The 138,252-nt window shown below is 46.6% G+C and overlaps 1 protein-coding gene across 1 annotated transcript; it reads right to left on the bottom strand.

Moving 5' to 3' along the window:
- Nucleotides 1-17,557: 17,557 nt before the first annotated feature.
- Nucleotides 17,558-98,879, bottom strand: LOC125448617 (insulin receptor substrate 1-like). The gene is made up of 3 exons (XM_048524024.2): nt 98,206-98,879; nt 82,259-84,664; nt 17,558-22,436 (listed from the first exon to the last, which is right to left on the bottom strand). The coding sequence occupies exons 1-3, from the start codon at nt 98,534-98,536 to the stop codon at nt 22,429-22,431; spliced, it is 2,745 nt and encodes a 914-aa protein (XP_048379981.2). The 5' UTR covers nt 98,537-98,879; the 3' UTR covers nt 17,558-22,428.
- Nucleotides 98,880-138,252: the final 39,373 nt, after the last annotated feature.

Raw genomic sequence — 138,252 nt, 5'->3', positions numbered from 1 at the left:
ATGCATCAATTCTCTTGAATCTCTGACTTCTTTGATTACTGACCTGAACCTAATTTTACATTTCAAACCCTGTGAGGACATGAGCACAAATTCTAAATGGACTTTCCCAGGTAGGACTGAGGGTGGGCAGTGCATTGTCAGAGATGCTGTTGTCAGCTGTAGGGTTGAATCCCAATTCAACCTCATCTCAACCCTGATCCTACCCCCTTCCCCACTCCCCCTAATTCCCGCACTTCAGTTTTCTGCCGATTTACAACTAGAAGCCATTTCTCAAAGGCTGGCTGTGCGAGTAGCCCGTTTGTGAAGTGAGGAGGTGATGCTGGAAGTGTATAAAACATTAGTTAAACCACAGCTAGAGTGTTGTGTGCAGTTCTGAAATCCACATTAAAGGAGGGACGCAACAGCACTGCAGAGGGTGCAGAGGAGATTAGCCAAGATGTTGCCTGAGCCGGAGAGTTTTAATTGTGAAGTGGGATTAGACAGATTGGGATTGTATACCTTAGAGCAGAGGAGATTTATAAGGGAGATAATTGAGCTGTATGAAATTATGAGTGGCAGAGATGGTGTAGACAGGAAGAAACTTTTCCCCATGGCGAAGGGGCTCAATATCTATGGGGTATGTATTTAAGGGAAGGTGCAGCAGGTTTAAAGAAGATGCCAGGAGAAATGTTTTCAACCAGACAGTGGTCGGAATGGTGGCAGATGCCGGAACCCTCAGAGCATTGAAGACATATTTAGATGTGCTCTTGCAATGCCAAGGCATTCGAGGCTATGAGCCAAATGCTGGAAATGGGCTTTGATTGGATGGATGTTTGATGACCACCATGGAATGGATGGGCTGAATGGCCTCTTTCCGTGTTGTTGAAAACTTCCTGAATCCACTAGCTTTCCTTCTCGCCCCTCTCCAACATTCAACTTAACTGACAAGTCAGTGGGACAGCTTCCTGCAATGACACTTGCTGCCAGACCTGCCTGTGGGATGCTCAACTCAGAGGGGCTTCATAGCCGAGTGTAATTCACTCTGTGTGAATGTAGAGGCAAGGTATGGTGCAACAGTTGTTATTTGCTGTCAGAGGCCAGAACGCTGTGGGACATTTCCAGATGGGTTCAGTTTGATTGAATGGCCTCCCTCCAATTGTCCCATCTTGTAGTCAGCCCATAACACATCCGCTGCAGAAACACGCCTGCACCAAGGGGGAGCCATGTTTTTATGAGTTGTTTCACCTTTAGTTATATCGTGTCATTGGCCCTGATGACCAGAGGGGGTCGCTGTACCATACAAAGCTAGTGTACTCTGTGCCAGTGCAGTTCTTTGACAATGTGACCCATTTCAGAGCTGTTTGTCCCTAGTATGGCCTGTCCCCATTGTCTACTACCCCTGGTGCAGACTGCCCCCAGTCTGGTCTACCTCCCAATGCAGATTGCCCCAAATGTGGTCTTTCCCCAGTGCAGACTACCCCCATTGCTGCCTATCCATAGTGCAGTGTGCTCTCAGTGCAGCCTGCCCTCCATACTGTCTGCATCTTAGTGCAGACTGTCCTCAGCGCATTCAATCCGCAATGCAGTGTGATCCCAGTGCAGATTGGCTCCTAGTGCGGACATTGGTGCCATTCAAAGCTAGGTTATTAGTCTCTCTTGCCTGATTGTGAACAGCACATTTACTGGAATGGTATGAAAAAAAATCGAGTTAGCCCATTTTCCAGCTAAGCCACAATAAAATGAAACACAAAACAGACGTCTCCCTCTTGTTCTGACTCACTCAAGTTGTGGGAAGTCAACTTGGGATTCAAGTTTTAACCATACATTTTCATCCCTGCCAAGGTTCAATAAAGGCTGAGTTCAATCTCCACCACTCTGCCCATCAAGACACACTCTCTGCCACACTCCTCAGTGGCCATTCATTGCTTGAGAGAACATTTAAACCAATTGCAGGTTCTTATTTATATTTCCCTTCCCCGACCCCAGCACTGACACTCTGCCAGTGCCCATTCCCTTAGCACTGGTCTTCCGAAAGAGCGGTGCTCTCTGCACTGAGCACTTCAGCCTGGAATACCATTCTCAAATTGGGCTGAATGGTAGCTTCGCAGCTGAAGATGCTGAGACAATGTACAGTAGCACTATGGATAGTGTAGATGCCAGGTTAAAATTACAAAGGGATATTGATTGATGAGGTCAATGCACAAAACTGTGGCAGACGGAGTTCACTGTAAGAAAGTGTGAGGTTATCCTTTTGGACTGTAAAAGGATAGATCAGGGTACTTTCTAGAGGGTACAAAGTTAAATCCAATGGATGCCCAAAGAGACTTGGGATTCACGTGCAGGAAATTGTTAAGAAAACTAATGGAATATTGGCCTTTATCTCTAGAGGACAGGAGCACAAGGATACAGAACTTGTGCTGCATTTGTGCGAAATCCTGGTTGGACCCCACTTAAGAGTACTGTGAGTGGTTCTGGGCACCACACTTAAGAAGGATAGAAATATAGAAAATAGTTGCAGGAATAGGACATCCGGAGCCTGTACGACCATTCAATATGACCATGCAATTTCTGTTTCTTCCTCCAGCTTTCTCTCCATAGCCCTTGATCCCTTTAGCCATAAGGGCCACAACCAACTCTGTCTTGAATTTATTGAGCAAAATGGCCCAACAGCTTTCTGTGGTAGAGAATTCTACAAGTTCACAACTCTGAGTGAAGAAATTCTTCCTCATCTCAATCCAAGATGATTTACCCCTTATACTTAGATTGTGACCCCTAGTTCTGGACTTTCCCAACACGGGAACATTCTTTCCACAGCTAGCCTGCCCAGTCCCATCAGGATTTTATGTTTCAATGAGATCCCCCTCATTCTTCTAATTTCCAATGAGTACAAGCCCAATTCATCTAATCTTTCTTTATCTGTCAATCCAGCCATCCTGGGCATCAGTCTGATGCACCTTCACCGGACTCCCTCAATAGTAAGAATGTCTTTCCTCAGACGAGAAGACCAAAGCTGCACACAATATTCAAGGTGTGGCCTCACTAAGGCCCTATATAACTGCAGCAAGGCACCCCTACTCCTAGGCTCAAATCTCATTGCTATGAAGAAGAGAATAACAATAGGTTTCTTCACTGCCTGCTACACCTGCATGCCACCTTCAGAGATAGGGAGGAATGTAGAGGTTAGAGGAGGTGACAGAGACAGGGAGAGATGTAGGGACTGGAGGAGGTTACAGAGATACAGTGGTCTGAAGGGACTGGTGAAGCTTAGTGAGATGGGGAGGGATATAAGGCTTGTAGCGAGTTATTCAGAAAAAGAGTAAGGTGTAGGGGACGGAGGTACAGAGATGGGAGGATTGAGTTTAGTCTTTTTAGAAAACCAATCCAACATATTTACCAGCTTCTTCTTCTCTATTCTGCTAGTTACCTACTCAGAGACACTCAGTTTTCAGGCTAACAGGACTTCTCCAGGACAAAACCCATATTTGATCTGATCATCCTCTACTTTTTTAAGTTCATTGTTAAGATATCATGAATAACGTAACTGTAAATCCAAAGGCCCTCTAAACTCCCAAGGTGTTCATAAACAAGTGTAGTCATAATTGTAAGGAGGAACGGGGCAGTGTGCTGAAATCAAAGTTCCCATCCTCTCCCAATAGAGAAGCTTCGCAGCCTGTGTAACCACTGGATAATGTGGCCTTCATTAACTGCCATTTCTTTTAGGTCATATGCTTAACGTTGCACAGAAAAAATGTAGTCAAACCAAGAACTGTGAAGAGAGAATTGGAGTTAATGCCTTAAGTCCAGATTTCTGATCAAGTGACTGGACTCGAAATGTAACTCTGCTTTCTCCTCACTGATACTGCCAGATCCTGCTGAGTTTCTCCAGCAACTTCTGCTTCTGTTACAAAATTTATTTGATTTTCAAGTGGCCACATAAGGTGGAAAACTCCTGCTCTGTTTTAACTTGAAATAAAAGTCACCTTGACATTATCCTGGGAGCTTTGATGGGGCAGGGACAGTATGGGGTTAGATACTCACTTTTACCTTGTGCACATCAAACACTCCCAAGACAGGGATTAGATACAGGGTAAAGTTTCCTCTATACTGTCCACATCAAACACCGTACGTGATTGTTCACTGTGAAATTATGGGATGACCTGTTGACACGGGTGGCTTGTGTGATTGGCAGTGACCACAGATTCCTCCCTATCCTTGGTCATGACAACTTTCTACTCACCCTTAGGCAACAAAGTCCATGTAAACTAGAACAACAAAGTGACTTGAATAACAACACCATGTTGCCTGAATAGAGGCCGCTAATGTGATTACAAAATAGTCCTAGTGAACATTATCAACATTCACTCAGACCAGAAAACTCGATACAGATTTCAGCAATATTTATGACTCCACAAGATGATTGCATGCAGTGGATACCACTAAGGAGGCCCCTTTTTGTCCTACTGGGGGACATAACTCAAACAGGGTGCCTGATTAAATAAGATACATGTTTATAACAAAAGCTTTCCTTTTAATTCCTAAAAGCACTATCCTTAATTCTTAATCTTTGTTCCCATTCTCATTTCTCAGGGATGTACCCAAGCATCTCCATTGCACATCTCTTGTTGTCAACTCTAACCTCAGGACAAAGTCAGAAGTCACACAACACCAGGTTATAGCCCAATAGGTTTATTTGAAATCTAAAGGTTTCGGAGCACTGCTCCTTCGTGTGGTGAAATGAAAGAGCACTATGCTATCGGCGGGTCAGTGCTGAGAGAATGCCGTGCTGTCAGAGGGTCGGTGCTGAGAGATTACTGCTCTGTCAGAAGGTCAGTGATAAAAGGCTGCTGCTCTGTTGGAGGGTCAGTGCTAATGAGGTGCTACATTGTCAGAGGGTCAGCGTTGAGGGATTGCTGTGTCAGTACTGAGGGTTAGTGTTAAGGGAATGCTGCACTGTTGGAGTGTCAGTACTGAGGGTTAGTGTTGAGGGAATGCTGCACTGTTGGAGAGTCAGTGCCGAAGGATGGTCACTCTGTCAAAGGGTCAGTGCTGAGGGAGTTCTGCACTTTTGAAAGGTCGGCACTGAGGAAGTGCTGCACTATCAGTGTCTGAAATGTCTACATTTTACCTCAAATGAAGATTCCCTTCTGCCATGATTGACAGCTCCTTTAGCCATGTCCAATTCATCTCCCACACTTCTGCTCTCACCCCCTCCCTCCCTCTGAGAAAAGAGCTAGGGCTCCCCTTGTCCTTACTTTCCACCCACCAATCTCTGCTTTCAAGGATGTAATAGACTTGACTTTGAGCTCCTGTGTCACTGCCTTTGGTTTGTATTTTTCTCTGTTCTGTTTTCTGTTTAAACACGGTTTGCGACAAGTTCCAACACAGACACATTCAGTGCAACATTTACCATAAACATCCCTTGTTTATCGGCAAATATTACTTGGAACAACTTGTGCTTCCAGCTGCTACTCGATGCAGTTTATTGTCGTCCACTGATATTGTTCGGAAGAACAGATTCACTATTGAGGACAGATACTGAGGGATTACACTCAACCCTCATCCACCACACCATCCTCTCCATCGACCCCTTGACAATGAGGAAATTAAAGTCATATTATTTAAGCCTCAGGATAAGGGATTTAGTCATTTCAGACCAAGATGAGGAGGCATTTCTTCACTTGGTGTGTTGTAGATCTTTGGAATTCTCTACCCTGAGGTTGGGGCTAGCAATGTTGCATCATTGAGAATATTCAAAACTGGAATTGATAAAATTTCAGGTAATATTTTTGATGCTGTCTCATAGAGACACAAACCATGAAAACAAACTCTTCTGTCCAACCAGCCCATGCTAAACATAATCCCAAACTGAACTATTCCCAACTACCTGCTGCTGGCCAATATCCCTCCAAACCTTCCCTACTCATGCATCCATCCAAATGTGTTTTAGGCATTGTCATTGTACTTTGGCAAGGCTTTTAATCAGGTTCCACACGGGCGATTGACAGGAAAGATAAGAGGCCAAGGAGGAATTGGATCGGCAATTGTCTGAGTGGCAGGAAGCAGAGGGTGATGGTTGAGAGGTATGTTTGTGACTGGAAGCCACTGTCCAGTGGCATTCCAGGTGGGACCCTTGCTGCTTGTGGATTATATGAATGATTTAGACTTGAATGTTGGACGCTTGCTTAGTAAGTTTGCAGACAATATGTCTAAAAGCATTTCACTGTTTGGCAAGTGACAGTATTAGGGTATAGAGAGAGAGCAAGTCTTTCTTTTTAACTCTCCTAGGACTGGTGAGTTTCCTGCAAGCCCCCACCCCCGACCCTATGAGTTCTTTGATCTCCCTACTGCTATTTGGGGTCTGTAGAAAACCCCCAATGAGGTGACTGCTCCCTCGCTGTTCCTAACTTCCACCCATACTGACTCAGTCGATAAACCTTCCTCGGCGACCTTCATTTCTCTTGCTGTGATGCACTCTCTGATTAGCAACGCTACACCCCCTCCTCTTTATCCCCCTCCCTGTTCCTTTTAAATGTTCTAAACCCTGGAACATCTCGCAACCATTCCTGCTCCTGTGAAACCCACGTCTCTGTTATGGCCACAACATCATAGTCCCAAGTACTGATCCATGCTCTAAGTTTGTCACTCTTATTTCTGACACTCCTTGCATTAAAGCAGACACATTTTAGCCGATCCCTTTATTCCATCACATGAAAAACCTTCTCGGTACATTCACTGCATCCTGCCACTGCCTCATCTACTACTACGCCCCCTCCCCCCTCAGATGTGTAGCTCTGGTTCCCACCACCACTGCCCCCCCACCAAACTAGTTTAAACACTCCCCAACCACTCGAGCAAATCTCCCACCCAGGACATTTGAGCCCCTCCAGTTCATGTGCAACCCGTCCTTCATGTACAGGACCCACCTTCCCCAGAAGGCATCCCAATGGTCTAAGTATGTGAAGCCCTCCCTCCTGCACCAGCTGCGCAGCCACGTGTTAAGCTGCAATCGCTAACTGTATTGAGTGATGCATAAATTTGTTCCTCTGAGACAGGTAAGAAGGGGTAAGATTAAGAAGACTTGGATGACGGGAACAGAGGTGCTTTTCATCAAAAAGCAAAAGGCAGCATTCGTAAGGTGGAGAAAGCAAGGACTAGCACTGCTTTAGAGGATTACAGGCTTGCTCAGAAGGAGCTCAAAAGTGGACTGAGGAGGGCCAAGAGGGCGCACAAAAAAGGCTTGGCAGGAAGGATTAGGGAGAACCCGAAGGCATTTTACTCATACATGAGGAATAAGAGAATGATCAGGGAGAAGGTAGGGCCGATCAGGGATCGCGTAGGGAACTTGTGCGTGGAGTCTGAGCAGATAGGGGAAGCCCTAAATGAGTTTTTTGCTTCAGTTTTCACTAAGGAAAGGGACCTTGTTGTGATTGAGAACTTTGAGGAGCAGGAAAACAGGTCTTGAACAGGTCAAGATTGAGGAAGTTGATGTGCTGGAAATTTTGACATACATTAAGATTGATGAGTTCCCAGGGCCAGACCAGATTTATCCTAGGTTGCTCCGGGAAGCGAGAAAGGAGGTTGCTAAGCCGCTGGTGAAGATCTTTGCTTCCTCACTCTCCACGGGAGTCGTACTGGAAGTTTGGAGGGAGGCAAATGTTGTTGCTCTTTGCAAGAAAGGGAATGGGGAAATCCCTGGAAATTACAGACCAGTCAGTCTTACATCTGTGGTCAGCAAGGTTTTGGAAAGAATTCTGAGGGATAGGATTTATGACTATTTGGAAAAGCATAGTTTGATTAAAGGGAGTCAGCATGGCTTTGTGAGGGGCAGGTCATGCCTTACAAATCTTATTGAGTTCATTGAGGAGGTCACAAGATAGGTTGAAGAGAGTCGAGCAGTGGATGTGGTGTACATGGACTTCAGCAAGGCATTTGATAAGGTTCCCCCCGGCAGGTTCATTCATAAAGTCAGGAGGCATGGGATACAGGGTGATTTGGCTGTCTGGTTTCAGAATTGATTGGCTGACAGGAGGCAGAGAGTGGTTGTAGATGGTAAGTATTCTGCCTGGAGGTCACTGCTGAGTGGTGTCCCGCAGGGCTCTGTTCTTGGGCCTCTGCTCTTTGTAGTTTTTATAAATGACTTGGATGAGGAGGTTGAGGGGTGGGTTAGTATGTTTGCTGATGACACAAAGGTTGGAGGTGCCGTTGATAGTATCGAGGGCTATTGCAGGCTTCAGTGAGACATTGACAGAATGCAGAGCTGGGCTGAGAAATGGCAGATGGAGTTCAACCGGGATAAATGCGAAGTGATGCATTTTGGAAGGTCGAACTTAAATGCTGAATATAGGATTAAAGGCAGGATTCTTGGCAATGTGGAGGAACAGCGGGATCTTGGTGTTCAAGTGCATAGCTCCCTCAAAGTTGCCAACCAGGTGGATAAGGTTGTTAAGAAAGCATATAGTGTTTTGGCTTTCATTAACAGGGGGATCGAGTTTAAGAGCTGCGAGGTTATGTTGCAGCTCTATAAAACCCTGGTGAGACCACACTTGGAATATTGTGTCCAGTTCTGTCGCCCTATTATAGGAAAGATGTGGAGGCTTTGGAGAGGGTGCAAAGGAGGTTTACCAGGACTGGAGGGCTTGTCTTACGATGAAAGGTTGACTGAGCTCGGACTTTTCTCTCTAGAGAGAAGGAGGAAGAGAGGTGTCCTGATCGAGGTGTACAAGGTAATGAGAGGCATGGATAGAGTCGATAGCCAGAGACTTTTCCCCAGGGCAGGAGTGACTGCCACGAGGGGTCATAGTTTTAAGGTGTTAGGGGGAAGGTTTAGAGGAGACGTCAGAGGGAGGTTCTTCACCCAGAGAGTTGTGAGCGCATGGAATAGTTTGCCGGTGGTAGTCGTGGAAGCGGCAACATTAGTGACATTTAAGCGACTGCTGGACATGCACATGGACAGCAATGAATTGAGGGGAATGTAGGTTAGGTTATTTTATTTTTGGATTAGGATTATTCCACGGCACAACATCGTGGGCCGAAGGGCCTGTACTGTGCTGTACTTTTCTATGTTCTATGTTCTATGTTCTATGACCCTGTAGATAATGGTCAAGCTCTGGGAAGTCAGGAGGCTTCCCCTCTGACCTGCTCTTGATATAGGTGCCATGATAAGGCAACAAATTTCTATTTTATTCCATTCTGTTGTAGCTGTATTTATATCATAGAATTCCCTACAGTGTAGAAACAGGCCATTCGGCCCCAGGACCACACTGCCCTTCAGATCTTGCCACTCAGACTCATCCCTCATAACCCACTGAATCGGCACATTCCTGAACACCATGGGAAATTTAGCCTGGCCAATCCTCCTAGCCTGCACATCTTTGGACTGTGGGAGGAAACTGGAGCACCCGGAGGAAGCCTATACTGACACCGGGAAAATGTATGAACTTCACACAGACAGTCACCTGCAGATGGAATTCATCCCGGCTCCCTGGCACTGTGAGGCAGCAGTGCTAACCACTGAACCACCGTGCCACCCCCTAAGTAGATGTTACGAACTTGACTTTGTGAGCTCCTGTCTAAGGTACATCACACGCAACTCTGGTAACAGTGGAATTCAAACATACGATTCAATAGAGACTGGAACTTAAATCCAGCACCTTAGACCACTCGACCGCACTACCACTAAACGTCTAGAGCCTCCCAATAGGGAATTGAACCCAGTCTCCTGTGTAACACGCGGGGATACTAACCACTATACTACCGAGAACGCCGCCTATACTACCAAGGATGAGCCCTATGGTAAGTCCACTCCAGTTTGTGGTCAATTGTAATCCCAAGGATGTTTTAAGTAGGGGTTTCAGTGATCAGGCCACAATTGAATGTTAAGAACAGTGGTTAGGTTGTCTCCAACAAGAGACAGTCATGGCCTGGTATTAGGGGCGGCACGGTGGCTCGGTGGTGAGCACTGTAGCCTCACAGCTCCAGGGACCGGGTTCGATTCCAGCCTCAGGCAACTGTCTGTGTGGAGTTTGCACATTCTCTTTGTGTCTGCGTGGGTTTCCTCCGGGTGCTCCAGTTTCCTCCCACAGTCCAAAGATGTGCAGGCTAGGTGGATCGGCCATGCTAAATTGCCAGTCGTGTTCAGGGTGTGTGGGTTATAGGTGAATGGGTCTGGGTGGGATGCTTCAAGGGGCAGTGTGGACTTGTTGGGCCGAATGGCCTGTTTCCACACTGTGGGGAATCTAATCTAATCTAAATGTTATTTGCCAACTGTCAGCCCAAGCCTGGATATTTTCGAGGTTCTATTGCACTTGGACATGGACAGCTTCTGTGCCTAAGGATCTGAGATGGAGTTTCTAGATTCTTGGAAATGGGGAGGAGCAATAAGATTGAAGGTGTCAAAGGCAGGCGTTCACTAAGATGAAGGTGAGGCAGTCTGCGAAATGATTAGATGATGTGGAGTTAGATTGAGAGAATAGAAGGAAAAGATATCAGACAAGTTGGCACCTGGGCATAAGGTAGTGGCCAATTAAACACTAATATCAGCGGCACCCTACCAACAGAACTAATGCTAATGTTAGGGACGGGCTGAAGAGAGTGGGAATCCTTTGAGGTCAGAGGTTTGAACAGAATGCAGAATGATTAGTGAGAGGGTGAACCTCGATCTGTACAGTAGGGACGTGGAAAGGAAAATGGGAACTGCCAGAAATTCCCAAGCCCAACCATTATCCAATTGTCTGAGAAATGACTTGCCAAGGGCAGGCTCCTGGTTTGAATCAGATCTCCCTTCCACAGGTGACGAGCTTAAGTCACTCGGTGTCAGGCATGAGGGTGGACAAAGGATCACGGCAGTGAAATGACTGGGGCACATGCCAGGGTGGAGGCTATCTGAAGGAGGGAAATGCAAATGTTTAGACAGAGAGGATGTGGGAATCGGAAAGCTAAATAGTTTGGAGGAAATAATGAAAAGAAATGAAGGGAGGATTTTGTCCCTTTAATAATGGAAGTAGGTAATGTACAGCAGCTTTTGAAAAGTTCACTGCCTTCAGTTGGATTTGTCAATGTTCAACTGGAGCTCACAAACGGCTGGATTTCTCATTTGCTGGCACAGATGCTTTGTCAGCTCTTCTGCCCTGATATTGGGTTACACACCAGCTATGCAAGGTTGTGAGCCAAGCCCGTGTTTTGGTATCATTTTTAAGACCACAAATATGCGCAGCACGGCAGTTGTTAACTCATTAATTACCAACATAAGCTGCCAATAATTCTCCAACTGCTGGAGACAGATCAACAGATACTGAGAGCAGCACAGTGTGAGCATTATATTTTGTCATGATCAAGCGCCCTCATATTCACTCCCATTGTGCACAATCCCAACGGACCCATCCCCCTTCCCAATCACTCCCATTGTGCACAATCCCAATAGAGCCGACCCCCTTCCCAATCACTCCCATTGTGCACAATCCCAATGGAGCCGACCCCTTCCCAATCACTCCCATTGTGCACAATCCCAATGGAGCCGACCCCTTCCCAATCACTCCTATTGTGCACAATTCCAACGGAGCCTCAATTATAATAAAGGTGAAATCTTGCTGCAGTTTAATCTACCAGCTGCCCTCCACTTCCCCCCGCCCATACTTCCCCTGCTCTTTAAAATCTTGCTTTGACGAAGACGCTTGCTACATCTGGAGTTACTCAAGTAGAAAAACTGAGGCCAACCACCTGTTGGTGAAGACAAGTAACCTTTCCCATTGGCGAAAAATAAACTGTGGGAATAATTTGATAGCATTACAAAGGAATGACAAGAGAGTTGATGGGGTGAATGGCGTCATTGTCCTGATAGCATTCCAGGACTTGATTAAACAGAGTAAGAAGGCAGCAATCCGACTGTTATTTGAGGGAGATAATAGGAACTGCAGATGCTGGAGAATCTGAGATAACGAGGTGTAGAGCTGGATGGACACAGCAGGGTCAAGCAGCATCAGAGGAGCAAGAAAGCTGACATTTCAGGCCAAGGGTCTAGGCATGAAACTTCAGCTCTTCCTGCTCACCTGATGTTGCTTGGCCTGCTGTGTTCATCCAGTTCCACACCTTGCTATCCCATTCTAGGAATGTTTGGTGGGCTGTTCCTGTCCTGAGAGGTAGAGGTCTGCTCTACATAGGGAAGATGAAGCACAGACTGGGTAACTGCTTGGCAGAACATGTGCATTCTGGCTACAAAAAATGACCTTGAGCTTCACATTACCTGCCACTGCAACGCAACACTGGCCAACATCACTATCTCAAGCTTACTGCAGTGCTCCAGCAAAACTCAACACAAGGTGGAAGTACGGCATCTCATTTTCCACTTGAGAAATCTGCAGCCTTCTAGACTCAATCTTGAGTAGTACAATTTTAGGGCTTGAGCACGTTCTCCCACGTCCTTACCCCAAAACCCATACACCAGGCCTTGTCATCACATACTACCCATTGTTAGTTGCTAATAGTCCCTATTAACATTCTCCCAGTACTTGGTCTGTCCAGCTGTTTTTCTCTCCCTTTAAGCTCTTTGCCTACCTATTGTTAACTCCTCCCACCTTCCCCCACCTCATCTTCTGCAAAATACCAATTTTTTCCTAGCTACCATCAGTTCTGAAGAAGGGTCACTGGACCCAATTTTTTCTCCACAGATGTTGCTCAGCCTGCAGAGTCTTTACAGCAATCTCTATTTTATTTCTAGTTTCCAGCATTTGCAAATCTTCTGATTTCCTGTGCTGGGATTGTTTAATAGGGACAGTGTAAAGAAAGCTGTATTTCCAATGAAAAAGAGAACAGGGAGCTTTACTTTCAGCTGAAGATTAGGCAGAGGTTTACTCTTAGTTAACACCGTCCTGTGCACTGCGCTGACTGTGTTTGTGTCTGAAGTTTGTTTCACTCCCAAATGCTGAACCTTTTACTGTAGCTGTGAACTCAAACTCTTGGAAAATGATCTCTTAAAAGGTAATAAAAGTTGGAATCCATTTTTTCTGCTTCTCTCATTTAAAACCTGTACGTCTAAGTTTACCAGGTCAGAAATCATGCATACATATTAATCAATTAAAACCTTCCAACTGATTTAAGATTTAACAGCATTTAATACATCCTCATCAATGGTGTGACCTTTTGATCTGCGTCGGATATCACCTCTCTCACTAAAACCTGTAAAGGAGCGAAGCTTCAAAAGCTTGTTTTCAAACAAACCTGTCGAACTATAACCTGGTGTCGCGTGATTTCTGACCTTGTCTATCGCAGTCCAACGCCAGCACCTCCACGCCATAAGTTCACGAGTGAAAGGGGAAGCTGAGTTGGCTGGGAGATCAAGCTCAAAAGCTTTGAACATGTTCCGGTTTTCCCTTGAATTGCCTTTGGGATTTGAATTGCTTCCTTCTTGTTGAAATTCAGGAAGCCTGTTGGGTGTCAATAAATTTCCTTTTATAATTCTTGAGTTGATCCTACCATTGTTCTCAATTTCTCTAAACAAAAAGTGCTGCTTCATGTGGGATACTGTTTACGTTTAGATGGGAGTTTATAAACTTTTAATCCCTCTAAAGACGGCACAGAAAAAGATGAAGGGTCTAGGCCCGAAACGTCAGCTTTTGTGCTCCTGAGATGCTGCTGGACCTGCTGTGTTCATCCAGCCTCACATTTTATTATCTACAGAAAAAATACTCGTGTTTATCTAGTTCCACTAACAGTGTAAAGCCTCGGGGCCAATTTCCCAGGAGACATTGTCAAACTCATTTTGACACTTAAGGAGATTTTAGGACAAATGACCAATAGAGGTCAGATTAAAGGAGCATCTGAAATGAGGAGAGAGAGAGAGACACACAGAAAGAGAGGCACAGACTGACAGCGAAGCAGACTGAAAGACCGTCACAGAAAGAGAGAAAGACAGCAAGGCAGACTGAAAGACAACAAAGATACAGAAAGAGAGAGACGGAAAGAGAAGCAGACTGAGAGAGAGAGACAAAGAGGGAGAGCACGCCAAAATTCAGGACCACAAGCAGTTGAAGGCACAGTTGCCAACGGTGGCTCAATAGAAATCAAGGCTGAAATCGGAGGAGAGCAGAGATCGTGAGCGGTTTGAGGCTCTGGGGTAGTTTGCACGGGCAGAGAGGAATGGAGACTGCTGACATCAGGACCGAAGGAATTAGGCAGGTTGGTGAGATGGTTGGTTAAAGCCATGCACACGTTTGCCTTGTCAGTTGTGGTGTACATTAGTGGAGCAGTGCGGTTATGTTGGAGCCGGACAGAGCTCTGGTCGGGTCACAGCTCGAGTACTGTGTGTGGTTCTAGTCATCTATGGGAAAGATGTGATTGCTCGGAAGGAGGTTCGCCATGATGTTGCCTGGACTGAAGAGAGGCTAGATAAGCTCAGGTTGTTTTCTTTGGAGCGCACAAGTTTGAGGGAGACTTAATGGAGGTGATCCCCTTAGGAAAAGGGTCAATAACAAAGGATTATAATTTTAAAGTGAAAGGGAAGAAGTTTAGAGGGGATTTGAGGAAAAGTTATTTCACCCAGAGGGTAGAAGGTTCTGGAATGCACTATTTGGGAGGGGAGTTGAGGTAGAAAACCTCACGTTTCATATCTCTGTAACCTCCTCCAAGTCCCTACGCCCCTCCCTACGTCTGTAAACTCCTCAAGGCCACTGCACACCTCCTGTCTCTGTAACACCTTCCCATTCCTGCACTATTCCCTATCCCTGTAACCTTCTCATCCCGACATCCCTCACCATCTTTGAAATTCTATGCAGCCCTCTCTCTGTCACCTCCTCCAGCCCCTACATACAACATAGAACATAGAACATTACAGTGCAGTGCAGGCCCTTCGGCCCTCAATGTTGTGCCGACCTGTCGTACCGATCTGAAGCCCATCTAACCTACACTATTCCATGTACGTCCATGTGCTTATCCAATGACGACTTAAATGTACCTAAAGTTGGCAAATCTACTACCGTTGCAGGCAAAGCGTTCCATACCCTTACTACTCTCTGAGTAAAGAAACCACCTCTGACATCTGTCCTGTATCTTTCACCCCTCAATTTAAAGCTATGCCCCCTTGTGCTCGCCGTCACCATCCTAGGAAAAAGCCTCTCCCTATCCACGCTATCTAATGCTCTGATTATTTTAAATGTTTCAATTAAGTCACCTCTCAGCCTTCTTCTCTCTAATGAAAACAGCCTCAAGTCCCTCAGCCTTTCCTCATTAGACCTTCCCTCCATACCAGGCAACATCCTGGTAAATCTCCTCTGCACCCTTTCCAAAGCTTCCACATCCTTCCTGTAATGCAGCAACCAGAACAGTACGCAATACTCCAAGTGCGGCCACACCAGAGTTTTGTACAGCTGCAACATGACCTCATGGCTCTGCAACTCAATCCCTCTACCAATAAAACCAAACACGCTGCACGCCTTCTTAACAGCCCTATCAACCTGGGTGGCAACTTTCAGGGACCCATGTGCATGGACACCGAGATCTCTCTGCTCATCCCCACTACCAAGAATGTTACCATTAGCCCAGAATTCTGTATTCCTGTTACTCCTTCTAAAGTGAATCACCTCACACTTTTCTGCATTAAACTTCATTTGCCACCTCTTAGCCCAGCTCTGCAGCTTATTTATGTCCCTCTGTAATCTGCAACATCCTTCCTCACTATCCACAACTCCATTGACTTTAGTGTCATCTGCAAATTTATTAACCTATCCTTCTACACCCTTATCCAGGCAATTTATAAAAATGACAAACAGCAGTGGCCCCAGACAGATCTTTGCGGTACACCACTAGTAATGGAACTCCAGGATGAACATTTCCCATCAACCATCACCCTGTCTTATTACAGCTAGCCAATTTCTGATCCAAACCGCTAAATCACCCTCAATCCCATGACTCTGTATTTTCCACAATAGCCTATCACGTGGAACCTTATCAAATGTTTTACTGAAATCCATATACATCACATCAACCTCTTTACCCTCATCCACCTGTTAGATCACATCCTCAAAGAACTCAATAATTGTCTTGTCTGGAACGAAGGCCTTATGAAGAAAGGCTGAGGGACTTGGGTCTGTTCTCATTGGAGAGAAGAAGGCTAAGAGGGAATTTAATAGAGACATACAAGATGATCAGAGGATTAGATAGGGTGGAGTCTTTTTCCGAGCAGAATGACTTCAGCTTGTACAAGGGGGCATAGCTACAAATTGAGGGGTGATAGATATAAGACAGATAATAGAGGCAGGTTCTTTACTCAGAGAGTGGTATGGGCGCGGAATGCCCTGCCTGCCAATGTAGTTAACTCAGCCACAATAGGGACATTTAAACAGTCCTTGGATAAGCATATGGATGATGATGGGATAGTGTAGGGGGGCAGGCTTAGATTAGCTCAAAGGTCGGCGCAACATTGAGGGGCAAAGGACCTGTTCTGTGCTGTATTGCTCTATGTTCTATAACCAGAAATATTCCCAGGATCAGTGGGCATGTGTCATTCCCTCTTCCTGACATCTTGTGGAGTTTGTGGTTGGTGTGGTGACCTGGTTTGAACAGGATGGATTCTCACAGGATCATCAATCTCTCCTCAAATTTGTTTAAAAACAATTCTTCAGTTCTGAAAGCCTCCACTAAAGATGGAGAATCAAAGGAGAGGTCCTAAACCCTCTGTCAAATCAGGGCAATCCTGAGCAGGAAGAAAAGTGTTATTAAAGGGGTCACGAGAGAAGCACATCAATACTTGACAGTGGGAAAGGGGAAGCAGTCTATGAGGGACCGAATGTCCTACTCTGTTCCCATTGTTTATGTAAATAATCAGTTCCATATCCTGTGACTGTGATTAGACACACCAAAACATTTCCTCATTGCTCATCCTTCGGAATTGCGAATGTCTCACTCTAAATTTCACAGAATACTTGTACCACACTGCGGACCAGGGGAATCATAATTTTTATGTTACTCACTCTTGGGATGTGTGCATCGTTCATCTTAATTGCCCCTTGAGAAGTTAGTGATTAGCTGCCTTCTTGAACTGTTGCAGTTCTGTGGATTATAGCAACACCCACAATACAGTTAGGAAGGAAATTCCAGGATTTTGACCCAGCAACCGTGAAGGCAAAACATTTCCGAGCCAGAATGGTGAGTAGCTTGGAGGGGAACTTGCAGGGGGTGGTGTTCCCATGTATCTGCTGCCCCTGTCCTTCTAGATGGTAAACGTTGTAAGGTGCCGTCTGAGGAGCCTTGGTGAATTTCTGTAGCACATCTTGTAGATAATACACACTGCCACTACCAAGTGTCAGTGGTGGAGGGAGTGGATTTTGTGGATGTGGTGCCAATCAAGTGGGTTGCTTTGTCTTGGATTGTGTCAAGCTTCTTGAGTGTTAATAAACTGGAAGAGAGAAGGCACATAAACACATAAGGAAGAAAGGAATAGGAGGATATGCTGGAAGAGGTGGGGAGGAAGGACGCTCATGTGCATCCAGGACACAGTAGATGGGCAGAATGGTCATTTTGTTTCTGCAACTTCTATGCATAGGCTTACTGATGAATAGGCTAAGACAAAAAAAGACACAGAGCCAAACAATGCCAGTAATACAGAGAAAACTTTATTGCCAAACAGCATTGGTGACATCAACAAGATTTAAAACATAAAGTATCTTGCTCCAAGCATTGACCACATCTTTATGGAAATCTGCCCAAAAATCAGATATTCGCATTTCTCCCCAAACATTTAAATGCAATTTTTTTAAGGGACAAAAAAGAAACGGTTATATACTTCACTCCAGGTATCTGTACAATAAGAAGCACAAGATGCATTAGGAGTCATTCAGCCAGTAAGAATCCAGGCTCACATGACTAACTTTTTGACATGTCGGGTATACACAGTTTTTGACTAGGCAGAGTGGGATGGAGCTGGATGAGGAGAAACCAAACGCCCCATATAGACCCTGAATCCATTTTTACATCAGAGTCTAGCAGAAAGGATGAGATAAGGAAAATGTACATGTATGTATTCACTGTGGTCCTCCAGATAGGCACTTTTGAGACTCTGTTGAATTTGTTTTTGCTTTCTCAGTCGCATGAATACATGTTGGGTAGGCCACAGGCTAATGTGATGCTCAGAGGGTGAAGGATTTTGGTTAAGCTTCTTCCTATTTTGAGAAAAGCTTACTGGATTCGAATTGGGAAACTGTCTTCGTAAGGTTGCGAGGAAGGAGGTGGATTGTTGATAAGGCTTCCCAACCTCCAGGGATAGTGGGCAGACCTTCTGCTGCAGCTAACAAACTGAGAGAGAAGTCGTACAATCCAACTGTTGTTTTTATTCTTTTTAATATTTCCTCTGTGCTTATATACAAGTGTCAAAGATTGGCACATGGCCAAAATGGCGGTTTGACTGACTGCCATTGTAGCAATCAATCAGGAGTGAAGGCTCAGTTTGCTGCCCAATCAGCAGCAGGGTTAAATGGTGATAAATGTATTGGGCTACCAATAGGAGAAGGGGAGAGGGTCATGTGACAAACAGCCCCAATGGCTGCCTGCGTGCTCTAGGATGCATCCAATAGTGACTCTGATGAAGATAGGTTGGGATGAACAGATTTTTAATCAGGAAGGGGACAGAGGGTTATGGGGAAAAGACAGGAAAATGGAGTTGAGGATTATCAGGTCAGCCATGATCTCACTGAATACCAGTGCAGACTCAATGGACCAAATGGCCTCCTTCTGCTCTCATATCCTCTGGTGTTATGGATATGAAGAAAATGTGGCACCCGTCGCCAACGTAACACAAATGATGGGGCTGCCTCGGGTGGGTGGGTCGGGGGGGAGACTTGGTGGTTAAAAAAAGATAAATGTCAGCTGGAGAGACTCCTACGACTGGTCAGTGGACTTAGTTGAAGCTTATGATTTAAGACTGACTGGGTGAGTAAACTGGGGGCGCTTCTGGCATAGTGATAATGTCACTGGACTACAAATCCAGAACTCCAGGCTAATGTTATGGAGAATCCCAGTTGATAAAATCTGAAATCAACATTATTCTGGAATTAAAAAGTATGCTTAACATTGGCAAATGTTATAAATATCCATCTGGTTTACTAATGTCCTTTAGGGAAGGAAATCCGAACTGGTCTACACATTACTCCAGACCCACAGAGATGTGGTAGACTCTTAAGTGCCCTCAGGGCAATTAGAGATGGGCAGTAAATGCTGAGCTTAGCTAGCAACACACAAATCCCATAAATGAATTTTGAAATGAGCAGTAGCAGCATAGATGATTTTAAGACTACTTTTGTCGTGAGTGATCAAAGCCTTTCAGAAAGAGGCAAAGAAGGCACTGTGGAAAGCACTGTAGGTTAAACAGCACCATCGTGGACGCAGTGTCTTACATCAGGACGTTAGCTTGAGTCCCCAGCAGCAGTCTGTTCCTGTGAACTTTATGGAGCTCGTGTACACAAGCTGATATAAAATTAGCTAGTATTGGTGGTACAGTACAACATATTGTTGTGCCCTTGCTCTGGGGAGGGAGGTGAATCAGCCAGAGTAAACTCCCCATTCGACAGTTTCTACACCAGCTAGAAGCATGGGAACATTTGAAAGACACTTCAAAATCTGGACAGACTCCTCCCATCGTGGGCAAACTGCTCATCAAAACCCAATGCCCACTTTCAACACGAAAGGTTGAGGTGCAGTCATCTGGTGATAGGGGGGCTAGCACTCATTTAAATCTGTAGCCCAGAAAGAGACAATATTTTGAGCAAAGGAGGTGAGCATGGATGAGCAGTGTCCGAATGGGATTGAGTAATGATGGGAATAGTTGCCAACAAACAACCTAAAATGCTCTTCAGCTACATTACTGGTTAGATTAACCCAGCAATTAAATGTACATTGGTAAAACTAACACAGTCTCTATTCCAAAAAACGTGATTAGCTTTAGAATGGGATGCAAAAGGTGATAGTTGATAAATGCCATTGCCTCCAACTGTGGGGCTATTGGCTGCCAATGGATGGGGAGGCTGTCGCGCAATGTTATTGTCATCGGACCCAGTTAATCCAGAACCCCAGGCTAATGTTCTGGCGACAGGGGTTTGAATCCTACCATGGCAGATGATGAAATCTGAATTCACTAAAAATCAGGAATGAAGTCAGATTAATGGCAAACCTTGTTAATTGTTGTAAATATCACAATCAGGTTCACTGATGTCCTTCAGGGAAGGAACTCTATCATCCTTACCTGGCCTACATGTGACTCCAGAGCACGGCAATATGGTTGACTCTTAAGTGCCCTCTGGGCAATTAGGGATGGCCTAGCCCAGTACATCAAGCTACCATGACTCACTGAATGGCTGCAGAGAATGTTAATGGACACTGAGGATAAACCCTTTGATATAATACATCCCATGTAGCTGCCGTTTAGATATTTTGCCAATAAATACTCCTAGCACAGTTACAAAAAAAGAATTGAAACTTAAACAAATTACTGGAGAAACTCAACAGGTCTGGTAGTATCTGTGAAGATAGAAACAAAGCTAACGTTGTATCAGAGATAATGGGAACTGCAGATACCCGAGAATCTGAGATAACAAAGTGTGGAGCTGGATGAACACAGCAGGCTAAGCAGCATCTTAGGAGCACAAAAGCTGACGTTTCGGGCCTAGACCCTTCATCAGATTTTCTGATGCTGCTTGGCCTGTTGTATTCATCCAGCTCTACACTTTGTTATAACAGAGCTAACGTTTTGAGTTTAGTTTCTCCAGAACCTTGTGAAAAAGGGTCACTGGGTTTGAAATGTTATAACTCTGTTTCTCTCTCCACTGATGCTGACAGATCTGCTGACTTTCTCCAGCAATTTCTGTTTTTGTTTCAGATCGTCTGCATTCACAGTTCTTTAGTAAAATGTCGATTTAGCTGTGGCAAAATAATACAGCTTCAGGTGGACAGCATTAATCCTTTGTAAAAACATCCTCTGCTGTGTTTACACCCTTCTACCATGTCTTCCTGCTAACTAGGCACTAACTCAGTGGCTCCTGGGTATAGTACTGTGTCTGAAGGGCCAGGAGTCAGTCATTCATTTCCACAAAGCAGCTTCCCTCTAACGAGTGGCAAAAAAAAAAATCAGGGCAGCTTGAAAAGAAGTGATTCATTTAATTATTCAACTTAACATTTATTAATTGTGTGAATATATAGGAATATCGGGATAAAAGGGATCACTGTCAACCATCATTCAATCAGCTGAGACTCTGCTAATTAACCAATCAGCAAGGGAATCAGGGTGTTACAAGGATGAACATGCTGGGTGACCAATGGCAGGAAAGCACAACATTTGGAGGTCATTTTATGGTGAAACTGCCAAGAATATGGCCAAGTGAGTGTTGGCGACACTTGGTGTAGGTCCCTTTGGTTGTGGTGAGAACCCGCTGCCCAGCGGAAAAGCGCACAATGCTGCTCTTTATGAAACCCTAACACACACACACACACACACACACACACACACACACACAGGCACGCACTCCAAACACCCCTTGGTAGGGGGGTCAGATTCTGTGTGCAGGGTGCATGACGCCAAAGGGCACTGGCTGGCGAAGTCACTGGGTGCTGGTGAAGTTTGAGCTGGTAACTGAAGCAGGCCCTTGCCAGTCCAGGCAAGTGGCCATCTTCGTCCAAGAAAAGCTGAATTCAGAAGGCACCAGGAGTGTCACCTCTTCAGCACTGCATCTCTTCCAGATTCTCTTGTGATTGGTTGCGGATGGTAGGTAGAGGGAGGGCATGAGTTCTAAAGTTCAAACTGATCGATTTGCACCTGCTCTCCCTATACACAAAAGGCGTAACAAGCCGACTGCAGCTGACTTAACAGGCAACGAGTTTTGAGAAGATTAACAGGCAACGTTAAAGAAAAGCATCAAAGACAGTCACAACGGCAACATTCTCAAGTTAGGCAAGGGTAGTTTGCAAAACATTCAGCTGTTGTAGTGTGGGTCATTTCTCTACTTCAAATGGCATGGCTTCCTGCACATGTCCCTACACATTGTTATCTCAGCCTGTAACCAGGCACAGAGGAATCAACAAAGGAAGCTGGTCCAGTTCCCGAATGATGGGTAATTTGTGGCTTTGAAGATTGGCGAGGCCACCTTATTTATTCTCACTACTTTCCCTCCACAACCCCTCAAACTCCTCCAATTATCCACTTGTCCACTTTCAAGAGGCAGTTCAAAACAGGAAGTGGGTAAGTCTGTAACACACAATATCCTGATGTACAGGGTTAAAGTATTACGTTATTTGTGAAGTCCAGCTCCTGAGGTGAGTTGGCTGTAGCTTGAAATGGCTGAAGACTGTTCGTTGGGGGTAAGTGTGGGTCGTATGAGGTTTGTTTGGCTGGTTGAGGGTGAGGGAACGTAGGTGAGAGTGGTTGCTCAGCTGAAGAATGTTCCTTCAGTGCTTCAGAAAGCAAGGGAGCGGCCCAAATCAACAATCTGAAGGAGAAGAAGAACAACAAATTTAGACAGGGCCTTAACTTTGTAGTTACCTTGGCAACAGGCTTGCCAATTGTAGCAGAAACCACTGCCCTAGCAAAATAGCAGTCAACAATGGATATCTGATTGATTAATCAAACAATGCTTGTTAAGATAACAACATTGTGAACTGTGTCCGAGCACCAGCATCAGCTACGCTTCAGGCTGCAACCCAAAAGTTAGCTAGGTACAGCCGGCCCTCTTTTTACACATCGATATGATTGAAGTCTTGTCCGCTTCTGAAGGCAATCTAATCTTAAAGCAAGCCAAACATAAAACAAATTAACAGTGCATATTTCAAAGTTGGATCCCATTGCATCAAACTGAGGTGGTGGTGTAGTGATAATGTCACTGGGCTAGTAATCTGGGCTAATAGTCTGAGGCTGGGGGGAAGTGAATGGTGTAATTTAAATACAACTAATAAAATTTGTAATTGAAGTTAGTCTCAATGATGATGAAATTTGTCATCAATGTCGCTAATGCCCTTTGAGAAAGGAAATCTACTCCACAGCAACATGGTTGGCTCTTCATGGCCCGGCAAGGGGAACTAGATGAGTTTTAGCAATGGATCAATGTTAGTTTGATGGCACCACTGCTGGTTGCTTAATTTATACTTGATATTAATTTTCAATTACATCAGCTGGTAAGGTGGGATTCGAACTCCTGCACCACGAGATTACTAACCCAGTAATATTACCTATACACTACCGTTCTCCAGACCCAACATCCTCTCTCTTTGTCAAGCTCCACTGGGCACCTATAGAATGGATTACCAACTCTCCAACCATTCAAGACAGTCTCAAATTTCATAAAATTCCATCAAGCTTCTTTGTTCCAAGGACAACGTTCCTAGCTTTTCTGTAATCCCTCATTCCTGAAGCAATTCTAGTATATCACTTCTGAACCCTCAGCAAGGCCTTCACAACAGTCGGGTGCGCAGAATTGGGAGCCACAGGCTCAATGGGATTCAATAATTTTAGACATGCTCAGCAAAATATCTTTGCTTCTTTCTACTCTCCGCCACTGTTTATGAAGCAATTGATAGCTTAGTGATATTCTTTATAACCATAGCTTTGTCAGACAATTAAACACTACTTGGTTGTTCATCTTATGCAAACAGGTTCCCTCCTTTGAACATGACCCTACAACAAAACAATTATATTAAAAAGCTGAATATATCACGGCACGTAGCTGGATGAACACAGCAGGCCAAGGAGCATCAGAGTAGCAGGAAAGTTGACGTTTCGGGTTAAGACCTTTCTTCAGAAAATGTTAAAAAGCTGCTTCTTTGGTTTTCAAGGGTTCCTGTTTTATTCTCATGCACTTATTTATTCACTTCTGCAGTCAGGTTGTAACAATTTCTTTTGAATTGTCACACAGGGTATTTGGATTCACACAAAAGCAGAATTAGAAGAATTCACCAGGATTCTTAATAATTATCAATCCTTCATTAAACTTAAAAACTGCAACATACAAGGAAATAATTAATTTCCTAGATAATACAGTATTTAATTGGCACAAGATAATTGTCCAAAGTTAGGGGAAAAAAATTTTAAAAAAATAGCTAATAGACACTTCTGCATTTAAAAGAATCCATCTGCTAAACTCTTCCTCCACAGGCTGGTGAGGTCACAGCTCATGCATTTCCACGATACGTCCACAAATCTGAAACATTTTAACATTTTTAATGCACCTCTGAATTCAATCTCAGATTTAAATTTAATAATTGATATAGTGTTCATTAGAATTACATTGTAGGGTCAGTTAGAAACTAACATTTCATGATTGAATATAATGATATATTTAAAGTACCTTCGCTGATTCATTTGGTTATTACTAATCCAATTATAACTTCTAGTCACCTGACTAATCTGACAGCATTCATGACAATTTTGTTTCCATCTATTGTAACTTCTGAACTTAGGCAGCCTCAAGCTAGAGATTCCACATTCGCCTTCAATAATTATCTCAGTAGTTCTCAAGTTTTCCTGGCTCCCAGGTGGTTGAGCATTGCTTTGTTAAAGGGTTTGAAATTGTTCTTTCTCCTTTGTAGACCCCTTCCTTCTCCCTCCTTTCTCCCCTTTAAAACCTCACCCTTCTGCAAAACCCCCCAGCCCTGGCACAGTGGGGGAACAGCGGACACCAGACCTGGCCAATGGCAAACCCTCCCCCATGAAAGTTCATGGAATGCCGAACCCCTTCCTCTCATGTCCGTAAACCCGCACTCAATTTAACTGTATTCACCTCAATTTCCCTCAACACCTTGTTAGTTGTATAAAGTGTATAAGTTATTAAAAACCCAAAACATCTTTGATTGGGTCGGAGTGGGGGAGGGATTTTCAAGAAACAATCAATCCAGTTACACAGGCCTCTGATCCCTTTGCAGATGTCTGTAGCATTGATCATGGGAAAGGAAGGTTGGATCAGTGAGAGATCCCATGAGGAGATTCCCCAGAATGGATCAACCCAAGTGACAGAACTCCCGCTACTGGACAAAACACAGACATGGGCATGACAGTGAGCTCAGCAGAACCATTTTGGGCTCTTGTCAAACGAGGAAGTGGGCAATGGGACTGACCCCTTTTTTGGATCTTAATATAGCGGGTTTAAAGCAGGTACTGCTTCAGGTCAAAGAATCTGGTGGTGGCAGACTTGATGAGCAGAAGAGCCTCTTCTGGACTGTATGATCCTATGAGCATTTTTATCGCTACAACTTCAAACCACGTCATGCCCCCTTGACCAACGGTACAAATGGCAGATTATAACTGGATGAAAACAGACACCAAGTCCTGTAAGGAGATCCCAGATGAGTGAAGAAATATTTTCTGAGGAGGGTCTTGAAGAATGAGAAGACAGGGGAAAGCAACGGTAATGCTCAAGCGGTTGGAGTTATAGGAGGCAAGAGAGACAGGGAGGGCTGTGGGGCTGGAGGAGGTAACAGAGATAGGGAGGAGTGTAGGGGTCTGGAGGAGGTTACAGAGTTAGGGTGGGGTTTAGACTGGGGTTGTTACAGAGATTGGGAAGAGGGTGCAGGGGCAGGAGGAGGATATGGAGATGGAGAGGGGTGTAGGGACTGCAGGAAGTTGAACAGTTAAGGCAGGATGTAGGGTATAGAGATAGGGAGGGGTGTGGAGTTGGAGAAGATTAAAGAGATAAAGATGTTGAAGCTGGAGGAGGTTACAGAATTAGGGAGGGTATAGGGTCCGGAGGGGATTATCGAGATAGGGAGGGTGATTACAGAGCTAAGGAGGGGTGTAGGGTCTAGAGGAGAGTACTGAAATAGGGAGGGGATGAGGCACCGGAGTGAGCTGAAGAAGAGAATGAGACATTTTGAAGTAGAGTTGCATTAACATGAAAGGACCAAATGGATGGCAGTTCCTCTCTTGTTTTAGAGATAGCAGGACCTACAGATGCTGGAGAATCTCCTGATGCTGCTTGGCCTGCTGTGTTCATCCAGCTCTACCTCTCTTGTTTTGACAGGTTTTCTGCAGTAACACATTATCAAGGTGTAAAATGTCCTTGTTGTATTGATTTAATTTTCAGGCTCTGTACGCTGCCTCAGCCCTCAGTTCTCTGGCACAAGCTTGCGACCAGCATTTATTAATTAAAATCTGGTACACCATGTGGTGTCAGCTTCCCCAGTCAAATTGGGCCATTGTCCAGTGCCCTGACCATGTCTTCCCAGCAGCTGACAAACACTATGACCAGCCTCTCATTCTTCACATCTTCAGCCCCAAACTATAATCCAAAAACAGTTCAGCAGGAATTATGAAATATTACCCTAATGGAACCACATTCCGTCTACACTGATGTCCTGGTCTGCAGCTGCTTTCTAAAGAAAATACTTTAACATGATTTGAGCAAATGTTCTTTTCAGCGAAACACACACACACGAACTCTCATATACGCACAAACTTAACACACAGTCACACAAACTCTCACATGCACACAGACTCACACAAACTCACACAGACACATGCACAAACACACACAGACTCACCCAAGTACACGTGTATGCAGTGTACACACATACAACCATACAATAATGTACATGCCTACATAACATACATACATAGTCAGACACACGCACATACATGCACATTCACACACACACACACACACACACATACATACGCTCACATGCAAGTGCGTAAACACACACATGTACATGCACAGGCCATCACACAGATATACATTCACATACACACTTACATGTGCATTAACGTGTAATAAGCTTCTTATTATAGTATTGTTGGGTAAGTATCTGGTCAAGGGTAGCCCACCCTCTGCTCATTACAACTGTGCAAAACGTTGTAACTTAAGTCCACCTGAAGTGAAGAAACGTGCTATATAAATATGTCTTTTTTTTTCCAACACTCCACTACCAAGAAAGTAACAGGCCATTCAGCACATCTGCTCTGTACTGCTGTCTGCTCTGAACAAGCCTCCTCCCCCTCTTAGCATATCCTCCTATTCTTTCCTCCCTGTGTTTATTCAGCTTCCATGTATCGAGGCCCACGTGCTCCCCACTCCCCGTGGGATCGAGGCCCACGTGCTCCCCACTCCCCGTGGGATCGAGGCCCACGTGCTCCCCACTCCCCGTGGGATCGAGGCCCACGTGCTCCCCACTCCCCGTGGGATCGAGGCCCACGTGCTCCCCACTCCCCGTGGGATCGAGGCCCACGTGCTCCCCACTCCCCGTGGGATCGAGGCCCACGTGCTCCCCACTCCCCGTGGGATCGAGGCCCACGTGCTCCCCACTCCCCGTGGGATTGAATCGCATTTTCTCCCCACCCTATAGGTAAAGTCATTTGTCCTGAATTTCCATTGGGATTTATTAGGGACTGACTGAGACTAATGGATTTGACCCAGCAACAGTGAATAGGATAGGAGGAGGTCTCGTTTTAAATGCCCCATCCAAAATCCTGGCTCTAAAAGTGAACTCTGGCACTGGGAATGCATTTTGCCCTCAAGTCTTCCAAGTAAGACTTGAACCGTCCTGATTTCAAGCATGACTGACATTAAAATAGGCACTGCGCTGAAAGGGACATAGAAGTTTATATATAAATCCATCAAGTACATCCCACCCCACCAAAGCTAAATCTGTAAATGATTCATGGAAAGTGGGGCCTGCAGTTAAACTGACAGACATACGTTTGCCACATGAATGAAACACTATCTGACACAAGGCCCTGAATTATGGGATGTTTGGAATATGAGTCATAATTTCTGTCTTGGGTTAATGGGCATATTCAGGATTCCTTACTCGGGCCTGTGAAATAGCTCGGGCCTACTGAAGGTTTTGTCCATTTCTGCTTCTCTGATGCACAACCTGCTCTCGGGCAATCTGCATGGGTCTGGATGGTGGTGGGGGTGCGGAAGGGAGGAACCAAACCCCTGGGAATGGCCCAAAGAAACCCCCAGGGATTAAAAAAAATTGTCAAATCTGGGTGGGGATTGGGGAGGGGGATACTGGTGAGTAAAGACAGGAGAAGTGAAAAAGTGTAAGGAGGCTTTGTTAGCCTTCGGTGACCTTGATTGGACTTGATCCGTTCAATACAGTTAGGAACTGTCCATCCGAAAAACTAGGCCTCTCTGTTCCTTTTCTGACTGGAGGTGGGCACAGCAGGATGGGTGTTGCCAGGAGACAAAAGGCAGGTTTATGCTGGTAGGGGCATCTCATTGACCCTCCAGGATGAAATCCAACCAGAGAAGGATGCTCTGCAAGCACACATGGCAACTGCCAAATTCAATGTCATCATTTGCTCTCCTCTCCACCAGATCCTGGGCCTCAGGGTTTCCCCAGAGCCCTCTGCAGCCACTCTTCACTGAACTCTGGGCCACCTCTCTAAGTTTCACCTTGAATCATAGAATCCCTACAGTGTGGAAACAGGCCCTTCGGCCCAACAAGTCCACACCGACCCTCACAGCATCCCACCCCGACCGTTTCCCCCTATAACCCACCTAATCTACACATCCCTGAACACTATGGACAATTTAGCATGGCCAATCCAATAAGTCTGCACATCTTTGGACTGTGGGAGGAAAACGGAGCACCTGGAAGAAACCCACACAGACACAGGGAGAACATGAAAACTCCACACAGACAGTCGCCCGAGGGTAGAATCGAACCCAGGACCCTGGTGCTGTGATGCAGCGGTGCTAACCACTGAGCCACTGTGCCATTCCTCTGGCTCGCCAGATGAGCTTCCAGCACATTAAAGTCTATTCCATTGTCATCCTCTGTGCTAGTGGCTCCACATAAGCTTGTTCCCATCCTCTCACCATTTCTCCCTATCAGTATATACTCCTATTCCTTTGTCCCTCATGCATTTATACCTAATGTATCAATACTCATCATCTCAACTAATGTCTCCTCTCCCACTTGTGCACTCTTTCTTTTCAACCTTGGAAAGTACATTTTTTGATTCAGTCATAGACGGGCTAAGCCAGCATTTATTGCCCATCCCTAACCATCCAGAGGGCTGTTAAGAGTCAACCACATTATTGTGGGTCTGGAGTCACATGTAGGCCAGACCAGGTAAGGGTGTCCATTTCCTTCCCTAAAGGACATCAGTGAAGAAGATGACTTTTCCTGACAATCAACAATGATCTTATCGTCATTGTTAGACTCCTAATTCAAGCTATTTATTTAATTCAAATTTCACCTTCTGCCCTGGTGGGATTCAAATCCCAGGTCCCTAGAACATTACCTGAGTGTTTCTGTATTAATAGCCTAGCAATAACACCACAAGACTGCTTTCTGCCCTTGATAACATTCAAGACTATGGGCTAAGTGCTAGAAAGTGGGATAAATTGAGATAGGGCAGCACAGACTCGATAGGCTGAAGGGTTTCTTCTGCACTGAATGACATTCTGTCCCTCTGACACTCTCTCTCCTTCTGTCTCTCTCTCTCCACAACTCACTCTCTCTACATAACTATCTTTCTCTTGGCCTCTCTCTGGCCATGATTCTTTGTGACTCTCTCTCTCCCTCTCTCTCTATGACTCTTCTATCCCTCTCCCCATGACACTCTTTCAACCCCCTCTACAATGTTCTCTCTCTCTGAATTTTTCTTTCTCTTCGTCCTCTGATCTGTGTGACTCTCCCCTCTCTTTTTCTCTCTGGATCTTTCTCTCTATGGCTCTTCCATCCCCAAGTCCTTCTCTCGGATTGTCTTTCCATCTCTTTCTATGACACTCCTACGGCTTCTCTCTCTTTGCCTGTCTCTGAACATCTGTCTCTCTCTCCATTTCTCCGACTCTCCATGACTCCCGTATCTCTATGCATCTCTGTCAGCATGACCCCCTTTTTAAGATGCCATCTTCTACGGCTCCCTCTCATTAGCACTCTATCACTCCGTGAGTCTTTCATTATGCCTCTTTCTCTCTCTGTGATGTTCCCTTCATCTCTCTATGACACTCTCTACACCCATCTCTCTAGGGCTGTCTCTCTGAATCTCTCTATCTCTAACATTCACTCTTTCTATGACTCTCTCTTCCTCCCTATGATTCTCTCCCTCTACAACATTTTCTTTATGACACACTCTGTCACTCTCTCTATTAGGTTAGCTGTCTCACAGAGCCAGGGACCCAGGTTCGATTCCAGCTTTCGTCATCCATCTGAGTAGGGTTTGCACACTTTCCCTGTGTCTGTGTGGATTTCCTCCAGGTGCACCGGTATCTTCCCACAGTCCAAAGATGTGCAGGTTAGGTGAAATGGCTAAATTTCCCATCGTGTCCAGGGATATGTAGGATAGGTGGATCAGGCATGAGAAATGCAGGATTACAGGAATGCGGTAGCAGGGTAGGTCTGGGTGGGATGCTGTTTGGAGGGTCCGTGTGGACTTGATGGGCCGAATGGCCTGTGTCCACACTGTAGGGATTCTATTACTCTATTCTGATTCTCTTTGACAGTCTCTCTCTCTTCTTCCCTATGAATTTCTCTCTGTATGGCATTCTATGATTTCTCTCTCTCACACCCCCATGAGTCTCTCTCATTGGCTCTCTCTCAACATAGAACATAGAACATAGAACATTACAGCACAGTACAGGCCCTTCGGCCCTCGATGTTCTGCCGTTTCTCCCTCTCTCCAAGGCAAAATGAGCAAAAGACTGAGATAGGAACAGGAGACGGCCATTCAGCCTGGCAGATTTCAGCTTGTACTTTAACTCCAGATATCTAACTTTGCTTCAGATTTGTCTGAACTCAACTGTACCTTATATCTTGAATTTTTAAATGAAAGGTGGAATGTGTGCCCCTTCTTGTTCTGCCCCAGACAAAAGGTAATTTCTCCACAACTCCCTTCGATCACATCGAACGCCTTGATAACATCCATTCCTGTAGCGTCCACCTCAGCCACAGAACGTCCCAAAGCGGCTAGCAGACTAATGCAGTACTGCTGAGGCACTGGTCCAGACCCCGAGGCCGAGGGGCCTCCACTGTACCTCCCTGATGGCCACAACAGCCCCCCACCCCATCCCACACCCCCGTGTGCTTTCTGACACTTGCCACCCTGACAACCAGAAGAATTAATGACTTGCAGGAAACTGACAGTCAATGTGCACATAGCAAGATCCCACAACTACCTTATTATCTGCTTTGTCAATGATGGGGTGGGTTAGGGGATAAATATTAGCCTCCAGCAACACTAGGGAGAGCTCTTTTCGCAACAGTGACTGTACGATTCTATTTTTCAAAACTCTCTATCTCCCCCAGGGAGAGGGGAAAGGGGAGACGGCACCTCCAATTGGCACGGTGCACCCTCCAAGTAGCTGGCTAGACGTTGTGTGCAAATCTCAGGGCCCAGGGACTCGAATCCACCTTCTGACTGAATGACACAAAAAGAGATAGGTGACTGTCTGTCAGAGAAAGAGCTGGTCGCTGTTCAAACAGGAGCCGAGGAAGGACTGGAATGGGTTAATACGAAATGGGTTGCAGGGAGATTGGGGATCTTGAAAGGATGCCGACTCGCAAGAGACATTGCTACTGGAACACTCTGGCATACAAATTTTGTCTCTCAGCCACCCTCACTGTGGGCCCCATCGCTTTCGAATTCTGAGAATTACAGGCCAGGGCGACTGACTTTCTCTCGATAAAAAACATTTTGTAATCTGATCATACAGACTGGGTGGCGTATACAGAAGGTGAGCTGTGGGCTAGTGAACAGAGCAGCAGTGTGGAGCAGGTTCCCACCAGACCCCTCAACTCTGCAACTGCCATGCCCAGCACCCTATGCTTTCCAATGCCATCTCCTGCACTCCATATTACTGTCAACTTGTGTGTCCTTTCCTTGGTACAGTCTAACGTGCCAGCATACAGCTTCATAGTGGTAACTAGGCACTGGGCTAACTCGTCGCTGACTTTTGAGAGGCAGCATATCTAGCCAGGGTCTAATCGGCTCCAAAAGTGATTGTCTATGTATGATTCACTTTTGTATCATCTCCCAGTTCCTCCGTTTCTCACGGCCTCACTGCCTTGTGCTGCCGCGCCCTTTGTAACTTTGCCTCCACCCCCCCTCTCTATCTCAGTAACCCACCAAGAGCTCTGCACTCCTCCAATTCTGGCTTCCCCCATTCCCATTTCTCCACCATTGCAGGTCATGCCTTCAGCTGTCTCGGTCTCGAGATCTGGAATTCCCTCCTCAAACCTCTCCAACTCATGTTTTCTCTCTCTCTCCTCTTTGAAGAGGCTCCTTAAAGCCAAATTCTCCAACTGAGCTTGTAGTTGCCTATCTCCTCGAGTGGCTCTGGATGGGAGTGGGGAGCACAGACATGGGTCACGTTTCAGATGAAGGTGCTAAGGATTATTCACATGTGTATTATAACTGGCCTGTGGCGTGTTTTCTGGTGCTGTTGGGGTTATAATGTCAGAAAGTAAATGGGTGATGGGGCTGGACGGGGGTTGTGGTGACAGATGATATGGGGATACCCCCTCGAGTTGCACACGCTAGTGGTGTGTGTGAAAAGGGGTGTCGGCTGGGGAGGACAATAGGCATTTTGGCCAAGCTCAATTCCTGGATACAAAGGGACTTTCTGTTTATTCTCCCATAGGATGTGAGCATCACTGGTAAGGCTGTCCTCAATTGCCCTTTGAACTGAGCGGCTTGTTCGGCTATTTCGAGAGAAGTTAACAGTCAAGCCCACCATTAAGGGTCTCAAGTCACTTGGAAGGGCCTTCCTTCTACAAGGAGAACCAGGTCGTTTTTTTACAGCAGTGACAGTTGTCACAATTACTGCCATGGGATTGAGCTTCCAGCTCCATACTGATGAGCTGGATTTAAATTGCACCAGTGCTGTGATTTGAACCCATGTCCCCAAAGCACTGGCCTCTGGATTTTCAGCTTGGTGACAGTTCCACGACATTCGTCTCCCATGTGTGGAGCGCCGGAAGTGGATGAGAAAGGGTCTGGACCAAACCGCTGACCGATATAAACCACACCCCGGCTGCTTTGGGTTCGACTGAATCACATTCAAAATGGACAGAAAGACAGATTTACCCTTAAATCAAATCCCTCAGCATAACGCTACTTTTAAGGTCAGGCTTTAAGTAGCTTTTAGACACTTTTCATTTGAAGAACGTGGGCAAGTGGGTCAGACCAACAGATAACTCAGCTACAAATTGCACTCAATGTGAAGAGGGATTCAGTTTGTGTGACCTTTCCAGCTGATGGAAATGACAGGTGTTAATGTGCAACTGGGCTCAGAGCCCAGAGCAGCTGGAGCTCAGCTCCCAAACAGCAACACAACACTGCAAGGCAGCACTGCACTGAATGTCCACCACAGTCCCCATCAAACATTCCAAGGACAGGGTTAGATGCACAGTAAAGCTTCCTCTATGCTGTCCCCATCAAATACTCCCACAACAGGACGCACAAGGTTAGAAAAGTGCTTGTGGGGTAAAGGGGTAATTGTGGGCTGCAGGAATGCCCTCTCTCACAATAGTTGCTTCCTCTAGTTATCCAACGGAACAAGATTATCTGGATGTGTTGTTTATAGGAACTTGCAGCTTTTGCAGCCTTGCTGCAATGGCCACCATTTAAACGTATCTCATGGACTGTAAAAACCTCCGAGACATCTGAATCCTGTAGCCACACCAGCTCACTCTCACTTACGCTCGTTCTGTACTCTGCCTTGAGGGCCTACAATTGGGAATGTTTCCTCACTGGGATGAGCAATAAATAGCAAAGTATCACGCAACACTGAAAGAAAATACAATTACATACACACACATCACATGTACCTGACAACTCTACATGAATATCACACACACGTAGGCATGTACACAGTCCCAAACAGGAGGCTAGCTCATGGAATATTTTCAGGACAGCAGTAGATAGATTCTTGACTGACAAGGTAGTCAGTGGATAGACATTAAAGCGGAGTTGAAGACCACAATCAGGTCAACCCCAATCTTATCATTCAAGCTTTAAAGGCTGAATGTCCTGTTCCTAATCCCATTTCCGATGTCCATACATCACATCTGCAGATACATACACAGTCACAGCAAAAACAAACCAATATATTCTAAAAGGATGTTTCCACGTGGGGGAGTAGTTTCAAAGTAAAGTTGAAGACAGAGATGAGGAGAAATTTATTCTCTCAGAGTGTCATTCATCTCTCTCCCAGAGAGCACTGGAAATATTCATGGCTGAGACATACAGATTTTTGATCAACAAAGAAGTCCAGCATGCACTGAGTGAGTGGGCCATAGATAAATTAACATACATATCTCTATATATTGTGTAAGTCATGTCAGTGCACAATTTTGTGTCACATGTTCATACACATCACCTTACAACCACAGAAATCGGAAAAGGTTGTTTGACTCCTCAAGGCTGCTTGTCATTCAATAGGAGCATGGCTGATCTGACATTCCTAATGTCCACCTTCCTGTCTTTTCTCTGTAACTGCTGATTCCCCTACTGATCACAATCTCTCAGAGCCTTAAATACACCCAAAGGCTCTGCCCTCACAATTACTCTGTAGCACGGAGTTCCAAAGACAGTGTTCCTCCAGCTCCACACTGTGTTGTCTCAGACTCCAACATCAGCAGTTCTCACTATCTCTCTGAGAGGTGAAATTCCTCCTCATCTGTCTTAAATTGGTACCCCTTTATTCTGAGACCTATGCCCTCATTTAGACAGGTACACAACTAGGAGAGGTTTAGAGGGATATAGGCTAAATGGGACAAGTTAAGTTTGGGATATCTGGTCAGCTTGGATGAGTTGGACCAAAGAGTCGCCTCTGTTCTGTTTGTCTCTCTGACTCTGGTCCTAGACTCTCCCATGAGGGGAAACATCCTCTCATCCATCTAAACTCCAGTGAGTACAGTCCCAAACTGTTTTAACTGTTGCTCAAAACAATTAGAAAGGGTGGACGCTGGTAAGTTGTTTCTGTTAGGTGGGGAGTCTAGGGCCCATGGGCACAGCCTTAGAATTAGAGGGGGTAAATTTAAAACGGAAATGAGGAGACATTTCTTCACCCAGAGACTGGTGGACCTGTGGAATTCATTGCCACCGAGCGCAGTGGAGGCCGGGACATTAAAGTCTTCAAGGAGGAGATTGATAAGTTCTTGATCTCACAAGGAATCAAGGGCTATGGGGAGAGTGCAGAGAAGTGGAGTTGAAATGCCCAACAGCCATGATTAAATGGCGGAGTGGACTCGATGGGCCCAATGGCCTTACTTCCACTCCTATGTCTTATGGTCTTAATTCCTCTATACCAGGAATCACCCTCATGAAGATTCTATGAACTGCCTCCAATGAAATAATATCTTTCCTTACATAAAGGGTCCAAAACTGCTCACAGTACTTTTAGGGTGTACATTTACATACATACATAGATACATTTGTATGCATTCAAACTGAGACATGTAAATGCACACCACTATCGACCTGCCAAACATCAAAAGGCACAGCCAGCTGCTGGAGCTGGCACTGAAACATAGTCAACATTACTTTGCTGTGTGTGACAGACACCTGGGGGTATCAAAGGCGGTCACACCGGGAGGGGATGGGTGCTGAAACAGTGGCACCCTGGTAAGCACTGGTGAATTCAAAAGAAATCTCTAGCTCTTATCCTGTCAGCATCAGTAAATCTTCAAAGGCAGCTGACCACTTAAACAGAGTTCTGGAAAACTGAGCAACAACCAGAAACTTTAAGCCCAAACAAATCAGGTTTGAAATGAGCTGGCTCCTTTCTGCCCAAATCAAGTCATCAGGTTCAAAATGTGTTCAACAACCAACACTGAGACAATGTACCATGCTTTTTACAAGAATCAAGAATTCTAAATATTCAGACTAATAGGTAAGAATTTCACTCTAACAAGAGTGCATCCACTAGGAGTGAATGAGAAGGGGTTTAGTTCCTCTGGGATGGTATATAATGTCACGGAAGGAAATGGGTTTGGATGCATTGACATCGTGTATAATGGGAGTTAATGGGAAGAGGTTTGGTTACATTGGGATTGTGTGTAATGGGAACGAATAAGAAGGGGTTTGGATGCATTGATATTGTTTGCAATGGGAATGAATAGGAGGGGGTTTGGATACATTGATATTGCGTACAATGGGAGTGATTGGGAAGGGATCTGTGTCCATTGGGATTGTGTACAACGGGAAAGAATGGAAATGGATTTGGATACATTGGGATTGTGTACAACGTGAGTATGAGAAGTGATGTGTATTCTTTGGGATTGTGCACAATGGGAGCCAATGTGTGGCATAGGTCCATTGTAATCATGTACAATGGGAGCAAATAGAAAGGGGTTGGATCCAATGACGTTGTGTCCAATGGGAGTGAATGGGAAGGATTTGATTGATTGATTGTTTTGTATATTTGTTACAAATACAGTAAAAAGCGTAGTACAATGTTGCCACTCTCCGGAGCCATTTTAAAACACAGAAATAAACCAGAGTACAATGGTAGAAAAATAAAGAAATAATGTTAAAAGTTCAACACTACAGTCCTTCACAGAATCACTGAATCCCTAGTGTGGAAGCAGGCCATTCGGCCCATCGAGTCCACACTGAATCTCTCAAGAGCATCCCACCCAGACTTGCTCCCCTAATCTAGTCCTGTAACCTTGCATTTCCCATGGCTAATTCACCTAGCCTGCACATCCCTGGACACTATGGGCAATTTAGCATGACGAATCCACCTAAGCTGCATTCCTTTGGATTGTAGGGGGAAACCAGAGCACCCGGAGGAAACGCATGCAAACATGGGGAGAATACGCAAACTCCACAAAAACAGTCACTTGAGGACAAAATCGAACACAGGTCCCTGGCACTGTGAGGTAGCAGTGCTAACCACTGAGCCACTGTACCCTTATTAAGTGCTTAGCTATGGGCTTGGATCCGGGCTCATCCACCCCAAAGCTGAGACCTACATCAGCACAAAGCAGTTGGCCAGCCTTAAGTCCCTTCACTGCGTCACCGCCACAGAACCGTGTGGCCATTCTTCGGCACTATTTTGCCTCTACTGACAATGTTGCCACCACGAGACCGGGCTTGGATGATCATGGAAATGTAACTAAAGCTGAAGCTGCCAGGTCCGGTACCTGGCACCGGGCCCAAACGTGTGTCCTTCCACCGCCTATGGGAACAGACCTTGGCTTTTGTCACACTGGACACCCTGTTGCCGTTCAATCTCTCCTCAAGACATAAGGAAGGTTAAAGTTTTTAAAAAAAAAGAGAAAGAAATTTAAAGGGAAAAGAGGACAAAGTGAACAAACTCCAGGCTTCTGTGCTCAGGAGGCTGAATGTTAGGCTGTTACTCTGTCATCGTGCCCAGGTCAATTAGGATTGCGTACAATGGTAGCAAATGGGAAGGGATTTAGTTCCACTGGAATTACATACAATGGAAGTAGTTGGGAAGGTGGTTGGCACATTGATGCTTGTGTACAATGTGAGCAAAAAGGAAGGAGTTGGTCCACGGAGACTGTGTACAGTGGGAGTGAACAGGAAGGAGTCTGGTTCCCTTGGGATTGTGCACAATGGAAGTGGATGAGAAGGGGTTCGGATAAATTGGGATCGTATGCAATGGGAGTGAATGTGAAGGAGTTTGGGTTTCATTTGGATGGTGTACAATGAAAGTGAACGGGAAGGGATTTGGGTCCATTAGGATGGTGTCGAATGAGAGTGCATGCGAAGAAGTTTGGTTCCATTGGTTTTGGACCCATAGAGTTGTGTATAATGGGACTGAATAGGAGGGATTGGGTCGATTAGGATGGTGTACAATGGGAGTGAATGAGAAGGCATTTGGATCCATTGGAATTAGGTACAATGGGAATGAACGGGAAGAGTTTTAGGTCCATTGAGATGTGTAAAATAGGAGCGAATGGGATGGGATTGGGTCCATTTGGATGGCGCACAATGAGAGTGAATGGGAAGGAGTTTGGATTAATTGATGCAGAGGCATAAGCATGACCTTTTGAACCAAAGGTGACTTGCTATATGAATTGTTAATCACAGACCTTGCCAATTAATCACTGATAATACATCCTCAATCAAAACTAAGTATGCAGATAAAATTCTCCAAATGGAACATAAGAGTAGAGAACAATATCTCTCTCAGCAAAATCTCAATGATGGTGCATAAAATTTGCAAAAAATCCACTTTGACACACCTATTAGGCTTTTTCATAAATTTACTGGATATAGCTGTCACTGGTTGGATCAACATTTATTGCCCATCCCTAATAGCTCAGGGGGACACTTAAGAGTCAAGTACATTGCTATGGGTCTGGATCGTGTGTGGGCACCTGTATTGTGTGGTTTTAGTCCCCTAATTTGAGGAAATATGTAGTATCATTGGAAGCAGTTCGGAGGAGGTTCACTAGATTGATTTCAGAGATTGGGGGGCTTGTGACATGAAAAGAGATTGAATAGTTTTGGCCTACACTCTCTGGAATTTAGAAGAGGGGAGATCAAGTTGAAGTATTCAAGATGATGAAATAGGCATGGAGAGGATGCTTCCTTTCATGGGGCATTCTAGGACGAGCGGTCATAGTCTCAGGATAGGGGTAGCAAATTTAAAACACAGTTGAGGAGAAACTGCTTCTCCCAAAGGATTGTGAATTTGTTGAATTTGCTACCCCAAAGTGTGGTGGATGTTGGGACAGTGAGCAAATTTAAGGAGTAGATTTTTAATTGGTAATGGGTTGAAGGGTTATGGAGATAAGGCAGGAAAAATGGGGGTGAGGAGCTTATCACCATGATCAAATGGCAGACTTCAAGGGGCCAAGTGGCCTAATTCTGCCTCTATATCTTATGAACTTATAAGGTCGGACCAGCTCAGGATGGCAGATTTCCTTCCGCAAAGGATATTAGTGAACCAGATGTGTTTTTATGACAATTAATATTGGTTACATGGCACCAATAGACAAGTCAATGTTTTTAACATACTGAATTTCAATGTCACCATCTGTCATGGTGGATTGAACCCATGTCCCCAGAATATCTGCTTAGGTTCTGGCTTACTAGGTTTGTGACATTATTACCGCACTTGTGCCTCCCTATAAAATGGTGCTCCAGATAGGGAAGTGTGCGAACAGACTTCAGAATTTGACAACCTGATATTGACTTAGCAATGTTAGAATGAAGTGAACGGTGGCAGTAAAGCATGACTCTGAAAAATGGGTACAGGAAGCAAGGAATATGGACAGGAAGCGAGTACCTTGGGAATGCTACTTCATGGACCATGTAAACAGGTCAAGTAAGAATCCCCTTGGGAATGTGGAACTTAATTCACCTTAGAAACAATCTAATCCAATCTGTACACTTTGACCAACCTGAGGTAACCAATCCTCTCCCAGCTCTCAACCAGAGTGTTCGCTCCCTCTCCCTGGCTCTAAATGCTCAGTAACTCCACATTCTTATTTTATGAATCTCTCCTTGACATCCAGAGTTTACACATCAGCTGGAACCATTCCTGAGTGTTGATGGTCTGTTTACATGAGGGAGACAGTACCAAGAAATCTTTCTGCTGTTAATGAAAATACAAGTGTCTTTGAGTTAGACTGAAAAGGTTCAACAGCTTTCAACACTCTGGTCTTAGCAACTTAACTTTAGTCCTCCAAAACTACAGGTGAAGACAGGAGGGTTAGCACTCTCAATTTCCTCACAGTTTTGGAATGAAGACACTTACACCATCTACTACCCTACATGTGCTCTTCAAATAGGCTCTCAAAACCTTTCTGACCTCTCTCCACATTCCTAAGAGTTAGCTGGCGTTTCAACTCCAAATATATGTGTTCTAACCAACAGGTTTTATCCAGTGAATCTTCTCTCAGTTCTAGCTTAAAAGTATTTGCACTATGACCCTTGCCCTTTCACCTACCATTGATGGTGCTCCCAAAGACAGTCAGTAATAATTTTTTGAACTTAGGGCACTTGGAGCTTCCTATGCTCACTGGGCCCTGCACCGAATAATTCTTGCCAGGCACTTCTGTAAGGTCCATCAGACAAAATACAGATAATCCTCTTGCCCCAAGCCCCAGTATATAGTAAACAGAAACTACATCCTTATTCACTGATTCCAAAAAATTAAATATCACACTAAAGTAAACCACTTCCATTGTGTATAATGCCAACAAACTCAAACTCCTTCCCATTGCATTGAAGTTCAATGGATTAAACCCTGTCCATCTTAAACTAATTGTACGGTGGCTCAGTGGTTAGCACTGCTTCCTCACAGCACCAGGGACCCGGTTTTGATTCCACCCTCAGGCGACTGATAGGGGGAATGTACAAACTCCACACAGAGTCTCAGAGATAGTAGGAACTGCAGATGCTGGAGGATCTGAGATAACGAGGTGTGGAGCTGGATGAACAAAGCAGGACAAGCAGCATCAGAGGAGCAGGAAAGCTGATGTTTCAGGCCTAGACCCTTTTCTAGGCCTGAAACTTCAACTTTCCTGCTGCTCTGGTGCTGCTTGGCCTGCTGTGTTCATCCAGCTCTACGCCTTGTTATCTCCTTGTGTCCCTGTGGGTTTCCATTGGGTGCTCCGGTTTCTTCCCACAGTCCAAAGATGTGCAGGCTAGGTGGACTGGCCACAATAAATTGCCCATAGTGTCTAGGGTGGGAAATGCCAGGATAGGTAGGGGGTGGGTCTTGATGGGATGTTCTTTGGAGGGTCGATGTACTCAAAAGGGCCAACTAGCCTGCATCCACGCTGTGGGGATTGTCAATGGGCCAAAACCCCTTTCACTCTCACCCATTTGGAATGCACATCAAAACCTATGCTCTGCTCAATTCTCTGACTACAAACATTGTTCACATTCTGTGGTGAGGAACTATCAATCCAACATGCTATAAACTTATTATTTGTTTTGCCGGTTCTGTTTGAGTTGAGTTATGGAATGAAGCATTAAATAGGCTGTGGGATCCAAACTGAGCTATTTTTAATCTGCAGCTCACAGGAAACCTGGTTTGTGTATAGTCCCATACAAGTGTGACACTTCCTGGCACATTGGCAATATATTCATTCATGATGGAGATCATAGCAATACATGACAATTTCTGGGGCGCAAAAGTTTATCAGCAACATGAATCCAGCCTCTCCCTCAGAGTGGAGCTCCACTCCCAGCTCTCACCTTCACTTCCAGCCTGCCCCTTCCAAATGTGCAAAGATCTAGATTATGCGGTTCAACAGATGACCCACTCTGCCCAGTGGGGGAGATGGGATTTGATGTTAACTCTCAACAATCCATGGAAAGGAGCTTGAGCTAGACTGGGGAATCAGGGCACTGTTAAAATGGAACTGAGTTCCTGCTCTAATGAAATAGACTTTTGTGTTTAGTCAGATCTAATTAAGAAAGTATAGAACTTGCATTTGCACCATGACATTCAGTGTTTTACAGCCAATGCATTACAGTTTATGTGACGTCACCACTGCAATATAGGAAATGTAGTAGCCAAATTGTGCAGAGAAAGATCCCACAAACAACACGATAATTACCAGATTGGCTGGTTTTACTGATTTTGATCAGGACATCACACTGACACAGGACGTCAAGGAAAACACTCTTGTTCATCCACAAGTCATATTTTGGGATGGTTCAGTCTTGAAAGGTGGCTGAAGGGGACTCAATTTAATGCTTCCTCTAAAAGCTGGTACATCTGACAATGCAGCATTCCCTCAGTTTGTTGGGTCAAATGAGGCTGTTTACAGCCCTCGAAGACAAGACGGAGATGTAACTGTGCCCACTTCTCGCTTGATAGGGACAGACAGTGCAGCACAGGAGATGGGCTTTTGACGCTTCCAGCCCATGAAGTGAAGTAGTGTGAAGCAGACCAGTCAAACCGAATGAACTACGAGAGGGTACAGAAACAGTTTACCAGGTGGCTGTGGCCTGGTTTGAAGGGTATTGCCAATGAGGAAGCATTGGACAAACATGGTTTGTTTTCACTCGAATATCAGAGGCCGAGGGGTGACCTGACAGAAGTTTACAAAATTATGAGAGACGTGGATAGAATGGATAGTCAGTCTTTTTCTCAAAGTAGAAATGTCAATTACTAGGAGGCACAGGTTTAAGGTAAACAGGGGGTAAGATTAAAAGGAGATGTGAGAAGCAGTATTTTTGTTTTGCACAGAGGATGGTGAGTGCCTGAAACGCACTGGCAGAAGAGGTAGTAGAAGCAGATATAATAATAATGTTTAAGAGGCATCTTGACAGATATATGAACTGGCATAGAGGGATATGGACACATAAAAGCAAAAGGGTTTTACTTTAGGTACATACTTAGTCATGTAACGACATAGGTTTGGTGAGCTGGAAGGCCTGCTTGAGAGCTGTACTGTTTGATTCTGTAGTTCAAAGGAGGGGAACTGTAGTGTCCCACAGCAACTACTCACACCCCCTGCCCCCCTCTCCTTGCCATGTTCCTGATGTTTTTGGAGATGCCATGGTAACAGAATATTTAAACAGCTACTTTGGTTGCAGGAATGTGTACGATCTACAAAATGCACTACAAAAATTCAACAAGGCTTCTCTGACAGCACAACCACTTCCATCGAGAAGGACAAGAGCAGCAGATACATGGGAAAACCACACCTGCAAGTTCTCCTCCAAGCCACATACCATCCTGACTTGGATGATGTTCCTTCAGTGTCACTGGGTCAAAATCCTGGAATTCCCTCCCTAAAGACACTGTGGGTCTATCTACAGCAAATGAACTACAGTGGTTCAAGAAGGCAGCTCACCACCACCTTCTCAAGGGAAAATAGGGACAGACAATAAATGCTGGCCCAGCCAGCAATGCCCAGATCTCACGAGTGAATTAAATACAAAACTTCTTTCAGTGAAGGATTTAAGTGAAGCAGCTTGACCTTGCTGGCATTCTCTGGGGTTTCTTGCTGGACTGTCCAGCAAGCCTCAAGACACTTCAGTGCACCAGTGTCGTAATTTCAGTTTGGGGGGCCGGGGGATGTTACCCTCAGCTGCAGCATTTATTCAGAACCGTGATCTCTTCAATCAATGACTGAGGGGGCCATCAGCCAAAGGAGCGTGTACGCGATTTTCAGGAAGGAATACAACACCATCAGAAACCCCTGAGAGAAGTAATGGTCATCTGCACAGTGCTCCATGTTCCAGACTGTATCTCCAATGCTGTTAATACAGCTCCCTCACACTGTTGCGCAGTAATCCCTCTTTCCCCTAGCACCCTGTGTTACTGATGCTAATCCAACTCCTTCATGCTATCACTCAGTGACCCCTCTCTGGCCAGTGCCAAGTGTTAATGACTGTATCTCTACTGATGTCACATTACTGAAAGATTAACATTAAAAAGATTTTAGATTTTTTGTAGGAAATACAATTGTGCAAAACTTAGTGCCTTCGCATGCATTAAGTCCCTAATGAATAGCGCGGCAAATACAAGCAAAACATCTTCACCTAAAATGGGGAGAATGGGGAACTTGTTCCCACAAGGAATGAGTGATGGGAATAGTACTGCTACATTGACAAGGCAAAGGCAGAGAAAAGAATCAGAGGACATGCTGACGAGCAGTGGGAGGAAGCTCATGTGAAGCAGAAACACCAGTACAGAGAAAATGGGCTGAATGAATACATTAGAATGTCATCCTCTGACTTAACCCCTCCAGAAGCTCGTGCTTGCGTCATCGTCAAAGGGTTAGAACTGACCGAGTGCCACACGATTAGATGGTCACGCCTGAGTTATTACAGCACTGTCAGAGGGTCAGAACTGATGGAGTTACTCATTGCCAGAACATCAGTAGTGAAGTATTGAAGCAATGTTGAAAGTTGCTCTAACCAACCTGAGTCATTATTCAGAGCTACCCTCCTGGCGTTCCAATGTTATTGGCATTTCTGTGTCACAGCATGACAGCTAAAGCCTGAGGAGGTGGTGCTGTAGTGGTATCGTCATGGGGCAAGTAATTCAGATTGCTGAATTGATCCACAGGGGCTCAAATCCTACCATGGCTGAGGGTGAAATGCAGGGGGATATATTTGGACTTTTGGGAAAAAGAGCTTGACTTAATAGTGACCACACCAGCTGTTGTAAAAACCCATTGGGTTCACTCATGTCCTTTAGAGAAGAAAATCTGCTGACCTTACCCGGTCTGGATCTATACATGACTCCAGACCCACAGCAAAGAGATTGACTCTTAATTGTGCTCTGGACAATTAGGAATGTGCAATAAAAGCAAGCAATGTCCACAAATGAATTAAAGAGCAGTTTGTTAAAAATGGGGGCACAGAGGACAGGACTTCAACTAAGAGTCTTAAAAGAGGATGGAAGCCTTTAGTAAAACTTATTCAGGAACCTCCATGGATTTGGCCAGCTGGAATTGGGAACCTCAGAGGCAGAGAGATAGCCTCATAAAAGAGGACACATCCTAGGCAGTGAGCCGTAACCATCCTAGTTGCATAAAAGAAGCACAGAGACACTAAATGAAACCCAGGGATATTAAGCAATCAGGTGCACATTTTTAATGTAATACAAATCAAATGGTTTAATTGGCATTTGGACAGAGCTGTCAATATTGGGACCGAGAGGTGTGTAATCAGGGCTTTCAAGAGAAACATTTTGTGCACTGCTTTTGAGACACTGTATGAATGCAGGTTGTTGCATCATTTAGATACTGGGCAGGCCATATGACAGACAAAGGCCTTTAGTCCATCAAGTCTGTTCTGCAATATAGTGAGGTCAAAGCCAATATGATAATCCTCAACCACTAAGATCATGCCTTCAAATCCCAAACTAATGTCAATCAATCTGCATTCTATGGCCAATTCTATGATGAATAAAGTTACTGCCGTGGGTTGTGCAGCAAAAAGCTGATTCTGTGCTGTCAAGAAGTACCATTTTAGTCATACATTCTTGGTGGATGTTAAAAAAGGCACAGTAACATCTCAAGGTAGAGTTGGTGGTTGGGGGGAGGAGGGGGCAGGCAGGTTCACAGTAGTGTACTGGCGCAAATATCTATCTGTTGACAACCCTACCAAACACATTCTTATCCTTATTACAGTGCTGTTTCTGGGAGTTTGCTTGACAGTAAATGTCCTCCGATGTGGCAAGGCCTTCAGTTGTACACTGAACCTCTGCTCTGGTGGAGGGGACTACATGTGATGCAGGTCAGGGAAACTTGATGGGGCATTAATTGGGGCACAAAGCCTCAAAAACATGAAGAATAGGACCATAAGCATTCAATCTGGCCCATCAAGCCTGCGTCACCATTCAACATGATCATGGCTGATCTGCAGATTCAACTCCATTTTCCATCTGCTGCCCATTTCCCATCAATTCCGCAAGAAACCAAAAATCCGTCGGTTCCAGCCTTCAATATATTCAATGTTGCAAACTCCAAACCCCCAGGGGAGAGATTTTCAAAGATAAACAACCCTCCGAGAGAAGATGTTTCTCCTTGTCTCAACCCAAAATGGCCAACTCCTTATCCTGCAATTATCCAGCCCTGAGGGGAAAAGAATCTCTCAATGTCCACTCTGTCGTAGATAATAAAGTGTGAAGCTGGATGAACACAGCAGGCCAAGCAGCATCTCAGGAGCACAAAAGCTGACGTTTCAGGCCTAGACCCTTCATCAGAGAGGGGGATGGGGTGAGGGTTCTGGAATAAATAGGGAGAGAGGGGGAGGCGGACCGAATATGGAGAGAAAAGAAGATAGGTGGAGAGGAGAGTATAGGTGGGGAGGTAGGGAGGGGATAGGTCAGTCCAGGGAAGACGAACAGGTCAAGGAGGTGGGGTGAGGTTAGTAGGGAGGAAATGGAGGTGTGGCTTGAGGTGGGAGGAAGGGATAGGTGAGAGGAAGAACAGGTTAGGGAGGCAGAAACAGGCTGGGCTGGTTTTGGGATGCAGTGGGGGGAGGGGATGAACTGGGCTGGTTTAGGGATGCGGTGGGGGAAGGGGAGATTTTGAAGCTGGTGAAGTCCACATTGATACCATTGGGCTGCAGGGTTCCCAAGCGGAATATGAGTTGCTGTTCCTGCAACCTTCAGGTGGCATCATTGTGGCACTGCAGGAGGCCCATGATGGCCATGTCGTCTAAAGAATGGGAGGGGGAGTTAAAATGGTTCGCGACTGGGAGGTGCAGTTGTTTATTGCGAACCGAGCGGCGGTGTTCTGCAAAGCGGTCCCCAAGCCTCCGCTTGGTTTCCCCAATGTAGAGGAAGCCACACCGGGTACAATGGATACAGTATACCACATTGGCAGATGTGCAAGTGAACCTCTGCTTAATATGGAAAGACATCTTGGGGCCTGGGATGGGGGTGAGGGAGGAGGTGTGAGGGCAAGTGTAGCACTTCCTGCGGTTGCAGGGGAAGGTGCCGGGTGTGGTGGGGTTGGAAGGCAGTGTGGAACGAACAAGGGAGTCACGGAGAGAGTGGTCTCTCCGGAAGGCAGACAAGGTCAAACCCGTTTCAATACAGTCACTATACATTCTTCAAAACTTCAGAGATTATTGACCCAATTCAATGCAGGACAACCCCTCCCATTCCTGCAACCAATTTTGAGAAACTGTTGTCAAGCTGCCTCTCAGTGCAAGCACAGGTATCTTTAATCAACCCATCCAGGCATAACATTACAAACAGCTCTGGAGCAGGGGGATTTGAGCTTCAGTCTCCTGGCCCAGAGGTAGGGATCACAAAACCCCCTTCCAATTCAAGTATATCCTTGCTCCAATACAACAACTGAAACTACAGCGTATTCTAGCTTTGGTCTCACCAAGGCTCCATACAACAGCAGCAGGGCTTATCTTTCATGGTTTGCAATAAAGAGACTGAGCAGCCTTAGACACAGAATATCGCCGCGCTTTAAGAACAATTCATGTCAAAACGGCAGGCAACTAAAATGCTGAGCAAATCAAGGTCTGGATAAATAAGAGGCATTAATACATACTGGAGCAACAAGTTGATGATCTGTCCTAGAATGCAACGGACACCAATTTCCTCAAATCTCACGCAACTTCGATACTGCATTAGAATGTATTCCCCATTCAATAACACCACACACAGTTAATCCTTGGCACAAGCAGAATAACCATTATTAAATAAAGGCAATACAGAAGAGAACTGAAAGATCTCCAATCTAATGCAACACATTTTACTGGAAATTGTAAACACCTGTTACAATATCATTCTTTAGTTATTGTATAAGGCCAAAGAAGAGTAACATGCCTGTACACATTGTACAGAAGGTTATCATACCACGGCATTCATTATATAGCTGGGTATCATATTCTTGTGCATATCACGTAGCTGTGTACCGCGTGCCTGTATGTATTGCGTAGCCGGGTACTGTGCTCCAGTACACATTATGTAGCAGGTTCTCACGCTCCTGTACACACTATATAGTCAGGTATCACACTCCTGTACACACTATATAGTCAGGTATCACACTCCTGTACATATTATAGCAAGTTATCATACTCTTGTACATATTACATAGCAGGTTATCACATTCTCTTACACAATATATCACACATGTTTGATTATATGGTGGTATGGTGGCTCAGAGGTTAGCATTGCTGCCTCAGCGCCAGGGACTTGGGTTCGATCCCACACTCAGGTGACTGTCTGTGTGGAGTTTGCGCGTTCTCCCTGTGTCTGCGTGGGTTTCCTCTGGGTGCTCCGGTTTCCTCCCACAGTCCAATGATGTGGATGTTACGTGGATTGGCCACGCCAAATTGCCCATAGTGTTCGAGGGGTGTGTAACTTAGGTAGATTAGATATGGGAAATGCAGGGATACAGGGAAAGGGTAGGGGAATGGGATGGATCTGGGTGGGATGCTCTTTGGATGGGTGATGTGGACTTATTGAACTGAATGGCCTGTTTCCATATTCCTGACATATTGAACCACGGTTAAAAAAAGTGGCCACATTGTGTATGACCGGGTGCTATTACTGTATATTGTACAGCAGATCTCTAACTGGGTGTAATATTGAATAACACGTTTTACTGAGTATAAAACTGAGTTCATTATTTAATATTATGTTGTGTGGAAATACAACTAAGGTTAGGCCATTCAGCCTATCGAGTCTGGTCTGCCATTCAGAAAAATCATGTCTAAGTAAAGCCACGAGATAGCGAGGTGAGAAACAGGGAGCGGGCGCAGCTGAACACGTGGCTACGCAGCTGGTGTAGGAGGGAGGGCTTCAGATATGTTGATAATTGGGATGCCTTCTGGGGAAGGTGGGACCTGTACAAGAAGGACGGGTTGCATCTGAACTGGAAGGGGACCAATGTCCTGGGTGGAAGGTTTGCTCGAGTAGTTCGAGAGGGTTTAAACTAGTATGGCAGGGGGGTGGGAACCTGAGCTGTATACCAGAGGTGAGCGTTGATGCAGGTGAGGCAGTAGCAAGAGGTAGACCAGCTAGTGGGAAGGATTTTCCTGGGAAGGAACCAAGGGATCGGTTAAAGTGTGTTTGCTTTAATGCAAGGAGTATCAGGAATAAAAGTGATGAACTTAGAGCATGGATCAGTACCTGGTGCTATGATGTTGTGGCCATAACAGAGACATGGGTTTCTCATGGGCAGGAATGGTTGCTGGATCTTCCAGGGTTTAGAACATTTAAAAAGAATAGGGAGGGGGGAAAAAGAGGAGGGGGTGTAGCACTACTAATCAGAGAGGGTATCACAGCTACAGAAGCTTCCTTTCTCGAGGAAGATCTGCCTACTGAGTCAGTATGGGTGGAAATTAGGAACAGCAAGGGAGTAGTCACCTCGTTAGGGGTTTACTACAGGCCCCCCAATAGCAGCAGGGAGATTGTAGAAAGCATAGGTCGACAGATTTTGGAAAAGTGTGCACGCAGTAGGGTTGTTGTAATGGGTGACTTTAACTTTCCTAATATTGATTGGAACCTCCTTCGAGCAGAAGATTTGAATGGAGCTGTTTTTGTAAGGTGTGTTCAGGAGGGTTTCCTAACGCAGTACGTTGACAGGCCGACGAGGGGAGAGGCCATTCTAGACTTGGTGCTCGGAAACGAGCCGGGGCAGGTATCAGATCTTGTGGTGGGAGAGCATTTTGGTGATAGTGACCATAACTGCCTCACATTCTACATAGCTATGGAGAAGGAGAGGATTAGGCAAAATGGGAGGATATTTAATTGGGGAAGAGGAAACTATGATGCGATTAGACATGAGTTAGGAAGCATGGACTGGGAGCAGTTGTTCCATGGTAAGGGAACTATAGACATGTGGAGACGGTTTAAGGAACAGTTGTTGGGAGTGATGAGTAAATATGTCCCTCTGAGACAGGCAAGAAGGGGTAAGATTAAGGAACCTTGGATGACGAGAGCGGTGGAGCTTCTAGTGAAAAGGAAGAAGGTAGCTTACATAAGGTGGAGGAAGCTAGGGTCAAGTTCAGCTAGAGAGGATTACATGCAGGCAAGGAAGGAGCTCAAAAATGGTCTGAGGAGAGCCAGGAGGGGGCACGAGAAAGGCTTGGCAGAAGGAATCCGGGAAAACACAAAGGCATTTTACACTTACGTGAGGAATAAGAGAATGATCAAAGAAAGAGTAGGGCCGATCAGGGATAGCATAGGGAACTTGTGTGTGGAGCCTGAGGAGGTAGGGGAAGCCCTAAATGAGTTTTTTGCTTCTGTCTTTATGAAAGAAATGAACTTTGTAGTGAATGAAACCCTTTGAAGAGCAGGTGTGCATGCTGGAATGGATAGAGATAGACGAAGCTGATGTGCTGAAAATTTTGTCAAACATTAAGATTGACAAGTCGCCAGGCCCGGATCACATTTGTCCTCGGCTGCTTTGGGAAGCTAGAAATGCAATTGCTTCGCCACTTGCGAAGATCTTTGCATCCTCGCTCTCCACTGGAGTCGTACCTGAGGACTGGAGAGAGGCAAATGTAATTCCTCTCTTCAAGAAAGGAAATAGGGAAATCCCCGGCAATTATAGACCGGTAAGTCTCACGTCTGTCGTCTGCAAGGTGTTAGAAAGGATTCTGAGGGATAAGGTTTATGACCATCTGGAAGAGCATGGCTTGATCAAATACAGTCAACACGGCTTTGTGAGGGGTAGGTCATGCCTTACAAACCTTATCGAGTTTTTTGAGGATGTGACTAGAAAAGTTGATGAGGGTCGAGCTGTGGATGTGGTGTATATGAACTTCAGTAAGGCATTTGATAAGGTTCCCCATGGTAGGCTCATTCAGAAGGTCAGGAGGAATGGGATACAGGGGAACTTAGCTGCTTGGATACAGAATTGGCTGGCCAACAGAAGACAGCGAGTGGTAGTAGAAGGAAAATATTCTGCCTGGAAGTCAGTGGTGAGTGGAGTTCCACAGGGCTCTGTCCTTGGGCCTCTACTGTTTGTAATTTTTGTTAATGACTTGGACGAGGGAATTGAAGGATGGGTCAGCAAGTTTGCAGACGACACAAAGGTCGGAGGTGTCGTTGACAGTGTAGAGGGCTGTTGTAGGCTGCAGCGGGACATTGACAGGATGCAGAGATGGGCTGAGAGGTGGCAGATGGAGTTCAACCTGGATAAATGCGAGGTGATGCATTTTGGAAGGTCGAATTTGAAAGCTGAGTACAGGATTAAGGATAGGATTCTTGGCAGCGTGGAGGAACAGAGGGATCTTGGTGTGCAGATACATAGATCCCTTAAAATGGCCACCCAAGTGAACAGGGTTGTTAAGAAAGCATATGGTGTTTTGGCTTTCATTAACAGGGGGACTGAGTTTAAGAGTCGTGAGATCTTGTTGCAGCTCTATAAAACTTTGGTTAGACCGCACTTGGAATACTGCGTCCAGTTCTGGGCGCCCTATTATAGGAAAGATGTGGATGCTTTGGAGAGGGTTCAGAGGAGGTTTACCAGGATGCTGCCTGGACTGGAGGGCTTATCTTGTGAAGAGAGGTTGACTGAGCTCGGTCTCTTTTCATTGGAGAAAAGGAGGAGGAGAGGGGGCCTAACTGAGGTATACAAGATAATGAGACGCATAGATAGAGTTGATAGCCAGAGACTATTTCCCAGGGCAGAAATGGCTCGCACGAGGGGTCATAGTTTTAAGCTGGTTGGTGGAAAGTATAGAGGGGATGTCAGAGGCAGGTTCTTTACGCAGAGAGTTGTGAGAGCATGGAATGCGTTGCCAGCAGCAGTTGTGGAAGCAAGGTCATTGGGATCATTTAAGAGACTGCTGGACATGTATATGGTCACAGAAATTTGAGGGTGCATACATGAGGATCAATGGTCGGCACAACATTGTGGGCTGAAGGGCCTGTTCTGTGCTGTACTGTTCTATGTTCTATGTTCGATGTAACCGTCACAAAGCCTCACATAAATACATAGAATGCTATCAATCTGCCTTGACTACTGTATATCTTACTTAAAACACACCTTGCATTCGTGGGTGTGGACTGTATGTATTATGTAACATAGTGCTACACCCAGTAATGCACAGTATGCATTATATAATAACACACCGGATATTACAACATTTGTCGGCATCATGGTATAATACCATACATATTCTAATAATTATACGGTGCTTAAGTATGTGACATAACACACTGCTTGTCATGGATTTCATGTATCCATTTATATTATAAAATTAACATGGTTTCTCAGTCAGTGCTGGGAAGTCACTGTTCCTCTGTTCGCGGGAATCTGCTGAGAACATTAGTCCCAATGGATTCATATAATCCTGCCTGTGCTTCTGGTTGTGATATATTCTTGGCTGCACAAGACCCTGACTGGAAATGATTGCTCACAGCTCCAATCAGGGTCCCAGTGGTTTGCATTCACAAACTACCCTCACTTACACCACCCCATTTCAAGCAAATCAAAGTCCAATTAAAACAAAATGTGAATTTGAAGGAATGGGAGGTGGGGGGACTGAATAAAATGCAAGCGAGCAGAGCAGGACAAGGGGACACATTGTGCATGGTGCAGGCTGTAACGCTGCCAGGCATTCCGGCAATGAAAGAGCAAGAGGGGGCCAGGATTGTGATGGCTGCACAGAGCTGCTGTCACCCTGCCAAGTGAAATGGTTTAAACCCAACAGCTCAACCTTAGCCCTCCCTCCCTAAAGCCCCCTCCCCTGACTCTGGAGCCAATGTTCCACAACAGAGAACTATTGAGAGCAAGAGAAAGGGAAAAGAGTGGAGGAAGGGGAGGTACTGCGTGTCTGTGTTTGTCTCTGTGTGTTTGTGTGAGTGAGTGTATTTGTGAGAGTAAGTTTTAGATTGTGTCTGCGTGCGTGTGTTCATGCATGTGTGTGTTAGTGTATCTGTGTGTGAGCGCACACGCGCGCCTGCATGTGCACGTTTGTGTTTATGAGAGTCTGTGTGTGAGAGTGTGTGTGTGAATCTATGAGTGTGTGTGAGAATGCATGAAGATCATGGAAGTTGTAAAACAAAACTCCGAGGCTTTTTTCTTTCACCGGCGGATGTTTTGCCTTAATGCATCCTTCTCCATTTCCCTGAGCAAACAACAGGGTCTATTCATTGCATAACCCACATCTTACAGAGTCCCTGTACTAGAAGACACAACACTGAGAGTACCAGAAATCTGAAACACAGAGAATGCTGGAGAAACTCAGCAGGTCTAGCAGCTTCTGTGGAGGGACAAGAACATAGTTAATGCATCAAGTCTGGTATGCAAGTTCTGAGGAGTTATACCTGCTTGAAATGTTAAGTGTTTCTCTGTCCACAGACACTGAGTTTCTCCAGCAATTTGTTTTGATTTCAGATCTCCAGCAACCTGCAGGGCATCTCACTCACCTCCAGCACTCTCTTCTGTGGAATCACAGACAAAAGACACCAGCCATTTGAACTATCTGATCTGTACTCATTCTTAAAGGAACAAAAGTAGGCTATTCAGTCCCTCGAGCCTGTTCCACCATTCAAAGAGATCACAGCTAATTTGTGTCAGAGATAATGGGAACTGCAGATGCTGGAGAATTCCAAGATAATAAAATGTGAGGCTGGATGAACACAGCAGGCCAAGCAGCATCTCAGAAGCACAAAAGCTGACGTTTCGGGCCTAGACCCTTCATCAGAAAGGGGGATGGGGAGAGGGAACTGGAATAAATAGGGAGAGAGGGGGAGGCGGGCCGAAGATGGAGAGTAAAGATAGGTGGAGAGAGTCTCGGTGGGGAGGTAGGGAGGGGATAGGTCAGTCCAGGGAAGACGGACAGGTCAAGGAGGTGGGATGAGGTTAGTAGGTAGATGGGGGTGCGGCTTGGGGTGGGAGGAAGGGATGGGTGAGAGGAAGAATCGGTTAGGGAGGCAGAGACAGGTTGGACTGGTTTTGGGATGCAGTGGGTGGGGGGGAAGAGCTGGGCTGGTTGTGTGGTGCAGTGGGGGGAGGGGACGAACTGGGCTGGTTTAGGGATGCAGTAGGGGAAGGGGAGATTTTGAAACTGGTGAAGTCCACATTGATACCGTTAGGCTGCAGGGTTTCCAGGCGGAATAGGAGTTGCTGTTCCTGCAACCTTCGGGTGGCATCATTGTGGCACTGCAGGAGGCCCATGATGGACATGTCATCTAAAGAATGGGAGGGGGAGTGGAAATGGTTTGCGACTGGGAGGTGCAGTTGTTTGTTGCGAACTGAGCGGAGGTGTTCTGCAAAGCGGTCTCCAAGCCTCCGCTTGGTTTCCCCAATGTAGAGGAAGCCACACCGGGTACAGTGGATGCAGTATACCACATTGGCAGATGTGCAGGTGAACCTCTGCTTAATGTGGAATGTCATCTTGGGGCCTGGGATAGGGGTGAGGGAGGAGGTGTGGGGGCAAGTGTAGCATTTCCTGCGGTTGCAGGGGAAGGTGCCGGGTGTGGTGGGTTTGGAGGGCAGTGTGGAGCGAACAAGGGAGTCACGGAGAGAGTGGTCTCTCCGGAAAGCAATTTGTGGCTGACCTCCACATTACTAATTTGTGGCTGACCTCCACATTGCTGCCTTTGGTCCAAATGCCCTTAATACTTCTGTTTACAAGAATTTATCTATCCCAGACTGATCTAGCATGAACCACCATTTGTGGACGAGCGTTCCAAACTTCTACTACCTTTTGTGTGTTGAAATACCTCCTAAAATCTCTCCTGAACAGTCTGGCCCTAATTGTCAGACTATGTACCCTAGATCTAGAATCCCCAAACAGTAGAAATCTTTCCTGTTAATATCATTGGAATCACTGTATCCTTAGAGTGTGGAAGCAGGCCATTTGGCCCATTGAGTGCACACCAATCCTCCAAAGAGCATCCCACCCAGACCCAACCCCATCCCATTCCTTAATCCTGCAATTCCCATGGCTCCCCACCTAGCCTGCACATCTCCGAACGCTATGGGCAACTTAGCATGGCCAATCACCTATCCTGAACATCTTTGGACTGTGGGAGGAAGCCGGAGCACCCAAGGAAACCCATGTAGACACAGGGAAAATGTGCAAACTCCACACAGACCATCTCCCAAGGTGGAGTCAAACTCGGGTGCCAGGCACAGCAAGGCAGCAGTGCCAACCTAGTCTTGAAGACTTCGATCAAATCATCCTTTCACCTTCTAAATTCTAGAGAAACAGGCCTAATTTGTGTAACCTTTCTGCAAAACTTAACTCCTGAAGTTCAGGTATCATTTTTGCAAACCTACACAGTACTCTGTTCTAAGCCAATATATCATTCCTAAGATGTGGTGTCCAGATCTACTCAATTCTCCAAGAAGGATCTAACCAGGGTTTTGTAATAACTGCTGCACAAGTCCTTGCACTCCAGTCCTCCAAATAAAAAGGCCAGCATTCTATTAGCATTCTTGATGATTTTTAGCACCCTTTTATGACACTTTAAAGATCTAACCACTGAACTTGGGGGCGGCACAGTGGCTCAGTGGTTAGCACTGCTGCCTCTCAGCACCAGGGACCAAAGTTCGATTTCTTGCACACTGCCTGTGTGGAGTTTGCGCATTCTCCCCGTGCCTGCATGGGTTTCCTCCGGGTGCTGCAGTTTCCTCCCACAGTCCAAAGATGTGCAGGCTAGGTGGATCGGCCATGCTAAATTGCCTGTAGTGTTCAGGTGTGTGTGGGTTTTCGGGGGAATGGGTCTGAGTGGGATGCTCCAAGGGGTGATGCGGACTTGTTGGGGTGAAGGGCCTGTTTCCACACTCTAGGGAATCTAATCTAAACTCCCAAGTGTCTTCAGACATCTACCATATTTAACTTCGTTCCATCTGGAAAGTACCCTGACCTATCCTTTATGAATCTAAAATGAACAACCTCAAACTCGCCTACATCAAACTCTATATGCTACAGCTCCTGGCTCTTGGGAAGAGCTTGCCAACAAAGCCCACAATGAGGAATCTGTGGATTAGAAAGATTACTTGACCAACATTTAAGAATGATGGAAGTGGCTGTTTGATTTGCTTTTGGTGAGGACAGGTAGCCCAGCGGCAGTGAATTTACACAGGACTCTACAGAAGGGGTGTAGTGGTAGTGTCATTGGCTGTAAACCAGAATCCCAGGCTAATGTTTTGGGACATGGGTTCAAATACCAGCATGTTAAATAATGAAATCTGAATTTAATAAAAGTCTGGACCTGATGAGTCCTCTATTGAGTTTTGGAGGGTCCCAGGCGATGACAAAGTTGAGGACCGTTGTAAAAACCAATCTGGTTCACTAAACCTTTTCTGATGAAGGGTCTAGGCCCGAAACATCAGCTTTTGTGCTCCTAAGATGCTGCTTGGCCTGCTGTGTTCATCCAGCCCCACACTTTGTTATCTTGGATTCTCCAGCATCTGCAGTTCCCATTATCTCTGGCTCACTAAAGCCCTTTAGTGAAGGAAATCTGCCATCTTTGCCCAGTCTGGCCTACATCCGACTCCAGACCCACAGCAATTTGGTTGACTCTCAACTGCCCTCTGGGCAATTAGGGATGGGCCATAAATTTAGCCAGCAACACCCACATCCCATGAATGAATTTTAAAAAGATGCTTAACATTCATGCCGCACAAAAGCAAGGCAATTACCTTCTCTAATGAGAGACAATCTAATCATTGCTCCTTAGTAACACTGAATCCCTCCCACAATCAACATCCTGAAGTTACCAGAAACTCAACGTGACATATCACACAGACACAGGGGCTACTGAGGCTAGGAATCCTTCAGCAAGTAACTCACTTCCTTACATTCCAAAGCCTGTCCACCATCTACAAGGGATGGATGCAGCTCCAACAACACTCAAGACGCTTGACAGCATCGAGGCTAAAGCAGCCTGCTTGATTAATGCCATATCCACTACTGATGCTCAGCAGCAGCAATACTATCTACAAGATGAGCTACAGAAGCTCACCAAAGCTCCTTTGACAGCTACCTCAACAATACCCCCTTCCCCCACCCCCAAACCCCTCCAGGGCATTAGTCTGGGACTCTGAAATTACAAGTGCAAGTGCATTATGCCAAACTCCCAATGGAGCAAAGGTATTTGAGAGACTGTTGAAATAGTCCCATGGGATCTTTGATTAACCGCCTCTGCTGGAAGGTTAGCTGAAGTTACATCATAAAGACCATAGCTCTGATCATGAAGCAAACCTTTACCTAGAGGTTGAAGTCTTGAGAGCGAGGACTGAAGTTGTCTGGTTGAGAAGGCCACAGTGCTTGAGCCAAGGATATGTTTAGGGAGCATTAAGATGGATGCCAGCCTAGCATCAGTCTGTTCCTCTCAACTCAGCCAAGCTCTGAAGAGAAGGCCCAAGTCACAAACAAATCTAGAATCTGGGAATGTTGAGTAACACTTAATATTCTCCTGGGAAACCAAGCCTCTGGGAAAACCTTCATCCATTAATTTCATTGCCAATGAAACACCTCTGAATGTGTTAATATGAAATTTGCAGACAGGTAGGAATGAGATGGAGTGTTAGTTACTTCAGTCAAACAGATGGGTTTTACTTGTGACAAAATTGCAGGGAATTTTAAAGAATGTTTCTCTCTTTCTTCTCGTTCAGTCCGAAGCTGTCCTGTGTGCTCTGGGAGTGTGTGAGACTTTGCCATTGGAATCTCTATAGCCAGCATGTAGTGAAGGCCGGTTGCTAGGCTGTATGGATTGGGGTAGGCCTGAGGCCCACTCTGCCTCCGCTTTCATCAGTAAACCATGAACTCTTCATTAAATGCTCACATGCAACTGTTCACACAATCATATCATGCAGAGAAAGGCCACTGGGCCCATTGGGTCTGTGCCAGTTCCATAGACGTAGCAAAATAGAACACAGAAGCTGCAGCAAAGTAACAGGCCCTTCAGCCCACAATGTTGTGCCAAATAGGATGCCAAATTAAACAAATTCCTTTTGCCTGCCGTTGGTCTGTATCCCTCCAATCCTTGCATATTCACGTGCTTATCTAAAAGTCTCTTAAACTTAAATGCATCCATTGCAGTGCATTCCAGATTCCTACCATTCCAAAAAAAAACTTGCTCCTAACATCTCCCTTGAATTTTTCCCCTCTCAGCTTAACTGCATGCCCCCTAGCATTAGACATTTCAACTCTGGAAAAAATATTCTGACTATCAAACCTATCTATGCATTTCAATATTTCAATGGCTTCTGTCTAGGCTCCCATCCCCTCTGTTGCTACAGAGAAAACAACCCAAGTTTTTCTAGCCTCTTCTTATAGCTCATATCCTCTAATCCAGGCAGCATCCTGGTAAACCTCTTCTGCACCCTCTCCAAAGCCTCCACGTCCTTCCTGTATTGTGGCAACCAGAATTGAATGCAATACTCAAAACCCTAACCAAATTCTTATAAAGCTGCAACATGATATCCTGACTCTTGTACTCAATTCCCCCAGTAATAAAGGCAAGCATGCCATACATCTTCTTTACCACCCTATCTACTTGCATGGCAATTTTCAGGGATATATGAACTTGAACCCCAAGTTCCTTCTGTACATCAATGCTATTGATTCCTGCCATTAACTGTATATTTTTCCCTAACATTTGATCTTCTAAAGTGCAGCACCTCACATGTACCCAGATGAACTTCCTACATATTTCTCCTCCATATCTGCAACTAACCTATACCTCACTGTATCCTTTGACAACCTTCTACACTATCCACAACACCACCGATCTCTGCACTGTCTGCAAGCTTACTAACCCATCCACACTTTCATCCAAGCAATTTATAGATATCACAAACAGCAGGAGGGCCCAGTATGGATGGATCCCTGTGGAACACCACTACTCACAGGCCTCCAGCCAGAAAAGTACCCTTCCACAACTACCCTCTGCCTTCTATGGGAGGAATTCTGAATCCACATAGCCAAAACACCATGGATCCCATGCATCTTAATCTTTTGGGTGAGCCTTCTGTGATGGACCTCTTCAAATGCCTTACTAAAATTAGCATAAACCAACATCCACTGCTCTACCTTTGTCACCTCCTCAAAAAATTCAATCAAGTTAGTAAGACGTGGTCTGCCCCACAAAAAGCCAAGCTGACTGTCTCTGATTAGGCCATGCTTTTCCAAATGCCTGAAAATCACTAATGATTCTATCTAATAGTTTCCCAATCAACCATGTGAGACTCACTGGTCTGTAGTTTCCTGGATTATCGCTATTTCCCTTCTTGAATGGAGAAACAACATTAGCTACTCACCAGTCCTCCAGGGCCCTCCAGTGCCTACAGAGGATATAAAGATCTTGATGAAGGCCCCAGCAATCTCCTCTCCTGCCTCTCTCAAATCATTTCGTTGGCCTCAAATTCAAAGCTTCCCAAATTTTTTCCTGACTGACCCCATTTCAAATCTTCAAAATTGTCACAGCCCCTCGGTGAAGACTTTTGGGGTGGTGGGGGAACCTCTCGAATTGAGTTCTGCAAATGGTCAATGCTGCCCAGAGTTTGTGACCCAAAGATTTCTGCTTGAAAACCCACTTTAAGTCCCAACATCTACTTCAGGAATCCCTTTAATTCTCAATAAAGCCTATGGCTGTCATGAGATTTGAACTTGTAGGGGCTAGAAGCCATTAAAGCAACAGGGCAAATATAACTGGGGTCTCTGGAACAGGTTTCTCTTGATGCTGAGTAATGTTTCTCTGAGAAATGGCAATTATCACTATTATTTTAACATGAATTTTTTTCTCTCTCACCCACACTTCACAAACCCCAAATACCAAAAGAATCACCACAGTCACATGACCCGGGTTGATTCTCTCACCTTCAGAGGTCAAGGGTACATTTGCAGGACTTCTTTCTTCCTCTCTTAAATCTGGCCTTTGTAACAATAGCAAATTGCATTTACATAGCATCAGAAACATCCTGAAACTTGCCAGGTGTGACTAACAGACTTTTTCAGCAGTCTCCCTGATACCTTTACACTTTTCTTAAAGTGCAAGTCTCAGAACTGGAAGCAGTGTATCAGCTGAGGCTCAACATGGGGTTTGTAAAGGTTGAACTTTTTTTTTCGCTTTGCTCTGTATGCCTCAATTTATAAAGCCCAAAAATCTGTAATCTTTATTATTGCATTTTTAAACTGTCTTGTTAACTCCAACAATTGGTGCAGTCTGCTACTGGGCCACCTTTACAAATTGTTTCTTCAATGTGAATTGGCTTTAATGCGGTTGAATAATTTAGACCACTATTTGTAGAACAGAAACTTTCCTTGACTGTATTCGCTTTAAGGCGAGATCGCACAAGAACACAATTACTGCTTTATATCAGAACTGACTGTATTTTGTCTCTGCACATCTTCTGGTGTGAAAATAAACCATCTCCCACGTTCCTTGACTGTTTAACATGGTTTCCATTTAGAAGCCAGCGTTACTAACAGCCACATACGTAGCCTATTGAAACAAGTGTAAAGTCCTACAGGATTGCAAGGGAATGTTATCAAAAATCTGACACCGAGCCACCTCAGAAATTGGTGGTGGAGGGGGATACCAGGGCAGACAGTCATAGAACATAGAACATACAACACTACAGCGTTGTACAGGCCTTTCGGACCTCGATGTGGCACCGACCTGTGAAACCAAACTAAAGCCCGTCTAACTTACATTATTATCCATATGTTTATCCAATGACCATTAAAATGCTCTTAAAGTCATCGAGTCTACTACTGTTGCAGGCAGGGCATTCCACGCCCTTACTACTCTCTCAGAAAAGAACCTATCTCTGACATGTGTCCTATATCTATCACCCCTCAATTTAAAGCTATGCCCCTCATGCTAGCCATCACCATCCGAGGAAAAAGGCTCTCACTGTCCACCCTATCTAAATCCTCTGATCATCTTGTATGTCTCTATTAGGTCACCTCTTAACCTACTTCTCTCTAACAAAACCAGCCTCAAGTCCCTCAGCCTTTCCTCATATGACCTTCACTCCATACCAGGCAACATCCTGGTAAATCTCCTCTGCACGCTTTCCAATGCTTCCACATCCTTCCTATAATGCAGCGACCACAACAGTACGCAATACTCCAAGTGTGGCCACACCAGAGTTTTGGACAGCTGCAACAGGACCTCATGGCTCCGAAACTCAATCCCTCTACCTATAAAACCTAACATACCGTGCACCTTCTTAACAACCCTATTAACCTGGGTGGCAACTTTCAGGGAGCTATGTACATAGACATCGAGATCTCTCTGCTCATCCCCACTATGAAGAATCTTACCATTAGCCCAATACTCTGTATTCCTGTTACTTCTTCCAAAGTGAATCACCTCACTTTTCCGCATTAAACTCCATTTGCCACCTATCAGCCCATCTCTGTAGCTTATTTATGTCCCTCTGTAGCCCGCAACATTCTTCCGCACTATCCACAACTCCACCGCTTTACTGTCATCCGCAAATTACTAACCTATTCTTCTACGCCCTCACCCAGGTCATTTATAAAAATAATAAATAGCAGTGGCCCCAAAACAGATCCTCGCAGTATACCACTAGTAACTGATCTCCAGGATGAACATTTCCCATCAACCACCACCCTCTGTCTTCCTACAGCTAGCCAATTTCTGATCCACTCCGCTAAATCACCCTCAATCCCATGCCTCCGTATTTTATGCAATAGCCTACCATAAGGAACCTTATCAAACGCTTTACTGAAAACAATATACACCACATCAACCGCTTTACCCTCATCCACCTGTTTGGTCACCTTCTCAAAAGAACTCAATAAGGTTTGTGAGGCACGACCTACCCTTCACGAGACCATGTTGACTATCCCTAATCAAATTATTCCTTTCCAGATGATAAATCCTATCTCTTATAATCCTTTCCAACATTTTACCCACAACCGAAGTAAGGCTCACTGGTCTATAATTACCAGGATTGGCCTCCTCCCCTTCTTGAACAAGGGGACAACGTTTGCTATCCTCCAGTCTTCTGGCACTATTCCTGAAGATAATGACAACATAAAGATCAAAGCCAAAGGCTCTGCAATCTCCTCCCTAGCATCCCAGAGAATCCTAGGATAGATCCCATCTGGTCCAGGGGACCTATCTATTTTCACACTTTCCAGAATTGATAACACCTCCTCCTTGTGAACCTTAATCCCATCTAGTCTAATAGCCTTTATCTCAGTATTCTCCTCGACAACACTGTCTTTTTCCTGTGTGAACACTAACGAAAAATATTAATTTAGCACCTCTCCTATCTCTTCGGACTCCAAGCATAACTTCCCACTACTGTCCTTGACTGGCCCTAATATTACTTGGCTTACTAGTCGAGGTTTGTTTTTAAGAAGAGTGTCTTAAAGGAGCATAGCAGAGAGGGAATACCAAAGTTATGGGTACTAGGAGCTGAAGTCAATGGCGATTTGAAAATCGAAGCCAGAGCTCAAGGGAGGCAAAGATCTGGTAGAGTTACGAGCATGTAAATTAGGAGCAGAAACTTCACCCTTTGATTCTGCTCCTCCATTCAATAAGATTATGTCTGATATGTTTGCATTTTATACATTGCCCGACAATAACTCTTCATTCCCCATCTGACAAGAATCTATCCACCTCGAAACAACTCCACAGAGGCCGGTATCCCATCACCGTGTCATCCTCTTTTTACATGTGGAAAGCCCTTGACACTGATCGAGCTCCTTCAGAGTCAGCTCTGAGCGGAACCTCTGACACAAGAACAGAAATTGCTGGAAAAGCTCTGATATGGGCCGTGTAATGCACAATAGCTTGTCTCTTGTTCCCGGATAGTTTAATTCATTCTCTTCTTCAAGCAGCAAAGGCATCGTAGCAGCAATATCTGTTGTGACTATCTCAGATTCCACAGTAGTTTCAACGCTCAATGGAAAGGGAGGACCCACGGGTTCTAGAAAAGTGGGAATGGCCGTTGAGGAATTGGGCACATTTTGCTCCCGTACTGTTTGCGAGTTTGCAGCTTTCACATGGTCCACATTCTTGTTCAAGACCATCACATTTACCCAAACTTTATATGTAACTGAACCTGGCTTTCGTTGGCCAAGTCGCTGACCCATGCAGGGCCATCCTCGTGGATCCTACACCAAACTTCATCCCCTGAAGTAAATGTCTCTCGTGTCCGGCACTGGCATTCCTGATGTCGTTTCGCTCTCCCCTCAGGTCCAGGAAAATCAGATTTAACTTGATGTGGAGTCTTCTCCTCAGTAGCAACTCTGCTGTGGTTATCCCAGCATGAGGGGTGGTTCTGTAATCAAATAGGAACCAGGATGGTTTGGTATCTAGTGAAGCTGTAGGCAGTTTCTTTAAAACTGCCTTCAAAGTTTGGGCTGCTTTTCCTGCCAGACCATTGGATGATAGATTGTATGGGACTGCCCTTATGTCAAATACCATTCGATTTTAGAAAATACTCAAAATTCCCACTGGTAAACAATGGTCCATTATCGATAACCAATGCTGCCTGGAGTCCATGTACTGCAAAAGACGCTTGTAGTTTTTCTGTCGTCCCCCCTGCGTTTTACAAATGAATTCCATGCATGTCCAGCCACTTTGAGGGGGCATCTACAACTACTAGGAACATTGAGCCCACAAACGTGCTTGCACTGTCGAAGTTTAACCAAGTCCTGGTTTACCCGGCCATTCCCATGAATGAGGGGGAGTTGCTGGAGGTAATTTTTGTCCTTGTTGGCACTTTGGGCCCTGCCCCACCAATGTAGCTATGTCTGCATCCAATCCTGACCACCAAACATAACGTCTCACCAACATCTCATTTTGGAAAGCCCTGGATGACTCTGGTGGAGTTCAGCCAGTATCCGGTGGTGAACTTTGCTTGGGACAATCATCCTTGCACCCCATAATAATATGCCGTCCTCTCCTGTGATCTGGGTCTCTCCAATTCTGAAAAGGTCTCAATTATGGTTGTGATGGCCTTTTGGCTTCCCCCATCATTACCAGCTATTTCAGTTTTGCCAAGACCAGAACTGAAGTTGTACCCTTAATCTGTAAAGTCTCACCAAGGCCTTGCACAAAGTTAAGTCATGGAGTCCAGAGTGAATTTTGTTGAAGCCTGGTTCTGCAATCACCGGTATCAAACTCCATTAGAACTGGGTGACAATTTAACTAGACAATTACTTTGATTGGTTCTGATTTGGATTATGCTAAACAATTTAACTGTTCCAAACCAGACGTAGATGAACCATCCAGGCTGTGCACTCTCCTGGATTAGACACAGACATAGAACTGTACAGCACAGTACAGGCCCTCCAGCCCACAATGTTGTGCCGAACTTTTACCCGAAACCTAAGGTCTATCTAACACCCACCCCTACCTTATACAATCATCCATATGCTTATCTAATTGCTACATAAATGCCCTCTAATGAGGCTGACCTCACTGCCTTCTCCAGCAATGCATTCCAAGCCCCTACCACTCTCTGAGTAAAAGAGCCTACCTCTGATGTCTCCCCCTTATCTACCTCCACTTACTTTAAAACTATGCCCCCTCATAATAGCTAGGAACAAGTCTCTGGCTATGTCTATACCTTGGATCATTTTGTACACCTCTATCAAGTCACCTCTCATCCTTCGTCGTTCTAAACAGAAAAGCCCTAGCTCTCTCAACCTTCACTCGTAAGAATTTCCCTCCATTCCAGGCAACATCCTGGTAAGTCTCCTCTGCACCTTTTCCAACACTTCCACATCTTTCCTGTAATGAGGTGACCATAACTGGACACAATACTCCAGATGTGGCCAAACCAGGTTCACACTGTCCTCCCCTTCAACTAGGTCCCTCTCAGTTGTGAATACCAAAGAAAAGTATTCATTAAGGGCCTCTCCTATCTCTTTGGGCTCTGCACACAAATTTCTTGATCAGCCCTACCCTTTCTCTGATCATTCTCTTATTCCTCAGGTGCTTGTTGAAAGCCTTGAGGTTTTCCTTGATCCTATCTGCCAAGGTTTTCTCATGCCCCCTTATAGCTCCCCTAAGCCCGTTCTTCAGCTCTTTCCTGGCTAACTTGTATCCCTCTAGAGCCTTTTCCGATCTTTGTTTCCTAAACCTTATATAAGCATCCTTCTTCCTCTTAACTAATCGTTCGACCTCTCGAGAACCAAGGCTCCCTCACTCGACCGCATCTTCCATGCCTGCTAGGGACAAACACATCGAGCACACACAGTATGCATTCCTTAAACAATCTCCTCATTTCTACACAGTGCTCTTCCCTGACAGCATCTGTTCCCATTTTATTCTGGATTCTAGCCTGTGTGTTCTCTTATTCAATTTAGGTCTAGTGGGACTTTTTGCTGTCTCAAGTCCTCATACTGGCAGCAACTACAACTGCCTGCTGGCACAGATCCTGGAGAAAGTTTCCACCAATTGGCCAAGGCTTGACTTTGTTTTGTGGTTTTATTGTGGGCTGATCCAGAGTCCCTCTGCTCAGGATATGTCCTGAGTGAGGCTATACAATTGCCTTCACTCAAGTGGTGTTCCCCAAGCTCAGTCAGCTTGGCGAGGGTGTCCACTTCGATCAGCATACCCGTGACTCTCATGGTCTACTTGCTGCATTTTCCAACAATAAAACCAACTGCAGTGCCTGTTTGAAGTCCAATTCAGTTTCAGCTGGCTGGTTTTGCATGGTTATATCATTAGTTCCACGTACCAAACGGTCTCTCAGCATCTCATGAAGGGTTAAACGAAAGTCAGATGCCTCTGGCAGCTGTCTTAACCTGGTCAAAAATCCCAAGGGAAAGAATTTCCCTCTTTCTCGAATTGCTGAGTAAAACTGATAGTGTCTCAGAATTAGAGGAAATTTGGAGTCACTAATATGCCTTCGTTAGTTCAGTTGCCTCACAGTACCAGGGACCCACATTCGATTCCAGCCTCCAGATGTGTGGAGTTTGCACATTCTCCTGTGCCTGCGTGGGTTTCCTCCTCCGGGTGCTCCAGTTTCCTCTCTCAGTCCAAAGAGGTGAAGGTTAGGTGGATTGGCCATGTTAAATTGCCCAGTGTCCAGGGATGTGTAGGTTAGCCAGGATAGGTGGTTGGATCTGGGTGAAATGCTCTTGAGGATCAGTGCAGACCTGATGGGCAGAATGGCCTGCTTCCACACTATAGGGATTCTATGATTCTAAATCCGTCAATTCTTTGGAAGTTTTAGTATCTGGTGCCCTGGGCCAAGTTAGGTTCCTAGCAGCTGAAAAAGCTGTGGGTCCACAAGCTGTCAGGATAATTATTCGTTGCTCCTCATCTGCCCCAATGTCATTTGCCCAGAAAAGATGACATATTGTTTCCACAAATTGATCCTGCTGTTGAAGACTGGTCCCAAACAAATTACAGTGAATTTCTTGTTTTCTCTCATCACCACTGAAATAATTCCACAGAGGCCGGTATCACATCAGCAAGTCAACCATTATTTATATATGGAGAGTCCCTGACACTGATCCAGCTCCCTCAGAGCCAGCTCTCAGAGTGAACTGATTGTCTGATGCTCCTGTTCTTCTTTGTCAGCCAGGGCTCCCTGATTAACAGCCCCATTCAGGGAACCTGTATTCTATATGGCCACATGGCTGACCACGTTACAATCATGACACACCTTGTCTTAAAAATATCCAAGCCACTGAGGCAGAGTTCCAAAGTCACTTGATTCTCTGAAAAAAATTCTCCACATCTCTGTCCTGAAAGGGTGACCCCTAACTTTAAAACAGTGTCGCCTAATTCTGCACTGACCCACAACAGGAAATATCCTTTTCATGTCCATCTTGTCAGGACTGTTCAGGATCTTATACCCTTCAATCACTCACTCTTCCAAACTCCAGTGAAAACAAGCCCAGTTTCTCTGACTGTTCTTTATAACATAAGCCTCTCATTCCAATTCCTCTGAACTGCCTCCAAAGCAATTACATTGTTCCTTAAAAAAGGAGATGAAACTGCATGCAGTATTCAAGGACTCTTCCCCTTCCACTGTTTCTCTAATTTCCCTTTTGAAAGGGATTCTCTGTCACAGAGAGCAATTGAGGCCAAAAGACTATATGTTTTCCAGAAGGTGTTAGATATAGTTCTTTAAGCCAAATGAATTAAAAGGGTAAAGAGAGGAAGTGGGAACAGCACACCGAGTTGGATGATCAACCACAATCATACTGAATGGTGGAATCAGCTCAAACAGCTGATTGGTCTACTCTTTTTTACTTTCCTTTTAATTCATTCACAGGATGAGGGCGTCGCTGACCAGGCAGAATTTATTGCCCACCCTAAATGTTAAGACTCAACCATATTGATGTGGGTCACATGGAGGCCAGACCAGGTAAGGATGGCAGTTTCCTTCCCTAAAGGACATTAGTGAACCAGCTGGATTTTTCCGACAATTGGCAATGGGTTCGTGATCATCATTAGGTCCTTAATTCCAGGTATTTTATCGAATTCAAATTCCACCATCTGCTGTGGCGGGATTTGAACCTGGGTACCCAGAATGTTATCTGAGTCTCTGGATTAACAGTCCAGCAGTAACACCACTAGGTCACTGCCGCCTCCTGCTCCTAGCTGTTATGCTTCTATGAAAATCGCTCTTGAATCTGGTCCAAGTGCCCCCTCGTGCAGCCTGTTCTAGACCAGAACAACATGCTGCATCAAGAAGTATTCTCACCTCCTCTACAGGCCCATTTCCCAATTCTCCTCAATCTGTGTCCCTTCTGGTGATTGACCCTCTTGCCAATGGAATCAGTTCATTCGACAGCTTGTAACACTCTCGTGATGTTCAAAGCCTCAGTCTGATCTCCTCGTAGCCCTCTGTGGCCTCACTTGTCACTTGTGCACAGCAATAACCCACAAGCAGCAATATGTGACTGAACCACATCAGTGTTTTTGCAGGTGATGTTGGGTGAGGGGAGGGGAGAGTAGGGTAAACACTGGTGCCAAGATACCAGGGTGAACTTCTCTTGCACATCTGCCAGTGGTTATTTATGGGTTGACTCTGAACTGCCCCCTGGGAACAGGTAATAAATACTGCCTAGCCAGCGACACCCTCATCCTGTTAATGACTTAAAAGAAGGTTCTTTTTAATTGGGGTAGCCTAGGCGAGATTTTACTGGAAGACTGACCTTTCACCTTTGTGAGTCTAAGATTAAATAGTCTTCAATTTGTGGAAAACTGTCACATATTCGATTGTCAAATTTACTGGGTCAGACTGTGGCAGTATGTTACACAGAGAGGAAGGAGAGAATGATATAGACCAGAAACTGGACCCATTAGGTGATAACAAAAGGACAGAGATTTTTGCTGATTTGTCAATGAAGCTGAAGTTGAAATGAGATTTTCTAGCTTCAATGCAGTGAGTTGTTGTGATCTGGAACCACTGCCCAAGAGAGCAGTGGGAGCAGATTCAACAAGAACTTTCAAAAAGATTAAATTTTAAGTGGTACCATAAGTGGGAGCAGAAATTGGTGGGATGGGGAGTGGATAAAACTGGATTGTGCTCTCCCAGCTGTCACCAACCTCCACCCCTCACATCAGGTGATTCTATGAATCAAACACAAAAACAAGGTACACAAACAATTTGACGAATGACTCATCGATTAGAGAATCTGGACTGACATTGTTCAGAATCAATCTCCTGTACTTAGACCTTCGGTGGTTATATGTACATAATAAAACGGCTGCTTACGTTTTCCATTCCCACTCCCTCCACACACACACACACACAGACACAGACACAGACACAGACAGACACAGACACAGACACAGACACAGACACAGACAGACACACACACACAGACACACACACACAGACACACACACACAGACACACACACACAGACACACACACACACACAGACACAGACACACACACAGACACAGACACAGACACAGACACAGACACAGACACAGACACAGACACAGACACAGACACAGACACACACACACACAGACACACACACACACACCATGAGGGGCTGGAGGAGTTTACAGAGATATGGAGGGATGTCAGAGCTGGTGGGGGAATACAGAGATAGACAATAAGACCAGAAGAAATTAGAACAGTTGTCGGCTGTTCAGCCCCTTCAGCCTGCTGTGTCTTTCAATAGGATTATGGCTGATCTGACATTCCTCATGTTCACTTTCCTGCCCTTTCCCTGTAACGCTGGAATCACTGGAATCTCTCTCTCAGCCTTAAAAATTCACAGACTCTGCTCCCACAGCTGTCTGTGGTAAGGCATTCCAAAGACTCTCAACCGTCAGAAGAAATTCCTCCTCATCTCAGTCTTAAATTGGTGCTTCTTTATTCTGAGACTCTCCCATGAGGGAGAAAAACCTCTTAGTACTTACCCTATCAAACCTCTCATTCTTCTAGATTCCAGTGAGTAGAGTCTCAACCTGTTTAAACTTTGCTCAATAAAACAATCCCTCTACATCAGGGATCATCCTAGTGAGCATTCTCCGAACAGCTTTCAATCTTTCCTTAAATAAGGGGACTATTACAGATGTGGTCTCACTAGCACCTTGTACAGTTGCAGCAAGACTTCCCTCTTCTTGTAATCCAACATCCTTGAAATAAGAGCCAACATTCCATTAGCCTTTGATTACCTGTGTTGCCGCTGTGTGTTAGCTTTCTACGTTTAGTGCATAAAGACGCCCAAGTCAATTTGCATTGCAACTTTCTGCAGTTTTGCTCCATTTAAATAAAACTTGTCATCTACTGCCCCTTCCAAAAGGAACGGCTATACCTTTTTCCATATTTGCCACGTTTTTCCCACTGACTTAAACTATCAATATCTCCCTGTCAACGTCTATTAATTTACCTTTCCAACTAGGAGGGATGTGGGGGGTGTATCTCCACCCTGTTATCTCTGACTCCAGCATCGGTGGTTCTTACTATCTCTATAGCTCCAAGTCAGCTTTGTAAGTGATCATCCTGTTGAGAGCTTGGATAGGAAATTTTCAACTATCCTGAGTTCACCGCCAATCTATTCCAGTCTATTTATGAAGCAACTGGGTACATGTGTTCAACAGTGTGTAAAAGGGAATGATTCATTCCTGTCTGGTACTATACAGCCCTGTGAATGTGCATCTCACAGCTCCTGTTACACGCAAGCAAGTGCGCGCGCGCACACATACACATACACACACACACACACACACACACACACACACACACACACACACACACACACACACAGGAAAGGGTTAACTCCACCTGACCTGGATTTGCTGCCTTTCACACCACTACCATAAATGGACATCTGAAACAGACGGAGCAAGAGGTGTTAATGAGCTGCAAATTGAGAAACTCCACACCTGCCTCCCGCAGCCACTACCACCCCACCCCCCCCAACCTCTCGGAATCTGCCTGGAAAATGCATGCGCACAGCAATGGTCCCGGCCATCAACACAGAACATTCTCCATCCCAGAAACAGGAGGGGCCCTCTTTACTTACCCCTACCTCCAACAAAATGGAATACACTTGGCAGTGCAGCAACTCCCTCCAACAATGCTCACCAATATCTGCACATCTTCAAATCTGTCCCTCAGCCCACTCACATCCTCCAATTCCCATCGTCCCATCTCTGGCAGCCATGCCTTCAAATCAAGCCCTTTGGAATTCTCTCCGTGAATTCCCACCTCTTTCACCCCTCCTCAAAAGACGTTAACCTCACATGGCGTGGAGTTGAGTTTTAGTCAGGTAGCAAAGGGTTCTGTAGCTTTGGAAGGAAATGGTTGTCAAGATGCAATTACATTTGTGGTTAGATTATCTGCTCCTTCATTCCAATCCTTATTCTGGAGCTGAAGTACTGTATGGAGTTTTGGTCTTATCTGAGCAAAGATGGTCTAGCTATGAGGGAAGTGCAACAAAGGCTTACCAGACAGATTCCTCGGATGGCAGAAGTGACTTATGAAGGGAGACTGGATCAGGTAGAACTATATTCACCGGAGTTTAGAAAAATGAGGGGGAATTTCTTGAAACCTATATAATTCAAACAGGGCTAGACAGTGTAAACACAGGAAGATTGTTTCCAATGACCAGGAAGTCCAGAACTCGGGATCACAGTCTAAGGATAGGGACAGTCCATTTAGGACTGTGATAGGGACAAAACTCTTCACCCAGAGCTTTACTTTCAGCTTAAAAGAGGAGGAGGAAACTTTACTCTGCATTTAACCCTGTACTGCCCATGTCCTGCAATGTTTTTTGGGGACAGTGTCAGGGAAGCTTACTTCAGTTTAAGGGTAGAGACAGCATGGTGTTTATAAAGCCAGGAGTGTTTGATGCAGACACCAGTTTCAAAGAGTTCAAATCCCTAGCAGTAATCTCTCTCCCTGTTCAGTCATTTCAGAGAATCGGAATGTGCTAACCCCTCTCCTGGCTGACTCTGACCACAACAGGATGGTCAAGCTTCCTGAAACTTGGAAACCTCCTTCTAGGAACCATCCCTCACTCTAAGCTCATGCTGCTACCAAAGGCTGGTGGGCCCCTCTGTCTATATTTATTGCAGAGCAGGATACAGGCTTTCAAAGAACTACCAAGGCTTCCCAGAATTGCTGGTTGATGGTTTCAGTGCCAAATTACCCACCACAGATGCCTTTGACATTTTCTTAACAACATCAACCAGCAGGAACAAGTCTTTTCATAATTCAATTCCTTTTCACATCTTCAGAACGGTCCAAATGTTTTCCAGACAATGGAACACATTCCTCAAATGTAAATATCATTCTGATCTCACAAACATGACAGCCAATTTGAGCACAGCAAGATGCCATGAACAGCAGGCAGGATAAGCAACCAGTTATCCTGTTTTTAGTTCAGTTTGCATCCGCTGAAGGATGAATTTGGCATTAGAATTGCCTACTCTTCAACAACACACTGGTTATGGGTTCTATCGTCCTGTTGATAGCACTAAAGTGCCTTCAGTTTCAGGTCAGACACAGAGGCAGCACAGTGGCTCAGTGGTTAGCACTGCTGCCTCACAGCACTAGGGACCCGGGTTCAATTCCGGCCTTGGGCGACTGTGTGGAGTCTGCACATTCTCCCCATGTCTGCGTAGGTTTCCTCCGGGTGCTCTGGTCCAAAGGCATGCAGGTTAGGTGGACTGTCCATGCTAAATTGCTGAGAGTGGGCAGGCTAGGTGGATTGGCCACAGTAAATGCCGGGTTACAGGGATAGGGTAGGGGGTTGGGTCTAGGTGAGAAGCACTTTGGAGGGTCAGTGCAGACTTGACAGGCTGAATGGCCTGCTTCCACACTGTAGGGATCCTATGAAAGTCAGCAGCTTTCCCTTTGTGCAGCAATAAACAGACATGAACCGTGATGACCGGCTCAGGTCTCTAGGGTGGAATTCAGACCTGTGACCTTCTGCTTTAGCGATGCTAACACAGATTGCCTGCTCATTATCATCACGCAACTTCAAATTCAGGTCCTTCTTACCTGTATCTTCAAATCTCCTCTTAGTCTTCTCTCCAAAAACTGCACCAACTTCCTCAATCTATCCTAATCACAGATGTTTCTCATCCCTGGGACCATTCTTGTAAATCTTTTCTGCACTCTTTCAAATACATTCACATCTTTCCTGTAAAGTGGCATCCACAGATGTACACAATACTCCAGCTGAGGTCTGACAAGTGTTTTGCACCAGTAGATGCAGCGCATTCTTCAACAGAGGTATCCAATGACCCGGAGAATATTACTGCTTTGTTGGCTCAGCACAAACATACGGGAAAGTTGTCTGACTGTGCTGACAGCTTGGGGGACTGCATTGCACCTGCCCAGAAATGGTACACCAAGCAGAAGGAGATTGCTGAGCTTTCCCAGAACTGACTCCCAATGTTTTTCAATGTCTTTTCCAGCACTGGGTCAGGTCATTGTAGACTGAAAAAAGCAGACATTTTCACTTATTCACCGAATTGCTGTTTCTATTTGTGTGTGTGTTTCTTGTTAAACACTGCATATTTTTAGCAAAGAGATAACATGGTGTAGAGCAATTGGGTTACTGACGCGGCCACCTTGCCTACCTCCTATAGAAGACAGAAGCCATGGATTAGCCATGGTAAATGCAGGGTTACATGGACAGTGGGTGAGATCCCTGCCATTCAGCATATCGTGATTTCAATCTATTTTTAATGTCCACCTGAGAAGACAAGGAGGACCCAAGGTGGAAGTCTTCTCTGAAAGACGGCACGTCACTGAGGGTTGCGTGCTGGGACTTTGTGCTCAAGGATCTGGGCATGGGGAGGGTGGGGGTGAGGGGGAGGTGAGGGGAGTTAAACCCAGAACCCTTGAACTCTTCTCTCAGAGCAGAGAATCAGTGTAATTCTTTAGCACAGAGGCTGGGTCATTAAGTATATTCAGGCAGATTTTTAATCAGTCGGAGAATCAAGGGTTATGGGGAAAAGCAAGAAAATGGAGTTGAGGATTATCAGATCAGCAATGATCTCATTGAAGAACGGGGCAGCCTCAAATGGGCTGAACAGCCTCCTTCTGCTCTTACTTTTCATGGTTCTCCTGTCTAATACACACTGGTTGAAAGTTTGACTTTGTATCAACAAAAGGTTGCAGAAAAGGTATTTAATTACACAGAGCTAGCTCTTTAGCTAACCTTCAACCTTCTAGAATATTCTGGACAAATTCAAGTCGACTGCCACCAATTGCCAGGAAATGCTGTGCTAGTTCTGGCAAGTGAGAGAGAAGCAGAGACAGACAGAGTAAAGGCAAGAGAATGAAGGTGAGGAAGAGAGCAGTAAGGACATTTTAGAGCAGAATACTACACTGCAAGTTATTTGGCACCTTCTCATCATCGAGAATTGTGATGTTAGGGCAATATTTCAGACCCTTCCACTCCTTTACAAACTGCAGAGAACACTACCTCCTGGAGAGATACCCAGCTGGGGTGGGCAGGAGAAACCTTTCAAATGGTGAATAATTTATCAAATGTAATCAGCTGATTGCCCAACAAGGCCATGTGCTGACTGGAGTTCGACATTTGCGTAATCCTTGTGCAAATATCAGAAATAGGGAATGGAGAGGTACTATTTGCGGGGCCATAAAGGAACCAGTGACGGTGGGATTACTGTATTAGACACTTCATTCAGAAAGACAATGGACCTAAATGGTCATCTCCTGTGGTGGGCAATCATTTCCAAAGGCAACAGAAAATGAGAGCCACAAACAAGTGCACTGCAGAAGCTCTAGAGCTTGGAACAAAAACACTAGCTGCTGGAAAAGCCCAGCAGGTCTGGCAGCATCTGTGAAGGAAAAAACAGTTCAGGTTTCGGGTCCAGTGACTCACCCTCAGAATCCAGCAACTTTGTTTTTGTATGAGAGATAATAGGAACTGCAGATGCTGAAGAATCCGAGATGACAAAGTGTAAAGCTAGATGAACACACCAGGCCAAGCAGCATCTCAGGAGCAGGAAGGCTAACGTTTCAGGCCCAGACCCTTCAAGAGAAGTGGGAGACGGGGAGAGGGTTCTGAAATAAACAGGGAGAAATGGGCAAGATGGATAGAGGAGAAGATAGGTGGAGAGGAGACAGACAAGTTAAAGAGGTGGGGATGGAGCCAGTAGAGGTGAGTGTGGGTGGGAGGTAGGGAGGGGATAGGTCAGTCCGGGACAGGTCAAGGGGGTGAGATGAGGTTAGTAGATAGGAAATGGGGGTGCGGCTGGAGGTGGGAGGAGGGGATAGGTGAGAGGAAAAACAGGTAAGGGAGGTGGGGACAAGCTGGGCTGGTTTTGGGATGCAGTGGGGGGGAGGGGAGATTTTGAAGCTTGGAAATCCACATTGATACCATTGGGCTGCAGGGTTCCCAAGCGCAATGAGTTGCTGTTCCTGCAACCTTCGGGTGGCATTGTTGTGGCACTGCAGGAGGCCCAGGATGGACATGTCGTCTGAGGATTGGGAGGGGGAGTTGAAATGATTCGCGACTGGGAGGTGCAGTTTATTGTGAACTGAGTGTAGGTGTTCTGCGAAGCAGTCACCAAGACTCCACGTGGTTTCCCCGATGTAGAGGAGGCCACAACGGGTACAGCGGATGCAGTATACCGCATTGGCAGATGTGCAGGTGACCATCTGCTTGACGTGGAAAGTCTTCTTGGGGCCTGGGATGGGGTGAGGGAGGAGGTATGGGGGCAGGTGTAGCACTTCCTGTGGTTGTAGGGGAAAGTGCCGGGTGTGGAGGGGTTGGAGGGAGCGTGGAGCAGACAAGGGAGTCATGGAGAGAGTAGTCCCTCCGGAAAGCAGATAAGGGGGAGGGGGGGTGCGGAGGAGGGAAAAATGTCTTTGGCGGTGGGGCCAGATTGCAGCTGGCAGAAATGTCGGAGGATGATGCATTGGATCCGGAGGTTGGTGGGGCGATAAGTGAGGACGAGGGGGATTCTCTTTAGGTTGTTTTTGCGGGGAAGGTGTGTGAGGGATGAGTTGCGGGAAAAGCGGGAGACGTGATCGAGGGCGTTCGCATCTACTGCGTGGGGATGCTGCGGTCCTTGAAAAACGAGGACATCTGAGATATATGGGAATGGAATTCCTCATCCTGGGAGCAGATGTGGCGGAGGCGAAGGAATTGGGAATAGGGGATGGCATTTTTGGAGGAAGGTCGTTGGGAGGAGGTGTATTCCAGCTAGCTGTTGGAGTCGGTGGGCTTGAAATGAATATTGGTTTCTAGGTGGTTGCCTGAGATGGAGACAGAGAGGTCCAGGAAGGTGAGGAAGGTGTTACAGATAGTCCAGGTGAACTTGAGGTTGGGGTGGAAGGTGTTGGCGAAGCGGATGAACTGTTTGAGCTCCTCATGGGGGCACGAGGCAGCGCCGATACAGTCATCGAGGTTACGGAGGAAGAGGTGGGGTTTGGGGCCAGCGTAGTGCGGAAGAGGGACTGTTCCACGTAACGAACAAAGAGGCAGGTGTAGTTTGGGCCCGTGCGGGTACCCATGGTCACCCCCTTTGTCTGTAGGAAGTGGGAGGAATCGAAAGAGACATTGTTGAGGGTGAGGACGAGTTTGGCTAAGCGGATGAGGGTGTCGGTGGAAGGGGACTGGTTGGGCCTGCGGGATAGGAAGAAGCGGAGGGCCTTTAGGCCATCTGTATGGGGAATGCAGGTGTATAGGGTCTGGACGTCCTTGGTGAAAATGTGGTGTTGGGGAGCGGGGAATTGGAAGCTCTGGAGGAGGTGGAGGTTGTGGGTGGTGTCACGGACATAGATAGGGAGTTCCTGGACCAAGGGGTAGAAAATGGAGTCCAGCTAAGTGGAGATGAGTTCGGTGGGGCAGGAGCAGGAGGAGACCATGGGTCAACCAGGGCAGGCAGGATTGTGGGTTTTGGGAAGGAGATAGAAGCGGGCGGTGCGGTGCGGTGTTGGGGAATAATGAGGTTGGAGGCTGCGGGTGGGAGGTCACCTGAAGTGATGAGGTTGTGGATGGTTCACCACGATGGATGGTTCCCGAGAGTAGCTCGAACAGTTCATCCACTTCACCAACAAATTCCACCCCAACCTCAAGTTCACCTGGACTATCTCTAATAACTCCCTCCCCTTCCTGGACCTCTCTGTCTCCATCTCAGGCAACCACCTAGAAACCAAATCAATTTCTAGCCCACCGACTCCCAAAACTACCTAGAATACACCTCCTCCCACCCACCTTCCTGCAAAAACTCCACCACACTAGGCACTTTCCCTTGCAACTGCAGGAAGTGCTACACTTGCCCCCACACCTCCTCCCTCACCCCCATCCCAGGCCCCAAGATGACTTTCCATATCAAGCAGATGTTCACCTGCACATCTGCCAATGTGGTGTACTGCATCCGCTGTACCCAATGAGACCTCCTCTACATTGGAGAATCCAAGCGGAGGCTTGGGGGACCGCTTTGCAGAACACCTATGCTCAGATCTCAATAAACTGCACCACCCAGCCGAGAATCATTTCAACTTCCCCTCCCATTTCTGAGATGACAAGTCCAACATGGGCCTCCTGCAGTGCCACAACAATGCCACCTGAAGACTGTAGGAACAGCAACTCATATTGCGCTTGGGAACCCTGAAGGCCAGTGGTATCAATTTGGATTTGACAAGCTTCAAAATCTCCCCTCCCCCTACTGCATCCCAAAACCAGCACCGCTCATCCCCGTCTCCCTAACCTGTTCTTCCTCTCACCTATCCCCTCCTCCCACCTCAAACCGCACCCCTATTTCCTACCTCCTAACTTCATCCCGCCCCCTTGACCTGTCCATCCTCCCCAGACTGACCTATCCCCTCCCTACCTCCCCACCTACACTCACCTCTACTGGCTCCATCCCCACCTCTTTAACTTGTCTGTCTCCTCTCCACCTATCTTCTCCTCTATCCATCTTCAGTCGGCCTCCCCGTCTCTCCCTATTTATTTCAGAACCCTCTCCCCCTCCCCCATTTCTGATGAAGGGTCTAGGCCCGAAATGTCAGCTTTTCTTCTCCTGTGTTCATCCAGCTCCACACTTTGTTAACTTTGTTTTTGTTCCTGATTTACAGCATCCACGGTTCCTTTGAGTTTTTAATCAGTTCTGGAGCTTGTCCTGTACACTATGTTTGAAGTTAACCTCCTGGACTTGGATCTTTAGAAGCTTAAATTTACATAGTAACACAACTGCCCTGCCATAAGACCGTAAGTGTCAGAGCAGTCATCAGTCATTCACAGATAAACACTGGCGAAGCTGAAATGCTGGAAGTATGTTTGTCCAGACAGAGGCCACTGATCATCCAACACCTGAATTTAGTCTCTCTGATAAAGCATAACATGTAGTGAAGATTTGTGGAAGCCACAAGAGTGTGAAACCTTCAGTAACTGAATAAAAAAGGGGGATAAGATGAAATATGAGAGTAAGCTAGCTAGTAATATAAAAGAAGCTGATACCCATTTTGCTATCTAAAAGGTTACAGAGAGGCAAGAGTGGACACTGGAGCACTGAAAAAGGGGGCTGGAGAAGTAATGCTAGGGCACAAAGAAATTATAGAGAAACTGAATCGGTACCTTGCATCAGTTTTCAAAGTGGAAGACACCATCAACATACCAGGACGTCGAGAGAATAATGGGCTAATGGAAAGATTCTTGGTAGTGTAGATGAGCAGAGTGATCTCGATGTCCATATGCATAGATCCCTGAAAGTTGCCACCCAGGTTGATAGGGTTGTTAAGGTGGTGTACAGTGTGTTAGGTTTTATTGGTAGAGGGATGAGTTTCGGAGTCATGAGGTCATGTTGCAGCCGTACAAAACTCTGGTGCAGCCGCACTTGGAGTATTGCATACAGTTCTGGTCGCTGCTTTATAGGAAGGATGTGGAAGCACTGGAAAGGATGCAGAGGAGATTTACCAGGATGTTGCCTGGTACGGAGGGAGGGTCTTTCAAGGAAAGGCTGAGGCACTTGAGGCTGTTTTCATTAGAGAGAAGGTTAAGAGGTGACTTAATAGACATACAAGATGATCAGAGGATTAGATAAGGTAAACAGTGAGAGCCTTTTTCCTTGGATGGAGATGGCTAGCAGGAGGGGACATAGCTTTAAATTGTGGGGTGAAATATATAGGACAGATGTCAGAGGTAGTTTTTTTACTCAGAGAGTAGTAAGGGAATGGAACGATTTGCCTGCAACAGTAGTAGATTCGCCAACTTTAGGTGCATTTAAGTCGTCATTGGAAACGCATATGGACGTACATGGAATAGTGTTGGTTAGATGGGCTTGAGATCGGTACGACAGGTCGGCACAACATCAAGAGCTAAAGGGCCTGTATTGCGCTGTAATGTTCTATGTTACCGAAGTCTTTATGGGTTCTTCTGGGTCTCAGCAAAGTTTGATGACAGATGAGTTGTGTTTAGGGCACAAGGGAGAACTCTCCCTGGAACAGTGACAGAGAAAATCTTGTTGTCAGAACACAGTCCCTCAGCACTGACCCTCCAAAACTGTGGCACTCCGTCAGTGCCGACCCTCTGACAGTGCGGCACTCCCTCAGTACTCATGTGGCATAATTCTTTTTATACCATTTGTGGCCCATTCTTATTGCCCTCAAACCGAGGGGCTCACATGGTTATTTCGGAGGGAAGATAAAAAGAAACCACATTGACTGCAGGCTTCAAGTCACAGGTAGGCCCAAATTGGGTCAGAACAGCAGATTTCCTTCCCTAAAGAACCAGATGGATATTTCTGACAATCACTGGTGGTTGTCATGGTGACCACCACTGAGACTAACTTCAATTCCAGATTTATTAATTGAATTTAAATTCCACCAGCTGCTGAGATGGGATTTAAAACTGTGTCCCCAGAGTAATTGCTGTAGCCTCAGGATTGCTAGCTGAGTAACATTCCCCCTATACTACAACATCCCTATCACATCTGGAGAACTCACCGGAGACAAATGGGGAGTGGGACTGACAAGGGGATGCGCTTTGTAAAGGCTAGCATAGATAGTATCCCATGATATAATTAGAGCTCTAAGCACACATTTAAAGAGTAATCTGCTTGTTTTAATACTCAGCTGATTACAGCATGGCTAATCACAGGCTAATTGTACCTGAAGACAAGACCACAACAGCTCTTATCTTGTCTGTGTACAATGTGTGTTTGACAGCTCCCATTACTGTGTTTGCATTTGGCTTCAGTGCTTGGGTGAATGAGTACACAGTCTCAGGTAAAAAAAACAATGTACAGAATGGAAATAACTGTTTTTTTAAAAAATGACTTTTGCATGCACCCCCTAACACAGAGCTAACCGTCCACTTATCGCATGTACTAGCTCCAAACAAACCAACGGCCTCTTATGACTACTAGGGAGGGGTTGGGGTATTTGATAATGGAAAGCACCCGGCGCAAACCAACCCAACAAATCCACTTTGAATCCCTTGTCCCGAGCCAAAGGCAAGTCCCCGTCCTGGATACCTGCGCCCCCCTCCAACACCCCCAACCACCCCCCACTGTGTATCTGCACCGAGCTTTGAGCTCTCCGGAGGAAGGATCCAATGCTGGGTGGAAACTGGAAGATCACTGGGAATGACGTTCGCACTTGTCAGGTATTCCTGCAGAGCTTTGCACGGGGTAGTGGTGGTGATGGGGAGTTTTCATAAAAACATAGAAGATCAGAGAATTGCTACAGTGTGGAAACAGGCCCTTTGACCCAACAAGTCCACACTGCCCCTCACAGTATCCCACCCAGACCATTCCCTCAAAACCTATCTAATTTACATATCCCTGAACACTACGGGCAATTCAGCATGGCCAATCCACCTAACCTGCATATATTTGGGAGTGTTGGTTAAGACATCACCAGATAATGAAGGCACAAGTCAGTCCCAGATGGTTTTGGAGCACACGCACCTCTCTCTGGATTGAACGTGTTTCAGGAAATTGAGCAGAATGTGCATTGCAGCTTTCGTTCAATATTCTGAAGATAACTGTTGCTTAAGAAATTTAGTCCTGTCCCATCATTGCTTAATTGCCTTTGACAAGAAGGCCAACACAGGTGCATTCTAAAACTACTAAACAGTTCAGCATGCCACTGTGTTACTGACTATATCACTACTGAAGCACCCTCACAGTATCACTCAGTCACCCCTCACCCCCCAGTGCTACTGACTATGTCTCTACTGATGTTACTCCAGCTCACTCAAACAGCAACACCTGCACTACTTTGTACAGTCCGAGACAGCAGGCATGGCCTCCGTTTAAATAAAAAAGTTTCTCAGGCAATGCAGCATGTCCTGTACTCGGTCTCAGATTTATTTTGGTCTGAAGTACAACATGCAGTTACCCGATTAGGGCTTGAATCAATCAGTCTCTGATTGCTAATGACGAGACAGTGACTCACTGAGTGATACTGACGGTGAAGGCAGACATCCTGTGTGGGCTGTGCCACGTTTACTAAAGGCAAAAATCAGTACCCATTTGAGCCCACCAGTGCTGACTGTTTTGCCCTGCGCCTGTTTAATTTCTCACAGACACTATGCGTCACGTTAGTCTCACTGAGTCATTCATTGTTGTTGTGTTGTGAGAGATCTGAGCAGTGACAGACATGGGCTGCGTTAAATGCTTTTTCACTCATTTGCACTCACAGCTACTTCATAAAACATGCTATTCTCTCTTTAAGATGTGATGAGGGAGAGAAAAAGCTGTGAAGGACATGCAGGAATTGAAGCTCATCTGTGTGCAAGGAAACTTAACTCATTCTCTTCCAGCAGAATGGAGCATGTGTGGTTTCCTCTCTCTCCAGTCAGTCCTGGCTCGGGTTAGGTCGCTGGATTTACAGGTGCCTGTGTCCTTCAGCCACTCTCTCAAATTATCTTTCCACAGACAGGAGACAGGATTTCACACATGGCACCACACATCACTAACCACATTTACACCAATGTTTTGCTACCAACGCACTGAGACACACATAGCAAGACAGACACGGACACACACGCACAAGTGCATAGCAGGCACACTGACACACACGTACATATACATACACACACACACACACAATCCTGTCAGGGGCTCCTCAATCATCAGTGCAACAAAGATATGCAACTAAGCTAACTACAACTCACTGCTATGTAAATCCCTTAATGAAGCAACAGTATCACAAAATACTTCACAAAAGGCATAATTAAGCTAAGAAAAAATGAAAATGGCAGCAGAAACTGGCCATTCATCCCACTGAGCCTGTTCCACCATTCAACATGATCATGGCTGATCCTCTGTCTCAATACCATTACCCTGTCTCCCTATACTGTTTAACACCTTTAGCCTCTAGAAATCATTGATTTTTTTCTCTCTGAAATATACTCAGTGACTCAGCCTCCACAGCTTTTCGTCTGCTAACCAATTCTCCATCTATTCTATCACCAATCCCAACTGCTCTGATGTTGAGCAAAACCTCTCCTCATGTGGGACTTTATCAAAATCTTTCTGAAAATCCCTATACACCACATCCACTGGTTCTCCCCTATCGATCCTAGGTTAAATACTCAAAAAACTGCAGTCAAACACAAGCTCCATTTCATAAATCCAAATTGACTTTGAATGTATAAGTTCATTCGAAGCATTCCGTTATCACATTATTTTCAACAGACACTAACATTTTCCTCCGAGAGATAGTAGACAAACTGGTCTGTAATTTCTTCTTTTCTGCTTCCTTTATTAAATAGTAGAGTCATATTTGCCACCCTTCAATCAGCTACAACTGTAACAGAATTGACAGAATTTTGAAAGATGACAACCAACACATCCACGTTTTCATTGCCACTTCTTTTAGTATCCTTGGATTTAGATTATCAGGCTTTGGGATTCATTAACTAGCATTCATCATCTCTAGCATATTTTTTTCATTAAGTTCCTTCAATTCGTCCTTCCCAAAAACCCTTGCTTTCCCAACATTTCCAGGAAGAAATTGTAAAATAGTTATTTAATTTCCCTGCCATTTCCTAATTCTCCATTATAAATTCTCATTTCAGCTTTACATTTGTCTACACAAAACTTATTTTCTTTCAATACATTTAAACAAGCTCTTGCAGTCTACTTTTAGGTTTCTTACATGCTACATTTCAGAGCAACTATGTACTACTACCCTTGTATCTACTATTATATTTTGTTAGCCATGGCTGGACCACATTTCTTGCTGTGTCATGATGGATTGCAGAATTTTTGCAGTGGATGTGCATGCCTTAAAATATTATCTATTGTAAATATACTCTCATGCCTTTAAATGGTAATGCAGTCCATCGGTGCGTACGGGTTTGTTGTTTCTTTTGATAAGGTTTAGAATTCTTGTTTCAAATTCAACAACTTCACTTTATATCCCAATTCAAAACATATGCATCTGCTAGCCCTTTGCTCAGATGATTATGAGATTATAATAGCGTAGATAAATTCAGAGGGCATTCTAACATTACATACCATAATATTACAGCACACGTTTACATACAAATCCATCCTCATTGGGGTTTACAACAAACATGACTGACTGATAGAAACCAGGTAACACAGAGTCCACTCACCGTCTTTGTTCCTTTTATGGCTTCTCAATTCTTCAGATTTATGAAAGTCGATGCTGGCATATGTGTTCAAGGTGCCACTCCCATTGGTTTGGGTGTAAAGTCTCGGCTGCGAGGCACACATATCAGCACAGACGCTGTCCGTTCCCAGGTCCAGGTCGATGTAGTTCAGGCCATTCTCAAAGCCAATGGACATGTGTCGCGACATTCCGGCACACGGAGCCTCTGTGGCTACATCTCCATCATCGGCGCCCTCGAAGGAGGTAGAGCCCCTGCGTCTAGGGAGATGGGAGCAGGGCGCTGAGGGCCCAGAGTCATGGGGGGTAGTCAAGAGGGTCTCGGAGCAATGACGGCGGCGTCGCTGGGGCTCGGCACAAATACCCCGGACTCCAGAGTGGGGTCCAGGACCCGCTTCCTCAGTGGAGTCCAGGGCCACCTCTGGCAAGGCTGCCACCAGGGGGCAGGCTGAGTCACCAGGAACTGGACTGCCTAGCCTCCGCCTGGTCTGGGCCGGGGCCCCACGGGAGCTCTTCACCAGGCCAAGTGGAGGATGGGCCTCAGGCCTGAAATCCATGTTGATGTACTCAGAGAGAGTCACTCGAGGTCCTCCCACGGATGGGGCAAGCCCAGCTGGGGAGCAGGCGGTACCCGGTGGGGCCCGGAACTCGATACTGACGTACTCGCCCGGGCTCTGGGGCTCAGCAGGGAGCGAGCACTCTCTCCGCCGAGGCAGGGTGGTGGCCCTCACCAGGTCAAGGGACGGTCCAGGCTGGCGGCAGGTAAGGTGCTGCCCACTTTCAACCTCTGTCAAGCTCTCACTGCTGCCTGTTGAGGAGGAGGAAGAGAGGGTGAGGCGTCCTGAGGAGGAAGAGGGCGCAAGGCGCCCTGGGGAGGAGGAGGAGGTAGAGGAGGAAGGTGCAAAGTGGCCCGAGGTGCAGGGTGCAAGGCAGCCTGAGGAGGAGGAGGCTATGAGGTGTCCCGAGGCAGCAGAGAGAGCCGGGTCAAGCTGCTTGTAGGAGCGGGGCAGGGAATGGTAGCAGTGGGGGTGGTGGTCAGGGGGAGTGGGGCCAACCTTGCGAGGCCTGGGGGTGCAACGTTGGTGGCAGGAGGGGGTGGTGCTGGAGGCTGAGCAGCTAGCAGGTGACATGTTCATGTAGTCACCACCCACCCCTCCCATACCACTGCCGCCCCCTAGGGGCCGGGCCCAGCCATCTGGCGAGCAGCTCCCGCTGGGTGACATCAGCACGTAGCCTCCCGTGAGAGCTGCTGACCCCGGGCTCTCAATCCGCCGAGGGGCAGAAGGGCCTTTGGGGGTCATGGCCATGTAGTCATTGTCATCACCATCTCCTGGTGGCACCACCCCAGGCAGCATGGCCACATAACCTTGGTCTGCTGCCTGACTGTGGCCTCTCTCAGTGGGCTCAGGGAGAACTCTGGCTGGCCAGGCCTGCTTGCTGAGGCCCCTGTCGGCCTCTTCCTCCTCCTCTCCACGGCTGCCAGCCCTCCTCAGCAAACGCCGCTGGCACTGCGACTGCCGGTGCCCCGCCAAGCCCAGGCCGCACCCCATGGCCACATAGTCATGGAGTGGGCTCCGTCCACCCGCAGCTGGCGAGCCAGGGCTGGACTCGTAACCCTCACCATCGGAGGAGGAGCAGGAGGAGGGGGAGGAGGAGGGCAACGAGGAGGAAGAGGAGAAGCCACCATGGGGGAGGCCGAGAGGGCTGGAGGCCGGGTCAGAGATTGAGCGGGACGGAACCGGGGGAGGTTGGGCCCCAGGCGTTCCTTGGCGAGGTGGAGGGCTGGAAGGTGACTCGTCAGCAGAGGGGGGGCGGGAGGAAGAGGAGGAGGCAGCGCCGCTGCCGTCGCTGGGTGTCCGCGCCCGGGCGAAACTGGATCGCTGCCCGGGTGAGGTGGGCACTCCCCGCCTCATGGTGAAGCCCACCCGGCTAGGGGGCGGGTTGGACGGAAGCTGGTGATGCCTGCGGGATGGCACCGAGATGGGGTTGGAGCCCGATGACTGGCTCTTGCTGCGCAGCCGGAACTCCTCGCTCATGGCCTTCATGGCATCCAGTATGGTCTCGTGCATGTTCTGGGCCAGCACCGAGTCATCCACTTGCATCCAGAACTCCCCAGGGCCGGTCACCGCCGAGCGCCCCACCTCCACAAAGAAGAAATTCTCCGAGTGCCCGCACCGACGGATGTTCATCAGCTGCAGCACTACAGCTGCAGCATCAGAGTTCAGCTTCACCAGGTTGACCGTCTTATCTGTCAGGCACAGCCGGTAAATACCGCTCATGTTCCGCGTCTGGCCCAGGCCCCGGGGTCGAAGGTTAACCTGCCAGACCTCCTTAAAAGGTGGTCCAGGCACCATGGTGTAATTCGAGTCCCCATTTTCTACATGAGATTTACCTGCAGTTAGAAGTAGGAGAAAGGAAAATAAAAAAATGATAGAAATATAATGCTCCACTTGTGACAACTTAAAACCTGACTCCCTTCAAAACTAACAGACTTGTGTGAATAATCTTTCTCAGTTGACTTCAGCAATGTTGGATGCCACATCTTTCCTGATATTCAAAATGTGCTCTTTTAACCCCTTTGCCCCAATCTCTTCATTTAAGATACAATAAAGACAGCACTGCCAACCCAATCCACCACCCCAGTACAACACAGCTCAAAGTCATAGAGTCATATGGGGGCTTTACAATGCAGAAAATAGCCTTTCGTTCCATCATACCCATGCTAGTCATCAAGCATCCAGTTCTGATGAAGGGCCACTGAACTCAGAACTGTTTCTCTCTCCTCAGAAGCTGCCAGACCTGCTGAGTTTCTCCAACACATTGTGCTTTTGTATCAAGCATCTATTTTTAAATCAACATCTTAACTCCTAGGCACTTCACAACACAAAAACTTCACTCTGTTCTAATACTTTCCAGCGAGTACAGTATTCTGGGGGAGTTCTTGAGGAAGTTAATCCTCAGGCCACAGACTGCACCTGTTCAAGAAGGCAGCTCATTCCCACCTTCTCCAGGTTAACTAGGCAAGCGCAATAAATGTTGGCCCAGACAGCAACACCCACATCTCATGAATGAAACCCCGTTGCGTTGGCTAGGAAGAAGCCATCCAGCCCATTGTGAGTGCCTTGGTTCTGGGTTGGAGCTCTCCAATTAGTCCCACAACACCTCTTTTCCTTAGCCCTGCCAAGCTACTCTTTATCAAGCTCCAGCACAGTGTTTAAGGGAAGGTCAAATGGCTGCTTCGGGGACTGGTTTGGTCCCCGTTTACTGTTGCTTTTGAGAACAATTGTCCATCACAGGGGAGCCGACTATTTGGGCTAATTATTTCTCAGAATGAACTGTCTAAATACAGTAATCCCACCACCATTCTGCGGCTCTGTAAATACAACCCCCTTCTAAAACCCTTTTTAGAAGTTACTTCTAAGTCTCTCTTCTTGGGGTCTCTCTTCTACGCCTTTACAGGAAATATGTTTCAGGATGCTGCAATTACACAGAACATTGGTGAGACCTCACCTGGAGTACCATTTGCAGTTTTGGTCTCCTTATCGAAGAAAGGATGTTCTGGCTATGAATGGAGAACAATGAAGATTTACCAGGCTGATTCCTGGGATGGTTGGACCAATGTATGAAGGGAGACTGGATCACCTGGGGTTTTATTCAGTGGAGTTCAGAAGAATGAGGTGGGATCTCATAGAAACCTGTAAAATCCTACCTGGATTAGACAGAGTAAACCCAGCGAGGATGCTTCCGATGACCAGGGAGTCCAGAACCAGGGGTCAAAGTCTAAGGATAGGGGGAAGTTCATTTAAGACTGAGAGTAGGAAAAATGTCTTCACCCGGAAAGTGGTGAGCCTGTGGAATTCTCTTGCATAGAAAGTGGTTGCGTTTAAAACATGAAATAATTTCAAGAAGGAGTTAAGATACATTTAGATGAGCTAAAAGGTATGGGGGAGAAAGCAGAACAGGATACTGAGTTAGATGGTCAGACATGATTTTACTGAATGCCAGAACAAGCTTGAAGAGCCCAATGGCCTACTGGTGCTCTTAGTTTGTACAGTCTTGGAGTCACAGAGTCATACGGCACAGAAACAGACCCTTCGGTCCAACTTATCCATGCTGACCAAGTTTCCCAAATCAAAATAGTCCCTTTTGTCATCATTTGGCCCATTTCCCTTAAAACTTTTCCTAATCATGTACCTGTCCAAATGTTGTAAGTATATCTGCATCTACCACTTCCTTTGATAGTTCCTTCCGATAACAAACCAATTACTGTGTGGAAAAGTTACTACTCAGGTCCATTTTAAATCTTTCTCCACTCCCCTGAAAAATACCCCCTAGTTTTGAACTCCCACACTCTAGTAAATGATCTTTGCTATTCACCTTATTTATATCCTTTATGACTTTATAAATAGCGAGTTTTGAGAAGATTTGTAGCTCAGGTTGAGGTTCTGGATGTGAGTTTGCTCACTGAGCTGGAAGGTTAGTTTTCAGATGTTTCGTCACCATTCTAGGTAACATCATCAGTGAGCCTCCGACAAAGCGCTGGTGTTATGTCCCGCTTTCTACTTATCTGGTTAGGTTTCCTTGGGTTGGTGATGTAACCAGATAAATAGAAAGCGGAACATAACACCAGCGCTTCGTCGGAGGCTCACTGATTATGTTACCTAGAATGGTGACAAAACGTCTGAAAACTAACCTTCCAGCTCAGCGAGCAAACTCACATCCAGGACTTTATAAATCTCTACCAGGTCACCCCCTCAACCTCCTATGCTCCAATGAAAGAAGTCCCAGCCTATCCAACCTCTCCTTACAACTAAAACCCTCCAGTCCTGGCATGTTTCTACATTACAATTTGAATTACTTCAGGTAGATTTCAAAAACTCTGGGCCAAGGTCACCCAACCTGAAACATTAAATCTGGTTCTCTCCACAGAGGCTGCAAGTACTCCCAGTGTTGTCCTGTTTGCATTTCACGTTCCCAGCAGTCATAGTGTTAGCCATCACTTCCCCTTAACCTAAGCTGTTCCAAGGAGGTCAACCCCAGATTCTCCAGTACCTTAAAACAACTAAAATCACTCAATCCTAGCATCCATCAAGCTGCATGGTCACATATATATATACACATTCACATACATCCCAAAGCATACACAGACACATGATCACAAACACAGATACAGATGTGTACAGATGTAAAGCACAGAATGTGCACACACGTGCACTCACACACATACAAACGTATACATACAAAGACACACAGACACCAAGCAAACAGAAATGTTCACACTCACAACCTGTTGTATTTTTTTCGGACGTATTGGAAGACACAACAAGAAATATTGATAAGAGAAACAGCTTGACCCTGGCTCAACATCTGTGTAGCGTGGGAGCTCATTGATACTTCTACACTTCTCTCAAGGCTTTATACAAAGTGGCGCAAGTTTAGTGACTTCAGAACAACAGGAGACATAATAACCCCTCACCCAAGTACCCAATTAGATTGGGGACTAATCTGCATTTTAACTCTCTCTGCCTACAAGTCTGAATCTCGGTTTTGCAAATTCTGATTGACTAACCGACCTTAACTCCCCTCCCCAGCCTCAGTGAGTAAGGGGAGATTCCTGCTCCCCTTCGTGAGGGGACATATTTCTCAACATCACGCTGAAAGGCCTGGCTCAGATTTTACAGTTGAAAAGCATGGGCTGTCCACTCTAGAGGAACCAGTTTCTCTATCAAATCCTTGAATCATGTATGAGACACTTGTTTGATCTCAGCTGGAGTTCTGGGTGTATCATTATAGGAAAGATGCAAAAGCGATGGAGTGTAGACAAGATTTAGGAGAATGGTTCCAGGGATGAGAAGCTTTAGTGACTGAAGAAATTGGAACTGTTCTCCTTAGAAAGCAGAAGTCTGAGAAGCAATCTGATTGAGGTGTTTGAAATCACAAGTTGGCTGGATAAAGTAGAAAGGGGAAAAGCTGCTGAGTTTTTTCAGCAATTTCTGTTTCTGTTGGGAAAAACTGTTCCTGCTTGTAAAAGGGTCAAGAACCAGAAGGCACCATTTAACAGCATTTCCAAAAACAGGCAAACGTGAGGTGAGAGTAAGAACTTGTATCGCTCAGCGAGTGGTCTGGGTCTCTAATACAATGCCTGGTAACGTGCTGAAAGCAGGTTCGATAAAGGTATTGAAACAGAAACAATTTGCAGGGCTATGGGATAAGGCAGGAGATGGTGCTAGTCCAGGCACAATGGGCTGAGTGGCCTCTGTTGCACCCTAACAAATCTGTGATCTCAAACCCCTCGATCAGATCATCCTTTAATCTTCAACAGTCAAGAGCTGATGTGTTATAAATAAACAAGAGCCAGTTTTCACTGCACTCTCTCATGCATATTGATAACCAGCTTCTGTTCAAAGGCTGGCTGAACTGCCAATAAACAGGAGCCTCGCTTTGCCACAATTAATTTCTGGCTGACCCTCGAATGAAGCTGTTTGTGTCATGCATTATGCTAGTCATGGTTTTAAACATACATTCAACTTGGTAGTAAAATATCACAGCGATACTGTGAACACAAAGTGACCTATGCATAACCTACTGGCAAATTTTTTTTACTGGTAGATGACTTGCTTTGGTCAATCAAGATAGTGATTTTCTTTCCTCCTAATTTCTGAATTTAAGCAAAAAAACACTTTAAAATTCTAAAAGAGCAAGTAGAGCACTCCTGTTGGTTAAAAACCCCAGAAAGTGTTAGTCTAATTTCCCAAAGGTAAACACGTATGTGAACAGGTCACACAGCAAAAACATCTGCTCGCCAGTAGTGGCTCTGCCGCACCCCCACAATACTGCTTTCTCCAGCTCATAGATCAGAGTCCCTACAGAGTGGAAACAGGCCCCTTGGCCCAACAACTCCACACTGACCCTCAGAACATCCCACCCAGACCCATCCCCTTATAACGCACTTCATCTACATCTCCCTGAACACTGTGGGCACTTTAGCATGGCCAATCCCCGTAACGCACACATCTTTGGACTGTGGGAAGAAACTGGAGCACCCAGAGGAAACCCATGCAGACACGGGGAGGATATGCAAACTCCACACAGACAGTTGGAATCGAACCCAGGTGAGTCAGCAGTGTGCCACCGTGCCACCCCTAAGGCAGCTCTTTAGCATGCACAAGATAAATGCACATATTCCAAAACGCTCGACTGCCCACAGTGCAGCTGGGTTTTTCCCCTTCTGCTATCAATGATTTTGGTCATGACTCTGAAGATAGGGATGTTGGCATATCAGAAACAACAATTTGTCTGCCCTTTCAGGCAGGTTACTGTACACCCTCGCCCCTCACCTCACAAAGCCATGGGGCAGGCATCAGACAGGCTGAAGCTCAACGTCGCAACAGGGCCAGTGATGGTGCTATCAAAGTGCAAAGCTCCTCCTGTCCGCTCACTGGCTGAAAATTGCCAGCGACAGAAAGTTAGTACACGGGCAAATCAGAACTACTGTCATTAGCTAAATGTTTAATTCCGCTGGGCTTCTGGGCAGTCAGTGGTGACCCATCCAGAATTTCAGAGACGAGCAGATAGAAACTGGGGCTTATCAGCTCCAAGGGGTACAATATACGTATATGAACGTAGATCGCTGGAAACCAATGCTCCCATTATCCTCAAAACACAGGTTTGTTCCCATCTGCTCCTCTACACTGTCCCCAAACACTTCTAGAGCAAGTACAGCATAGAATTGGAGACAGAGTAAAGGTCCCACAACATTATCCGATCAAACACACTCCAATCAAACACCTCCTGGACAAGTGCAGCATGGCGTTAGATAGAGAGCAGAGCTCCTTCTGCTCTTGTAAATTTTAAGTAAAACTACCTCTACATCAACCCCATTGCTCTCACACCAGGAACAGCACACAGTTAGACACAGTGGAGTTTCCCTATTCTTTTAAACAAAAAGTCAATGTTCCTCAATACTGCAGCCATCAAACACTCCTCGGACAAGGACAGCACAGGGCTGGATGCAGAGTAAAGCTTCCTCTGCTCTTTTAAACTGAAAATAAATGAAAACTTATCAAAAAATTAAGGAATTGCAGATGCTGGAAATCAGAAACAAGAACATAAATTGCTCCAAAACACTCAGCAGGTCTGGCATGACTTGCAATGAGAAATCAAAGTTAATATTTCGAGTGCAGTGACCCTTCTTCAGAATGCAAAGTAAAGCTTCCTCGACCCCCAGGACATAGACAGCACAGAGTTAGGTGCACAGTATAATTGCTTTTGCTCTTTTAATCTGATAGTAAAGTTGTCTCTTCATTGCCCTCATCAAACAACCCCAGGACTGGTCCAGTATGGGGTCAGAGACTAAAACTTCACCTCCTCTTTTAAACAGAAAGTAAAGCTTCACTGACCCCTTCAAGCACTTCCAGGACAGGGGTAGCACATGATTAGATACCGAGCACAACTCCTTCTCCATTGCACACTTCCTAAATGGGGACATTATGAATGACCATCAGTCTCTTCGCTCTCAGCTCCTGGGACTTGGCTGGGCAGAGCCGTTGCAATTTGCAGTCTGAATGCAGATAAGTTGGCATGGAGACACAAACAGCCAGAGGACAGCAGGCGACAGCTAGTCAATAGTCAGCTCATACAGTGCAGTAAGATTGGATCAATCATGAGAGTACACCGACTGCAAGATTCACCCAACAATTCCAACTAACATTACTGCAGTTTCCAAAAAATACAGACTGAAACCTGGAATCTATTTGGTTATCCACAAAAATGGAGCCTCATGTAATGCATTAAAACTAAGGAGAACACATGACACTGAACTAAAGGAGGATCTCATATTGCATTTGATCAAAGGCCTGTTTTTCAGAAGCATCTGAAAGGAGGAAACCAAAGGCGGAGAGATTGAGTGAGGAAAATTCAGAGTTCTGGGCCCAGGCAGTTAAAGGCATGGTCATCAGTGCAGAAGTGATAGGAATCAGGGGATGTTCAACAGGAATTGGAGGACATTACGGAGATCAGGAGGGGCAGAGGGGCTGGGGAGGTTACAGAGGTCAGGAGGGGTGGAAGGGCTGGAGGAGGTTACAGAGATCAAAAGGGGCAGAGGGGCTGGGGGAGGTTATGGAGATTGGGAGGGATGGAGGGGCTGGGTGAGGATACAGATACTGTTTGGATGTCAAAACATTCTGGATGCCAAACCAGTTCAAGGTAATGGGACTCTGTTGTAAGTGAGCACACAGAGATGTTTATGGAGGGGAGAATATGAGACAGGCTGGTGAGTATGGGTTTGGTAGCGACAGCAGGCTCAGACAAGGGCTTCGGCAGAGAATGAGCTGAGATAGGGGCAAGGTGAATCCGGGTGATCTAATGGGGGTGGAAGAAGCCAACTGGGCGATGAGCTGAATATGTGGTTGAGGCGTCAGCCTGTCGTCAGTAGTACCCCTTGAAGAGTTCTTGGGGAAGAATGGGGAGAGGTCCGCAGTCTGGGAGGTCAGGGGGCAGTTTGGGAGGGCAGAAGAGGTTGTTGCTGGTAGTGATTTGTGGGAAACCTGCCATCTCCTCACCCATCCACTTTAGCTCACCCACGAGCGCCTTGTGGTACCCAGCTACCCTCCGGGTCAAGCCCTCATCCTGCTACTCACCAGTCTGACCTCTCAGTGAGATCTCTGTCAGTTCTCAGCTCTGATCACATCCCTGTCAGACTGACACATTCCTTTCTGGGTGTAACTTTTGAAGAGCACATTTAGCTCCCGAAGCACCGCTACATTTTCTTGTTGAGAACTGCTAGCCACGTGTCTCTGTCTCCACATTTCCAAGCAAGCCTGGATAGAAACTAAGATAACAAAGTGTGGAGCTGGATGAACACAGCAGGCCAAGCAGCATCTCAGGAGCACAAAAGCTGACGTTTCGGGCCTAGACCCTTCATCAGAGAGCTCTCCGATGAAGGGTCTAGGCCCGAAACATCAGCTTTTGTGCTCCTGAGATGCTGCTTGGCCTACTGTGTTCATCTAGCTCCACATTTTGTTATCTTGGATTCTCCAGCATCTGCAGTTCCCATTATCACTGGATAGAAACTAGCCTGACCAGCCATTTTACAGCAAGAAGAACATAGAACATAGAACATTACAGCGCAGTACAGGCCCTTCGGTCCTCGATGTTGCGCCGACCTGTGAAACCAAACTGAAGTCCATCTAACTTACATTATTCCATCATCATCCATATGTTTATCCAAGTTAAAGTTGGCAAGTCTACTACTGTTGCAGGCAGGGCATTCCACACCCTTACTACTCTCAGAGTAAAGAACCTACCTCTGACATCTGTCCTACATCTATCACTCCTCAATTTAAAGCTATGTCCCCTCATGCTAGCCATCACCATCCAAGGAAAAAAGCTCTCACTGTCCACCCTATCTTATCCTCTGATCATCTTGTATGTCTCTATTAGGTCACCTCTTAACCTGCTCTCTAACGAAAACAGCCTCAAGTCCCTCAGCCTTTCCTCATAAAACCATACCAGGCAACATCCTGATAAATGCCCTCTGCACCCTTTTCAATGCTTCCACATCCTTCCTATAATGCGGCGACCAGAACTGTACACAATACTCCAAATGCAGCCGCACCAGAGTTTTGTACAGCTGCAACATGACCTCATGGCTCTGCAACTCAATCCCTCTACCAATAAAACCTAACACACCGTATGCCTTCTTAACAACCCTACCAACCTGGGTAACTTTCAGGGATCTATGTACATAGACACCGAGATCTCTCTGCTCATCCACACTACCAAGAATCTTACCATTAGCCCAGTGCTCTGCATTCCTGTTACTCCTCCCAAAGTGAATCACCTCACACTTTTCCACATTAAACTCCATTTGCCACCTGTCAGCCCAGCTCTGCAGCTTATTTATGTTCCTTCCGCACTATCCACAACTCCACCGACTTTAGCGTCATCTCCAAGGTTATTAACCCACCCTTCTACGCCTTCATCCAGGTCATTTTTATAAATGACAAACAGCTGTGGCCCCAAAACAGATCCTTGCGCTACACACCACCAGTAACTGAAATCCAGGATGAACGTTTCCCATCAACCACCAGCCTCTGTCTTCTTACAGCTAGTCAATTTCTGGTCCAAACCGCTAAATCACCCTCAATCCCATGCCTCCGTACTTTATGCACTAGTCTACCATGGGGAGCCTTTTCAAACGCTGTACTGAAATCCATATATACCACATCAATGGCTTTACCCTCATCCACCTGTTTGGTAACCTTCTCAAAGAACACAATAAGGTTTGCGAGGCATTACCTACCCTTCACAAAACCGTGTTGACTATCCCTATAAATCACTTCTGCCACCTATCCAGGTCCTTATGTTCTTTGATAATTTTTCAACTATTTCTGGAGTGCAGCAACCCATCTCCAACTTTGTTCTGCAAACACAAGTCTTGTTGACATCAAATAGCCTGGTTCTAACCGGAGAATTTCACTCGTCATTTTACAGACTATAGCTTGTTCTTCCATCTCTCTCTCTCACACACACACACACACACACACACACACACACACACACACACACACACACACACACACACACACACACACAAAACCTGTCCTACATCAACGTATCCACCAATCTTTGAACGTGGCCATTCATATTGGGAGAAGGATTAGCAAAACACATGGAATCTTGAGCTTTGGTTTGGCTCCAACTACAGCCTTGACTGGTCCCCATACAATAGGAACAATGCACAAGGGTCTGAAAGAGAGGGTGAAGGAGATTTCCCCAGATGGTTCCAGGGATGAGGGGGCATCAGTGACGAGAAGCTGGGCTTGTTTTCCTCTGAGAAAAAGTGAATGAGGGGAGATTTGATTGAGGTGCATGAACTAGGAACAGGAGCAGGCCATTCAGCCTCAAACATCCTGCTATTCAATATGATCATGGCCGATCAATCACTTTACTGCCTTTTATTCACTGGATCCTCAAAACCCCGTACACCACTGAGAATTTCTTCATTTTTATCTCAAACATGCTCAAAAACTGAGCTTCCATATCTCTCTCTGGTAGAAAATTCCATAGATTCACAACCTCCAAGTAAAAGAAAAAACTTTGCTCATCTTGGGCCTAAAAGTACCCTCCCCATTATTTTTACATGGTACCTCCCACGGTTCTAGACTCCCCAACCGAAGGAAACATCTTTCCTGCATCTACTGTGTCTATCCCTTTAAATATGTTGTGAGTTTTGATGAGATCACCTCTCATTCTTCAAAACTCTAGAGTGTATGGACCCAGTTTGCCCAATCTCTCTTCATTGGCCAGTCCCACCATTCTGGGAACAAGTCTGGTGAATCTTAACTACACTGCCTCTATAGCAATATCTTTCTGGGGATAAGAAGATCCAAATGCACACACAGTACTCCAGGTGCAGTAAACCAAGCTCTTGCATAATTCAAACAAGACTTCACTACTCCTGTACTCAAACAAAATGTGTTGGTAAAAGGGTAACGTAAGATTTTGGGGCAAAAATACGGGGTGGGAGAGGGGGATGCGATGGAAGTGGAGGTGACGAACAATTTCAAAACGCTATGCTTTTTAAAAAAAAAATACAAAGCTTTCCAAACAGGAGCATGGTTCTCCATTTTCTCAACAAATATACAAAGGCTGATATCTCCTACAACCTCTCTTGCTTTCTCCATATCAAGACATGAAAACCCAAACTATAATTTTATATAAACAAAAAGCTGAACGAGTAGACAAGAAGGATGAGCTCGGAGCTAGGTGAAAGGGCACAAATGGGAGCACAGGACAGAGACAGAGGGGGGAGATGAAAATGAGAACAAGGATCTTGAAGTGAACAACAACAATTTGAGGAATGACAATAAAGGGCAAAGTGACTGAAGAGAAAGAGATATACACACATTAATCAAACAAGCAGGAAGAAGGGTGAATGCAAAGAAAGTAAAGGAAAAACCAGCAAAAGAGAGACAGAACAGGAAGTAGAGAGAAAGGGGAAAAGGCGGAGGAACCAGGGAGAATACAGTGAGTGCAAGAGACATGTAGAGGTTGCATGGTGTGAAAAAGAACAGGTATAAGGAGTAAGGGGACGTGAGAGGATTTCAAGGATTACGGGAAAAAGGCAGGAGAATGGGGATGAGAAACATATCAGCCATTGTAGAGGTGATTCAATAAGCTGAACGGTCTAATTCTGCTCCTGTACTTTATGGAGACAGTGCGTGAGAAAGTCGCGGCTGAACTTCAGCAGCTGAATGATAGATGGAGTGAGTGTGAGATTATGTTTCAGGAAGGTGCAAGTGTGGCAGCCATAGCAAAGATGAGTCAGGATCAAGGCACAGTGCCAGCTTTCCTGAGATGGAGGACGTGTGACAGATTGAGTGGAGGTGTGGGGGATGGAGTGATGTGGGATTCCATACCAGAAAACAGCAGTTGGCCGAGCTGGAGTGTGAGTGTGGAAGTGTGGAATATGGAGAATGTGTAACAGGATGCATCAGAGAGGATGAGTTGCCTCATTCCTAGGTACCTTCTCTTTGAGGATGGAGTGAGTGTGAATGGAAGCATAATGATGAAGTGAATGTGAAAATGGAGGTATTGGGGATGGAGCCAGTGAAATTTCCTTTATTTTATCCGACCAGAATTTTCTCACGCCCCTCACCTGATGTCTTTGTAGAATAACTCCATGCACTTTCTGTACACCTCCCAGGTTCCTGAGCCCTCCATCTCTACAATAAGCTTCCATTTTTCTCCCATATCCAATCACGTACAATTCTCAACATTCAAGGTTCTTTAGTCTTGTCGATCCCACCCTTCACTTTTACAGGAACATGTTGGCCCTGCACTCTCACCATTTCCTTTTTGAATGTCTTCCACTGTAGATTTTCATGAAGTAGCTGCTTCCAGCTTACTTTCGCTAGATCCAGTTTTATCCTCTTACAATTAGTCTTTCCCTGATTTCAAAACTTTTATTTCTGGTCCATCTTTGTCCCTATCTATAATTAGCTTAAACTTTACTAAATTATGGCCACTACGCAAAACGCCTAGCTTCGTTCCCTAAAGTTAGGTAAAGCAATATCCCCTTGAAGTTTCAACATTATTGAATCCTTAGGATGTGGAAGTGGGCAATTCAGACCATCAAGTTCACACCAACCTTCTGAAGAGTATCCCAGTCAAACCCAACCACCGCGCCGCCCCCCCCTTCCTATTCCTGTAAACTTGCAATGCATATGGCTAATCCACCTAGCCTGCACATCCCTGGACATTATGGGCAATTTAGCATGGCCAATCCACTCTAACCTGCACATTTTTGGACTTTAAAACTCTACCTCTGGACACATTAAGAATTCTGTCCCCTCTAAGCCTGCCACACTTTGTCTGTCTCAGTCAATATTGGGCTAATTGAAATCCAATTATTATTACCCAATTATTTTTGCACTCCTTTAAGCATTTGCTTCATATCTGTCTTTTTATCTCTCCCTGTTTGTGGAGTATATTGTATATTCCTAACAATGTGACTGCTCCTTTTTGTTTGTAAGCACTACTGCCTCAACTGAAAATAAAACCTTCCAAGATATCATCCCTCCTGACTGCAGTAATTGACACAGTAATCATATTGCAACGCCAGATCCTACTTATACTCCCTCTAGTCTCAACTGAAGGGTCTATCCCCAAACTACAGAGCTGCCTGTTTGGTCTCTCCCTTAACCCTGTCTCTGTACATCCCCATACTTTAATCAAACACCTTTACTCACACGATTCATTGCAGTAAAATAAATGCCTTCCAATCTTGCCAAGTTCCCTTGTGACTTGACAATATATAATACTCTGCCTTCCAAACTGACTTGTTATTTCTGTCTGCACATCCTCCCCCATTGTTCCTCCACTCTGTATCCCATTCACCTGCCAAATCATTTGAACTAGCAAACACCCTATATTCCCACAAGGACACTGGTTCAGTTCTGCTCAGCTGCAACCCATTGGCTTTATACAGGTCCCACCTTCCCCAGAAATACTTTGGTGATCCAGGAATCTAAAACCCTCCCTCCTGCTCCAAATTTTCAGCAAAACATTTATCTACTCTATCCACTTATTCCCATACTCATGGGCACATGGCATATAAGACTAATACAGAGATTATAACCTTTTAGAGCTTCTGTTTTACAATCTGCGAACTAGTTCCCTAATTTCTTGTTGCAGAACCTCATGCTTTTCTCTTAAATCCAATGTTGTTTGGTAACGATGGATTTGGTTCAGTGCCCTACACCAGCTCTCCTGAGGGCAGACTGAGTGAGAGAGTGGAGTCATAAAGGATGGAGTGAGTGTGAAAGTGGAGACATAGGGGATGGAGTGAATGTAGTAGCCTGTTCCAGACAGCAACAGTTGGCTCATTGCGTGGCACAAGCTGTCCTGTGGATGGAGTGAATGTTACAGTGGGAGTGCAACAAGTGAAGGTATAAAGGATGGAATGAGGGTGACTGAGCAAGTATAGGGGATGAAGCCCCAACTGGACAACAGGAATTGGCTCAGCTCTCCTCAGAGTGTGACAGTATTGGGAGTGGAGTGTGAAAATATTCAGGTTTTAGTGATAAGAGCAGAGGAGTGTGAGGTATAAGGGAAGGGTGGAGGAATGAGTAGGAGAGCTACTGAGTAAGTGCCACAGTGCTATACCCAAAAGCAGGGTGATTGTCCAAAACCAGCTCTCTGGAAGATGGAGAGGATGTGAAGGATGGAAGTATTCGGTTGGAGGGTAGTGGAGTGTGAGGTAGTCCAGTGAAGGGCACAGGGTCAGATTGGGCAGATGGGGATGAGGGGCAGGAAGGGTGAGAGGGACAAGGACAGACACGGTGGGGGGCACAGGGAACAGGGACAGACACGGTGAGGGGCAGGAAGGGTGAGGGGCACAGGGACAGACAGGGTGCCACAGTGCCGTACCCAGCAGCAGGGTGAGTGCCCGGTACCAGCTCTCCTGCTCCTCAGGGCCCGCCGCCGCCAGGCACACGCTCTCGCTGCGCGTGTACACGCAGAGTAGGTAGCGGGAGCGCGCGTCGCGCCGCTTGTTGACGGTGAAGCAGGCGCTGAGCGGGAGCGCGCGGCGTGGGCCCGCGCCCCGGCTGCGGAACTTCTTCTCGCTGTCGTAGAGCTCGAGGCGCGCCGGGCCGCTGTCGCTGTCCGCCCGCAGCACGCAGTACCGCCGGTGCAGGCTCTTCCATTTCCGCAGCACCCCGCACTTCCTCACGTCCGATTCCGGGCTCGGCTCCGCCATTCCAACCGGCCGCACCGAATGCAAAAGAAAAACCCGCTGCCGTTGGCCCTCCGCCGCTCCTTATGCCCGCTGCATTTCCCCCCACCCCCTTGCGGTCTCCGGCCTCCCGTACCGCTCCCTCCCAGCCTTTGCAGAAATTCCGCTTTGCACACACTCCCAGCTGCTGCAAATAAAACTTTGCAATAATCTCCCCTTGTTTTGCAAAAGGAGAAATCTCCTCCTCCAGGTTGTCTGGTTGCCGTCCTGTTAAAGCGCCGCCGCTTCTGGCGGAGAGGTGTGTGCATGTATACACACACACGTATACACTGTGTATCAGTGCATGTGGATTTTTTCTTAAAGCTCCGGCGAGGGTTTGCATTTCTAAATAGGGAGCCCAAGACAGACAGACGGAGAGGGAGTGGCTCAGCTCCTTGGGTCCTAGCGCGCTCTGCTGCAGAGGCGTGCACACCCAGTCTTGAGGAAGTCTGGGGTACCCCTGCGACCTGAGGATCCCTGCACCCACTGCCCTCCCTCTCACAAGCTGAGACTGAGGTTCACTCTCGTCCTTCCGGGTGCATTGGGGTCCGAGATTGCTCCCAAGACGTGGGCAAGAGACACTGGAAGAGTGTAGGTGGGTGAGTGGGGAGGGGTCGTTCACTCTACTCCCACGCCTCAGGCACACCTTCCCGTCTCTCAGAGGGTTTCGGAGCCTTCCCTCAGGAAGGGGCCCTCACTCCCACTGAGATTGTCCCAAACATGGGTAAACTGAGAGGGGGAGGGGGTTCTGGACGAAGTCTCAGCTCACTAAGGTTCAAAGTAAAGCAAGACTTCGTTCTACATTTATTGACCAGTCCAAATGGTCTGTGGAGCACGGGGGGTCTGGAGACACATGTAGGCTTCATACTGGGTCAAAACAGCATAAAATGGATTGCCAAACCATATTGGATTGTTTTTCCAAGGACAGCCAAGATGGTCACCATTCTGGCCAAATTATATCCCATTCAAATTCACCCTCAGCCACAATGGATTCAAACCCATGTCTCCAGCAATGTGGATTTGTGTGAAAGGTAATGTCACAGTAGTAACCAGGCACTATCACACCATAAAGCTATTCTCTCATAAGGTTGCTTAACCTGAGAGTCACCACATCTCAGGTGAGGGAGAGTCTTTATGGTAACCTCAGTGCAGGAATTGAATCTATGCTATTCGTATGAATCTGCATTGTAAGCCAACTGTCCAACCAACTGAGCTGGATTACTAGTTCTTTAAGCACTACAAGTCCCAAAGAGTCTACTTTCTAAATCCCGACTGGGACCAAGTCTCGTGCAAATTCCTCTAGTGCCCTCCTGCCCCCAGCTCTTCCACCCCATTCCCTGTAACTCATTTCCAGCCCTGCCATCCTGCCAGACCTCTGCTGCCTTCAATTCTACCCTCTTCATTTCTGTCAGATACCTGGGCTCTGAACTCGGGGATTCTGCCCCCTCCCTCCTCTTCCAAGACACTCATGAGAAGCCGCTTTTCTTTTGGCAGTGGCCATTTCAGATATGCTCGAAATGTCAGCCTTCCTGCTCCTAAGATGCTGCTTGGCCTGCTGTGTTCATCCAGCTCTACACCTTGTTATCTCGGATTCTCCTGCATCTGCTGTTCCTACTATCTCTCATAACTGATCAAACACTGATTTAAAATTTCCACATGAACATTCTCAATCTCTACAAGTTATGTTTGGTGGGGAAGTGAAAGAGTTCCAAATTTCCACCCCCTTCGTACAAGGAAGCTTATTCTGATGTCAAACCTCCACCCCCACCAAACTCCCCCAGAGGACCTTGAGTTGAATTTTAAGGTTCTTCCCCCTCAGTGTAGACTCCAACCCCCAACTTGCTCTCTCGCAACTTCAACTCCACACCCCCACACATGCCAATCACCCACTCCCCCAATTACTTATTGACTCACCACTGTGTCCCACAACTCACCCAGACTCTCCTCAATTCCCACTTCTCTTTCAGAGGTAATAATTCCTCACTATTGACCCGATCCAATCCTTTAATTATCTAAAACACCTCGATTAGACTGAACCGTTAATCTCTGTCCCCATGAACAAAAGCATTGCTGGGTGGAGGAAGGAGTGGTTACACAGGTTACACACACGAGGCATGGGTCTGGGAGAAATGGTGGTGTGGAAGGGTTGGGAAGGGAGATGGGGGGCTGTAAAAGTACAGAATATGCTTTAGGTGACAGATGGTCTGGGTAAAGCAAGATTTGGGGACTTTGTTGTGAATTGCCATGATGAAGGTAAAGTTGCCATACTGCCATTAGCTCATTGGAGAGACAGCTGCATTGCAAACCAGCTGTCCTGCCAACTGGACCATCCTACCCTCTGATAAGGTGCAAAACAATCATAAGTTATTGTTGATAGCCCCAGTGTGTCAACTCATATGGGAACTCTCCCACTAGGCTCCAGTAGTATACAGCCAGCAACAGGTCACCCCAGAAACTGTTCAGAACTGTGTAACCCATTTCAACCCCATTGATTGGAGGCTGGGTTCGAAAGGATGAAGAGTTGTTTTACCCCCACTCTCTTTCTCTGGTTCCGACTAGGCACTCCCTCTCAGTAGTACATCTCTCACTCTGGCCATTCCTCCTGTGCTGCTGCCTCCTCATCCAGTGGGCAAGTGACTACACATTTTCAAGCACTAGGACCCAGGGGTCTCACACTGTCCAGCCTACTACAAGCAGGGCTGTGCCTCTCTCAGCCAATCAATATCATTGCTGCAATCTGATTTGGTCAAAGTCTGAGCCAATGGCAGCTGTCCTCAGGAAATCTACTCACAGAGGTTTGGGGAAGTGATTTTAAACAAACTTTTAATTTCAGCCACTTAATACGTAATATGGCTCAACGTCTGTCACTTTGTGACACTGGGGTAGAATACTGGAAGGGATCGGTCTGTCACTGTATAACAATAGGTGTACAGTACTGGTGGGGACAGGTCCGTCACTGTATATCACACAGTTAGTGCTGGGAATATGGTTCGGGGGCGGGGGCACTGAGGTGTGTGTATGGTCTGTTCCATGGGATGTGCACCAAGACAAACATCAACTGCGCCTGGAGGACCATCAACTCGGTGAAAGACGCTCTTTGGTCGACCCGATCCTTGGTGATCTTCCAGAACAAGGAGTTGACCCCAAATAAGTTTTGCAGACTGTCACATTCCAACGTACAGGACAACGTACTGAGAGACGCAATAAAGCCTGGGGCGGCTGCTGCTAACATGCAGTCAGGGAAGACCGCTCTTGGTCTTCCTGCTGAAGATAAATGGGAGTTCATTCAGTTCTCGGACCTTCCTAGTGTATGAAATACATGTAAATATTAGTATCATATGTGTAAGAGATGTTTGTGTATAGTCAAACTCCAATGTTTTGTGTTTACTTGATACGCAACTCTGCAGAACAGAACTGCTTTTGTATCAATGTATATAGACGCAAAGTTTCTTTTATGGAGAAAGTAAATTTTTGAAATAGAGAAAAGAGTGCACGAAGTCTTCACAGACAGCGTGACCTCCCACTAGTTCCTGTCCTCTAGCAAGGCGGTCTTAGGACTGCAGTACGTAGGAGAGGCTGGAACAGTCATTACCTCTAAATGAGCTGATCAAGTCCCTGGAGTTCTTAGAAAAGAATGAAACTCCTGGATCAACGACTTGTATTTGGCTTTGTGGGACTTGATTGGTCAGGACCTGGTGGAAGTGTACGACAATATGTTTCTGGCAGGTACCATAAGCGATTCCACGAGGAATCATCACCCTCATCTACAAGCGGAAGGGGGAGAGGGAGGAAATTTGAAACTGGAGGTCAAAATTATTGCTGAATGCAGACTAGAAAATTTTGTTGAAGGTCATTACCAACCCAGGTCAGGTCTGCTGTGGGATTGGTGAATCACCCTGACCAAACCTGTGCTGTTCCTGGCAGCACCATCTCTGACAACCTCATGCTCCCCAGGAATATGATTGCCCACCTGCAGGACATTGGGGTAGCTGCTTGCCTCATCAGCCTGAACCAGGAGGAAGCCTTTGACGGGGTATCACAAACAGACATGTGGGATGTGCTCTCCAAAACAGGCCTTCACAAGGGGATCTGCAATTGGATCCGACTGCTCTACACTAACATTGTTAGCACAGTCTCTATCAACAAGTGGGAATCAAAAAGCTTCTCCATCAGGCAGGACTGCCCACTGCCTCCTGCCTTGTTTGTGTGTTGTATTGAGCCCTTTGCTGAGTCCATCAGGAAAGATGTGAGACTGAGAAGGGCATCTAATCCAGGCAGCAGGGTCCGGCAGGTCAAATCCTCCCTGTATATGGATGATGCTGACATTTTCTGCGCAAATCTGTTGTCAGTGTGTACACTCATGAGCATCTGCAAACAGTTCGAACTGGCCTTGGAAGCCAAAGTAATTCGAGGCAAAAGTGAGCTCATGTGGGAACTGGGCCAACCTTCATTCCCTTCACCGTCAGGATGGATTACCTGAAGGTACTGGGAATATGGTTCAGAGGGTCTGGGGCGTGCAGACATTCTTGGGAGGAACGCATCGCCAAAGCGAAGCAGAAACTGGTCCTTTGCGAGGACCGCTCCCTAGTAAAAACCTGGTCATCAGGTGTGAAGCATTTTCTCAGCTGCTGTACGTGGCGCAAGTTTGGCTCATCCCGCAGAACTGCGCTGTTTCAGTCACCTGAGCCATCTTCCATTTCACCTGGAAGCCTAAGAAAGATCGGGTCACAGGGTCTCCATGTACAAACCTCTGGATGGACAGAGGGGAAGAATGTACCCAATGTTGCCCTCACCCTGATGGTTACATTTGCATGCAGCTGCATCAAGTTGTGCATAGACCCTCAATACGCAAACACCATGTGTCACTTGTGCTGAGGTTCTGCTTGTCCTCAGTGTTGTGAAGGATGGAACTGGCCTCGCTGCCGCGGAATGCTCCAAGTAGCTGGACTACTCCGTATCACCTATCTTTCATAGAGAAATTTGCAAAGAGGAAGACTTCTGATCACAAGTCCATCAGGAAATGGTCAGCATGTAGCATCCTCAAGACCCTGTGAAAGGAGAGGGCTCATCCTGTCACGTGGTTCTCTTAACAGATTGTCAAAGCCATTTGGCAGAATGTCTCATCACCAGAATTTTCCATTAAGCACCAAGACATCGCTTGGCTGGTGGTGAGAAGGGCAGTACGTGTGAGATCCTTCTCATATGACCAGTCAGTCTGCGCTGTCGCACACTGCCTTCAAGCAGCTGCAGGGGGATTGAGACTGTCACACATTTCTTTCTGGAATGTGCCTTTGCAAAGGAGATCTGGAGAAAGATGCGGTGTATTTTGTCGAGGTTCATCCCATGATGATCTGTGACACAGGACTCTATGTTCTATTCCCCAGGACGCTTAGTGTGACAAAGATCAGCTGTGCCTGGAAGACCATTGACTCAGTGAAAGATGCTCTTTTGTCTGCCTGAAACTTGTTGGTCTTCCAGAATAAGGAATTGCTCCTGATCGAATGTTGCAGACTGGCACATTCCAAGGTCCAGCTCTATGTGCAGAGGGACACACTAAAGCTTGGGGAACTTGCCACCAACATGTCATGGGAAAAGACTGAGGTCTTTTCACTGAAGTTAGATGGGAGTCCGTTTAGATACTGCTCCCTCCCTGTACCTCAATGGCATGTCAATATAAGATTGTACAAGTACGTTTAATTTTTTTGTTGGATAGAGTCAAACTCCAACATTTGTTTGTTTCCTTGCTCTGTTACTATACAGAACCAAACTGCATTTGTGACTCTAGATATTTTTATGAGTAAGGTGTATTTTTAAAATAAAAATAAATAAAACTGGGGTACAGTACTGGTGGTGACGGGTCTGTAACTGTATAACACAAGGGTACAGTAGTGGTGGGGACAGGTGCATCACTGTGTAACACTAGAGTACAGTTCTGACAGAGACAGGTCCAACACTATATAACACTGGGGTACAGTACTGGTAGGGACTGGACAGTCAGTCTAACACTGGGGTACTGTACCAGTGGGAACAGGTCTGTCACTGTATAACACTGGGGTACAGTACCAGTGGGGACAGGTCTGTCACTGTATAACACTGGGGTATAGTACCGGTGGGGGACAGGTCTGTCACTGTATAACACTGGGGTATAGTACCGGTGGGGGACAGGTCTGTCACTGTATAACACTGGGGGACAGTACCAGTGGGGACAGGTCTGTCACTGTATAACACGGGGGTACAGTACCGATGGGGACAGGTCTGTCACTGTATAACACTGGGGCCCAGTACCAGTGGGGACAGGTCTTTCACTGTATAACACTGGAGTACAGTACCAGTGGGGGACAGGTCTGTCACTGTATAACACTGGGGCACAGTACCAGTGGGGACAAGTCTGTCACTGTATAACACTGGGGTACAGTACCGGTGGGGGACGGGTCTGTCACTGTATAACACTGGGGCACAGTAATGGTGGGGACAAGTCTGTCACTGTATAACACTAGGGTATAGTACCAGTGGAGACAGTCTGTTGCTGTCTAAAACTGGAGTACAGAACCGGTGGAGACAGGTCTGTCGCTGTATAACATTGGGGTACAGTACCAGTGGGGACAGGTCTGTCACTGTGTAACACTGGGGCCCAGTACCAGTGGGGATAGGTCTGTCACTGTATAACACTGGGGTACAGTACCGGTGGGGGACGGGTCTGTCACTGTATAACACTGGGGCACAGTACCGGTGGGGACAGGTCTGTCACTGTATAACACTGGGGTACAGTACCGGTGGGAACAGGTCTGTTGCTGTATAACACTGGGGTACAGTACCGGTGGGGACAGGTCTGTTGCTTTATAGCACTGGGGTACAGTATCGGTGGGGACAGGTCTGTCGCTGTATAACATTGGGGTGCAGTACCGGTGGAGACAGGTCTATCGCTGTCTAACACTGGAGTACAGTACCGGTGGGGACAGGTCTGTCACTGTATAACACTGGGGTACAGTACCGGTGGGGGACAGGTCTGTCACTGTATAACACTGGGGTACAGTATCGGTGGGGACGGGTCGGTCACTGTATAACACTGGGGTACAGTACCGGTGGGGACGGGTCTGTCGCTGTATAACACTGCGGTACAGTAGTGGTGGGGCCAGGTCTGTTGCTGTATAACATTGGGGTACAGTAGTGGTGGGGACAGGTCTGTTGCTGTATAACATTGGGGTACAGTAGTGGTGGGGACAGGTCTGTCACTGTATAACACTGGAGTACAGTACCGGTGGGGATGGGTCTGTCACTGTATAACACTGGGGGACAGTACCAGTGGGGGACAGGTCTGTCCCTGTATAACACTGGAGTACAGTACCGGTGGGGACGGGTCTGTCGCTGTATAACACTGGGATACAGTACCGGTGGGCACAGGTCTGTCACTGTACAACACTGGGGTGCAGTAGTGGTGGAGCCAGGTCTGTCAGCATATGAAACTGGAGTACAGTACTCATGGGAACAGGTCTATCAGTGTATAAGACTGGGTTGCAACACTGTTGGATCCAATCTGTCATTGTACCTCACTGGGATGCAGTACTGCTGGGGACAGGGAACATTGTAAATGGGCTGGACATTTTATGAGGGTACATTTAGATTCCATTGGGTGGGTGAACGGCATTCTGTTCTGGTTGTCCCAGATCAAGCCTGAGATATTAGCCTTGGAAAGGGAGCAGGAAACATTGACAAGAATTACTCCTGGGCTGAAAGAGTTAAATTCCAAGGCAGGGAGGAAATCTCAGCCTCTCTACCACCATCACCCCTCCCCCTACGCCAGTTTCCCCTCAGCCGCCTCCTGTTTCTTTGAGCTGATGGTTTCATTGCTGCCAGCCGTGTGTGTGAGATTGTCTCAGGAAAGGTCCTCATTGTCAGGGCAGGCTGCACCCTCTGGTGCTCGTCTGAGGAGCTCCGCCTTCCATGGACCTCTGATTCCCCTGGGCCCTTCCCAATGCCCTGGGCTTTCTACTTCTCCCTTCCTCTTCCCAGGTCGGTCTCCCTCTCTTCACCCTCCAGCATGGACACATCCATCACGGACTGTCTCCCAGGTTTCAGTGACATCGTGTCAGGGTGTGCCATCTACACAGCTTGCTGGTGGCTAGAGCAATGCACCCATGGGAGTCCATGCTCCAGCCTCCAGAATGCCACTGGGTACATGACTGAGCTTGAGGAAACCTTATTGGTGAAATTTAGGTGGTTTCAGAAAGGTAGAAAATAGGAGCAGGTGCAGGCTTGGTGGTGCAGTGGTTAGTATTGCTGCCTCTTGGCACCAGGGACCTGGTTTCAATGCCAGCCTTGGGTGACTGTCTGTGTGAAGTTTGCACATTCCCCCAGTGTCTGCGTGGGTTTCTGCCAGGTACTCTGATTTCCTCCCATAGTCCAAAGCTGCGCAGGTTAGGCTGGATTGGTCATGCTAAATTGCCCACAGTGTCCAGGCATGTGCAGGTGACGTGAGTCAACCATGTAAGCTCAATGGCTCAAGTAACCTCTATCTGCGCTGTAGGAGTTCTATGATTCTAGGCCACTCACCCTTTGTGCCTGCTCCTTCAATCAGTATGGTCATGGCAGATCATCCAACTCAATACCCTATTCGTTCTCTCTCTCCTCATTCCCTTTGGAGCTAATTTCTAACTCCTTCTCAAAAGACCTTTCAATATTTTGGCCTCAATAGCTTTCTGTGGCAGAGAATTCCACAGGTTCATCACTCTCTACGTGAAGACATTTCTCCTAATCTCAGGCTAAAATGGCCTTAAGGCAGGACCCTTGTTTCTGAGCTCCCCAGGTATCAGGAAAATCCATCTTATGTTAATTAAAAGGTTCAATAGGGAGAAACTATTTCCTCTTGTGGGGCTGGGGGGTCTGGGGAGACCATTACAATCCATGGGAGTGCAACAAAAAACACTGCCTTTTTACAGCACTTTTGATCAGTCAAATCACCCAACTGTTTTAAAGCAAAACTTGACACCATGAAGGGTGAGATGACAAACAGCTCATTTAAGCAGAGCGGTTTTAAGAACAATGTAAATGGAGGAGAGAGAGGGTGAGGCAGAGGGAAGGAATTACAGAGCACAGTGCCCAGGCAACTGAAGGTGTGTCCACCAATGATAGAGTGATGGGAATAGGGGTGAGGCTGGAATTAGAATCCCTACAGTGTGGAAACAGGCCCTTCAGCCCAGCCAGTCCAGACCAACCCTCAGAGCATCCCACCTATAATCCACTTAATCTACACATCCCTGAACACCATGGCCAATCCATCTAACCTGCACATCTTTGGACTGTGTGAGGAAACCCAAGCACCCAGAGGAAACCCATGCATATAGGCGGAGAATGTGCAAACTCCACACAAACAGTTGCCTGAGAGTGGAATCGAACCCTTGCCCCAGGCACTATGAGGCAACTGTGCTAACCACTGAGCCACCATGCTGCTAACTTGCAAATTCCTTCAAAGCAGATTCAATCCAATCTCGGATGTTGGGCTGGAATGTAGAACAAAATTTCCATGTCTGGGGAAGTCTCACCAGTTCAGTGAATATGCCTGAAGGACAAATATTGAAAATTGAGGAATTGAGTGAGATTCCATGTTTGTACATACAAGACAATCTTCTCAGTGTTGTCACGAGGCAAAATCATCACAGGACCACTGAGTGTGATTCAGTCCCAAACCCATGTCAGGCTGTATCACTCCAAGTCTGTCATTTGGTGACTAGATTCCAGGACCAGATTGGGAGACTACATCCCGCGTTCATTTTGTGCCAGAAGATGACCCAAGTACCAGATATTGGACGGGATTTCAACATAGAATGGAATTTGCAGAAAACAATTCACTAGGGAAATACAAACCAGGACATGCTAATGGACAGTTATACTGCAGCAGTGGAGAAGGGAATTCCTTCACTGTGTTATTGCCAAGGTGGAATAGATTCCAGACCCAGATATTGGGACAGGTCCACAGTACCAGGGTGACAGAATTCTTCCTCCAGTCAGGCACTGAGGGAGTACATAGCAGTACTGGGGATTATGGGAGATTCACCATCACAGAAATTACAGGAAAACCCAACATCTTCGGGAATACAATCCAGGAATAGTTACAGGGTGAATGCAGCTCAGCTCCAGAAGACAGATAATTCCCACCACTAATATATTGGTCAATTCCTATTCCCACTTCCCTGACCCACAAAGCACGTTAATTAAGAGAATAGTGCCTGGGAAAAACAGACGAAGATACCCCGTCTCAATCAAGAAGTAAACCTCCTGTACGATTAACTAGGGAATGCATCCAAGAAGCTTACAGTAGGAAAGATTTCTGGGTAGGGTTACAGCAATATTCTCCAGCACAGTCCTTGGGGCAAAAAAAACAAACATCTAAAATTGGGAGAGATTCCAATTCAAACTATCAGGTAATCTCCCTTCAGTCATTGGAAATTGACCTCACGACCACTTATTGTTGGAGATCACCTGGCCTATTTTGGAAGAATTGTCTCCACGGCGCTCAGCGTGGGAATACACCCTAGGTTAAGATAATCCAGAGGTAATTTGTTGCAATTAGTAAGAAGTTCTCACAATATATATCATGGGATTACATCCCAATGCCAGATATTGGAGAATTAACCCCAGAATGAGGTGAAATAGAGAGATTTAAAGTTCCACGTAAGACAGATTCTCTTCAGCAAAGTCATTGGGAAGAATACTCCAGGATTGTGCTTTAGGGGACTACATCCCAGGATCTCCTGTTGTACAATAATTAGGATCCAATGGGCATGAGGGGCTTCCCTTTGAATTGGAGGAGGTTACAGAGATACAGAGGGGATAGGAGCTGGAGGATGTTACAGAGATAGGGAGGGGTGTAGGGGCTGGAGGAGGTTACAGAGATAGGGAGGGGTGTAGGGGCTGGAGGAGGTTACAAAGATAGGGAGGGGTGTAGGGGCTGGAGGAGGTTACAGAGACATGGAGGGATATAGGGGCTGGAGGAGGTTACAGAGATAGCGAGGGGTGTAGGGGCTACAGGAAAGTACAGAGATAGGGAGAGGCCAGGACACAATGAGGGTTTACAAATTGAGGCATTGCCAGGCTGGAAGTCTAGGTGTGTCAGAGAGTGGAGAATACAGTGAAACAGGAATTTGTGTAACCTCCTTATATCCTCCTGCATAATCAAACACCCTGTGAATTAAATGCTGGCGGTTTTGTGAATGTTTTACTGCTGTCCATCTTTACCTGGCTGCCAAATCCCCTCTCTCCTTCAAAGAACCACACATCCCCCATTCAACACTCGATCGTGCCACCTGGTGGTCTGCAGCAAACTTGCAGCTGGTTCTCTGCTTGGATTTACAAGAGTCTCAATTGCCCGCAGTCTAAACTACTCAATTATACAGTCACAGGGTTATACAGCATGGAAACAATTCTCGAGAGATATCACCACGTGTAATTTTACCACCCTCCTGGTACCAAATTGCCAACGTTGGAGTGGGTGCATGCAAGATTTTGCCAGAACAGCTCTTGCAAGAATTGAATAAACAATATTTTGCCCTCAGCTGGAGCACTGTCTCTAGTTGTTTTTTAGGAAGGACATAAAGGCAATGGATGGGTTACAGGAAAGATTCAGGAGCATGGTTCCAAGGACGAGGAGCTTCAGTGATGTGTGTAAGACTTTGTGAAGTCGGAACAGAAGAGCTGGAGAGGAGTTACAGATTGAAATGTTCACAATCATGAGGGGTCTGGACAGAGTCAAGAGGGAGATCCTGTTCCCACTGGAGGAAGAATTGAGAGTGAAGGGGATACAGATTTAAGGTGTTTGGCAAAGGAAATGTCTTCGTGCTGTGAATGGTCAGGGATCTAGAACGTGCTGTCTAAGAAAACAGAGAAGGACCAGTCAATTGAAGTTTTTTGAACAGGAGAAATAGTAGGAACTGCAGATGCTGGAGAATCGGAGATCACAAGGTGTAGAGCTGGATGAACACAGCAGGCCAAGCAGCATCAGAGGAGCAGGAAGGCTGAAGTTTCGTCCAACACATCATCCTCTGACACTTCTGTCATCTGGGATCCAACCCCACCACCAAAGACATTTTTCCCTCCCCCCTTCCCCCTTATCTGCTTTCCAGAGGGACCACTCTCTCTAGGACTCCCTTGTCCGCTCCACACTCCCCTCCAGCCCCATCAAACCCGACACTTTTCCCTGCAACTGCAATAAGTGCTACACCTGCCCCTACACCTCCTCCCTCACCCCCATCCCAGGCCCCAAGAAGATTTTCCACATCAAGCAGATGCTCACCTGAACATCTGCCAATGTGGTATACTGCATCCGCTATACCCATTGTGGCCTCCTCTACATCGGGGAAACCAAGCGGAGGCTTGGGGACCACTTTGCAGAACACCTACACTCAGTTCGCACTAAAGAACTGCACCACCCAGTCACGAACCATTTCAACTCCCCCTCCCATTCCTCAGGCGACATGTCCATCTTGGGCCTCCTGCAGTGCCACAACGATGCTACTCGAAGTTTTTCAGGAACAGCAACTCATATTCCACTTGGGAACCCTGCAGCCCAATGGTATCAATGTGGATTTCACAAGCTTCAAAATCTCTCCTCCCACCACCGCATCCCACAACCAGCCCATCTTGTCCCAGCCTCCCTAACCTGTCCTTCCTCCCACCTATCCCCTCCTCCTACTTCAAGCTGCACCCCCATTTCCTACCTACTAACCTCATCCTGCCCCCTTGACCTGTCTGTCCTCCCTGGACTGGCCTATCTCCTCCCTAAATCCCCACCTACACACACCCTTACTGACTCCATCCCCGCCTCTTTAACTTATATGTCTCCTCTCCACCTATCTTCCTCTCTGCCCATCTTCTATCCGCCTCCCCTTCTCTCCCTATTTTTTTCAGAACCCCCTTCCCTTTCCCCACTTCTGAAGAAGGGTCAAGGCCTGAAATGTCAGCTTTCCTGCTCCTCTGATGCTGCTTGACCTGCTGTGTTCATCCAGCTCTACACCTTGTTATCTCTTTTTTGAAAGGGATTCGGCATTTGTGAAGAGCGGTCATTTGGTGGGAAGGGTAGTTGGGGTCTGGCTACAAGGGATTGGCACAAAGTAAGCTGCTCATGCAGAGACCCAGTACTCAATACAGGGAAGTCATGTCTCAATAACTTGGTTAAGATTTTTGATGGTGATGAAGAAGATTGATGAAGGCAGGGCGGTGGATGTTGTCAATATGGACTTCCGCAAGGTGTTTGACAATGGTGGGCTGATTAGCAAGGTTAGAGCCTATGGAATCCAGGCAGAGCTAGCCATTTAGATACAGAATGGGTTTGAAGATAGGAGACAAAGGGTGGTGGTGGAGGGCTGCTTCCTGGACTGGAGGTCTGTGACCAGCAGTGGGCCACAAGGATTGGTTCTGTGTTCTGGATGTGAGTTTGCTTGCTGAGCTGGAAGGTTAGTTTTCAGACGTTTCGTCACCATTCTAGGTAACATCATCAGTGAGCCTCCGACGAAGCGCTGGTGTTATGTCCCGCTTTCTATTTATCTGGTTAGGTTTCCTTGGATTGGTGATGTCATTTCCTGCGTTGGTGATGTCATTTCCTGTTCTTTTTCTCAGGGGATGGTAGATTGGCTCCAAATCAATGTGTTTGTTGATGGAGTTCCGGTTGGAATGCCATTCTTCTAGGAATTCTCGTGCGTGTCTCTGTTTGGCTTGTCCTAGGATGGATGTGTTGTCCCAATCAAAGTGGTGTCCCTCCTTATCTGTATGTAAGGATACGAGTGATAGTGGGTCATGTCGTTTTGTGGCTAGTTGATGTTCATGTATCCTGGTGGCTAGCCTTCAGCCAGTTTGTCCAATGTAGTGTTTGTCACAGTTCTTGCAAGGTATTTTGTAGATGACGTTCATTTTATTTGTTGTCTGTATAGGGTCTTTTAAGTTCATTAGCTGCTGTTTTAGTGTGTTGGTGGGTTTGTGGGCTACCCTGATGCCAAGACGTCCGAGTAGTCTGGCAGTCATTTCGGAAATGTCTTTGATGTAGGGGAGAGTGGTTATGGTTTCGGAGCCCGTTTTGTCTGTTTGTTTGGGTTTATTGCTGAGGAATCGGCGGACTGTGTTCATAGGGTACCCATTCTTTTTGAATACGCTGTATAGGTGATTTTCCTCTGCTCTGCGTAGTTCCTCTGTGCTGCAGTGTGTGGTGGCTCGTTGGAATAATGTTCTAATGCAGCTTTGTTTGTGGGTGTTGGGATGGTTGCTCCTGTAGTTCAGTATTTGGTCCGTATGTGTTGTTTTCCTGTAGACGCTGGTTTGAAGTTCCCCATTGGCTGTTCGCTCTACTGTGACATCTAGGAATGGCAGTTTGCTGTTGTTTTCCTCCTCTTTTGTGAATGTTATGCCAGTAAAGGGTATTATTGATGGTCTTGAATGTTTCCTCTAATTTGTTTTGTTTAGTGATGACAAAGGTGTCATCCACATAGCGGACTCAAAGTTTGGGTTGGATGATTGGCAGAGCTGTTTGTTCGAGTCTCTGCATTACTGCCTCTGCTAAGAACCCTGATATCGGAGATCCCATGGGTGTACCGTTGGTTTGTCTGTAGGTTTTGTTATTGAAAGTGAAGTGGGTGGTGAGGCATAGGTCCACTAGCTTGATGATGTTGTCCCTGCTGATGAGGTTGGTGGTGTCTGGTGTATGTGTCTTCGGTTCTTCTAATAGTGTAGTCAGTGTTTCTTTGGCCAGGTTGATGCTGACGGATGTGAACAGGGCTGAGAAAGGGGAGTAGAGGCAGATTCAACTTGCAGAATCAAAGGAGACCATTATTTCATCCTCTTCTATCTTGGTGTCTTTGATGGTGTTCAGGAATTCTTGGGTGGAGTGAATGGAGTGGTGGGAGTCTTCTACTAGGTTCTATTGGTTCTGTGTGCACTGCTTTTTGTAATTTATATAAATGATTTGGATGTGAATATAGGAGTTTGCACATGACACCAAAATTGGTAGTGTAGTGGATATTGTAGAAGGTTATCGTAGAATCCCTTCGGTCCAACACCACACCAAGTCCACACCAACCCTCAGAGCATCCCACCCAGATCCATCACACCATACCACACCAAATCTGCACATCTTTGGATTGTGAGAGGAAACAGGAGCATCTGGAGGAAATCCACACAGACACAGGGAGAACACGCAAACTCCACATACTCAGTCGCCTGAGGGTGGAATGGAACCTGAATCCCTGAAGCTGTGGGGCAGCAGTACTAACCACTGAGCCACCCTGCCTCAGTGTACAAAGGGACTTTGATCAGATGGGGTAATGGACCAAGGAGTGGCAGACGCATTTTAATTTAGATAAATGTGAAGTGTGCATTTTGGTAAGCCAAAGCGGCAGGCAAGACATATACAGTTAATGGTACAGTCCTGGGGAGTGTTGCCGAACAAAAAGACCTTGGAGTGCAGGATCATAATTCCTTGACAGTGGAGTTACAGATAGATAGGGTAGAAAATAAGGCGTTTGGAACAGTTGCCTTTATTGGTCAGTGCATTGAGTATAGAAGTTGGGAGGTCATGTGGTTGTGCAGGACATTGGTTAGACCACTTTTGGAATACTGCTGTAGGAAAAATGATGTTAAACATGAAAGACCTAAGAAAAGATTTAAAAGAAATTTGCCAGGTTTGAGCAATAGAGAGAAGCTGGTGCTATTTTCCTTGGAGCATCAGAGTGGGTGACCTTGTAGAGGTTTATAAAATTATGAGGAGCATGGATAGGGTGAATAGCCAAGATCTTTTTCCCAGGATAGGGGAGTCCAAAACAAGAGGGCATAGTTTAAGATAAGAGGGGAAAGATTTAAAAGGGACCTAAGGAGAAATGTTTCCATGTAAAGGGCAATTTGTGCATGGAATGAGCTGCCAGAGGAAATGGTGGAGGCTGGTACAGTTACAACATTTCAAAGGCATCTGGATGGATGTGTGAATAGGAAGGGTTTCGAGCAATATGGGCAAATGCTGGCAAATTGGACTAGATTTATTTAGGATATCTGGTTGGCATGAACAAATTGGACTGAACAATCTGTTTTCGTGCTGTACAACTCCATAACTTTGTAACTTGTTGGGCCAAATGGCCTCCTGTAACCAGCTTCTGACTCAATGACTTTGAGAGGGTTGGAGGGTGATTTAATCAGGGTGGTCAGAATCATAAGTTGTGTTTGTCCAAATGAATAGGGGGATACTGTTTCCAGTGACTGGAGGGTCAATCACTGTGCAGGACGCAGATTGAAAAGAATCAGGAAAATGACCGAAGGAGTGGGACATATTTTTGACACTATGTTATGGTCTGGAATGCACTGCCTGAAAGGACCGAATAATTTCAGGAATAAGGATCTTCAGCTGAGAAAGGGGAGTAGAGGCAGATTCAACTTGCAAACGTGTAATGATAGAAATACTGTGAGGGCATTGTCTGCAGATGTGAGGGGAAAAGGACAGAGGAGGGATGGAAGGTCTTTCACAAAAACCATACAGAGGCATATTGGGCTGAATGGCCTCCTCTTGAGCTATGTAATTCCAACTTGCATTGAGTCGAAGTGTCAAAAATCAAGAAGAGTGTGCAATGGGTTTGATTAAGAGGAAAGATGCATTTCAGTCATTCTGTCAAAGTTGTTCAAATCTCAAAGATAAAGCTGGCCTCTCCACTCGGACACTGCAGCATGAGAACATGAGACATAGGAGCAGAAGTAGGCCATTCAGCCCATCAAGTCTGCTGCACTATTCAATGAGATCGTGGCCGATCTGATAATCCTCAACTCCACTTTCCTGCCTTTTCACCATAACTCTTGATTCCCCGAATCTGTCTATCTCAACCTTGAATATACTGAATGACCCAGATTCGACAAGCCTCTGCGATGAAAAATTCCTTAAATTCACAATCCATAGGAGAGAAGAAACTCTTCCTCATCTTCACCTTAAATGGGTGACCTTTTTTTCTGAGATTATGGCTCTAGTCCTAGACTCCCTTACAAGTGGAAACCTGTCCACAACAAACCTGTCAAGTCCCCGTAGAATTCTATATATTTCAGTGAAATGGCCTCTCATTCTTCTAAACTCCAATGAATACATACCCAACGTACTCAACATCTCCTCATTAGACAGCCTGTGCATATTCAGGATCAGCCTAGTGAACCTTCTTGAACTGCCTCCAATGCCAGTGTATCTTTCCTTGGATAAGGGGCCCAGAACTGCTCACAGTTTTCCAGCTGTGCATCTCTGTGGCGTGTCCGAATGTGGAAACTTAAGTTCCCATTCAACTATCAGTCCCTGAGGGCCCTGGTGACACACCTGAGAGAATGCATCTTCCCGGCAACAATAGCATGCCTTTACATAGCACCTGCACCATCCCAAGGCGTTTCTCAGACCACAGTGATTCTCAAACAGACAGTCAAACCCCAAGACCCAGGAGGAAGATGGCTGTCCAAAAGCTGAGTCAAAATAGTGAAGGTTTACAGAGAGAGAGTTGTGAAAAGAGGTAAGAGCATTCCTGAACTCAGGGGACCCAGGCACCTTGGAAGCCCACCTGCCAATGACAGAGGAGTGGGAATCAGAGAGGAAAAGCAAGAGGCCAGAATTAGAGAGAGGAAGGAAAGGCAAAATACTTCATGAAGCATCATAAGTGAGCTAACAAACAGATGAGGTCATCCTCCATTGTGCTACCTCGTTGTACTGGGGAGTTGGCCATGTTCAAACTGTATGAGCAGATGCAACAGAGATCTAGATGTAGGGGAGGTATTCAATTGTTCCCAATGAAGTCATAATTTCCAGAAGTGATTCAAGGTAATAATACCATATCTTTCAGACCTTCACAAGCCCAGGAGTTAATTAACCCAAGACAATAGGGAGCGTCAGGAACCTGGAACAACCTCTCCACTGACTGACCATCCCTGGCAGCGCACTCGATGAGTCGAGGATGTGCTGCTGTATTATGATGTGAGCACCATGTTGTGTGACAAACTGTGTGATATCAAGGGTGCGTTCAATTCTAGGTCATTTCTATCGGATTAGCATAAGGGGATGCAGGGAAGCCCACCTTCCGCTGAGGCAGACCTGCACTTTTAAGGCACTCTGGCCCTTTAAGGCCACAAAAAGGCTGCCAGTGATGCTGTGGGATGGCAACCTGAGGTGGGCTGTGACCTTGTTGCTAGGGGGCCAGATGCTTGTAATTTCCTGGCTTTTTTTCTCCTTTCAAGAAGGTCAGTTGGGGAAAGCCATCCCGAAATGACTGACTTTTCCTCTCTTGGGTCAGCTTGGGTAAAATCAGTTCTTGTTCATTCTTAGATCTATCACTCGTTGTGTGGATATGAGCACACCCCACAAATTGCTTGGCCTGAGCCTGACAGGCACAGTTAATGCAAGACCTTACAGAGAGAGGGTTATACGGGTGAACGTTTAGAATGGGACCAGCAAACCATTTTGATGTCAAAGGGCAGCGTGGCTGGAAGAGAGACACAAAGGCAGAGAATTGCTCCAGCTAAGAGGTGTGGATGTGTCCAATCTGTGCGGAGCAAATGATGAACCTAGTTGCGGGGGGAGCTGCGATGGCCAGTCCTTTTCCTTTATTCCTTCATAGGATGAGGGCATAATTTGTATGAGGCTGGCATTTGTTGCCCATCCCTAAGTGCCCTGCAGCTGAATTGCTTGTTTGACCAATTCAGACGGCAGTTCTGAGTCAACCATGTTGCTGTGGATCTGGAGTGCCATGTGGGCCAGACCAAGTACAGACAGCAGATTTCCTTCCGTAAAGGATACTAGTGAACGTTATGAGTTTTTACAACAATTGATAGAGGCTACGTGGTCCCCACCAGACAAGCTCCCTATACCAGGTCTTTACTAAATTCACATTTAGCCATCTGTCATAACCATTAATTCCCTCACTGCTTAAAAATCTGTCAACCTCAGGCTTGAATATACTTAACAAGCCTGTCTTGACGGTCCTTTGCAGTAAAGAATTCCACAGATTCACTACCCTCTGAGAGAAGAAACTCCTCTTTTGGAAAAGTTAAGTTTTATTTATTCATTCATGGGATGTGAGCATCACAGAGCTGCAGGCATCCAGGCAAGTGAAGAGTATTCTGTCACACTCCTAACTTGTGCCATGGTGGATAGGCTTTAGAGAGTCAGGAGGTGAGTTACTCGCTGCAGGATTCCCAGCCTCTGACCTGCTCTTGTATCCACTGTATTTGTCTGGCTGTTCCAGTTCAGTTTCTGGTCAATGGTGACCCTCAGGATGTTGATAGTAGGGGGAAATCAGAGATGTTAATACCATTGAATATCAAGGGATAATGATTAGATTCTCACCAGAGTGCAAAGTGGTCATTGCTTGGCATGCATTTTACCTCCCACTTCAGTCCAAGCCTGGGTAAGCAGAAGGAGATGGAGACCTGCCCTTCACCCAAGTCTAATATATCCCACCTGGAATTGATCTGGATTGTTGGGAGGAACATGGAATTGAGGCCTCAATCAGATCATCCATACACTCTTTTGTAGGGAGGACAAGGTCCAAAAGGCCAAATAGCCTACTCATACTTCTGGTTTGGATGTTTCTTCATATATTCTGTCTACCCCTGTCTCCCTCTCTTAGACAGAATCCCCACAGTGCAGAAAGAAACCATTTGTCTCATCACATCTGCACCAACAGACTCCAAGAAGCATTTCACCCTATCCCTATAAGCCCCAAATTTACCATGGCGAATCCACCTAACCTACACATCTTTGGACTGTAGGAAGAAACTTGGAGCACCCAGCATAAACCCATGCAGCCACCAGGAGAACGTACAACCGTACACAACCACGCAAGGCTGGATATGGACCTGGGTCCCTGGTGCTGTGAGACAGCGATGCTCACCACTGTGCCATCATGGTGCCTGTAAAAGGAATTGATTGTGTTCCACTTCACAGGGAAGGAAACGGGGAGGAACTCTCTCTCTCTCTCTTGATTTTTCTCTCACTCACTCTCTATCACTCCCACATTCTCTCATGCTGCCTCACTCTGTCTGTGTCTGTCTGTCTCTCTATTTCGCTCTCACCCATGAGATAGTTGCTTTAGCTCCTCATCATCTTCCTCAAACTAATGAATGGATCGTTTCCTCTCTGCAGACTCTGGACCAATTAAAAAGACACTGGCAAAGTATTATCTGACCACTCCGGCAGAGATCAGCATTAAAAAATGTTCAATGGAGGAGTTATTGGGCAGCTACATAATATTTATCATCCTCCTTTTCATTGAAACCAAGGGAATCCCCCCTGTCACACTTGCCATCATCATCCTCAACATGTTTATATTCCTTGCCCCTGAGCTCGATGTGGCTGAGGTCTGTCTCAGTGTCAACACGACTTTCATCGGCTGTGAATGGCAGCGCCTCCTCCTGGCCCCCCTGCACCATATCGATGTTGACCATCTTGGCTTCAACATGGCATCGCTCGTCTGGAAGGGCAGTAAGATGGAGAGGCGTGTGGGCAGCGCCCGCTTCATGTTCTCTACCTGCATCTTTGGCATCTTGACGGGCATCACCTACCTGTCCATCAAGGCTGCCCTCGCCTTCCTTCTGACTGAGAGATTCAACATGGACTGCGCTGTGGGCTTCTCAGGTATCAGGCCCCATGGGTGTTCAGTGAGCAGGGGGGTGCACAGGCTGTGGAACGGAGGTACAGGGATTTTGGAGAGTGGGGGTGCACAGTGAGTTGAGGAGGGAGGCGTACAGGGATATTAGAGAACAGGACACACGGCGCATCGAAGAAGCAGGTACAGGGGATCAGAGAGTGAAGCTTCGGGTATTAATGAGGGGAAATGAGTAGCGTTGGATACTGAAATACTGGGAGGTTATGGGAGAGTGGGTCTTGGGGTGTCAGTGGAGGGAAATGGGGGATGTCAGAGGGTGAGGTACAGGGTTATCAGACAGTCAGGAATGAGGGTTATTGGGTAGTGGAGTATTAGAGGCATTAGAGAACATAAGATATTAGAGAGGGGGAACACAGGCTGTCAGAGAATGGGAAGCATGGGATATTAGAGAGTGGAGAACATGGTGCATTAGAGAACAAGGAACGTGAGATGTCAGTGAGCGGCGAATAAGGGATAATATTCAGTGGGCAAGATGGGATGTCAGAGAGTCAGGAACACAGGGTGTGAGAGATTGAGGAAAACGGGGATATTAGAGAGTGGGGAACATGGAGCATTAGAGACTGAGACACACAGGATGTCAGTGAGTGGGGAACACAGGGTGTCAGTGAATGGGGAACATGGGGTCTTCAAGAGTGGGGAGCACGGAGTGTCAAACAGTGGGGAACATGAAGTAACAGTGAGTGGGGAACACAGGGTGTCAGTGGTGGCATACATGGGCCGTTATTGCATGGGGAACGCAGGGTATTAGAGACTGAGGAACATGGTGCATTAGAGAGTGGAGAACACGGGAAATTAAAGAGAGAGGAACACGGTATGTTAGAGAGAGGGGAACACGGGAAGTCCGAGAGTGGAGAACAGTGGGTATTAGAGAGTGGTAAACATAAAGTGTCAGTGAGTTGGGAATACAGCTTGTCAGAGAGTGTGGGACAAGGGGCATCAGAGAGTGGATAACACAGGATGTCAAAGAGGCATTAGAGACTGTGTAAAATGGGGTATTAGAGAGTGGGGAAAATGTGCTATTAGAGTGTAAGTAACACGGGGTGTCAATGAGTAGGGTGCGCATGTTATAAGAGTGGGGAACACAGAGTGACAGAGTGGGGAACAGGGGGCATTAGTCAGTGGAGAGCACAGAGAGACAGTGAGTGGGAAACAGAGGGTATTAGTGAGCGGACAGCATGGAGAGATAGTGTGTGGGGACCATGGGGTATTAGTGAGTGGGGAGCACAGGGAGACAGCGTGTGGGGAACAGGGGGTATTAGTGAGTGGGGAGCACGGAGAGACAGTGTGTGGGGAACAGGGGATATTAGTGATTGGGAAGCACAGGGAGACAGTACGTGGGGAGCAGAGGGTATTAGTGAGTGGGGAGCATGGGGAGACAGTGGGTGGGGAACAGGGGGTATTAGTGAGTGGGAAGCACAGGGAGACAGTGGGTGGGGAGCAGGGGGTATTAGTGAGAGGGGAGCACAGGGAGACAGTACATGGGGAACAGAGGGTATTAGTGAGTGGGAAGCACAGGGAGACAGTGGGTGGGGAGCAGGGGGTATTAGTGAGTGGGGAGCACGGGGAGACAGTGTGTGGGAAACAGAGGGTATTAGTGAGTGGGGAGCATGGGGAGACAGTGAGTGGGGAACAGGGGGTATTAGTGAGTGGGGAGCACGGGGAGACAGTACGTGGGGAGCATGGGGTATTAGTGTGTGGGAGCACGGAGAGACTGTGTGGGGAGCACAGGTATTAGTGAGTGGGGAGCACGGGGAGACAGTACTTGGGGAGCACGGGGTATTACAGAGTGGGGAGCACGGGGAGGCAGTGGGGAACAGGGGGTATTAGTGAGTGGGGAGCACGGGGTATTGGTGAGTGGGGAGCACGGGGAGACAGTGTGTGGGGAGCACGGGGTATTAGTGAGTGGGGAGCACAGGGAGATAGTGTGTGGGGAGCACGGGGTATTAGTGAGTGGGGAGCACGGAGAGACAGTACATGGGGAGCACGGGGTATTAGTGTGTGGGAGCATGGAGAGACAGTACATGGGGAGCACGGGGGTGTTAGTGAGTGGGGAGCACGGAGAGACAGTGTGTGGGGAACGGGGGGTATTAGTGAGTGGGGAACACACAGTGGGGTACACGGGTGTCATTCCAATTACATTAATGCAGTGGGGGGAATGGGGGAGAGACAGACTCAGCATGCAGGGAAAGAAACAGTGAGGCGTTCCAGCAAATAGATCTGAATCAAATGTACATAAAATTAACCCTGTTTGTAAAAAATTGTAGGTGAGAGAAAGAAACTGAGTCTGGCATTAACATTTCATTGTGTGGCTCTCTGTGTCTCTCTGTCCCTGTCTCCCACCTATTAGGCGTTTTGTTCGCCCTTAAAGTGATCAACAACGGGCACAGCGCTGATGGAGAGATTCCCGGGCCATTCAAAATAAAAAAACGGGATGCCTGCTGGGCTGAACTTGTCCTCATTCACCTTCTCTCCCCAAGGTAAAATATTCCCTAATGCTTGGCTGTCACATGCTGTGTGTGTGTGTGTGAGAGAGAGAGTGAGAGAGAGCAAGAGAGTGTCTGAGTCTGAGAGAGAGAGTGTATGTGTGTGTGTGTGTGTGTGTGAGAGAGAGAGCAAGAGAGTGTCTGAGTCTGAGAGAGAGTGTCTGTGTGTGTGTGTGTGAGAGAGAGATTGTGTGCACATCTCTGCATGTTCTGAGAGAGTGCATTTGTCTGGAGAGAGATTAAATTAGATTCCCTACAGTGTGGAAACAGGCCCTTTGGCCCAACAAGGCCACACCGCCTCTTGGAGCATCCCACCCAGACCCATCCCCCTATAACCCACACAGCCCCGAACACTACGGGCAATTTAGCATGGCCAATCCAATTAGCCTGCACATCTTTGGACTGTGGGAGGAAACCGGAGGAAACCCACGCAGACATGGGGAGAATATGCAAACTCCACACAGACAGTTACCTGAGGCTGGAATTGAACCCGGGTCCCTAGTGCTGTGAGGCTGCAGTGCTAACCACTGAGCCACCATGCCACCCAAAGAGAGTGTACTGTGTGTCTGAATACACATGTGTGTGTTGTGCATGTACGTTTATGTGTGCGCGTGCACATGTGCAAGAGTGTATGGGTACGTGTGCGTGTACGTGTGTTTGTGTGTGTGTATGTGTGTGCATGTGTAAGAGAGAAAGTGTGTGTGTACATGCATGTGTATGTGTGTGAGAATTTGTGTGTCCATCTGAGCGAGGCAGAGTGCATGTGTGTGGGTGTGTGTGCGCATGTGCGCACATGTGTATGTGTGTGTGTGTGTGTGTGTGTGTGTGTGTGTGTGTGTGTGTGTGTGTGTGTGAGAGTGAGTGAGAGAGAGCGTAAGAGAAAGAATGCTTGTGTGCTCATGTGTGTATGTGTGTGTCAGACAGAATGTGTGAGACAGAATGTATGTGCACATGCATGCATGTGTCTGAGAGTATGTGTATGTGTGAGAGAGTGTGTGTGTGTGTGTCAGACAGAATGTGTGAGACAGAATGTATGTGCACATGCGTGCATGTGTCTGAGAGTATGTGTATGTGTGAGAGAGTGTGTGTGTGTGTGTGTGTGTGAAACTGTGCGTGATTTCACTTGTGTGTGTATGTGTATGTGTGTGTGTGCACATGTGTGAGAGAGTATGGGTGTCTGTGTGCATGCATATGTGTTTGTGTGTGCGTATGTATGTGCATGTGTAAGAGAGTGCGTATGTGCATGCATGTGTACGTGTGTGAGTCCATGTGACAGGCAGAGTGCATGTCTGTGCACATGTCAGTGTGTATGCATGTGTGTGAGCATGAACTTGTGTGTGAGAGAGACTGTGTGTGAGAGAGACTGTGTGCATGAGAGAGAGAGGGACAGAGTGTGAGTGTGAGGGAGAGACAGAGTGTGCACGATGGCAGATTAGCAGAGCAGAATAACACCAGCAGCTTGGGTTCACTTCCCACACTGGCTGAGGTTACCATGCAGGATCCTCTTTCTCAACCTGTTGTCTGGTAACGGCCAGATTAATCTAGCAACCAGTTGTCTCTCTTTGGGGCAGGTGGGACTTGAATCCAGACCTCTTGGCTCAGAGGTAGGGACATTACCATTGCACCACATGAGCCCTTCCTCTGTACCCCTTATTGACCAGGTGAACTGGGCATCACTGTGGGACTCAGAAATATTGGGCACTGAGCATTCACATGATGCACCAGTCACTGAGAGAGAAGGCATTCCCAACCCTGCAAGTGACAGTGAGTGCAGGTTGGGAATGTAAGGTAGGTGGGAGGGTACAGTGTCGTTTTGAGGAGCTAGCAATCCTACCTGGTGCCCTTTCACATGAGGAATGGAACTCTGACCCACTTACCTTTGTAAAGTGGGGAGGGGTGGGTGGAAAAGGGATAGTTTGATGAAAGCTGTTATCAGAGAGAACTTCATATCAATAGCAACTTCCACAACCTCAGACTAATCCAAAGCTCTGAGTATCCAAAGAAGACCTTGCAGTCAGTGAGGTAGTGCCAGAAACACAGGCTGTCTTTCCATGCACAGCAGGATCCCATTACCGATCATATTGTCGAGACCTAATAATGTGATTTCTCAGCATTATTAACTGAGGGATCAATATTGGCCTTGTGCCAATCAGGAAGGATCACTACCACATTCCTTGCTTCCAGTCCTTCTGATGGGATCTTTTATACACACTGGAAAGTTAACATGCTACCTCAATACATTGAGTCAATCAAGAGATCACACCTCAGACAGTGCAGTATTCTGTCAGCATTGACCCTCCAACAATGCAGCGCTCCCTCAGCACTGACCCTCCAACAGTGTGGCACTCCCTCAGCACTGACGCAGCAAACAGTGCAGCACTCCCTCAGCACTGACCATCTGACAGTGCAGTGCTCCCTCAGTGTTGATGCTCCAACAGTGCAGCACTCCCTCAGTACTGACCCTCTGACAGTACGGCACTCCCTAAGTACTGACCCACCTGTTATAGTTGTGGTTGACTAGAACTATAATTAGACACAAGGTAAATGGAGGGTAAACTAGAACATTGAATACTTTACTATGTTTCAGAGACAGTAGGAACTGCAGATGCTGGAGAATCTGAGATAACAAGGAAAAGCCTCTAATGCTGCGTTCATCCAGCACTACACCTTGTTATCTCCACTTTACTATGTGTCCTCTAACTCCATAGTTGGTCCTAGACTGGCCCTTGAGCTCCCATGCAGGTCACATAATCCATTCTCTTAAACGGGTAGCACCACATACCTACATACCTCCAACACTCCATCAGTCCCTCAGACTGACCCTCAGACAGTGTGGTGCTCCGTCAGCACTGACCCTCCGAAAGTGCAGCACTGCCTCAGCACTGAACCTCCAACACTGCAGTACTCTCTCAGTACAGGCCGTCCAACTGTCCACTAGCAGCTCCAAGAGAACAAAGAACAAAGATTAAAGAACAATGCAGGACTGGAACAGACCCCTCAGCCCACCAAAACTGTGCTGACACATGATGCCTTCTTAAACTAAAAACCTGTTGCCTCGACGTGGACCATATCCCTCCATTCTCTGCCTATTGACATTTCTATCCTCAGAAAAAGAGGCGCAGTTGTGGTATGGCACACTGACCTCTACATCGCTGAGGCCAGACGCCAACTCTCCGACACCTCCTCCTACCGCCCCCTGGATCATAACCTCACCCCCGAGCACCAAACCATCATCTCCAATACCATCCATGGCCTCATCACCTCAGGTGACCTCCCACCCACAGCCTCCAACCTCATTGTTCCCCAAACCCGCACCGCCTGCTTCTATCTCCTTCCCAAAATCCACAAACCCGCCTGCCCGGGTCGACCCAATGTCTCCGCCTGCTCCTGCCCCACCGAAGTCATCTCCACCTATCTGGACTCCATTTTCTCCCCCTTGGTCCAGGAACTCCCTAACTACATCCATGACACCACCCACGCCCTCCACTCCTCCAGAACTTCCAATTCCCCAGGCCCCAACACCACATTTTCACCATGGACGTCCAGTCCCTATACACCTGTATTCCTCATGCAGATGGCCTAAAAGCCCTCCGCTTCTTCCTGTCCCGCAGGTCTGACCAGTCCCCCTCCACCGACTCCCTCATCTGCTTAGACAAACTCGTCCTCACCCTCAACAACTTCTCTTTCGATTCCTCCCACTTTCTACAGACAAAGGGGGTGGCCATGGGTACCCACATGGGCCCCAGCTATGCCTGCCTCTTTGTACGTTACATGGAACAGTCCCTCTTCCGCACCTACACTGGCCCCAAGCCCCACCTCTTCCTCCATTACATCGATGACTGTATCGGTGCCGCCTCTTGCTCCCAAGAGGAGCTCAAACAGTTCATCCACTTCACCAACACCTTCCACCCCAACCTCAAGTTCACCTGGACCATCTCCAACATATCCCTCCCCTTCCTGGATCTCTCTGTCTCCATCTCAGGCAACCACCCACAAACCGATGTCCATTTCAAGCCCACCGACTCCCACAGCTATCTGGAATACACTTCCTCCCACCCTCCCTCCTGCAAAAATTCCATGCCCTATTACCAATTCCTCCGCCTCCGCTGCATCTGCTCCCAGGATATGGCATTCCACTCCCGTACATCCTAGATGTCCTTGCTCTTCAAGGACTGCAACTTACCCCCCGGCAGAGGTCGACAACGCCCTCGACCGTGTCTCCCGCATTTCCTGCAACACATCCCTCACACCCTGTCCCCGCAATAACTGCTAAAAGAGAATCCCCTTCATCCTCACATATCACCCCACCAACCTCTGGATACAACACAACATCGTCCAACACTTCCACCATCTACGATCCGACCCCAACCCAAAGACATTTTTCCCTCCCCACCCTTGTCTGCTTTCTGGAGGGACCATGCTCTCCATGACTCCCTTGTCCACTCCTCGCTCCCTACCAACTCCACCACACCGGGCACCTTCCCCTGCAACCACAGGAAGTGCTACACTTGCCCCCACACCTCCCCCCTCACCCCTATCCCAGACACCAAGATGACTTTCCATGTTAAGCAGATGTTCACCTGCACATCTGCCAATGTGGTATACTGCATCCGCTGTACCCGGTGTAACTTCCTCTACACTGGGGAAACCAAGCGGAGGCTTGGGGACCGCTTTGCAGAGCACCTCCGCTCGGTTCGCAACAAACAACTGCACCTCCCAGTCGCAAACCATTTCAACTCCCCCTCCCATTCCTCAGACGACATGTCCATCCTGGGCCTCCTGCAGTGCCACAATGATGCCACCCAAAGGTTGCAGGACAGCAACTCATAGGCAACACTTAGGAGCCCTGCAGCCCAATGGTATCAATGTGGATTTCACAAGCTTCAAAATCTTCCCCTTCCCCACTGCATCCCAAACCAGCCCAGCTCATACCCACCTCCCTAACCTGTTCTTCCTCTCACCTATCCCCTCCTCCCACCTCAAGCCGCACCTCCATTTCCTACCTCCTAACCTCATCCCGCCCCCTTGACCTGTCTGTCCTTCCCGGACTGACCTATCCCCTCCCAACCTCCCCACCTACACTCACCTCTACAGGGTCCATCCCTGCCCCTTTAACTTGTCTGTCTCCTCTTCACCTATCTTCTTGTCTATCCATCTTCTATCCGCCTCCCCCCTCTCCCTATTTATTTCAGATCCCTTCTCCCATCCCCCTTTTCTGAGGAAGGGTCTAGGCCTGAAACGTCAGCTTTTGTGCTCCTAAGATGCTGCTTGGTCTGTTGTGTTCATCCAGCTCCACACTTTGTTATCTCAGATTCTCCAGCATCTGCACTTCTCATTATCTCCAGCTATCTATTCCATCCATGCCTCTCGTAATTTTGAAACTTCGATGAGGTTTCCCCTCATCCTTTGAAGTTCAACTGAAAACACAGCAAATTTGTTCAATGTCTCCTTATAGCTAATCCCCTTGGAACTAGGCAACATCCTGTAAACTGTTTCCCTACCCTCTCCAAAGCTGCCACATCCTTCTGGTAGAGTGGCAACCAGAATTGTATGTTCCACATGTGGCTGATCTAAAGTTCTACACAACTGCAACAAGACGTACCAATTTTTACACTTTATGCTCCGACTGACGAAGGCAAATATGCTTTTTTGACCATATTACCCACTCGTGTTGCCACTTTCAGGAAACTGTAGACCTGTACACCTAGATCCTTCTGTGCGTTGATATTACTAAGGGCTCTGCCATTTACTGTACACTTCCCTCCTGCGTTAGATTTTCCAAAATGCATCACCTCATATTTGTCCAGATTAAAATACATCTGCCATTTCTCCTCCCAGCTTTCTAGCCTATCTATATCCTTGTGTATCCTCTGGTAACCCTCCTCAAAATCTGCAGCTCCCCCAATCTTTGTGTTATTTGTAAGCTTACTAATCAGGCCCCCTATATTCTCCTCCAAATCATTTATATCTATATATATATACTACAAACATCAGGGGTCCCAGCGGGTGATCCCTGCAGATTACTGCTGGTCACAGGTCTCCAGTCAGAAAAGAGACCCTTCCAGTAATACTCGCTTTTATAACTAAGACAGTTTTGTATCCATCTTACCAGCTCAATGTGAATCCCATGTAAGCTCACCTTTGAATCAGCCTGCCATGAGAAACCTTGTCAAAGGCTTTGCTGAAGTCCTTATAGGCAACATCGACCACCCTGCCCCCATCAATCATCTTTGTCACTTCCTCGAAAAGCTCAATCAAGACATGAACTTCCCCTGCACAAAGCCATGCTGCCTAACGGTAATAAGTCCATATTTATCCAAATGAGAGTAAATCATATCCCTTCGAACCTTCTCCAATAATTTCCCTACCACTGGTGTAAGGCTCTGTAGAATAGAATCCCTGCAGTGTGAAAGCAGGCTGTTTGGCCTATTGAGTCCATACTGACCCTCTGAAGAACATCCATTGCCCCTCCACCTAACCAGCATATCCCTGGACACTAAGAGCAATTTAGCTTGGCCAATCCACTTAAGCTACACATCAATGGACTTTGGGAGGAAACTGGAGCTCTCGGTAGAAAGCCACATATACAGCAAGAAAGTGGGTGAACTCCACGCAGACGTTCACCCAAGGTTGGAATCGAACCAGGGTCCCTGATGTGGTAGGCAGCAGTACTGACCACTGAGCCACAGTGCCACCCCTCAGGCTCACCAGTTTGTAATCTCCTGAATTTTCCTGTTGTCCTTCTTGAACTAAGGAACAACATTGGCTATTCTCCAGTCCACTGGGTCCTCATATGTGACTGAAAAGGACACAAATATTTCATACAAGGCCCCAACAATTTCCTCACCTGCTTCCCTCAGCAATCTGGATCGGTCACAGCAGGTCCTGTGGACTTGCCTACCTTAATGCTTTTTGAAACACAAATCACCACCTCCTTTTTCACATTGACATGCCCTAGAGTATTAACATTACCTTCCTCAGACTCACCATTGACGATTGTAAAATCCAGTGTGAATTGATGTCAAGAAAGAAGTGGTATAGGGTCTGCTGAGGAGCATTAAGGTGGACAAATCCCTAGGGCCTGATGGTATCTATCCCAGGTTATTGATAGAGGCAAGAGGGAAGATTACTGAGACCTTGACTGAGATCTTTATATCCTCATTAGCCACTGGAGGACTGGTGAGTAGCTAATGTTGTTCCTCTGTTCAAGAAGGGAAATAAGGATAATCCAGGAAACTACAGACCGATGAGTTGCACATCTATGGCTGGGAAGCTATTGGAGAAGATTCTTAGGGACAGGATTTACACTCATTTGAAGAACATGACCTAATTAGGGACAGTCAGCATGGGTTTGTGCAGGGCAGGTCATGTCTTACTAACCTGACTGAATTTTTCAAGGAGGTAATGAAGGTGATCATTGAGTGTCATGCAGTAGGTGTTGTCTGCATGGATTTTAGTAAGGCTTTCGACAAGGTCCCTCATGGTAGGCTCATCCAGGAGATTAAGATACATTGGATCCATGGTGACTTGGCCACGTGGATGCAGAATTGGCTTGTCCATAGAAGGGAGAGGGTAGTTGTGGAAGGTTGTTTTTCAGGCTGGAGGTCTGTGTTCCTCAAGGATCCATGCGGGGATCTCTGCTGTTTCTGATATATGTAAATGACTTGGATGAAAATGTAGATGGGTGTGTTAATAAGTTTGCAGATGGTACAAAGATAGCTGGTGTTGTGGGTAGTGCAGAAGATTGTCAAAGGATACAGCGGGATATAGATCAGTTGCAGATGTGGGTGGAGAAATGGCAGATGGAGTTTAATCTAACTAAGTGTGAGATGCTGCACTTTAGAAGTTCAAGTGTTAAGGAAAATTATACAGTTAATGACAGGACTCTGAATGGCATTGATGCATGGAGGAAATGTGGGATTCAAGTCCATAGCTCCCTGAAAGTGGTTATGCATGTAGATAGGGTGTTAAAGAAGACATATGTCTAGCTTGCCTTCATTGGTCAGGAAACTGAGCATAAGAATCAGGATATCATGTTGCAGCTTTGTAAGACTTTGGTTAGGCCGCACTTTGCGTATTGCATTTAATTCTGGTCGCAACAATACAGGAAGGATTTAGAGGCTTTGGAGAGGGTGCAGAAAAGGTTTACCAGGATGCTGCCTGGATAATAGGGCATAAGCTATAAGGAGAGGCTAGAAACACTCAGATTGTGTTCTCTGGAGCTGTGGAGGTGGAGAGCAGACTTGAAATGCGTAGATAGGGTTGATAGTCAAAATCTTTTTCCCAGAGTAGAAATATCTAAAACTAGGGGACATGTATTCAAATTGAGGGGTGGAGGGGGATCTCAAAGGAAATGTGAGAGGCAAGCTTTTTTACACAGAGTGGTAGGAGTCTGGAACGCACTGCCATGGGTGGTGATGGAGGCAGATACGATAGGGGCATTAAAGGGAATTTTAGATAAGCATGTGAATAGGCAGGAAATGGAAGGATATGGACAGACATGCCCCCCCAGTATTACACCCCAGTGTTACACATTGACAGACACGTCCTCACCGGTACTGTACCGCAGTGTTGTACAGTGACAGATGTGTCCCCACCAGTACAGTACTCCAATGTTATACAGAGGCAAACCAATCACCACCGGTACAGTACCCCAGTGTCATACACTGACAGGCATGTCCCAACCATCTGTAACCCAGTGTTATACAGTGACAGACCTGTCCACTCCGGTACTGTACCCCAGTGTTACACAGCGACAGACCCGTCCCCACCGGTACTGTACCCCAGTGTTACACAGTGACAGACCCGTCCCCACCGGTACTGTACCCCAGTGTTATACAGTGATAGACCTGTCCCCCACCGGTACTGTACCCCAGAGTTATACAGTGACAGACCTGTCCCCACCGGTACTGTACCCCAGTGTTACACAGTGACAGACCCGTCCCCACCGGTACTGTACCCCAGTGTTATACAGTGACAGACCCGTTCCCCACCGGTACTGTACCCCAGTGTTATACAGGGACAGACCCGTCCCCACCGGTACTGTACCCCAGTGTTATACAGGGACAGACCCGTCCCCCACCGGTACTGTACCCCAGTGTTATACAGGGACAGACCCGTCCCCCACTGGTACTGTACCCCAGAGTTATACAGTGACAGACCTGTCCCCACCGGTACTGTACCCCAGTGTTACACAGTGACAGACCCGTCCCCACCGGTACTGTACCCCAGTGTTATACAGTGACAGACCCGTTCCCCACCGGTACTGTACCCCAGTGTTATACAGGGACAGACCCGTCCCCACCGGTACTGTACCCCAGTGTTATACAGGGACAGACCCGTCCCCCACCGGTACTGTACCCCAGTGTTATACAGGGACAGACCCGTCCCCCACTGGTACTGTACCCCAGTGTTATACAGTGACAGACCCGTCCCCAACGGTACTGTACCCCAGTGTTACACAGCAACAGACCCGTCCCCACCGGTACTGTACCCCAGTGTTACACAGTGACAGACCCGTCCCCACCGGTACTGTACCCCAGTGTTACACAGCAACAGACCCGTCCCCACCGGTACTGTGCCCCAGTGTTATACAGTGAAAGACCTGTCCCCCACCGGTACTGTACCCCAGTGTTACACAGTGACAGACCCGTCCCCACCGGTACTGTGCCCCAGTGTTATACAGTGAAAGACCTGTCCCCACCGGTACTGTGCCCCAGTGTTATACAGTGACAGATCTGTCCCCACTATTACTGTACCCCAGTGTTATACAGTGACAGACCCATCCTCACCGGTACTCTACCCCAGTATTATTCGGTGACAGATCTGTCCCCACTATTACTGTAACCCAGTGTTATTTGGTGACAGACCGGGAGTCTGTGCTGTGCGTTCTGAATGCTGTGAATCCACAATGGGGGTTCTTCCCCACTGTTTACCAGAATTCTACCTTGATGGTCAGTATACCATTTGTGATTCCTACTGACCCATGTGCTATATGAGTGAACTTACCAGGAATCTTGTCTATAGAGACCTAGACACTTTGTCACTGAGTGAGCTTGATGCTGAAGGGGTCATATCACAGCGGTCCTGAAGGATAAGGGCCACTTTGTTCATTTCCTATCCCACTGTATGTCTCACATACAAGTCTAAGACCATCTTCACGGGTCCTGAAAAGATCCAGTGTACTTGGAATTACAAAGGAAGGGGTAATCTATCTCACAGGGATGTCAAGCAGGTGATGCTAGTAGTCACAACGCAACAGCCACATAGACAATAAGTCCATAAGACATAGGAGTGGAAGTAAGGCCATTTGGTCCATCAAGTTCACTCCGCTATTTAATCATGGCTGATGGACATTTCACTCCACTTCCCTGCACTCTCCCCACATGGGGCGGCACGGTGGCTCAGTGGTTAGCACTGCAGCCTCACAGTGCCAGTGAACCAGGTTCAAATCCAGCCTCGGGTAACTGTCTGTGCGGAGTTTGCACATTCTCCCTGTATCTGCGTGGGTTTCCTCCAGGTGCTCCGGTTTCCTCCCACAGTCCAAAGATGTGCAGGCTAGATGGATTGGCCATGCTAAATTGCCTGTAGCATTCAGGGTTATAGGGGGATGGGTCTGGGTGGGATCTATCAAGGGGCAGTGTGGACTTGTTGGGCTGAAGGGCCTGTTTCCACACTGTAGGGAATCTAACCTAATCTAATCTAATAAACAGTGTGCGCCAACAGTAGGATATTGTGGTTGAAGCAAATCGTAAGCCTCCCAATCATACAGATCAACCATGTAGTGTGTGAGTTTCAATACTGGTATGATGCCAGGAATGTAGGATGGAGGACAAAGACAGGAGGATCCTATCAACCAATGTGTCACTATATCTGTTCAGAACTGGGGTACAGTACCGGTGGGGACAGGTCTGTCACTATATGACACTGGAGTACAGTACCGGTGGGGACGGGTCTGTCACTGTATAACACTGGGGGTGGTTACTGGTGGGGATGGGTCTATCCCTGTATAGCACTGGGGGTGAGTACCGGTGGGGATGGGTCTATCCCTGTATAACCCTGGGGGTGAGTACCGGTGGGGATGGGTCTATCCCTGTATAACACTGGGGGTGAGTACCGGTGGGGACAGGTCTGTCACTGTATAACACTGGAGTACAGTAGTGGTAGGGACGGGTCTGTCGCTGTATAACACTGGGGTACAGTACCAGTGGGGGATATGGTCTGTCACTGTATAACACTGGGGTACAGTACCGGTGGGGACAGGTCTGTTGCTGTATAACACTGGGGGTGAGTACCGGTGGGGATGGGTCTATCCCTGTATAACACTGGGGTACAGTAGTGGTGGGGACAGGTCTGTCGCTGTATAACATTGGGGTACAGTACCGGTGGGGACAGGTCTGTCACTGTGTAACACTGGGGTACAGTACCGGTGGGGATGGGTCTATCCCTGTATAACACTGGGGGTGAGTACTGGTGGGGATGGGTCTATCCCTGTATAACACTGGGGGACAGTACCAGTGGGGGACAGGTCTGTCACTGTATAACACTGGGGGGGAGTACCGGTGGGGATGAGTCTATCCCTGTATAGCACTGGAGTACAGTACCGGTGGGGACAGGTCTGTTGCTGTATAACACTGGGGGTGAGTACCGGTGGGAATGGGTCTATCCCTGTATAACACTGGGGTACAGTACCGGTGGGGGCGGGTCTGTCACTGTATAACATTGGAGTACAGTACCGGTGGGGACAGGTCTGTCACTGTATAACACTGGGGGTGAGTACCGGTGTGGATGGGTCTATCCCTGTATAGCACTGGGGGTGAGTACCGGTGGGGATGGGTCTATCCCTGTATAACACTGGGGGTGAGTACCGGTGGGGATGGGTCTATCCCTGTATAACACTGGGGGTGAGTACCGGTGGGGACAGGTCTGTCACTGTATAACACTGGGCGACAGTACCGGTGGGGACAGGTCTGTCACTGTATAACACTGGGGTACAGTAGTGGTAGGGACGGGTCTGTCGCTGTATAACACTGGGGTACAGTACCAGTGGGGGATGTGGTCTGTCACTGTATAACACTGGGGTACAGTACCGGTGGGGACAGGTCTGTTGCTGTATAACACTGGGGTACAGTACCGGTGGGGATGGGTCTATCCCTGTATAACACTGGGGTACAGTACCGGTGGGGACAGGTCTGTTGCTGTATAACACTGGGGGTGAGTACTGGTGGGGATGGGTCTATCCCTGTATAACACTGGGGTACAGTAGTGGTGGGGACAGGTCTGTCGCTGTATAACATTGGGGTACAGTACCGGTGGGGACAGGTCTGTCACTGTGTAACACTGGGGTACAGTACCGGTGGGGATGGGTCTATCCCTGTATAACACTGGGGGTGAGTACTGGTGGGGATGGGTCTATCCCTGTATAACACTGGGGGACAGTACCAGTGGGGGACAGGTCTGTCACTGTATAACACTGGGGGGGAGTACCGGTGGGGATGGGTCTATCCCTGTATAGCACTGGAGTACAGTACCGGTGGGGACAGGTCTGTTGCTGTATAACACTGGGGGTGAGTACCGGTGGGGATGGGTCTATCCCTGTATAACACTGGGGTACAGTAGTGGTGGGGACAGGTCTGTTGCTGTATAACACTGGGGGTGAGTACCGGTGGGGATGGGTCTATCCCTGTATAACACTGGGGTACAGTAGTGGTGGGGACAGGTCTGTCGCTTTATAACATTGGGGTACAGTACCGGTGGGGACAGGTCTGTCACTGTGTAACACTGGGGTACAGTACCGGTGGGGATGGGTCTATCCCTGTATAACACTGGGGGTGAGTACTGGTGGGGATGGGTCTATCCCTGTATAACACTGGGGGACAGTACCAGTGGGGGACAGGTCTGTCACTGTATAACACTGGGGTACAGTACCGGTGGGGATGGGTCTATCCCTGTATAGCACTGGAGTACAGTACCGGTGGGGACAGGTCTGTTGCTGTATAACACTGGGGGGGAGTACCGGTGGGGATGGGTCTATCCCTGTATAGCACTGGAGTACAGTACCGGTGGGGACAGGTCTGTTGCTGTATAACACTGGGGGTGAGTACCGGTGGGAATGGGTCTATCCCTGTATAACACTGGGGTACAGTTCCGGTGGGGGCGGGTCTGTCACTGTATAACATTGGAGTACAGTACCGGTGGGGACAGGTCTGTCACTGTATAACACTGGGGGACAGTACCGGTGGGGATGGGTCTATCCCTGTATAGCACTGGAGTACAGTACCGGTGGGGACAGGTCTGTCGCTGTATAACACTGGGGTACAGTACCGGTGGGGACGGGTCTGTCGCTGTATAACATTGGGGTACAGTACCGGTGGGGATGGGTCTATCCCTGTATAACACTGGGGTACAGTACCGGTGGGGGCGGGTCTGTCACTGTATAACATTGGAGTACAGTACTGGTGGAGACAGGTCTAGAACTGCGGCACAATCCTGGCAGGGATAGGTCTGTCATTATATAACACTGGTGTACAATACTAGTGGGAACATTTCTGTCACTGCTTAACAATGGCGTACATTGCTGATGGGGCAGGTCTATCACTGTAGAACACTGGAATAGAGTACTGGTGGGTAGGTTGTTGTACAATTAGAACTGGTTCTTTTATTTCTCTTGAATTCAGATCTTCTTTCGTTGGCCATCTAGCAGGAATTCTGGTTGGCCTAGCCTATGTGAAAGGACCACTGAAGATGATGATAAATTGGTTTACTGGCAAAGAATATGGCAGTACACGGTTCACAGAGTGCTGTCACCATCGGAATATGTGTCTGGATTTGGAGCTGGAGAGAGGTGAGCTAATGGCCGATGTTTGCTTTGCTTCCCTATCAGTGACCGACCGAGGGAGAATGTGTGTGTGTGTGTGTGTGTGTAAGTGATGATGTGGAGGTGCTGGTGTTGTATTGGGATGGACAAAGTCAGAAGTCACAGGACACCAGGTTATGCTCCAACAAGATTTATTTGAAATCACAAGCTTTCAGACTGTAGCCCCTTTGTCAGGTGAAGTGAGAGCGAAGCACATAGGCACAGAATATATATAGGCAGCAAGATCAAGCGCAGAGAGATCAAAAGATTAGACAAATGGTGTGTCAGGCTGTATGTTAAAATTTAAAGCTTGAATATCTGAATCCATGTTTATATGGAAAGTTCAAATATTTGCACGAGTGGAGGTATACTATGTATGGGATATTGCATATTTGAACAGGGAGTTGTATATTTGAATGGAAGACTATAAATGTGAATGAGAGCTTGTAGAATTACATGGAAGGTAAGAATTTAAAACATTCAATGATCCTCAAAATTGCTCAGTTTTTCCTAACTAGACTTGACAATAACTTTGCACACCAAGTTTACAACTTAAACGAAAATTAACAATTTACTATTAATAATATAACTTTAGCAAGACATAGATGAACAACAAAGCAATCTAATAAATATCCACAATCTATGCCCAATTTTTTTAACACCTCTCCCTCAGTCGCACACCGACAGAAAGACAGACACTGTTATGGGATAAATAAGAAAGAAAATAAAGGCATACAATTTGCCGATTTACCAGACAGCAGTCAAAGACAACAGCTTCCAAAGGCTTTTAATGATTTCTCACAAATTCAAGTTCTTCAACCAATCGATAACCGGAGAATAACTAGAGAGCAAAAACCAAAAACTGCTTCCGAGTCAGGCAGCTTCTAAAGCAAGTCTGCTTCTTGCCCAGAGCCCAGTCAGCCCCTCTCTTTTTCAACATTCTCTGTAGTTGGCACTGATCCTCCTTTGATTGACTAGTTCAACATCCAACCAGCTGCCAGTTCTTAAGCACAGCAACATCTTGGTGCCAATTTGTCTGCAATGTTCTCATAGCAGTAAAGGATTTGCATTATCTTTCCAGGCCACTTCCCAACAGCAAACATCAGTCTCTTGTTTTCCCTTCTTACTTAAAAAAAACAAGCTGCTGTTCAAGGTTCAATGCTCAACTGCAACTCTCAGTTCCCAATCAAACATGGGGAAAATTAAAGAAAAATGGAGATTGTATAATTATATGGAGTGTTGTTATTTGCATAGGAGATTGCATATTTGTACCTACGATTGTATATTTGTATGGTTGATGCATGTTTGTAAGGGATGTTGTATATTTTTATATGGGTTTATGAATTTATATGAGAGATTATATATTTGTATGGCAGTTTTATATTTTGTATTTGAATATGTTGTATGTTAGTGTGTGCTGTATTTGTGGGAAGGATTTTCTACATCGGTGTGGGTACGGTATATAGTTGTGTGGGCATGTTTATTTCTTCACGTTTATGTGTTATAATTGTTTCTCAAAAGCTCAGTACATATATGTGTGTATGATGTGTGTATTTGGTATGTGTGTATGTTCTTTATCTAAGTATATGTAATCCGCATCAGAATTCAAGGGATACAGGACACAGAAAGAAGCCATTTGGCCCAACCAGTCCAGGCTGGTTTCTATGCTTCACTCCTCCCATCCTTCTTTATTTAAATCTATCACTGTAACCCTCTATTCTCTTTTCTCCAGTGGCATTGTCTATCCTCGCTAAAAATAGATCAATATTATTCCCAGTGCCCACTCCCTGTGGGAGTGAGTCTCACATTCTCTCCACTCTCTTGGTGAAGACCATTCCCTTGAATTCCCAGTGGGATTTAATAGGGACAGTCTGGCCGCCAAATTCTGCTCTCCCTCAAAAGAGGGATCTTGCTTTCTCTATGCACCTGATCAAAGCCTTTTAATCATTTTAAAGATCTCAATGAGGTCAACCCCTCTATTTCCTCAAGAGGGAGACTGAATCCTCTCAATTACCCGTGAGGGAGCTGGGGGACTGGCACAGTGCTGACAGAAAGTGGAGCCGAGTACACAATCAAAACATGGTTCAGTGGGTAGAGGGTTGAATGGCCTCATTGCTGCTCCCAATGCATTGTTATGGACAAGACCAAACCCCCTCAAAATATATGAAGAAGGTAGACTAGACCCTTTTTTCTTTCTTATTCTGGAGGCAAGTGTCAGGCATTGTATTCCACAATTGGTCATATTACCAGTCTTGTAGCAAAATACACTTTACTCATACACTATAGTTGGAATACAACCAAGAAAGAATTGGAATAATTTAACTCTATTGGAAAACTTACAGAATAATAGATTATTTAACTACTAAACAGTAACTGTTCTAATTTAGTAACATCCCATAAGCACACCCTTGGCAAAGGCAAATTCAGTAAAATAGCTTGTCTCACATGCAGTTCTTGTTGCAGGACAACAACTCCCAGTTTTCAGCTGTAACAAAAATAGGAACAACTTCCAAATCCGGCTTCAATACCCCAGTTTCAACTGCTACTGAAAAACTAAAACTACAATCATAGTTCTGTGGGAGCTTGATCCCACCCATTCAGGCTGCTTTTATTATTCCAACTTTAAAAAGCATCCACTGTACCCGGTGTGGCTTCCTCTACATTGGGGAAACCAAGCGGAGGGTTGGGGACCGCTTTGCAGAACACCTCCGC

Source organism: Stegostoma tigrinum, chromosome 45, assembly GCF_030684315.1.
Source record: "Stegostoma tigrinum isolate sSteTig4 chromosome 45, sSteTig4.hap1, whole genome shotgun sequence".
NCBI lineage: Eukaryota > Metazoa > Chordata > Chondrichthyes > Orectolobiformes > Stegostomatidae > Stegostoma > Stegostoma tigrinum.
This window is presented reverse-complemented; position numbering and strand designations above follow the sequence as displayed.

Coding starts and splice junctions, on each gene's coding strand:
- LOC125448617 (XM_048524024.2), bottom strand. CDS start 98,536: ATGGCGGAGCCGAGCCCGGAATCGGACGTGAGGAAGTGCGGGGTGCTG. Junction 84,665..98,205: donor GGCACTCACCCTGCTGCTGG/GTACGGCACTGT, acceptor TTCTAACTGCAG/GTAAATCTCATGTAGAAAAT.